The 143,596-nt window shown below is 34.9% G+C and overlaps 6 protein-coding genes and 1 long non-coding RNA gene across 12 annotated transcripts; 3 read left to right on the top strand and 4 right to left on the bottom strand.

Moving 5' to 3' along the window:
• Positions 1-1,516: 1,516 nt before the first annotated feature.
• Positions 1,517-15,287, bottom strand: LOC132279472 (protein sym1-like). The gene is made up of 4 exons (XM_059781458.1): positions 14,827-15,287; positions 13,183-13,411; positions 2,059-2,183; positions 1,517-1,943 (listed from the first exon to the last, which is right to left on the bottom strand). Exons 1-4 carry the CDS (start codon positions 15,187-15,189, stop codon positions 1,860-1,862), a joined length of 801 nt encoding a protein of 266 aa, XP_059637441.1. The 5' UTR covers positions 15,190-15,287; the 3' UTR covers positions 1,517-1,859.
• Positions 15,288-67,863: 52,576 nt separating this feature from the next.
• On the top strand, positions 67,864-108,034 carry LOC132278540 (transcription factor GTE9-like). Of its 5 annotated transcripts, none has more exons than XM_059780355.1 (5): positions 67,864-68,165; positions 68,928-69,205; positions 69,300-69,363; positions 69,650-69,768; positions 69,882-70,446. In XM_059780355.1, the coding sequence occupies exons 2-5, from the start codon at positions 68,957-68,959 to the stop codon at positions 70,053-70,055; spliced, it is 606 nt and encodes a 201-aa protein (XP_059636338.1). In that variant the 5' UTR covers positions 67,864-68,165; positions 68,928-68,956; the 3' UTR covers positions 70,056-70,446. The 5 variants fall into 5 exon arrangements, with proteins under 5 accessions (XP_059636338.1, XP_059636337.1, XP_059636335.1 ...); XM_059780354.1 differs by lacking the exons at positions 68,928-69,205; positions 69,300-69,363; positions 69,650-69,768; positions 69,882-70,446 and adding exons at positions 106,533-106,807; positions 106,902-106,965; positions 107,251-107,369; positions 107,485-108,034 and having other exon boundaries at positions 67,895-68,165; XM_059780352.1 differs by lacking the exons at positions 68,928-69,205; positions 69,300-69,363; positions 69,650-69,768; positions 69,882-70,446 and adding exons at positions 106,530-106,807; positions 106,902-106,965; positions 107,251-107,369; positions 107,485-108,034 and having other exon boundaries at positions 67,896-68,165.
• On the bottom strand, positions 71,236-82,708 carry LOC132279171 (oxoglutarate-dependent flavonoid 7-O-demethylase 1-like). Its single transcript, XM_059781105.1, has 5 exons — positions 82,577-82,708; positions 80,864-81,087; positions 73,285-73,406; positions 72,678-73,002; positions 71,236-71,683 (listed from the first exon to the last, which is right to left on the bottom strand). The coding sequence occupies exons 2-5, from the start codon at positions 80,909-80,911 to the stop codon at positions 71,339-71,341; spliced, it is 840 nt and encodes a 279-aa protein (XP_059637088.1). The 5' UTR covers positions 80,912-81,087; positions 82,577-82,708; the 3' UTR covers positions 71,236-71,338.
• A 535-nt stretch (positions 108,035-108,569) lies between the features above and the next one.
• LOC132279486 (codeine O-demethylase-like) lies at positions 108,570-114,734 on the bottom strand. Its single transcript, XM_059781473.1, has 4 exons — positions 113,972-114,734; positions 111,046-111,167; positions 110,361-110,685; positions 108,570-109,116 (listed from the first exon to the last, which is right to left on the bottom strand). Exons 1-4 carry the CDS (start codon positions 114,311-114,313, stop codon positions 108,772-108,774), a joined length of 1,134 nt encoding a protein of 377 aa, XP_059637456.1. The 5' UTR covers positions 114,314-114,734; the 3' UTR covers positions 108,570-108,771.
• Positions 114,735-120,443: 5,709 nt separating this feature from the next.
• Positions 120,444-130,593, bottom strand: LOC132279164 (uncharacterized). Of its 2 annotated transcripts, none has more exons than XR_009471225.1 (3): positions 130,061-130,593; positions 128,390-128,613; positions 120,444-120,944 (listed from the first exon to the last, which is right to left on the bottom strand). It is a non-coding gene; the product is annotated as an uncharacterized LOC132279164 (long non-coding RNA). The 2 variants fall into 2 exon arrangements; XR_009471226.1 differs by having other exon boundaries at positions 128,390-128,548.
• A 2,543-nt stretch (positions 130,594-133,136) lies between these two features.
• LOC132277633 (uncharacterized) lies at positions 133,137-134,168 on the top strand. The gene is made up of 2 exons (XM_059779472.1): positions 133,137-133,514; positions 133,602-134,168. The coding sequence occupies exons 1-2, from the start codon at positions 133,137-133,139 to the stop codon at positions 134,166-134,168; spliced, it is 945 nt and encodes a 314-aa protein (XP_059635455.1).
• A 444-nt stretch (positions 134,169-134,612) lies between these two features.
• On the top strand, positions 134,613-135,872 carry LOC132277632 (protein ALP1-like). The gene is made up of 2 exons (XM_059779471.1): positions 134,613-135,345; positions 135,427-135,872. Exons 1-2 carry the CDS (start codon positions 134,613-134,615, stop codon positions 135,870-135,872), a joined length of 1,179 nt encoding a protein of 392 aa, XP_059635454.1.
• The last annotated feature ends 7,724 nt before the right edge of the window (positions 135,873-143,596 follow it).

Raw genomic sequence — 143,596 nt, 5'->3', positions numbered from 1 at the left:
GCTATACCCGTTAGGGCCATGCTTGACATTTTTATTCATTTATGCGCAAGATAGACTAATTATCAGATGTGAAATGAAGTTATCCATGATGCATGGTTGTGAGTGTTGTGACCGCCCCCCTTCAGAAATTAAATCATATTTATTTAGCATAGAAAGAAGCAGCAGCAATATTCACAAGTATTACCTTCCCAATATATATATATATATTCACAAGTATTTATGAATGCACTCTTCTCCTTTCTCTTAAACCAGATGACAAAAGTGTCCTTAATGTTCATTATCTTAATTAGAATGTTATTTTTCAGTGTCTGGATGTGACACAAAGTCCATCCTCCAATATGACTCCAATCACCGTTGTGTTTAATTCGGCCGTCACTGACTATGGGTTGTGGTTGGCGGGCTGAATGGCCAGCTTAATATATATCCGATGTGAATATTTGTTGCTACTAACTATGCTTGGTGGGGGTAGTATGTTGCAGATGGAGTTCACGATAATGGAGCTTCTGCGGATGGTAGCACGCCAGCGATCTCTCACTCCACTGCATTACGACGTTGTGCACTGTTACGTCATCCTCGCTTGTCGCCTAGTACTGTGTAGTGTCAATTGTTGGCCCACCTGTCAAAGATCGTAACGATGGTAATCATGGTGCGTGGGAAGAAGCCAATCCAGCAGGTTCTAGTATAGTATGTTCAGCCCATTATTTGTGGATATTACAGATGATGTTCAGTACACGGATGGGCTGGTGGGGCTGTGGGATGGCCTTAATGATTAGTTAGCCCACAATTTACGCCCAAGCTTGCCACCTGCAAATCATCATAATTGGGATGCAGTTACTACGCCACATGAGCTAGGCAATGTTCCAAAGCAGTGGTGTGCCTTTGTATTTGCAGTGTATTTGGGTGTCTCTATTGTGGTGGCTTTGTTTGTTGGCTATTTTGTTGGGTTGATCCCTTCTTTGTGTTTACAACAGCTGATCTATGTAATCCTCATGTGGTGTAATCTTGTCTTGTTTGCCAGGGCAAAAAATAAAAAAATAAATAAATAAATGACTCCAAGCACTAGAATTCTCTTTAGTGCAAAGGATTATTGGAACGCGACACTCATATTATCATACAAACTTATTATATCAAAATACATTATTAAATCGAAAATACAATACGTGCTTATATTATTGTTTTCAATGATGTTGTATCTTCGATATAATTGCAATGGTTATATTGGAGAGGATCCATAGAACCAAAAACCCAAGTTTTTCAGCCCTCATTGCGTGGTCAATCTTACCAATATTTCTCTCTTTGTGAGGACAAACCTTCTCTCATTTCTCAAATATGATTTTACCAAAAAGACTAGCTGTTGACCCAATTATCAAAATGATCCGTTATAAATAAACAGAGTAACGAAAGAGTACTATGTCTACAAAATAATAATAATAATAATAATAATAATAATTGACAAAGCAAGCCCCCAACTGTAACTAGATTATGTTTTTAATATATAGTATCATAATATCCCAGATAACATTTGAACTGAGAATTTAAGCAAAAAAATTCAGCCACAGTATCTTTTTAGATGCAAAGGCAAAACTAAATTGAAATTTTAAAGAATTTAAGACCAAATGAATTAGGAAAAAAGAATTTGACAACTGGTATCAACTAGGAAAAAAAAAATGACAACTCAACCACGATCCTTGGAAATTGAAACTGTATTTACCTGCAACTGCAGAGGTTCAACTCCTTTGGCCTTTCCTCCAATCAAAACTGGCTCCGCTAAATGGTTTATTGCCCTTTTTTTTTTTATCCTTGTTGGGTTTCACCGGGCAAAAATGATGAGGAATATCTAAATTTAAAAAACTCCAAAACTAATCACCACTCGGCTTCTTCAAACTTGCCATGTACGTCAAATATATGGTCCACAAGTATGAAAATGAACTATTCACCAATGGCTGCCAACATAACCGAAATAATATAAGTAAATTATATAAATACGAAGAAGGGAAGAAGTTGAAAGATCAGTTCAAAATTTGACCAAAAAAAAAGAAAGAAAAGAACAATACGTACCTGCAAATGGACGGGGATAACTTTTAATGTAAGAAAATCACACAGTGGCCAGTAAAAAAGACCATTTACTAGTGTTGGGATAAGGTCTCGTTTCAATCTGGCAACAACCTCAATCCCACTTTCACCTGACATTGGCACCAAAATAATTAATTAAAATTTGAATGCGAATTAAAAAAGTAAAACGACTTACACAAGAAGGTAGGAAAGTGACAATATCAGAGAAAATGATTAAAGATCAATTCAATCGGATAAAGAAACTTTGCCTCTGTTTCTGTTACCAATGGCACACCTAAAATCCTGTGGCCTTTCCATTCAACTCAATAATTGGATATTACAATGAAATTATTGCAATAGAAATGTTTATCAAGTCTCAGTCAGCAGTTATGGAGTTTACTGCAATGAAGATGACTGGTTACACAGGAGCATCTATTTCCACCCTTTCTCTATAAGTGATAGTAGAACTTTAATGCTAAATTGACTATTAGAATTACCCAATGCTAAAGTGGTAGCAACAGAGAAGGATAGATACTTTGTTAACACCTTTACAGATCCCCGAGGAAACTTCATTTTCCTCTTTTCTTTCATACCCCTTTTAATTCCCTTCCTCGGAGAAAAAGGTTACCAATGCATGCTTCATCCATCTCATGTAAGACATATAATATGGCATAGGAACAAGGAGACCGAACAAAAAGACGTACACTTGGAACAAAATATTGTTACATTTGTCTTGACATTAGAGCTCAGATTAACAGCTTAGGAAGATATTAAGGCAGCTTCGATGTCACATTACTTTCCCATACAGTTTTTCAAGCTTGATACATGAACACTGTTGGAAAATAATATTCACAAGTATTACCTTCCCAAAATATATCAAATCACAACATATTCTAGAGCATATTCTATGGCATATTCTGTTGGAAATTATGTCTCAAATTCCTACTCTAATTAGGATTCTATTTTAGAGTTATTCTGTTAGGTAATTTCTTGTCTGGCAAGTCTTGACCTCTAAGGAATTGTAATCCTTATCCAATAATGTATTGGGTTTGGAACTCTATAAATAGATATATAGGCTTTGGGTTGAGACCTATGAGATTGAGAGAGATGTAGTCTCATGCGGGAGTTGATGGGTAGAGGTAGTATGCGGGTTGGTAGAATAGGAAAAACACCAATGACACCGATAGCGAGGAGATAGGCTCGTGGAATGGTTCGTGGTAAAATGACATAAATATGGTGTTGGTACTCTATTATTGTAATATCTCTACGAATCATAGTGGAATCTCTTCTTATCCATGGACATAGGCCGATTTTGGCTGAACCATGTATGTCTTGTGTTTGTGTGTAATTGCTTTGTATGGCTTTTGTTCGATCTTTGTGTTTCGTTGCCCTAACATAATTTATAGCATAATCAAATCTTTGCTAATATGGTAATTCATTTCATAAATCGTGGCTATCATATATGCTAACACTTCCCTTAAGTTGGGGCGTGGATATCTGAAACATCCAACTTGGATAATACATTCTCAAACACAGTCTTGCTAATGCCATTTGTAAGAACGTTTGCGAGCTACTGAGAGCTTGTGACAAATGGAGTGCAAATTTGGCTAGCGATGATTCTCTCTTAGATGAAGTGCCGATCAACAAATCAAAAATGTCTCCTCAGACCATAAACAATTAACAATGTCTCCTCAGACCGTAAACAACCAATTATGTCTCCTCAAACCGTAAACAATCAACAATGTCTCCTCAGACCATTTCCCTTCATACACATATTTAAAACATGTAGATGGAAAAATCAACAATGTCTCCTCAGACCATTCCCCTTCATACATATGTTTGGACAATGTAGATGAAATAATCAACAATATCTCCTCAGACCATAAAAAGAACCAACTATGTCTCCTCAGACCATTTCTGAATGGGTGGTGTCAAACTCACAACACCCTCATTGAGGTCGGACCACCCTGCCTACCCGACACCTCCCGGATGGGCGATCTCACTTTAGACCATTCCCGAATAGGTGGTGCCGAACTCGCAATGCCCTCATTGTAGTCGGACCACCCTGGCTCTAATACCAAGAAGAAATACAATATAGAACAAAAAGAAGAGAAATATGTAAAAGGTTTGAATGAGGTTTAATAATATGTAAAGGCTTGAATGAGATAAATCACTCATTCACAGCTCTAGTATTTCTAGATAAAAAGAGCACATGCTCATATTACAAGATAAGAAACTAAATCAAATTTAAATCAAATCACAGCATATTCGATGACATAATCAAATATCTGCTAATATGGTAAGTCATTTCATAAATCGTGGCTATCATATATGCTAACTAATATCAATTCCTATAATCAAGCTAGCAACATCAGAATATTCCTATAATCAAGCTAGCAGATTATATGGATCAAAATAGTCGACTCTGTTGAGTAATGCAAGCTGTAAACAACCTATATTCATGACACTCCCCCTCAAGCTAGAGAATAGATATCGATAACTCTCAGCTTGCTGCAAATGGAGTCGAATGCATTCTTTGGAAGAGTTTTAGTGAAGATGTCAACTGATTGCAAGAGGGCACAAAAGGAGTCATCATCTCATTTGAAGCCACCTTAGAACAAATGAAATGGCAATTCACTTCAATGTGTTTCATCCGTTCATAAAAAATTAGATTGCTAGCAATATGTATGTTGGCCTGGTTATTACAGTAGAGAGGAGTTGGATCTTGCACTGAGATTCCGAACTCTTGTAGAAGGCTTCTTAACCAAGTTAGCTCACAAGTTGTGTGAGCCATTGCACTGTATTCAGCCTCAGCACTAGATCGAGCAAAAACGGATTGCTTCTTACTTCTCCAACTCACAAGATTACCCCTTATAAAAGTACAATAACATGTAGTTGATCTTTTATCTAAGGGAGAACCTACCCAGTCTGCATCAATATACCCTTCAATGTGAAGATGTCCTGAAGATTAGTAGAGAAGACCACAGCCTAGAGCACCTTTGAGGTACTTTAGAATGTGTATAACGCTTGCTTTCTTTAAATTCCCAACTCCGTTTAGTCATAAAGGAACTAAAGGAAAGCTTTTTGATCTTGGATTAATGCGCTCAAGTATGCTTTGAAAGCTCTTCGAGCTTCCCTTATATTATAGAAAGGTTTGTAGAAAGAGGCTCCTTCAAATATCCGTTTTGCTTTTCATTTTGATAGGAGTAGGTGCCTGTTGCTCGCTCGCTATCTACTAAATCAGCCTTCACTGCCCGCCCAGCCCCTATCTTTAATCTTAAGTAAAGTGAAGTCAAATCAATGAAGTGAACAGCCCAACCTCTTTGTTTGAAGCTTCGCGCTAGGAAGCTTCTACTTGTTGAAGCTGTATTCATGTGAGGGACCCATGGCTTGGTCATGAATTGACTCACCACACTAACTGCATATAAAGTATATGGTCGAGTGATAGTTAGGTAAATCAGCTTACCTACTAGTCTTCTATACATCTCAGGACCATCAACTAGGTCACCAACATCATACATCAATTTCTGATTAGCCTCCATAAGTGTAGCAACAGGTTTAGCTCCAAGATGACCTGTATCTCTCAAAATATCAAGAACATATTTCCATTGAGACAAATAAACGCCTCTCTTTGATCTCGCAACCTCAATACCAAGAAAATAACGAAGCTTGGCCAAGTCTTTAGTAAGAAAGTTCGAACCAAGATGACCAATCAGAGTCTGAATGCCCTTACTGTCACTTCCAGTAATCACAATGTAATCCACATAGATGACTAAGATAACAATACCATGCTCTGTTTCCTTAAAGAACAATGAGTGATCAACCTGACTTCTAGTTATTCCATGAGTAACCACAACTTTGCTGAATTTGTCAAACCATGCTCGAGGAGACTGTTTGAGTCCATAAATAGATTTCTGGAGATGACAAACACACTCCTCCTTAGACTCAAATCCAGGTGGTTGAGCCATGTACACTGTCTCACTTAAATCTCCAAGCAAGAAGGCATTTTTAACATCAAGTTGATGAAGGGGCCAATCCAGATTTGTAGCAAGAGAGATAATAATATGAACTAAGAAGCTTGGGCAAGGGAGAAAAAGTTTTAATGTAATCAAGACCATAGGTTTGAGTGTAGCCCTTAGCAACAAGACAAGCCTTTAATTTGTCAATAGTACCATTTGGATTTTGCTTCACTGTGAAAATCCAACGGCAACCAACAATGTGTGCACCTTCTGGCTTAGGAACAAGCGTCCACATATTGTTCAAGAGCAAAGCATACATTTTGTCCTCCATTGCTTTTCGCCAACCAAGATGGGAAAGGCCCCTTATATGACTTCGGAACAGTGACAGAAGATAAAGATATTGTGAAAGCCTTAAATGAAGGAGACAAATGATCATAAGATACAAAATTAGAGATAGGGTGCTTAGTACAAGACCTTTTACCTTTCCAAATGGCAATGGGAATGTCGAGACTAGATGGAGGAGTAGGATCTACATGGACCGAGAAGAGCAATGAAGGATTTGAGGATGGTGCTACTTGTGCTGTAATTGGTTAAGATGGGTGATAATAAGACCGTGGACGTTTACGAACATAAACCTTAGGACATGAGGGGATGAGCCTATTAGGATATGAAGGGATGGAAAGAACACGTAGGGGTCGAATAGACTCTTGGAGTAAAGGCTCTGGCAGTTGATGACCCTCCGTAGAGTAATAGGGAATATTTTCAAAGGTGACATTTGCACATACAAAATGTTTTCTTAATGTAGGACTATAGCATCGATGCCCTTTTTTAGTATGAGAATAACCAAGGAATATACATTTATGTGCACGAGGGTTAAGTTTATCACTTGTGGGACTTAAATGATGCACAAACCACATACACCCAAATACCTTTGGAGGAAGAGAGAAAGGATCTTTATCAGGGAAGAACATTTGAAAAGGTGATTTCCCTTCAAGAACTGATGGCATTCTATTTAAAGTGATACCGGTGTGAGAACAACATCCCCCAAAAGTGTTTAGGCACATTCATTTGAAGCATGAGTGCACGAGCAACAGTAAGGATTGGACCATTCTTTCGTTCAGCAACTCCATTTTGTTGAGGTGTATCAACACATGATGTTTGATGAGTGATACCCCTCGACTCAAGGAAATGCTGAAAGCTATGAACTTTATACTCAAGAGCATTATTAGTACGAATTATGTGTAACTTGGCATGAACTATATTAGTGATTTCAGCATAAAAAGATTTAAATGCATTGAAACGATCTTTAAGAACATATCACCAAGTCAAACGGGAATGATCATCAATAAAAGAAATTAAATAACGTGCACCAGACAAACCAGTAGTTCTAGCTGGACCCCAAACATCAGAGTAAACCACCTCAAAAAGATGTAAACAAGGACCATCAGGTAGAAATTTAAAACTGGCTCGATGGTGTTTACTGAGCTCACAAGTTTCACAATTAAAAGTAGAAAACGAAGGTAAAGAAGGGACAAAAAGGCAAAGATTGGTAGTTGATGGATGTCCAAGTCGACAGTGCCACTGATATAGTGAAGTTGCGGTATAAAAGGCAGAGGAAGCCGATATGGGAGAGGGCTGGAAGTAGTAGAGACCATCCTTTTCATATCCCCCACCAATCATCCTCTTCGTTTTTAGATCCTAAAAAACACAATGAAAAGGATAAAAGGTGACATAACAATTTAAAGCGGAGGTAATTCTATGAACAAATAATAAACCAAAAGGAAATTAAGGTAGGTACAAAACAAAAGAGAAACTTAGATGTGAGGTAGAAACGGTGCCAACCCCTCGAATTAGAGATTTAGAACCATTAGAGGCAAGGGTTACCTGAAGCACCTAAGGCGCGGGTGAGGTAGATGGAACATGAGTGTGCGCAATCAATGAGTCATACTTTGCTTTGAAAAGAGCTACAGTCTCTTCAGCAGCAGGAGTGGAGATCTCCCCCTCAATAGTAGCATGATTAGCCCATGTGGGCTTGCCATGAAGTTTCCAAAATCTGTCAACGGTATGGTTGGTGCGATTACAATGAGTACATTTCTTGAGGCCACTGCAACCATCTTGAAAATTCCGACCTTTATTCAAAACATGTCGCCCACAACCACTACAGGAATTATCAGAGCGCCCAACAGGAGTTGCAAGGGCAAAGCGACCGGCTTTCTCACAAGCAGATAGGTTGGCACATCGAACACGATTATAAACCTCACTGGCAAATGGCAAAATTGTACCAACGAGAATCTGTAACTAACACGAGAAAATTCGGGCTGAAGTCCTGAAAGAAATTTTGACACGCGAAATTCTTCCATGTAGCATTTCTGAGTCTCCAAATCATTCCTCCCACATATCTTTCAAGGAGGAGTAACAATCTTCAACAGAGCGATCTCCTTGTGTAGTGGAAAAAAGATCCTCATATAGCTGATGAATCTGAGATATGTTTTGCTCAGATGAATACATCTCCTTCAGGGCATCCCAAATCTCTTTAGAGATTTCAAGAAAAGAGACATTGTTGAAGAACTCCGGCTCCATACTATTCCATAACCAAGTCATAATTTGGGCATCTTCTTGTTCCCAAGCATCAACCAATTTGGCATTAGTAGGTTTGGTTGACTTAAGATAAGAGAACTTTGCTCGAGCTTTCAAAGCAACTTGGACAGCTCGAGCCCATTGAAGGTAATTGGGACCCTTCAGTTTGATATTCGTCATGGAACCGAAGAAGAGAGAATCTTTGCTATCTGTTTTGTCACCCATGAAGAATGAGCAAGAACGAGATGATATCCGAGCAAGAACAAGATCCAAGCAAGGAGATCTACAAGATGATTCTTTCTAAACAAGGCTATGCTATGCCATCGAGTCAATGAAGTTGTAACCCCCCTTTTTTTTTCCCTTTTTTTCTTTTTTTTATTTTTATTTATTTACATAATAAAACAAATAAGAATATAAAACTATTTACATAAAAAAACGTAAAACTGAATAGAACTATGGCAGTATGGGGAAAAAAATCATATGTGAAAGATACGCGAGAACAACAGAGATGTGGAGTAGAGGTAGGCTGGTGATGTAGAGGAGATGATGGTGGGGACATGGTTAGGAAGAGGAAGACATGATATGGGTTTCAGAAGCAATCTGCTTTGATACCATATTAGCTACCATCTACTTTAAAAGCTTAAGTTGTTAGAGAGGGTGTAACTTTAATATATGAATCCTTCAACACGCTCCCTTCACGTGTGGCCTTCTTTTGGTCCAACGCGTGTTTTTTTCAATTTTTTAATTAGGGTGACGGTGAGGTTCGAACTCGAGACCTTTGGCTCTCTGATGCCATGTTGGAAAAAAATAAGAGCAAGAACGTAGAAGAAAAGAATTCTTGTATATTCCATAGCGTGAGTACATGTGGGTTTATATAGGAACCCAAGGCAGGCAATCAGTACAATCACTTAGCCAATTACCAGAAGTTAAGCTAATCAAATATCAATTCCTATAATCAAGCTAGTAGCATCAAAATATTCCTCTAATCAAGCTAGTAGATTATATGGATCAGAATAGTCAACTCTGTCAATTAATGACAGGCTGTAAACAGCCTATATTCATGACAAACACAAGCACTCAATTAAGGAGACGTATATAGTATTTTGATTGACTGCTCAAAAATCATTCCACCATAGTCAAATACTTAATAATGCTGCATAAACCATTTTTTTTTTTCACTACTGAAGAGGTTGATGTGGCCCTAGTAAGACCACAGAATATCCATTCATACGAAGTGGTTCGGCACCACAGTAACCAAACCTAGAAGGATTCCTTCAAAAATCATTCTGAATATGATGTTAGATTTCCCTTATTTCGCTTATTTCGTAAGTAGAGACGATTCCTGCCTCTGACAATCCTCAATAGGACAACCTCAACAAGCCTTCAAAATCAAGCCACCAACCCAACACCTCCCGAATTCCTGACCACCCTCCCATCATGTCATAATTTGGATCCTCTTTCTAGATCCCTTGGACCGTGCTTCTGGGTATAGTGGGTATACTGCTCGAGTCAAGGTGCACAAAATTTGGGTTGAGACTTGTTTGCTTTGACTAAGCAAGAATTGGTCTGGCTGGGTTTTCCCTTATCAGGTGAAGGACAGAGACACTGCTCGACATTAGTTGTAACACCAGATAGGCCATTGGCTGATACTTCATGGTGGCAAATGCTTGAGCCACGTGGCAATATTTCATTAGAAAATTTTCCAGTTTTGCCAATTTTCCTCGCACGTGTGTTGTTTTATGTCCTTTGCTTTATTTACCGTGCCAAGTTCGCTCACGAGTGTATAACAAATGCTCTCTGGTGACATGCTGCCACATGTATCACTACCTTAAACGCACCGGTGGCAACCTTGCAGCAAAACCATTTTTAATGCACAAAGGAAATATGGAATCACATTATTTTCATACTTGTCACATACCTGTAGCAACCTATTACTCTCATGTGATTCCTCTAGTCTTTCGACTTCAACTCTGTCAATACCTTCTTATTCAAAGCTAAGGCTAACCCAATTGGGAAGTATAACACCCAAAGAACTGAAGATTATTCGCACCTTCCTTTGTGCAACATGATCCACTAGAGAGTAATTGAATTTCTTCTACATGGGTGTGGCAGTGAACAACGGACTATCCCTAGCTATTCCACACTACCTTATTACTAATACAAACACCTGTATCAATTGGGGTGTGAATCAGAGAGATATTTGGTAAGCCAAAGTTACCGGCAAAGGCTTCATGATGTCAGCATCCTTTGGGCTGTCTGCATCTGAGGAGACCTTCCATGCATAATTATCCATACATTTGTAACATCATGGGGCAAGTTCACTGTCACCCTGGAGGATGTTCACATGTTGATGGAGCTGAAAACATATAGGACTCACAGTCTTGAAGACTTGACATTGCTGGAACGGAGTGAGCCATATAATTATGAATCCAGTAGTCTCGCTGCTTCATACCAATGCAACTCGCACTTCATAGAGAACGTGGGTCCCAATCTACCAGTATAAGAAAATGAGGTTTATTTTAGGTCCCTTACTTTCTTAAAGATGCAAGCAGAGTCCCTTGGATAAAGCGGTGACTTTGGAGAACCACCAAACTCATATTGAGGCAACCAATTTGGATAAAGAATTTCCCTTTCAAGCTGGAAAACTTACCTCGCTTGTTGGGTTTCTGTCTACATGCTCAAGGGTAATCTAGGATATAGCATCAGTGGACACTGGACAGGTGATTTTTATGGCCATCAAGATGGCTAAAGGAGCTTGGTCTCCTCGGGCTCGCTCTTCTCTGCTATTTTCTGCAACCTTTCTTTTCAAGCATTTCTTGAACTATGCTAATTCCAGATTAGTTCGACAAAAAGCTCTGATTGTCAAGGAAAGTCGCCCAATGGCTTCATGGTGCTACAAACAAAATTTCTCTAGCATAAAAAAACCTAAGAGTTCTTGTTCCATCCTTACATCAATCTTCACAGGATTGAGGTATTCCCACACTTCCAAAAGCAAAAAACTTCCATTGATCCTCATGTTGGGCTAATGGATGAGCGGGGAGTGATGTGCATGACTACAGGCTCCTAATTTCTGTCAGGGGAATGAGTAATTAACAATTGCTTATATTTAGCATTATTATTATTATTATTATTATTTAGATAAGTACTTATATTCAGTAAGATATATAACATCAAACAATCACAGTACAACCCAGAGGTTCTTAGAGGTACACCCGTTCAAGACTAAAGATATTTTGTACCTTTCCTGTCTCATATTTTGGTCATTTTTAATCAATAACATACCTTGAAGGCAAAGACTTTTGAGGAGGCACTGTTCAGAGAAATTTTGACAACTTTAGCTGGTCTTCCCCATTTGCACCATTGAAGTTCAAGTCCCCAAATGAGATTATGCGCTAAGGCTTACTCCTTAGATTATCCATCTTTATGCTACAGCCCCTGATTCCTAAGAACAGTCACTTTATACAAAAAATGTCAAAAGTTGAGTTCCCTATCTGGTATGCTCTTCCCAGCACCCTAGATTAATAGGGACAACACTACGTAACTTCAAATCTACTGCTCCTGATCCAGGTAGGTCGACAACCATCTCAATCCCACACCCCAGTAGGCTTCATTTATACATTCATAAGCAACAACTTACTTCAAGCTTAGTTCATGAGAAGCCACAAATTGTTCATTAGTCAGAACAATTTTCCTTGATAGAAACATGATAATGGAGTTATGAATTCAAACACTCTGATACAAAATCGATACACTTTCACATTCATACATGTACTCTTCATTATGCACACTATTTCTGTTATAGCAATTTGCCTCTTATTTACTAAGCTATGACCTGTGTTACCAAAACTCGGGTAAGTGTACCAGGTGCAGGTATGTACTGTGTCCAAGTATTGAACCTCCTCGAATCCTGAATCTTAGGATATGGGGATATGTATCCAAAAATATGTAGACAGACATTTGAATACATTATATGTTTTATGATAAAGAAAAGAAAAATATATATATGTATTATGATATAGTAATATTTAATGTTGTTTAGTTTGCTGCACTTTAGGCCTTTAAATCTTCCGATTTTGAATTAGTGGTTGTGGTGTTTTTTCTATAAATCCAGTGGGACGCCCTGTAATATATTGGATATGTTTTTCTAATGAAACCTCAGCTTGCCTATCAAATATTTATATATATAATATTGGTGATTTATATGAATATACTCAATTATTACTCAAATTAAATGAGATATGTTGAAAGAAAATGGCCCCCCTCTAGCTTATGGGAAAAAAAAAAATGGTCCCCCACTCCCCCTCTATCTAATAGATAGAAAACTCATCTCTGCTATTACATATGAATTTTTTTTTGCCCTTTTTCATCACCCATGTGAAGAATTAGGGTGTCTAATTTAGATTTGTGAATACATATCCTGTACCCATACCCTTGTCATGTCCACAAATGTACAAGAAGAAAATAGGAGAGTCCATGTAACAGAGCTTATATCATTAAATATATTTTATAACGGTATTTTATAAATAAATTTAAAAAATGCAGCTCTTTCTAATTAGCTGCAAAAATGTAAAATTAAAAATAAAAAATGGGTTACCTTGTAGAGCCGCATTGAAGGAGAAGAAAATAGCATTGACAGTAGGTCCATAAGTAAGCTGCCCCGCGACAAGTTTCTTCAAGGTAGTGACTACATCACGCTTTGGTAGCACTCTTCCCATGAAATTATACCACATATGCTGTGCTGGCCCTAAAATAAGCATCCCGTATCCAGCCATACGTAATGTCCTTAGAAAGTCAAAGGAACCAAAAGATGACATTGTAATCGTCTGACAGATAATTATATTATGATCAGTCGACAAGGATATATAATTAACAGAAATTACCTGTTCATTAAACCCATTAACTGCATAAAAAAAAAAGTATGCCGAGTTTCTAAAGGAAGCTATAGAAATAAGAATTTGTTACTTAAATCTTTCAAGTGGAATTGACAGATTAATCTTTTTAAATCAGCCATGAGGCATACAAAAATCAATCAAACAGCTCCAGCAACTAGCAGTAGCCCTTACATCCCAAATTTTTGGCCCATGTATTTTTCAAATAGAATGTGTGTGTGTGTGTTAGACAACCATATTTCTCAGAATACAAATTGTATCAAGGACGGATTAAATCCTTCTATTCAAAATTTTCCGATGCAAGGATCAAACTGAACAAGTCAGATTTTTTGCAGCTTCAAGGCGGATTAAATAACTACAGTGACAGCTTTAAGGTTGTGCTGCCATTATGACATGTAGAACAAATAATAAATATCTTTCTTAATTTCCTTAGAACCAGAATTCCTTATCCATAGTAGATACCCAGGATACACAAGTGTAAAGTGAAAGCACAGGCTAAAACAGTAGAAAAAAAAATCCTAGATTATAGAGTCGAGAACCTCCAATATGCTCCTCAACTGAAAGTGATACTTGATATGTATATAAATGTGTTACTAGACACACACAAGTTCAAGTCTAAAATATGCAAGTAATGCACCAAGATGGTTAAAACATTGATTTACAGCCCCCAGGTGCAGGAGCAAAACTATTGTGCATCAAAATTTGGTTCATTTTTAGTGATAAAGAGAGAAATATAATGTTAATCCAGGAAAAATGTCCACAACCCACCCTCTTGAAGCTTGAGTTTGTGGATAGTGGGTGGAAATTGGTTTGTATCATGAACTTGAGGACAGTTTGCCCGTGCACGAATTAGGTGCCATAGGTACACTAGAAGTTAAGTAAGTGATCGCCACTATTATGTTATTCTTTCTCCAATTGTTACATTTTCTTTTTCCTACTGTTCAGAAGTCAACTATTTTACCAATAAATTGTGTTAGTTCAAGTCACTCCCAAAATATAAACTAACACAACAGGTTGAGAAATAACCTAAAACATCAATGGATCACTAATCTGTCCTTTTCCCACTCGGCGCATTCCTTCAATTAAATTCTGGTCCAGCTTTGTGCTACTCATGCTTACAAAACCGTCAATGGCATTTATAATTTTGCATACCCAACAAAAATTAACAACTATTTTCTGCTAAAATTAATATCACCGACCAGAATAGCATCATGATCAAATCTATTCCACATCCATCCTACAATAGTTCAGTTGTTAACCAAATAATCAATGCGTATGTGTGTGTATAACATTTTAAGATATATAAAAGGGACGGAAAAAGAAAAAGATGAAATTAATCTAGGGTTTACCTGGGAGGTCAAGTCAGCAGCGGCGAAAATAAACGCGGCAGTGACGCTTTTAGTGAGCAGAGGACGAGACTCGAGCTTACCCAAATACCATACAAGAAGTCCCATCTTTGAGTACGACGACGATGATGATGCAGAAGATGAATATGAAGGAGATGATATATAGAAGGCTGAGGGAGAGGTTTTGGAAACCCTAATCTTAGAGAGATGGTGAAGACTGGTGCATTGTGCGGAAAATGGAGATTGTAGCCAAACAGGGGAATTGGCGATGGAATTTGAATCTCTGGTGGGATTGGATGATGATAGTTGTTGAAGAAGGAAGGAGCGTTTGGTTACGTTTCTCATGTGAATAAAGATTCCCATCATTATTCTTTTCTGTGGTTTGCCCTATTTCCAGGGATGGATTGATTTGGAAATGAAAACAGCGTCTATTGTGGTTTTGGCATTTGAGAGTGATGGTTTCAGGTTGGTGTCTCTATCTCTATCACTGGTACGATGATGCTGATATATATATATAATTCTGTGTTTGTATGTACTTAGGTGGGTCCAATTTCCAAAGTAAAGATTTTCAATCCAATTGTTTCGAGATATCTTTCTCGAAAACTGTTTTTTACATAAACTTTTTTTAAAAGTAAAATGTTTTATTACTTTTACTTTTCAGCATTGGTAAAGGTCATGAAAAAAAAAAAAAAAAAAAATTACGAGTTTTTTTTGTTAGGTTTATTTTACTCGGCAAATATTTACTTAAAATTTTGGACAATTAAATATCAATAAATTAAAAATAAAATCAATTAAATTAAAAATAAAATCAATTAAATTCGCAACAAGTAATGCTTGTCCTTCTATTTTGAGAGAGAACAAATACTACTCGATTATAACTCTTTGTGGTTTATGAACTTAAATTGTAAAAATAATAATTTATTTTTTGTTGTCTATTGTACATATATACTTATTAAACCATTATTTGATTTTTTTTATTTTTTTTAGACATTGTTTGGATAACTTATTCAATATGAGTAAACAATTAATTTGTGATTAACATTTGATTGCCACTCAAATATTTGCTTAGAAGGAAAAAAAAAAAAAATTGCTTAGAGTTTTTGTTGAACGAAACAAATTTATCCTTTAAATTGGAAATCAATGCTTAAAAATGGTTCAACATTTATTATCCAGCTAATAATTTTTTTCAGGAATTAAGTACTCATATTACCTTAGAGGCACATGATGTGTGATGTGTGATGTGTTTATGGTTAAGGTATTAAAAATAAATAAATAAATATTACTAAAAATTTATAATTTGTTGCATTTTATAGACCAATAGTAACGTAAGTTACATAACTTTTGAAATTAGGAGGAATGTGTCACCATAGTCACTCAGTACTCACTTAATTAGAGTTCATGGGCTTTTGTCTAAATAAATTGACTCATCAAATATGGGTCTCACGTTTAATTAAATTATTTAATTGGCTCAAATTTGGTCAATTTAAATTATTTAATTAACCCAGGTGATTAAATAAAAAAATAATTATTCTTAATAAAATATATTTGAAATAATTATTTTTATGGATAATTATCACAATATAACCGGCCTCGTCCCGTTCTAGTTATGTCCTTATCAAGAAAGGGCGTATGTCATCATCCTATTCATCCAAAAAGTTTATAAATAGAAGCATGGAGGAAGGAAGAAGGGGTGCAGAAATTCAAAGACTCAGAAATTCAGAGGGGCAGAAATTCAGAGACTCAAAAGTCCAGAAATTCATATACTCAGAAATCCAGAGGTCCAGAAATTCAGAGACTCGGAAATTCAGAGATCCAAATATTTAAAGGGTCTAGAATTTCAAAATAAAATACAGAAAACTCTGCCGACATTCATTCCCAACACCCAAGCCTTGAAGATGAAGAACAACAAGCACATCAAAATTGTGTCGTTCTTCCTCATATTCAACAAAAAACGACAAACACATAAAAACCGTGTCATTCTGTTTGGCTCTTTTTTTTTTTAAGGCGTGCCAGAGTCTTTCGACCCGAGATGTTGGATAACCAAACTATCCTTGATACTGACCGAATTCGTAATCGGCCCTTTTGTGAATCAGGCGACTACTGAAAGACAAGGATGACCCCTTCCTTTAGGTTCTTCAACACCTCAATAAAGAAGACTTTCAGCACTAACAAAGGAACGGATGAAGGGAGTAAAGAAAACTACACAAGCATTCATTTATTTCAAAAAACTTAGAAATAAAAGTAGAGGGGATTGAAACCAAGCGTCTAACTTTTATTTCATAAGTAGGATTCTCATACAAGTGAAACAAGCATAAGAATTGGATTCTAATACTACTCCTAAGCAAAAGAAGTATAATACAATGAAAAGACTTATGTAAATTTGCAGAGAATAAAATATATCGATAAAATGAAATTCTGATGTTCTGATCGTGGACCTTTGTACAGATTTCTTCTGGTGCTATTTATAGAGAAATCTTGTAGCGGTTTCTTTCAGCAGTTTCTTTTAAAATTCAAATATTATATTTGAATTAGAAAACTTATTTTGCCTTAAGCTTATCCAAATGTCTTAAGCTTAACCAAATGCCCGTGTCTTTTGAAATAAAACTGACGTGACTTTAGACTCCAATTTTTAAATAAGAGTCCTATTAGTAACATGGTATATATCTTTTATTAATAGGCTCAAGTGTTTGCATCAACTTGAAATAATCCTCTATTATTACAGCCCATCATAAAAAGTCATCCAATAATTAATTTATTTTAATTAATTAAAGTAAGAACTTTTGTTAAATTATTCAATGCCATGTGGCCGAATAATTTTGAGGTGCAAATAATGCCCCCCTTTTAAATACTTTTTCGGTTTTATTTAATCCGAAATTGTATTTAAAATCATTTGAGCTACCTTGAAAAGACTAAATATCTAATTGTTGAAATTTTAGTTGAAACAAGTGTTAAACAACACTAACATACAACTGTCGACCCAAATGTTTCAACACTTTCTCTAAAGGAAACAATTTCTAAAAAGACTTTCAGTCATAATTTCCTACAATTCTCAGCACCTTAAAGACATATTCACAGACGCTTAAAGAAGCTATTGATGTTTGTAGCCAATTAGCTCCTGGAATAAACAACTGAGTTCTTATAATGCTATTTGGCTAATCTCAAGATCAACTAACCCCTACTTGTTCCAACCCCTTCAGGAACATTAGGGACTTGATGTCTTCTTTGGCAGACTGCATACTTTGAAGGATGATGCTTCTTCAAATACTGTCCATTAATGGGGTTAGAATATATATCACCGAACATATCCTTAAGTCTGTAAACTCCACCAGCTTGAACTTGATCAACTATAAATGGTCCTTCTTAAGTAGGTGACCATTTTCCAAGCTCTTTATCTTTATAACCTAAGGGTAAAACTGTTTTCCAAACGAGATCCCCTTCAAAAAACGTTTTGTGTTTAACCATTTTATTATAAGTTTCGACAACTTTCCTTTTTGTGCTTGGAGATGGTTTAAAGCATCCAGCCTTACTTCTTTTAACCTCTCCACCTCCATGCACATGGCCTGATTATACTCTTCTGGTAGCAATTCATTTTGGAGTGCTAATCTCATAGACTTAACAATTATTTCCATTGGCAAAATGGCATCATGCCCATACACTAAAGTAAATGGAGTCATCCCAATGCCTGATTTTTGTGAGTTCCTTAGCACCCAAAGTGCTTGAGACAATAATAAATGACATTCTCTTGGATTTTTATCAATCATTTTTTCAATAACAGCCTTAATAGACTTATTTGATGATTCAGCTTGGCTATTGGGCATAATAAGGCATTGAATTCAATATTTGAAATTCATATTGTTCAGTCATCACTTGAACTTCATAACACATAAAGACAGATCCCCTATCAGCGTTATTGATTCAGGAATACCAAACCTATGGATGATATTTCGTTCAAGAATTTCAACTATACTGTTCCCGGTGACCGAATTTGTAGAGATAGCTTCAACCCATTTTTGTAAAATAATCGGTCGCTACAATTATGTAAGAATGTTGTTTGGATAAGGTAGGATTAATTTTTCAAATCAAATCCTTCGCCCAACCTCTAAATGGCCATGGTCTAATGATGGAATGAAGTTCTTCAGCAGGGACTCTTTAAATTGACCCATTCTTTTGACATGCTTAACAACCCTATGCAATCTTTCCACATTTTAGGCCAGTAATAATCATACTTTCGTATCAACCACTTCATTTTTGGTCCTGTTTGATGTGCATCACATAACCCTTCATGAACCTCTATCATAACTTTCAATGCCTCCAATTCTAGAAGGCATTTCAATAAAGGTTCCTCGATAGTGGCACTTTTTCTATATAAGACATCACTCAGCAAGACATAATTCAATGCCTGTTGTTTTATTTTTTTTATCAGTCTCAAGCATTGGATCTTTGAGGTATTTGATAATAGGCCACCTTCAATCATTTTCATCCATTTGCTAATTATTTTCCTTAGCCTCTATTAGGCAAACTTCAAGAGAAGTTTCTTCTCTATCTTGAATTGACGGTAAAGGTCTCTTTTGAATTTTTACCAACTGCTCAACCTATCTTTCTGGCACTTTAAGGCCAGATGCAATTTGTGCTAAATCATTGGCCTCTTTATTATAGGCCATCAACATATGCTGAATGATTACATCATCAAATCAACCCAATAGTTGTGTAGCAACTAAATACAGGGGTCGAAGGTCCCACTAGGCGTGCAAATTGTTTGGCTCTTTTTTTTTTAGGGGCATGCCAGAGTCTTTCGACCCAAGGGGTTGGATAGACAAACTATCTTTGGTGCTGACCGAATTCGTAATCGGCCCTTTTATGAATCAAGCGATTGCTGGAAGATAAGGATGACCCCTTCCTTCAGCTTCTTCAACGCCTCAATAAAGATGACTTTTAGCACTAACAAAGGAATTGATGGAGGGAGTAAAGAAAACTACACAAGCATTCATCTATTTTAAGAAACTTAGAAAATAAAAGTAGAGGGGATTGAAACAAAGCTTCTAACTTTTATTTCATAAGTAGGATTCTTCTACAAGTGAAACAAGCATAAGAATTGGATTCTAATACTACTTCTAAGCAAAAGAATTATAATACAATGAAAAGACTTAAGTAAATTTGCAGAGAATAAAAGATATCGATAAAATGAAATTATGATGTTTTGATCGTGGACCTTTGTACAGATTTCTTCTGGTGCTATTTATAGAGAAATCTTGTAGTGGTTTCTTTCAGCAGTTTCTTTTAAAATTCAAATATTATATTTGAATTAGAAAACTTCTTTTGCCTTAAGCTTATCCAAATGTCTTAAACATATCCAAATGCCAGTGTTTTTTGAAATAAAACTGACGTGACTTTAGACTCCAATTTTTAAATAAGAGTCTTATTAGTAACACGGTATATATCTTTTATTAGCAGGCTCAAGTGTTTGCATCAACTTGAAATAATCCTCTGTTATTGCAACCCATCATAAAAAGTCATCCAACAATTAATTAATTTTAATTAATTGAAGCAAGAACTTTTGTCAAATTATTCGATGCCATGTGGCCGAATAATTTTAAGGTGCAAATGCATTCTTTTCATGTGATTTAACAAGCTAGTTCAAAGAATCATCAAACAACACTATTCAAGATCAAGCTTCGTCAACCTTCGATCAAAAATCATTGACGGAGAACAACAAGTACATCAAAATCGTGTCGTTCTTCCTCGTGATTCAACAACTTTAAAGAATTACTAGACAATATTGTTTGAAATCAAGCTTCGTCAGCCCTCAATCAGAAATTGTTAATGGTCTTTCTCAACTACAAATACTTGAAGAAGATTATCAACAACCCGATTCAAGATCAAACTCAAACAGCCCTTGAATCCAACCAATAAAGGAGATCGAATCAGAGGATATTTTCTTTCTTTTGTAAAGAATATCTCAGAGGATTATACTCGAATTTTTATAAATTTATAAATTATTATTTGATTCCTATTTCGTTCTTTAATTTGTAGATACGAAATTTGTGTGTACAAGAGTTATGATATATCTAATCGATTGAAAATCAACGTGACTTTTTTTTTTCATTATTATAATTACTATTGTATTCTCTTTTCATTTTAAAGTATACTCCATTTTACTCTCTTTTTACCCTCCCTAAAATTCACAAATTATCATTTCAAAATACCTTCTCATTCTCTTCCTACCCTCACTAAAATTCACAAAGGAATACATATTATCATTGTTTTTCGTAGGTTCTTTTTTTTTTTTTTTTTTCTTCAACCATTCTCTATATCAATATTTATCTAATTCTTTCATGGATAGGAAATAACTAATCGGTACAATATAATTTGAGGCCTTAGGCAAGACTATTAACTTTGTGTGGTAAATTTTTGTGTAATTTTCACTCTTCTCTCGATCATCGAAATAGTAGCATAAAATTTCATATCAAAAAAGAAAAGTAGTCCATATGTGATGTATGTATATGATAAAATTGATATAGTTTTGAATTATATATCTTCTATTAACTAATTTGATACATTTATATACAAGGTTACAATCAAATCTTCTAAAGTCTAGGATGTAATCAAGTAAGGAAATAATGGAAATACAAATTACAATCAAATCTCCAAAAGTCTAGGATGTAATCAAGTAAGGAAAAAAAGAAAATCAAAATAAAGATTATACAACTGTACATATTCTTTATCACTCCTCCTCAAGTTGGAGCATGGATATCCACAGTGCTCAACTTGTGAACTAAATAATGAAACTATTTGGCACCAAGGGCTTTTGTAAAGATATCTGCAGGTTGCTGGTCGGTAGGAACATACATTATTCGAATCATGCTAGCTTGAAGCTTTTCACGAACTAGATGGCGGTCTATTTCAATATGCTTAGTTCACTCATGAAAGACTGGATTTGTGGCTATATGAAGTGCTACTTTATTGTCACAAAATAATATCGTCGGCTGAGGATGATGGACGTCTAAATCTTTTAATAAATATATCAACCACATTATTTTACAACATGTTGTAGCTATGGACCTGTACTCCGCTTCTGCCGATGACCTTGACACGGTTGTTTGCTTCTTCGATTTCCACGAAATGAGAGAATCTCTTAGGAGAACATAATAACCAGTCATAAATCGATGAGTTTCATGACAATATGCCCAATCTGAATCACAAATTGCCCTTAACTGGAATGATCTTGAAGAGGACAATAATATACCTTGACTTGGTGATTGTTTGAGGTACCTCAAGACTCAATGTGCTGCCTCAAGATGTGGCTTTCTTGGTTTGCCCATAAATTAACTTAAAATATGCACAGGGTACATGATGTCTGGACATGTAACTGTTAGATAAATCAATCTTCTTATTAAACGACGATAAGAAGAGGGATCCTCCAAAAGTTGTCCTGCAGTTGAATTGAGCTTAAGATTTTGCTTCATGGGAAATGTTGTTGGTCGTGTTCCCATTAACCCAGTATCATTGAGAACTTCAAGAGCGTATTTTCTCGATGAAAAAAATATACCTTTCCTCGAACGGGAAACTTCTATTCCTAAAAAATACTTAAGATTGCTAAGATCCTTGAGCTTGAAACGAAAATGGAGAAATTATTTTAGTTCATTAATAGACTGCAAATCATTGCCGGTTACGATAACATCATCTACATAAACCAAAACTGCAGTAAAGGAATCACCGTTGAAACAGGTGAATAAAGAATAATCAGCTTTGGACTGAATGTAACCCGCAGCAAGTAGAGCTTCAGAGAATTTGATAAACCATTAGTGAGATGTTTGTTTCAATCTGTAAAGTGACTTGCTGAGTTACAAACTCTTGTCTCCCCCTTTCGTCTAATATAATACCCCTAATTTTAAAATGATGGTCTAGGCATTTTACTTATTGTTTTATTGCATTTTTAGTTGATTATTTGTTTATTTGTCTAAATGTTTTACTTGTTGTGTTATTTAAATGAGTTAATTGTATTCTTTATTTTATTTAATTGAATTAATTATTTTAATTGTTTAAATGGTTTAATTGTATTATGTTTTTATTTTTTATTTTTAAATGAAGTAATTGGCTTATGTGATTAAATTCGTTTTATTAATTATTTTAATTATAAATTAGGGTTTTATATTCTGTTAGGTAGACACGTTGTGGGACGTAACCGACTTGGTTATAGAATGAATTTTAAGTTTATTTTCCTTTTCTTAATGTAATTAGAATTAGGTTAAAGTTCTTTGGTTATATATATATATATAACAGTACGTCAGCTTAGGGTTTTAAAATAAACACAATTTCTATTCACGAATAGAGAGGGTTGAGAGGACAGAGGAACCAGTTAGGGCTACCAAGGAGGAAGGAAAGGTTTTGCTTGTGGATTTGAACCAGAGCAGTAGGAGGTTGATAGTGAACGGACGTCGTCGGAAAATTTAGGAAGACGGCGACGAGGTTTTGATTCAAAATCTCACAGACAAGTTTTATTCTTACTCTCTCCCCTTGACCTGTGTTCTATGCATGCCTAGATCATCTCCAGGATTTTAATTGGACGTTAATAAATCTTGTATGTTTATTAAATAAAAAATTTAAATTGTATATGTTTGAATGTGTATTGTAAGTTCAATCTGTTTTTCGCATAAATTGTTTTCTCATATGTGTTATAAGTTTCTGTTAATGATGCATACTGGAGTTTAGATGCTTTATGAGGAATTTTGGGACATGAATTTAACCCTAGGAACTATATTAGACATCACAGCAGGTTTGGTAAAGTTGTCAGAGGTGAAGAAGACAAACCAGAACGGGTAACGACTCTCTGTGAAAGAGAGAGTTGGCTCCATGGATTGAGGGAGCCGGCTCCCTAGACCACAGAGCCGGCTCCCAAGGTATAGGAGCCCGCTCCCAATGGTTGAGAGTAGGCTCTCATGCTAAACTTGATACTGGACGTGGTTTGAGGGTCTGTTTTGGGTTTTTGAAGTTCCTGGACTATTTTGGGTGATTAGTAAGGACTCTAAACATTAGATTATGCTGTATTAGAACCCACATTGCATAATTAATGTCTTTATACTAATGGATTTAACAGTAGGAAAGTTTAAACAATCTTGCATGCTATTAACGGATAGAATGGATTAAACTGTTTAATTTTTCCTGGACTATTTTGGGTGATTAGTAAGGACTCTAAACATTATATTATGCTATATTAGAACCCACATTGCATAATTAATGTCTTTATGCTATTGGATTTAACAGTAGGGAAGTTTAAACAATATTGCATGCTGTTAATGGATAGAAATGATTAAATTGTTTAATTTTGTTTTAACAATTTAACGAACTGTAGCATGATTATAAACCTTGTTTTGGGTGTACAATAGGGTCACTTATTTATCAGACTTGACCTATGCTTACTCTGGATTCTAATTGCTGAAATAATAAACTCTGTTCTGCAATTACATGAATTATTGTTTTAGTTACTAATTGTTGAGCTATTAAACTGTGTTCTGTCAATTACATGGATTTATGTGTTGGAATTTAATTGCTGAATTATTGTATTAAATTCTGTCAATTACATGGATGTTATGGATTGTATGCATTGGTATGGGACGGTGGCATATTAGGGATGGTTTACCTCAAAACGCTAAGGCCTACCTTATTGGAATAAGGGAACGGATTGTAAAAATTGAATCTTACTTATTTTTAAGTCAAATCAACTGAGTAAGTTGAGTGTCTACTTGGATTAATTGATATTTGTGGTAATTAGAGTTATGATATATTTAATCGATTGAAAATCAACTTGACTTATTTTTTTTCATTATTATAATTACTGTTGTATTTTCTTATCATTTTAAAGTATATACTATTTCACTCTCTTTTTGCTCTCTCTAAAATTTGTTAGAAATTATGAATGAAAATTGTTTGATTAGTTATCAATAGATATCTTTTACTGAACAAATGTGATTACTGGTTGGTTGTAGGAGTCAGATCAACTGAATAAGTTGAGTGACTAATAGGATTAGAATTCTTATGTCAGATCAATGAACAATTGAATGACATACTCTGGTTTTGGACGGACTTTAAATATATAACTATGGTACCACGATATGAGCTTGAGTCTCAGAATCATTGGTTAGGGAGCGTATATGCATTGGGATGCATAGCTGACTATGACGGTTGAGATGTACCCTGTTAGGTCTAGGTACTCATGTCCACCTTTGGTACGTTTTGCATGTTGCCTTCTATTCAGGCTGAGACCCCTTTATAGTCCAGTAAGAGTCCCTTAGTGTGGATATATATTTATGTATGGACTAAATAGATATTGTTGAGATATCTAGTATGTATCTACGTATCAGGTCTCTGTTTAGATTGTAGGTAGAATAGAACTTGTTCGTGGGCCTGACCCATTCTTATTTTTCAGGTATCAGATGGTTCCAGTCTTAGGGCTTGATCGTGCTGAGCAAAGACAGTCACACTTTCTTCCGATTACGTAGGATTTCTCTTTATGTTTTAGTTTGGATTTTATTTTCAGTTATTTAGTTCCAGTTGGGATTTTGTTTAGTGGTCTATTAAATGGATTCTCGAGTTGTACTCTTTGAGGTTTTGGGAAGTTTGGATTATATTAATCTTTAACGTTTAAGGGTTTTATATTAATAATTCTTTCAGCTTTACTATTTATTTCTTAAATCTTTTTGTATTCTGTGTTCATTTACATACTAATTATTTGGTATTCCCTCGGGTTTGGGCTTGGGCCTGATTAACCCATGTCTCATAGTCGAGGGGTATCACATCTAAATCCAAGTGGGAGATGCATATAAATAGTTTCATCAAGATCGCCATGTAAAAAGGCATTGTTGACATCGAGTTGATGTAAATGCCAACCATGGATGGCTGCAAGAGCAAGCAAAAGTCAAATTGTTACCAACTTAGCCAATGGTGCAAAAGTGTCCTTGTAATCGAGGCCCCATTTCTTATTATATCCTTTTGCAACTAAACATGCTTTATAACGCTTAATTGTGCCATGGTACTAAAACTTGTATACCCATTTGTAACCAATGGGTGTTTTCCCTAGTGGAAGAGAGGTGAGGGTCCATGTGTTGTTTGATTCAAGGGCCTAAATTTTGGCTTGCATGGTATCTCTCCATTTGGGTTCATGTACAGCCTGTAAGAAGTGTTAAGGTTCTCTTACACCAGAAATAGAAGCTATAAAAGCTTTATGTGCAGGAGAAAAACGATGATAAGAAACAAAATGTGATAGAGGAGGAGTTGTGCTGACCGATGTAGTAAATGCCAAATGGGATGATTAAGCTGGTTGAGAAGGAATTCCTAGACCAACGTGATAATCCTGCAAATAGTTGGGTTGTTTAGTGGTTCGATGAGGCCTAGAGGGTGCAATATCTGGTGAATCCGTGGGAGATGACTCAATGGAAGTTGAAGGTAAAGGCAAGATTGGTGAGAGCACAATCTCAAGTGTTGGTTGATTTGTAGTATGTATGGGGGAACATGTCGAGTCAATGCTAGAAGTCTTCACGGCTTCATTAAGTGGTTCAATAGGATAAGGTGACACAAGAGAATCATGAGGTATATGAGAATGAGTTTTATGAGAAAGAAGGAATTGGTTTTCATGAAAGACAACAACATGAGAGGTAAAAAAAAATTTGAGTCTCTAAGCCGTACACCTTGAAATCCTTTTGGCCATATGGGTAACCAAGAAAATGCATCGTTTGGCTCGAGCATCAAACTTGGAAGGTTTAAGTAAATGAGTAGAAGCAAAACAAAGGCACCCAAAAACCCTTAGATGATGATAGGATAGTGTAACATTGAATAACCTTTCATAAGGTGATTTCCCAGATACTATGAGGGTAGGAGTGCGATTAATGAGATAAATTGTAGTGAGAATAGCTTCCCCCTAAAAATGTTTAGGTAACCCAGCTTGAAACAATAATGCTCGAGCAAAATTTAAAAGATGACGATGCTTTCATTCCGTTACTCCATGTTGTTGTGAAGTGCCGGGATAACTAGTTTGGTGCATTATCCCCTTTTCAAAATAAAATGTGGGCATGCAAAATTCTAACCCATTGTCGCTACGAATGGTCTTAACCTGAAGAGCAAATTGAGTTTCAACTAACTGGATGAAGGATTTGAGATTATAACCAGTCTCGAATTTATGTTTCATCAAATATACCCAAATGTAGCGAGTGTAATCATCCGCAATGGTAAGGAAATAGTGAGCCTCGAAAATGGAACGTGTTCGGTACCCACCCCAAATATCAGTGTTCAATAATTCAAAGGGTGTAGAAGTGGATATATTACTTAAAGGAAATTGAAATCTGCTTTGTTTAGCTAAAGGACAAATTGCACAAAATGGAACATTAGAATAAGAAATCTCTGAAACATTATTAGAAAGAAAGTTTAAACATTTGTTCGATAGATGCCCTAAGCGTTGATGCTAAATCATGAAAGCTGGTGGAATGGTCTGAGATACAACACACATTGAAGAAGTTAGGTAATATAGTCCATCTCATTCTCTACCCATCCCAATCTTTGTCGTCGAGCGTTGGTCTTGAATGATACAAGAATTAGAAGTAAATATCAGTGAACAATTGGAATCTCGTGTGAGTTTGCTAATAGAAATAAGATTGAACTGAAAAGATGGAAGACATAACACATTTGTGAGTGTTAATATGGGTGAAATGACCACTGATCCAACATAAGTTACTGGTGTAGTATTCCTATTTGGAAGTGTGACAGTGCTAGATCCATTGGATTGAATAGAAGTAAGAAGAGATAGTGATTTAACCATATGATCTGTTGCACCACTATCAAGAATCCATAACGTGGAATCAACAATAGATAAAAGGCTTAAAGAAGTACCTGAGAGAGTTGTAATAGAAGCCTTGCTACCTACTTGGTTAGCAATGTAGGTGGGCTTGGTGATCAGAGCTAGAAGTTGATGACACTGCTCTTGAGTGAATAGAAGAGAGTTTGGTCCAGGCTGTTGCATTTCAGTGGTTAAATAGGATGCTTGATTGGCGTATGCACCAGCAGACTCTTTATAAAGACGATGTCCTAGTGGATACCCATGAATAAGATAGCATTTGGTTATTATGTGACCAACCTTACCACAATGTTCACATGTTGGTCGCTCACGAGTTCCTCCTTTCCTCTTGTCAACGCTCTTGTAATTCTTATTATCTTGTATCTTGCCATTACTTTTAGAAACAAGAGCAGCAAGTTCAGGAATAGAGACAACAAAGGTAATTTCCCTTTGTCATTCCTCTTATAGCAGTAAAGATAAAACTTTATTGACAGAAAGGAGCGGCTTCATTAGCAAGATTTGACCACGAACAGTGGAATAAGATTCATGAAGTCCTGTTAGAAATTTCATAGTTCTTTTGCGCCTTTGGTATTCAAGGACTTCCTTCATGGCACCACAAGAACATGAAGGCATAAGAGAGAATGCATTGAGTTCATCCCAAAGACCATTTAGTCTTCTGAAATAGGCAGCAATGGACATAGTGTCCTGTGTGAGATTATGAATCTTATGTTTGATTTGAAAAATATGGGGAGCATAAGTTTGCAAAAATGTTCATTCAGGTCCTTCCACATCTCGTGGATTGATTCGGAATAAATCACACATGCAACAAGATCCTTAGAAAGGTTGTTGTATAGCCAAGAAGTAACCATATTGTTAAAACGAATCCAGTGCTGCAAGTCAGGATTCGATGACCTGGTTGGCTTGGGGATCAATCGATTGATGAAACCACTTTGTTTTTAGCACTTAATGCCATGATCATTGCTCGACTCCATGTTATATAGTTGTCGCCTGTTAAAGGCAGGGAGACTAACATCATCCCCGGCTGATCTGAAGGATGAAGATAGAGAGGATGAGATAGAGTGTTGTGTTGATCAGATACAGCAGAATGGGAACCAAATTCTGGTGTTTTATCTCCCACTATAAAGCTGCCAAAGTGATTTGGATATTGATGGAATAAATAATTCCAAGTTAAAGAATGAGCAGGAGCGTTAATGCTCTGATACTATAATAAAACTGAAATAGTTTTGAATCATATATACCTCGAATTGACTGACTTAATAAATTTATATACAAGGCTACAATCAAATCTCCTAAAGTCTAAGACGTAATCAAGCAAGAAAAAAGAGAGAGCCAAAATAAAGATTATACAATTGTACATAATCTTTATCAATACACTTATAATAAATTATATGGACTAAATATTAACAGACGTGCATCAACCAAATAATTGGATGAAAAAACATAAATATTGCTTTTGGAAGCATGGTATTGGTAACTTCGTTTTGAAATTGGAAGAAATCTTCCAATCTATCAATTCGGTGCCCTCAAACATAGCAAAAGTGATTTGTGATAATCGAATCCAATTAAAGTGATTTATAAACTTTTAATTTTATTCTTAACATCTTTAATCTTTATCTTAACACATTTTAATCTATTTCTTACAATTTTGTTGTCAACACATTTTTATATTGTTTTTAACACCTTTAATCTTATTCTCAATACATTTAATCTTGTTCTCAACACTTTTTAATTTTTATCTCATCACCTTTTAATCTTCACCTCAAAGAACAAAAAAATTAACATACGTGCATCAACCACATAACTGGATGGAAAAACATAAATATTGTTTTTGGAAGCATAGTAATGGTAGTTTTGATTTAAAATTGGAAGAAATCTTTCAATCTATCGATTTGGTACTCCCAAACATAACAAAAGTGATTTGTAATAATTGAACTTAATTAAGTGATTTATAAACTTTTAATCTTATTCTTAACATCTTTAATCTTTATCTCAACACATTTTAATCTTTTTCTCAACACCTATAATTTTGTTCTCAACACCTTTTAACCTTGTTTTCAACACCTTTAATATTGTTCTCAACACATTTAATCTTGTTCTCAACACCTTTTAATCTTTATTTTAATACCTTATTGTAAACACAAAAATTTCATGGGCTTTTGTATTAATAAATTGACCCAAATATGGGTCTCATATTTAATTAAATTATTTAATTGGCCCAAATTTGGTCAACTTAAATTATTTAATTAGCTCAGTCCAGTTAGTTAAATAAAATATAATTATTTTCAATTAAATATATTTGGGAATAATTATTTTAATGGATAATTATCACAATATAACCGGCTTGACCCAGTTATAAGTGTGTCATTATCAAGAAAGGACATATACCATTGATGAGCGCTGAAAAATGCGTATTTAAACCCCTTAAGCTTAGGTATTCTAGTACCTTTATCTATTTTACTTTACCATTTTAAATTGATTTCGTGTTATTTTCATTTTCAAGCACTTATCCCGAAAATAAGCTAACTCAGCCAAATAAGAGTAGAAATGAAGCAATTCTAGGATGAATCAAAGAAAGGAGCCAAGTGGAAGCAAAAGGTGGATTCAACATCTTCGATCGATCTCAGATCAAAGTTCGATCAATCCAACATGATCGATCTCAGCACTTCAAGATGGATCTGAGCCATGATGACATTTTCAGAGATCTCAAAAGTTCAATCGATCGAACTACCTTGTCCTTATCCAAATGATTGATCTTATCCAGTTGTACCACCCTACCAACCACTTTTATCTTTTTCCTAAAAATATCTTCCAAATATCTCAGATTTGTTTTTATCCAAAAAGGCGCCGCCATTGAGGATCGACCCAACTTCAGTTCGATAGATTTCAGCTATGTTCGATCGATCCAAGTCTAAGGCTCGATCGATCAAACTTCCTACAGTGCGAAAAAGTTTAATTTCCAGCTCACAAAAGTTGTCCTTTATCCAATCATTGGGGAATATTTTGTGCACGACCCCAGCTCATTTTGTGTGTCGCTTGACCTACCTATATATAGAATATGATACACTTTTTGAAGAGGATTCATCTATCACAATAGAGGCTATTCTTAGGAAGGAAGAAAGGATGAGAAGGCTAGAGACACAAGCTTGGGAGCTCTTGAGGGTTGGAGAAACATTACCATGAGTGGCTAGACATCCTCTTGGGGCTAGAGTTAGCCCCAAACATGCTTTCTACATCTTGATTTTGTGTATTATTGAGAGATTAGTGTTGTAATATATGTTTTGGCACTTATATATATATATATATATATATATATATATATATATATCTTGTTTATTCAATGATTTATGTGATTTAATGCTTCCAATTGATCATTTCATTCTATCCATATGTCTATGTATGCTAGAATATATGTTCATGTGTTTGTCTCTATTTCTTGTGTTATTGATGCACGTCTATGTGTATTAATGTCATAGATCTAGAGATTGTCAAAACATAGTACTTAATGGAATGCTCTTGTAATTTTCTTGATGGTTCATGCTCATTGCTTGATGGATTGTGCCTCTCCTTTAGTTTAATTAGTTTAATTTCATGTCATTAGCTTAATTGTAGTATAGTGGTAGTATAGTTGTTAGATGGGAGGACAATCCATGCTTGTTGTTTGATGTTCCATACTTTTAAATGCAAGTAGCATATGTCTCTAACCTTGTGGTGTATTTGGCTTGTGAGCTTAATGAAAGAATTAATGATTTGCTAGATATATTGTGCTTTTCACATGCTACTTAGACAATATATACTTAATTGTTAGATATATTGTGCTTTATACATGTTGCTTAGATAATATATACTTAATTGGTCATCTTTGAATCAACCAAACACACACGCACATCAATATTGCAACACATATTTCCCTCATTGGTCACTTGTTAAGGGTGTAGAAAAGTATTGTTTGGTGGTGACCTCTAAACCCCAAGATCTCTCTCTCTTACTTACTCTTTATTGCATTCAATTATTTAGTTTAATTTGCTCTCTAGTTTAATCAACCAACCAACTATTTGTTTGATTACTCTACCTACTGACCCTAATAGTGATTCCAGAAGCTAGTACGACAACTCAATCCCTTGGGACGATCCCTACTCATTCTTGCTACGTTAGTAGTAATGTTGGTAGTGGTTTTTATAAATTTAAATTTGACATAAAAGGCTTTTTCTTGAACCACACATTCACTACATTATTTTGGCATATACGAGGGGATTTAACCGTCAAATTTTGGCGCCGTTGTCGAGGATTGATTGATAAGCAACGTCGTATTTGTGGAATTCATTAGGAATTAGTACTCTTTTAATCGTGTCGTTACTTTATTTTTATTTTTCTTTTGATTATTTATTGTGTTTGTTCATCTTTGACAAGGTACATTGAGCTAGGAGGCAAACAAATGAACTACCAAGCAAAGCAAAGCTAAGCAAAGAAGGAGAAAGCTGAAAAAAAAAAAAAAAAAAATTTGCGAAGCTAAGCTAAATTTGGAGTTGAAGTGCTAAAGGACCTTTGTGAGACTTTCTTTACTCAATCCCTTAGTTAAATAGTCGGCCCGCGTGGAGGCTTGTTTTTAAATTCTTAGATAAATCGTAAGCCCGCGTGGAGGCATTTTAATTATTCTTTGCATTGTTATCAAAGCATGGGAGTATGGGATCATTGTATGTGGAGGAAGTTTGTTGATTATTGACTTGTTGCGAAGGAAGAATGCTTATCTTGTTGTGATTTGTGTGTCGCTTGTAATCTTGTATAGACCTTGTCATATCATTCGTTCTAGGCATTCACATGGAAAATCTAGAGGGTAATCTTGGCTACTTAGACCCACGTTTCATGCAAAATCCCCCTCTTGATCAACATGGCCCCGGAGTTCAAGCTCCAATTCCTGCAATGGTCCTTCGTGATCATTATAATCTTCATGCATACCATGCACCTACTTGCATTGTGTTGCCTAATTTTGTGGCTAATCAATATGAAATCAAGCCCGAGACCATTCAAATGTGTCCACTCTTTTATGGCTTAGATGAAGAGGAACCGTATAGGCATCTTAATGAATTTCTTGAACTATGTTCCACCGTGAGGTACATGGATGTCCCGGAGGAAGTTCTTACATTACTTCTCTTCCCTTTCACGCTTAAAAATAAAGCAAAACATTGGTTCAATACTTTAGAGGTAAATTCAATAACATCTTGGGCACAAATGCAAAATGAATTTTTTAAAAAAATTTACCTCGTAAGTTTGACCAATGTAATGCGTGCACCAATTAAAGAATTTTCTCAAAGGGAAGGAGAGTTGTTGCATGAGGCTTGGGAGAGATTGAATGACTTGTTAAGAAAATGTCCACATCATGGTATTCCAAAATGGGAAGTTGTCCAATACTTCTATGAAAGCCTATCTAACATGCAAAAGGACATAGTTGATACCTCATGTGGAGGTTCGTATTTTGGAAAACATGAAGATGACATTTGGCACCTTTTTGAAAAACGAGTGAAAACTCTTTGCACAAATATTACACTTTTCGGCTTGATCATGGTTTTAATAAAAAGGAGAAAAGTGTAACAGTGTGTCAAATTGAAAGTTCAAGGGAAATTGTAGCCGAGGTTAAAACTCTTTCTCAAAAACTTGATCAATTCTTATTGAATCAAAAACCGGCTATCAATTCATCTCCTTTTCATCATACAACTCATCTTTGTGAGCCTTGCATGACATGTTCAAGTGTTTTGCATACTGCTTTTGATTGTCCCCATGGACATGTTGTTAATGAACATTTTGAACAAGTTAATGCTACATTTGCTCACCTTTATTCAAATGCATATGTTCCATTGTGGAATGAAAACTCAAGCCCTTATGAAGCTAAAAATTTTCAAAGAAAATACATTCCACCTCATAAAAGAAATGGAGGTTCTCAAGGGTTTGTTTCTTCTTCTTTCCATTATGAAAGAATGAATGACCTCTCACATCCTCAAATGTATGATTCCCAAGTTGGCTTTCATTATCCTCAAGCACTTTCTAGTAATTCTACATTTGAAGATAAGGTTTTGATGGCCTTGGGTAGCTTAGAAAAGGATACCAACTTGTTGCATTCCCACTCTCAATCCATATCAAATCTTGAATCCCAAATTAGGACCATAGCTAATGCATTGAATGCAAGAGAAATTGGGAAATTACCTAGTCAACCCGAGAGGAATCCAAAAGCCCAATTTTGTGTGGAAGCAAAACTTACATCGGGGTGTTCTTCTCAAGCTCAAGTGCAAGCCATCACCACCTTGAGAAGCGGTAAGTAAGTGGACAATAGGGTTGATCTACCAAAGGAAGATAGTGAATCGGTGCAACCTAAAGTTGTCACCCATCCAATTTCCAATTCCACTCCTATTCCTTGAATGAAAATGTTCCTAATCGGAACTCTCAATCTTCTCTATCATCCTCTCAAATTACAAAGTTTTGTGAGCCAAAAGCTCCATTCCCTTATGCTTTAAAAGAAACTTCGCCATATGGGAGGCAAGAAGGGAAAATACATGACATGATGGAAGTTTTTAAGGAAGTCAACATAAATCTTCCTCTTTTGGATGCCATTAAGCAAATTCCACCTTATGCAAAATTTCTAAAAGATCTTTGCACACAAAAGAGGAAGAGCAAGGGACCAAGCCCTAAAAAAGTGTTCCTCACGGAGCAAGTGAGCTTCATTCTTCAACAAAACACTCCACTTAAGTTCAAAGATCCCGGTGCTCCGATTATTTCTTGTGTAATTGGAAACCATGAAATTCGTAGAGCTCTTCTTGACTTAGGTGCAAGTGTTAATTTGATTCCTTACTCCGTATATGTCCAATTAGGGTTGAATGAGTTGAAGCCAACCTCGATGGTGCTTCAAATGGCCGATAGATCCATCAAAACACCTAGGGGCATGGTTGAGGACATCCTCGTTAAAGTGGATAAATTCTACTTTCCGGTTGACTTTGTAGTTCTTGATATTGAACCGGTTGCTAATCCCACCAACCACATCCCAATCATCTTGGGAAGACCATTCCTTGCCACCGCAAATGCAACAATTAATTGTAGATCCGGGATTATGGACCTTTCTTTTGGCAATATGATGGTCAAACTTAAAGTTTTCCATGCAAGTCGACATCCTATAGATGAAGATGAGTGTTGCCTTGTTGATATGTTAGATGAGGTTGTTGAGGAATCAATTCCAACGATGGTAATGAAACAACCAATTGAGGATAGTCTTTCATCTCTTTTATCCGATGACCCTCTTGCTTCTTGTCTTCTTGAAATGTATGGAAATTGTGGGTTTGATGATGAAAGATCAATGAATGAAGTAAGCAATCTCATTGAATCTATTGCAAGCCTAGATTTTCCATCTTGGAAAACTCCAATAGAACCTCTTCCTCCACTTTCTAGCACTCCACCGGTCTCATCATTAGTCTCTCCACCAATTCTTGAGCTTAAAACTCTACCTTCCAATCTTAAATATGCATTCCTAGGACCAAAATAGTCTTCTGGTTATCATTTCTTCGAGTCTTGAAAAAGACCAAGAAAATGCTCTCTTAAGTGTGCTTAAAGAAAATAAGGAAGCCATAGGATGGAGTGTGGCGAATCTTAAGGGGATTGACCCTTCTATTTGTATGCATCGCATACTTATGGAAGAGGATGCAAAACCCTTTAGGGATGCCCAAATGAGACTTAATCTAAACATGAATGAGGTAATTAAGAAGGAAGTTGTCAAACTCTTAGATGCCGGAATCATTTACCCAATCTCCGATAGCAACTAGGTGAGTCCAACTCAAATAGTTCCCAAAAAATCGGGATTACGGTGGTTGGGAATGCAAAGGGTGAGGAAATCTCTAAGCGTACCACCAATTCATGGCGTGTATGCATTGATTACCGCAAATTGAATGTCGCCACTAGAAAGGATCACTTCCCCTTGCCATTCATTGATCAAATTCTAGAGAGATTGGTCGGGCAACAATATTATTGCTTCCTTGATGACTATTCGGGGTACAATCAAGTAGCCCTCAACCTATTAGACCAAGAGAAAACCACCTTTACATGTCCATTCGGCACATTTACATATAAACGGATGCCTTTTGGTTTATGCAATGCACCCGCTACATTCCAAAGGTGTATGATGTCAATTTTCTCGGATATGGTGGAAGAGTATCTAAAGGTTTTCATGGATGATTTTTCTGTTTTTGGGTTTTCATTTAATGCATGTCTCAAAAATTTAGATCTAGTGCTTAAGAGATGTTGTGAAACCAACCTTGTACTTAGTTGGGGAAAGAGCCATTTCATGGTTCAAGAGGGTATTGTTTTGGGTCATGTTATCTCAAGGAGAGGAATAAAGGTAGATAAAACGAAGGTTGAGCTTATTTCTGAATTGCCTCCACTTTCAACGGTGAGAGAGGTTCGCTCCTTTCTAGGTCATGCTGGCTTTTATCGCCATTTTATCAAAGACTTTAGCAAAATTGCTCGACCCTTGTGCAATCTTCTTATTAAGGAAACTCCTTTTGTCTTTGATCAAGCATGCTTAGACGCTTTTCATAAATTGCGTGAATTATTATCATCTGTTCCTATCATGCAACCTCCCAATTGGTCATTGCCATTTGAAATTATGTGTGATGCTTCTGATTATGCCATGGGAGCAGTTTTGGGACAAAGAGTGGGTAAGCGTCCTTGTGCCATCTACTATGCAAGTAAAACTTTCTCGGGAGCTCAATTGAATTACTCTACTACCGAGAAAGAATTACTTGCCGTAGTGTTTGCTATTGATAAATTTCGTTCCTATCTCTTAGGGTCCAAGGTTGTTGTTTATTTTGATCATGCCGCCTTGAGACATCTATTGACAAAAAAGGAAACAAAACCTAGGTTAATTAGATGGATTATGCTTCTTCAGGAATTCGATTTTGAAATCAAGGACAAGAAAGGCACCGAAAATGTGGTTGCCGATCATCTTTCTAGGTTATTGATAGGGCCTTTCCCTAGTCTACCAATTTGTGACTCTTTTTCGGATAAACAACTCTTTCAAGTTTCCAATGGAAAAATGCCTTGGTTTGCCGACATTGTGAATTATTTGGCAATAGGCAAGGTACCAACTTCTTGGTTGAAGAACGAAAAGAATCGTTTCTTTACCAACATCCAGAATTACTATTGGGAAGACCCTGTCTTGTACTGATATTGTCCGGATCAAATTGTGAGGAGATGTATTCCGGAAAGTGAAATTCCAAGTGTCCTAGTGTTTTGTCACACTCTTACATGCGGTGGGCATTTTATTGCAAAGAAGACCGCCTTGAAGGTTCTTCAAAGTGGGCTCTTTTGGCTCACTATTCATAGAGATGCCTACAATTTTTGCAAATCATGTGAGAGATGTCAAAAGATGGGGACAATGTCTAGAAGAGATATGATGCCCTTGACCAATATACTAGTTGTTGAGATCTTTGACATATGGGGCATTGATTTTATGGGTCTATTTCCTATGTCCTATGGTTTTCAATACATTCTTCTTGCCGTTGATTATGTTTCCAAGTGGGTGGAAGCATGTGCTACCAAAACAAATGACCACTCCGTGGTCATTCAATTCATTAAATCCATTATCTTTGCTCGTTTTGTTATGTCAAGGGCTATAATAAGTGATGGAGGAAAACATTTTTGCAATTAATTCTTGAAGCACTTATTTCTTAAATACTTCGTCACTCATAAGGTAGCCACTCCCTACCATTCTCAAACAAGTGGGCAAGTTGAAGTGTCTAACCGGGAAATTAAGCATATTCTTGAGAAAATGGTTAACACCACCCGGAAGGATTGGTCAAGGAAGCTAAATGATGCTTTATGGGCGTATCGGACGGCATATAAAACTCCCATTGGCATGTCTCCTTCTAGGCTTGTATATAGAAAGCCTTGCCATCTTCCGGTTGAGTTAGAACATAAAGCCTTGTGGGCTGTTAAAAAGCTCAATCTTGACCTTGATAAAGCCGGAGAGAATAGGCTACTTCAATTGAGTGAGTTAGAAGAATTGAGACATAATGCTTATGATAATGCCAAACTCTACAAAGAAAGAACCAAAGCCTTCCATGATAAGCATATTGTGAAAAAGTCTTTGGAACCCGGTCAAAAAGCTTGGCTTTTCAACTCTAGACTGAAACTCTTTCCTGGGAAATTAAGAACCAAATGGGAGGGTCCTTATAAAATCATCTCTGTTGCACCTCATGGGATGGTTGAAATCAAAAATTTGAAGAAGGGAAACATTTTTAAGGTTAATGGACAGAGGTTGAAACCTTACATAGAGGGTCAAGTCTTTCAAAGACATTTGGAAGCTGCACATCTAGTTAACCCGGTGTATGAAAACATAGAAAATTGCATTAACAAGGGACCAAAAGCTTCTTTTGAGCTTAATCCAACAAGTTCTTTAAAGAACCATTTGTTAAGTGGAGTTCAAAACATCTATCACCCCAACATGGAGGGGATGCATAACAAGATCTTTGATCCGGGCTAAAAGAGCCCAACGTCTTGCTAGAGACGTTAAAGACTAGCACGACATTTCGTAGGGTGTCAAAACCTTATTCATCCCTCATTTTTATCTTAAATTTCATTTCTTGCGAAGTCTAGATATTGGCTTTGGGTTCATACACATGGCTAGGGACTGTGATTAGGATTCCATGCATTTTCATGTTGAAATTGAGCATTTTGCATAAGTTCGATCGATCTCAAATGAGTTCGATCGATCAAACTTCATTCTGCAGCAAACCTGCATCCAAATCACCTCTCTATCTCATTGATCCAAGAAAATCTTTAGATCTCAATTCTCAGTTAGATCGATCAGAAGACCTTTGATCGATCCAAGCATCAAGTTCGATCGATCTGTAGTTTCAACACTTAGAAAAATTTTGAGCCTGCATCAACCTGCATATTTCAGCTCTCTGTCTCATCGATCGAAAACATTTCAAGATCGATCTAAAGTTCTTCGATCGATCCAACTTCATCATTGGATCGATCTGTAAATCCCATCACTTAGAAAAATTTCTAAACCCAAAAACCTGCATATATTACTTCTCTGTCAGATCGATTGAACATTTTGTTCAGATCGATCTCAATTTTGGAATTTATTGTTTTAACTTTGTTTTGACTTTTAAATTTTAAATTCAAAAAAAATATTTTATTTTATTTTATTCTATTATTTTCAAAAACTCCAAAAATATTTTTATTTCATTTTTATTTTACTTCCAATAAAATAAAATAAAATTAAATTAAAAAGATCACTATGGTGCCCTTATATGTAGTTATGCCTACTTTATGCTTGAGTTAGGGCTTGATCACATATCTCATTTTCTTATTGTGCTATATTGTCTTAGATTGCATGCTTGATTATTCTTATCCCATTTAATATTTGATGTGAGTTTGCTAGTGTGGTTATTTAAGTAGGTTTTTGATTCCAAGTTTGGGGGAGACGTCTTTCGAATTGGATCATTGCCGGGCTTCATGTTTTTGCCACCACGATATACTCTTTCCATCTTTTCCATTGTTCTTATTACACATTGAGGACAATGTGCGGTTTAAGTTTAGGGGTAAGGTGTCTTTGTTGCATTCTACTTAAAGTTGAGTTTTAAATGCATGATTGAAATTTAAGATTGATTAGCGATGATTTTGATCTTTTGAGGACTATATTACCTTAAATTTAAAAATTGCTTGACTTGAGAGTTCAATAATCCTTGTATGTCTTGTGGATGCCATTTAGGAGTAAATTTTTTGAAAGATTGATATCTTGCTTGCACTTATGGTCCACATCATCTTGATTTTGTGATTGTTTTAAGATTCACTCTAAATTCTACACTAGCACAGGCGCACACTAGCATTCATTTGTGGGGTATATGCTTTGTTGATTATTGAATTGGTTATATCCCAATTGGGCTAGTAATGCATTGAAAGCTTTCATTTTGATAAAGGTGGATAACAACCCCTTTTCACTAAGTAGCCGGGATTCTAGCCTCATCAAGCACTGAACTTCTTGCACCGAAAAGTGGAGGGCCCAAACTTTAGGTTAATAATTTAAAAAAAAAAAAAAAAAAAAAAAAGTGAGGACTTCTCCCAAATGGTGAGAAGTGGGAAATGATTAGATGGAGGTTGTCTTGATTTGTAACCTAGTTGATTTGAGCTTGTAAGTCCTTAGGGGTGTTTGAACACCTAGTGCCCTAAAGCCGTCTGGTTTGGGAGTCATTGACCTAACGCTCGACCTCATGAATCGCTAGAAAGCTTAATAGATCAACACATTGCACCATACTTCCATCTTTGATCCTCAATAATTAAAATAAAAAAATAAAAAAAACGAGTGAAAAGAATAAGCGCACCTAGAACAATAAAACTTTAATAAAAGGTCCACTTTTTGTCTTGATGATCGGTACTAGATTGTGTGCTAGTTTGAGGGTAAGGATGTGATTAATTCTTTAGTTGGCTAAGATAGCAACATATTTGATGCCGGTCCACTTAAAAAGGATTCTAGAGTTGTTTTGATTTGCATGATTATTTTCTTGATGTGTGGAGGACCATATTTGTTTGCTAGATGTTGAAATTTTGGGAGATTGTTTGGAAATATTTGAAAAATTGTATACTTGATGCAGTTTTCTCTCAATGCTTGTTTGCAATATTGGTGTCTCTTTTGAAAGAATGAGCTTAATGTTTATGGGTATCATTTCTAGAAACCCTCACGAGACTTCACTCGTCCACTAGGGGTAACCTAGGGGTTTAAAAGGCTTGTTGCATATGCTAAATATAATCGTGTTCCCTACGAAAGTGGCATTATCCATTTATTACTTTTTAGTACATAGCTGTATAGTTGTTCATTTCATTCCTTTACTTTCTAGTTCATTGCTAGGGACTAGCAACATTTAAGTTTGGGGGTGTTATGAGCGCTGAAAACTGCGTATTTAAACCCCGTAAGCTTAGGTATTCTAGTACCTTTATCAATTTTACTTTACCGTTTTAGATTGATTTCGTGTTATTTCCATTTTCAGGCACTTATCCCAAAAATAAGCTAACTCAGCCAAATAAGAGTAAAAATGAAACAATTCTGGGATGAATCAAAGAAATGAGCCAAGTGGAAGCAAAAGGTGGAATTCAACATCATCGATCGATCTCAGATCAAAGTTCAATCGATCCAACATGATCGATCTCAGCACTTCAAGATAGATCTGAGCCATGATGACATTTTCAGAGATCTCAAAAGTTCGATCTATCCAACATCATTCTTCAATCGATCGAACTACCTTGTCCTTATCCAAATGATTGATCTTATCCAGTTGTATCACCCTACCAACCACTTTTGTCATTTTCCCAAAAATATCTTCGAAATATCTCAAATTTGTTTTTATCCAAAAAGGCGCCGCCATTGAGGATCGATCCAACTTCAGTTCGATAGATCTCAGCTATGTTCGATCGATTCAAGTCCAAGGTTCGATCGATCGAACTTCCTCCGGTGCGAAAAAGTTTAATTTCCAGCTCACAAAAGTTATCCTTTATCCAATCATTGGGGAATATTTTGTGCACGACCCCAGCTTATTTTGTGTGTCACTTGACCTACTATATATAGAATATGATACACTTTTTGAAGAGGATCCATCTATCACAATAGAGGCTATTCTTAGGGAGGAAGAAAGGAGGAGAAGGCTAGAGACACAAGCTTGGGAGCTCTTCATCAACCAAGGAGTAGATTTCTTCCATAGAGTTTGCCCTTGAGGGTTGGAGAAGCATTACCATGAGTGGCTAGACATCCTCTTGGGGTTAGAGTTAGCCCCAAACATGCTTTCTACATCTTTATTTTGTGTATTATTGAAGGATTAGTGTTGTAATACATGTTTTGGCACTATTATATATATATCTTGTTTATTCAATGATTTATATGGTTTAATGCTTCTAATTGATCATTTCATTTTATCCATATGTCTATGTATGCGAGAATATATGTTCATGTGTTTGTCTCTATTTCTTGTGTTATTGATGCATGTCTATGTGTATTAATGTCATAGATTTAGAGATTGTCAAAACATAGTACTTAATGGAATGCTCTTGTAATTTTCTTGATGGTTCATGCTCATTGCTTGATGGATTGCGCCTCTCATTTAGTTTAATTAGTTTAATTTCATATCATTAGCTTAATTGTAGTGTAGTGATAGTATAGTTGTTAGATGGGGGGACAATCCATGCTTGTTGTTTGATGTTCCATACTTTTGAATGCAAGTAGCATATGTCTCTAAACTTGTGGTGTATTTGGCTTGTGAGCTTAATGAAAGGATTAATGACTTGCTAGATATATTGTGCTTTTCACATGCTACTTAGACAATATATACTTAATTGTTAGGTATATTGTGCTTTTCACATGTTGCTTAGACAATATATACGTAATTGGTCATCCTTGAATCAACCAAACACACTCACATGAATATTGCAACACACATTTCCCTCATTGGTCACTTGTTAAGGGTGTAGAAAAGTATTGTTTGGTGGTGACCTATAAACCCCAAGATCTCTCTCTCTTACTTACTCTTTATTGCGTTCAATTATTTAGTTTAATTTGCTCTCTAGTTTAATCAACCAACCAACTATTTGTTTGATCACTCGACCTACTGACCCTAATAGTGATTCCACAAGTTAGTACGACAACTCAATCCCTTGGGACGATCCCTACTCACTCTTGCTACGTTAGTAGTAGTGTTGGTAGTGGTTTTTATAAATTTAAATTTGACATAAAAGGCTTTTCTTGAACCACACATTCACTACATTATTTTGGCATATACGAGTGGCTTTAACCGTCAAATTTTGGCGCCGTTGCCGAGGATTGATTGATTGGCAACATCGTATTTGTGGAATTTATTAGGAATTAGTACTCTTTTGATCGTGTCTTTACTTTGTTTTTATTTTTCTTTTGATTACTTATTGTGTTTGTTCATCTTTGACAAGGTGCATTGAGCTAGGAGGCAAGCAAATGAACTACCAAGCAAAGCAAAGCTAAGCAAAGAAGGAGAAAGCTAAAAAAAAAAAAAAAAAAAATTTGCGAAGCTAAGCTAAATTTGGAGTTGAAGTGCTAAAGGACCTTTGTGAGACTTTCTTTACTCAATCCCTTAGTTAAATAGTCGGCCCGCGTGGAGGCTTGTTTTTAAATTCTTAGATAAATCGTAACCCCGCGTGGAGGCATTTTAATTATTCTTTGCATTGTTATCAAAGCATGGGAGTATGGGATCATTGTATGTGGAGGAAGTTTGTTAATTATTGACTTGTTGCGAAGGAGGAGTGCTTATCTTGTTGTGATTTGTGTGTCACTTGTAATCTTGTATAGACCTTGTCATATCATTCGTTCTAGGCATTCACATGGAAAATCTAGAGGGTAATCTTGGCTACTTAGACCCACGTTTCATGCAAAATCCCCCTCTTGATCAACATGGCCCCGGAGTTCAAGCTCCAATTCCTGCAATGGTCCTTCGTGATCATTATAATCTTCATGCATACCATGCACCTACTTGCATTGTGTTGCCTAATTTTGTGGCTAATCAATATGAAATCAAGCCCGAGACCATTCAAATGTGTCCACTCTTTTATGGCTTAGATGAAGAGGAACCATATAGGCATCTTAATGAATTTCTTGAACTATGTTCCACCATGAGGTACATGGATGTCCCGGAGGAAGTTCTTAAATTACTTCTCTTCCCTTTCTCGCTTAAAAATAAAGCAAAGCATTGGTTCAATACTTTAGGGGTAAATTCAATAACGTCTTGGTTACAAATGCAAAATGAGTTTTTTAAAAAAATTTACCCCGTAAGTTTGACCAATGTAATGCGTGCTTGAATTAGAGAATTTTCTCAAAGGGAAGGAGAGTTGTTGCATGAGGCTTAGGAGAGATTGAATGACTTGTTAAGAAAGTGTCCACATCATGGTATTCCAAAATGGGAAGTTGTCCAATACTTCTATGAAAGCCTATCCGACATGCAAAAGGACATAGTTGATACCTCATGTGGAGGTTCGTATTTTGGAAAACATGAAGATGACATTTGGCACCTTTTTTAAAAACGAGTGAAAACTCTTTGCACAAATATTACACTTCTCGGCTTGATCATGGTTTTAATAAAAAGGAGAAAAGTGTAACAGTGTGTCAAATTGAAAGTTCAAGGGAAATTGTAGCCGAGGTTAAGACTCTTTCTCAAAAACTTGATCAATTCTTGTTGAATCAAAAACCGGCTATCAATTCATCTCCTTTTCATCATACAACTCATCTTTGTGAGCCTTGCATGACATGTTCAAGTGTTTTGCATACTACTTTTGATTGTCCCCATGGACATGTTGTTAATGAACACTTTGAACAAGTTAATGTTACATTTGCTCACCCTTATTCAAATGCATATGTTCCATTGTGGAATGAAAACTCAAGCCCTTATCAAGCTAAAAATTTTCAAAGAAAATACATTCCACCTTATAAAAGAAATGGAGGTTCTCAAGGGTTTGTTTCTTTTTCTTTCCATCATCAAAGAATGAATGACCTCTCACATCCTCAAATGTATGATTCCCAAGTTATCTTTCATTTTCTTCAAGCACTTTCTAGTAATTCTACATTTGAAGATAAGGTTATGATGGCCTTGGGTAGCTTAAAGAAGGATACCAACTTGTTGCATTCCCACTCTCAATCCATATCAAAGCTTGAATCCCAAATTGGGACCATAGCTAATGCATTGAATGCAAGAGAAATTAGGAAATTACCTAGTCAACCCGATAGGAATCCAAAAGCCCAATTTTGTGTGGAAGCAAACCCTAAATCAGGGTGTTCTTCCCAAGCTCAAGTGCAAGCCATCACCACCTTGAGAAGCAGTAAGCAAATGGACAATAGGGTTGAACTACCAAAGGAAGATAGTGAATCGGTGCAACCTAAAGTTGTCACCCATCCAATTCCCAATTCCACTCCTACTTCCTTGAATGAAAATGTTCCTAACCAGAACTCTCAATCTTCTCTATCATCCTCTCAAATTACAAAGTCTTGTGAGCCAAAAACTCCATTCCCTTATGCTTTAAAAGAAACTTCGCCTTATGGGAGGCAAGAAGGGAAAATACATGACATGATGGAAGTTTTTATGGAAGTCAACATAAATCTTCCTCTTTTGGATGCCATTAAGCAAATTCCACCTTATACAAAATTTCTAAAAGATCTTTGCACACAAAAGAGGAAAAGCAAGGGACCAAGCCCTAAAAAAGTGTTCCTCACGGAGCAAGTGAGCTCCATTCTTCAACAAAACACTCCACTTAAGTTCAAAGATCCCGGTGCTCCAACTATTTCTTGTGTAATTGGAAACCATGAAATTCGTAGAGCTCTTCTTGACTTATGTGCAAGTGTTAATTTGATTCCTTACTCCGTATATGTCCAATTGGGGTTGAATGAGTTGAAGCCAACCTCGGTGGTGCTTTAAATGGCCGATAGATCCATCAAAACACCTAGGGGCATGGTTGAGGACATCCTCGTCAAAGTGGATAAATTCTACTTTCCGGTTGGCTTTGTAGTTATTGATACCAAACCGGTTGCTAATCCCACCAACCACATCCCAATCATCTTGGGAAGACCATTCCTTGCCATCGCATATACAACAATTAATTGTACATCCGAGATTATGGACCTTTCTTTTGGCAATATGATGGTCAAACTTAATATTTTCCATACAAGTCGACATCCCATAGATGAAGATGAGTGCTCCCTTGTTGATGTGTTAGATGAGGTTGTTGAGGAATCAATTCCAACGATGGTAATGAAACAACCAATTGACGATAGTTTTTCATCTCTTTTATTCGATGACCCTCTTGTTTCTTGTCTTCTTTAAATGTATGGAAATTGTGGGTTTGATGATGAAAGGTCAATGAATGAAGTAAGCAATCTCATGGAATCTGTTGCAAGCCTAGATTTTCTATCTTGGAAAACTCCAATAGAAGCTCTACCGACATTCATCCCCAACACCCAATCTTTAAAGAAGAAGAGCAACAAGCACAACTAAAGCCGTGCCGTTCTTCCACAAATTCTCTGAAAATGAAGAACAACAAGCACATCCAATCCAAAGTCGTGTCGTTCTTCCTTAAATTCAACAAAGAACAACAAACACATTAAAATCATGTCGTTCTTTCTCCATGATTCAACAAGTTTGAAGAATCACCAAACAACACTATTCGAGATCAAGCTTCGTCAACCCTCAATCAGAAATCATTGGCGGTCTTCCTCAACTACAAATACTTGAAGAAGATTGTCAACAACCCTATTCAAGATCAAACTCCAACAGCCCTTGGATCCAACTAACAAAGGAGATCGAATCAGAGGATACTCTATTTCTTTTGTAAAGAATACCTCAGAGGATTGTACTCGAATTTTCATAAATCAATAAATTATTATTTACTACCTATTTTTTTTTTTTTTTTTTTTTTTTTTTTTTTTGCAGACTACGAAATTTGTGCGTACAAATTTCTAGCACGCCCGGTAGGACATCATCTGCCTCTCATTTCTTTCTCCTACATCAATTTCTCATCGTCAGAATTTATGGCTTCCGACAAGATTCAGACGAAGAGCAAGGACACCACCAAGGACATCACAGTCATGACAGACAACAATCAATGGCTTATCTGGGGTAGGGTTGGGCTGGGCTGGGCTCCAGCCCACCCAAATTTTTTATTTTTTATTTTTTATTTTATTATTATGGGTAATTTAACCCAGCCAAAAAAAAAAAAAAAAAATTATTATTAGTATTAGCCCACCCAAACAAGCCCAAGTCAGTTAAGCCATAATACTAAAATAAAGGCCCAAGCCAAATAAGCCCTAATAAAAAAATTTGCTTAAGAAATTATGTTATTAAATTTATGTTTAATTTTAGCCTACCCTACTGACAATTTCTGGTTCCGCCCTTGACAACAATACCACCACAAAAGGTGGCAATAAGGTTCCAACTTCGTCAAGAGGTATCATCATCTCTGTAAGTGATGCGGAACATATTCCAAGCATCCGTTTCTGCCAAAAGGCAACACGATGCTGTAAGAGTCAAGTCCGCCAAAGCAACGACTCAAACTCATACCGTATTTGCCTTGCTGGGGGCAAGAAAAAAGGTATCTGCAAACTTGAACATTCAACTTACCACAGAGAAATTATTGTCAAATCCAAGTTCAAGCCTGGTCCACCCAAGGCCAAAGATTTTTTTTTGACTCCGTCACTGTACCAGTCATGATGGTGAGTACTACCTCATTCGAAGAACAATCAATAAGTATGGCCTGTGCAATTGAAATATTATATCAGACTCTCAAGGAGCAAGATCTAAAAATTGCCTCGCTGACAAAAAAGTTAAAATTATGTGAGGACAGTGTTGAGTGAAGCAAAGGCCAAATTCCTCCTTCTGATTCCATGTTAGATATCACTCCAATTGACAATCAAAATGACATGTCCACCAACCTAGCAATTGAAGCTGCCTCTGTCGCCTCACTTTCTATCCAACAACTTCAAGACATGATAGTGAATTGCATAAGAGAACAATATAGTGGCGTCCTTCAAAGTGCTCACATATACTCAAAGCCTTACACAGAAAGAATTGACAGCTTAAAAATGTCAGTTGGGTATCAACCTCCAAAGCTTCAACAGTTTAACGAAAAAGGCAATCCCAAGCAACATGTCGCACACTTTGTGGAAACTTGCGGCAATGCTGGTACAGACGGAGATCTCCTTGTCAATCAATTCATTCGTTCCCTCAAAGGGTATGCATTTGATTGGTACACAGACCTCAAAGTTAGAGTTATTAATAGTTGGGAGCAGATGGAATGAGAATTTCTCAACTACTTCTACAACACTCATCATATTGTAAATATGCTGGAGCTTGCAAACAAAACACAGATGAAGGGCAAACCCGTGGTTGACTATATTAACTATGAGCGAGCTTTAAGTCTTGACTGCAAGGATCGTTTGTTTGACATTTTTATAGTTGAAATGTGTATGCAAGGTATGCGCGGAGCTTTTTTACATCCTACAAGGGATTAAGCCTCACACATTTGAAAAGCTTGTTACTAGAGCACACGACATGGAGCTTAGCATGAAAAATCATAGTGATGTGGAAGGTGTTCCTGATATTCTCGACAGCCTTCAAGAAGATGAGGGAAGTGAGTCCGAAGAGGAAGACAAAATATTTCTTAACTCAAATGATGAAGTAGCTACATCTTTTATTACAAGCATCGTCTCCAAAGACTTAAATCAAGAAACGCATCAAACTACTACAATGACTTCAACGGAAGGTGCTCAGTTGAATGGGGCATTAAGTCAAGGAAACCGTGGTAGCGAAGACCAAACTTGTCAAGAACATCCGTTTTCATGTATAAGAAGATTCTTGCAAAGTTAAAGATCAAGTGCTCCCTAATACGAGCCTAAAATGTCAATGACACTCCTTAACACAAGCTTAAACTGTCTACCTGAAAAGAAAAAAAAAAAAAAAAATCAAGAACTTCTTGATATGAGTATAAACTGTCTGAACGAAAAAAAATAATAATAAAATAAATAACAACAACACTTCTTGACACGAGTATAAATTGTTTGCCTGAAAAAAAAAAATAAATAAAATAAAATTTGACAAGAGTATAAATTGTTTGTTAAAAAAAAAAAAAAAAATGAACTACGTGATGACTTGATCGTAGTTCAGGGTGCGTAAGCATCTTGGAAGTTTGTTTCAAGTTCAGTCCACTCGGGAAAAAAATGATGCAAAGATGGCAAAGTGTGCTCGTCGCTCTAATCAACTTGCCTTGGTGTCAAGATATTGTTGTCGCTCGTTACAAGATATCAAAAATGATCATCACAATTTATTAACTTAGCTTGCTGTCAAGATATTATTGTCGCTCATCACAAGATATCAAAAGGGCTCTGTAATGATCGGTCATTTCCATCCTTTCCTTTTTCCTCAGAATATTACGGATTTTTTTTTCGTCGAAATTTCTTTTCTGGGTTCAATTTCTTGTCACTTAGTGTCATCTCAGGTACTCGGTAATGGTTTCTGAGACTTTTTCTTTTGGATTGACAACTTTCTTTAAGGACCGCGTCATTTCCACATTTTTCGTTTTTCGACACTGTTGGTCCTTATATTGTAGGTCTCGGTGACCACAAGCTTGGAGAAGCGTGCAATTTAGGCGAGGGCCAAGTTTTACATTTGTAAAAGCCACTACTACCTTTCATATAAATATAGCTAGGGCGAGTAGGGATCGTCCCAAGGGATTGGAGTCAGAGTTGATTGTGGAATCGCTATTAGGGTTAGTAGGTCGAGTGATCAAACAATTGATTGGTTGGTTAATTAGATTAGAGAGCAATTAAATTAGACTAAGTAATTGAATACAATGGAGAGTAAGTAAGAGAAAGAGAAGAGTCTTAGGGTTTAGAGATCACCACCAAGCAATGCATTTCTATATTATTGACAAGTGATTAATGAGGGCAATTAGGGTGTTGCAATATTGGTGTGTGTGTATTTGGTTGATTCAACAAGCAATGATGACTAATTAAGCATACATTGTCTAACCAACATGTAAAAAGCACAATATATCTAGCAATTAAGTATATATTGTCTAAATAACATGTGAAAAGCACAACATATCTAGCAAATCATTGATCCTTTTCATTGAACTCACAACCATGCATAACACAAAATTAGAGACATATGCTACTTGCATTCAAAAGTATGGAGCATCAAACAACTAGCATGGATTATCTTCCCATCTAATATTATACTATCACTAAACTACAATTAAGCCATTGAAATTAAACTAATTTAGCTAAGAAGGAGACACAATCCATCAAGATATGAGCATGAACCAACTAAAGAATCACAAGAACATTCCTTTAAGCATTATGTTTTGACAACCTCTAAATTTATGGCATCAATACACATAGACATGCATCAACAACTCAAAATCTAGAAATAAGCACATGAACATCTATTCTAACATACATAGACATATGGATAGAATGAAATGATCAATTGAAAGCGTTAAACCACATAAATCATTGATTAAACAAGATTTATATATATCAAAGTGTCAAAACATTAATTACAACACTAATCCCTCAATAATACATAAGATTAAGATATAGAAAGCATGCTTGGGGCTAACTCTAGCCCCAAGAGGATGTCTAGCTACTCATGGTGAGGATGCTCCAAACCTCAAGGGCTAATTCCATAGAAGAGGTTTGCTCCTTATTGATGAAGATCTCCAATGGTGTCTCTAGCCTCCTTCTCTAAGCTTCCTTAGTGATGGTATCTAAAAAAATTCAAGTTTTAGTCTCTATCTCCTATGTGTGTCTCTCTCTCTCCTAAAAAGCAATCCTTATCCTTATATATGTAGGTTAAAATCACTCCCCAAATGAGCTAGGGTCGTGCACACAATATTCTCCAATGATTAGATAAAGGACAACTTTCAATGAGCTGGAATTTTAACTTTTTGCACTTGGAGGAAGTTCGATCGATCGAACCTTTGACTTGGATTGATCGAACTGGCTGAGATCGATCAATCTGAGGCTGGATCGATCCAACTGGCTGAGCTTTTTGGGAAAAGACAAGTCCGAGATATTTTAAGAGATATTTTTGGAAAAAGGACAAAGATGGTTAGTGGGTGGACAATTATGGATAAAATTAATCATTTGGATAAGGACAAAGGTGTTCGATCGATCGAAGAATGATGTTGGATCGATCGAACTTTTGGACTTAAGTGTTTTGGGTCAAGGCTTGGATCTATCTTGAAGTGCTGAGATCGATCAATGTTCGATCGATCGAACCTTGGACTTGGATCGATAGAACTTGCTGCTTTGCTTCATTTTGCTTCTTTCTTCCTCCACTTTGCTCATTTCTTTGTTTAATCTCAGAATTGTTTCAATTAAGCTCTTATTTGGCTTAGTTAGCTTATTTTCGGGATAAGTGCCTGAAAATGGAAATAATACGAAATCAATCTAAAATGGCAAAGTAAGATAGATAAAGGTACTAGAATACCTAAGCTTAAGGGGTTTAAATACGCACTTTTCAGTGCTCATCATACCCCCAAACTTAAATATTGCTAGTCCCTAGCAATGAACTAGAAAGTAAAGGAATGAAATGAACAACTATACAACTATAAACTAGAAAACAATAAATGGATAACGCCACTTTCGTAGGGAACACGATTGCATTTAGCATATGCAATAAGCCTTTTAAACCCCTAAGGTTACCCCTAGTGGACAAGTGAAGTCTTGTGAGTGTTTCCAGAAATGGTACCCACAAACATTAAGCTCATTTTTTTCAAAAGAGGTACCAATATTGCAAACAAGCATTGGGAGAAAACTACCTCAAGTATGCAAATTTTTAACCCTTTCCAACCAATTTCCCAAAATCTCAACATCAAGCAAGCAAGTATGGTCCTCCACACATTAAGAAAATGATCATGCAGATCAAAACAACTCTAGAATTCTTTTGAGTGGATCGGCATCAATGTGTTGCTAGCTTAGCCAACTAAAGAATTAATCACATCCTTACCCTCAAACTAGCATACAAATCTAGTACTGATCATCAAGACAAAAAGTGGACCTTTTATTAAAGCGTATTGTTCTAGGCGCGCTTATTCTTTTCACTCACTTTTTTTTTTTAATTAAACAAGGTCAATTATTAACCTGGAGTTTGGGCCCTCCACCTTTCGATGCGAGAAGTTCAGTGCTTGATGAGGCTAGAATCCCGGCTACTTAGTGAAAATGGGTTGTTATCCACCTTTATCAAGAATGAAAGCTTTCAATGCACTACTAGCCCAATTGGGATATAACCAATTCAATAATCAACAAAGCATATACCCCACAAATGAATGCTAGTGTGCGCTTGTGCTAGTGTAGAATCCTAGAATGAATCTTAAAACAATCACAAAATCAGGATGATGTGGACCACAAATGCAAGCAAGATATCAATCCTTCGAAAAATTTACTTCTAAATGGCATTCATAAGGCATACAAGGAGTATTGGACTCCCAAGTCAAGTAATTTTTAAATTTTAAGCAATATAGTCCTCAAAAGATCAAAATCATAGCTAGGTGTGGACCAATCATAGAAATATCCCTCAAATACAAGAGTCATGCTAAAAATTTGAATTTAAAACCATCACAGTAGAGCACCATTACCCCCAAACTTAAATGGCACAATGTCCTCAATGTGCAAGAGAACAAAGGAAAGAGTATACCAGTGTAACTAAGCAAGAATGATCGGGACTGAAGTGTCCGAAGTGGGTGGCATTGCCCCCCCAAACTTTGGATGAACTGTGGTCCTGAAAATTAGCACTTGGATAAACGCATCAGATAACAAAATGGGGTAATCAGTGCATAGTGGACATGCAAGTGTAGATGGAATAAAGAAATATAAAAATGAGAGAAGTAAAAGGGTGGTCCTGAAAATTGGGTAGCACTCTCTTACTGAAGTCACTGTGATATACCTGATGGAGTTAAAAGGACAGATGTATCAATAAAAACATACGATATCCATCATAGATAAAAACAAAAATAAAGTGCAATACATCCAATGTCAAAGCCGACAGACCCGGCTGCAAAAATAATAGTATTACAAGTGTAGCAGACACACAACATATATAGAGAGCATAAAAAGATAAAGAGACTGGAAGTCTCAGGCAAAGAGGGCAGGACGAGTAGAGCCAACTCCGTGGATCTCCCTGGCTAAGTCATCAATGGCAGTCAAGATCTCTGTATGGAAGCGAGCAACGTCAGCTCTAATGGCATCCATCATATTTAAACGAAGGGTAGCAAGGTTAGCTTTAAGGGCAACCAGCATATCCTCTAAACTCTAAAGGTGCTCTTCTAAGCGACATGTCTGATCATGAGCCTCTGGTGTGGCTGAAGTGGAAGAGCTGTCATTCTTAGTCATGATCTGCAAAAGGAAATCTTGTAATGGGAGTGAGTGCTAGAATAAATAATTGAAAGCACAATAGAAACATGTATGTCAAATAAGATAAACAAAATAGAGATGACATGAATCTATGCAAGTGATGGGATGTGAAACATGCTAAGCAATATAAGTATGAATTGCTTCCAATGTGGAATATCATAGGCATTGGGCATAGATATGATAGCATGAAGTGAATACCAAATGAATGAAGTGTGTATGTGAAATTCGATTGATCAGAAAAGAAGTGAGATCGATCTCATAGATTCGATCGATCGAAAACACAAGTTCGATTGATCAAACTGTGTTCTGTGAAAAATAAGGAGTCACGGATCTGTGACTATGGAAGCAAGGGACCCACATGAATATGTTCGAGGGCTCATGTACACAACAAACATCAATTCCAACCACCTGGAATGGTCCACACTCCCAAAAATCAGAAAAACTCATGACAATGGACATGGCATAAAGATGGATATAGACATATGTACACGAAAGACTTAAAGCTTCATCCATGGCCACTAATCTTCATAAAAATTTGAACAAATCAGACACTGAAAGCATATTCTTAACAAAACAAGGTGTGAAGACAGCTCTAGGGTCTTGGATTTTACCTTAAGTCGAAGAGAGGAGGGATGGACTGTGAAAAGGAGGAAGATCCAAGAAGAGAGAGAATGAAATAGTATCATTAATTCTGTTTAAAGACTATTGCTTATTAGTTCGATCGATCGAAAGGTAGTGTTGGATCGATCGAACTTTCTCTCTCTCAAAATAAAGTCAGAATAATGAAATGCAAAACCGAGATCGATCGAAACAATAATTCGATCGATCCAACAAAGTCAAGAGTATGCAGGTTTTTGGTTTAGAAAATGGCTAAGTGCTGGAACTTGAGATCGATGTAACCTTAAAGTTGGATCAATCGAAGATTTTTTAGATCGATCATGAAATGAGTTCGAACGATGAGACCGAGAGCTGATTTTGGATGCAGGTGGATACAGGTCGAAAATTTTTTTAAGTGTTGAGTGCAATCCACAGTTCGATCGATTGAACTCCAATGTGAGATCGATCGAACTTTGCCAAATGCTCAATTATGACATAAAAACTTATGCAATCCTCACCAAAGTTCCTTGCAATGCATGTGAGAACCAAAAACAGGTATCTAGACTTCACAATGAATAGAATGAAAGATAGAAATGGGGGAGGAATAGGGGTTTTGACACCCTACGAATGTCTTTGCTAGTCTTTAACGTCTCTAGCAAGACGTTGGGCTCTTTTAGCCCAGATCAAAGATCTTGTGATGCATCTCCTCCTTGTTGGGGTGATGAGTACTTTGAACTTTTCCCAACAAACAGTTTTTTGAAGAACTCGTTGGATTAAGCTCAAAAGGAGTCTTTGGTTCCTTGTCAATGCAATGTTCTATGTGCTCATACACCGGGTCAACTAAATGTGCAGCTTCAAAATGTCTTTGAAAGACTTAACCCTCGATGTAAGGTTTCAACCTCTGCCCATTAACCTTAAAAATGTTTCCCTTATTCAAATTTTTGATTTCAACCGCCCCATGAGGTGCAACAGAGATGATTTCATAAGGACCTTCCCATTTAGTTCTCAATTTCCCCGGAAAGAGTTTAAGTCTAGAGTTGAAAAGCTAAGTTTTTTGACCGGGTTCCAAAGTCTTTTTCACAATATGCTTGTCATGAAAGGTTTTGGTTCTCTCTTTGTAGAGTTTGGCATTGTCATAGGCATTATGTCTCAATTCTTCTAACTCACTCAATTGAAGAAGCCTATTCTCTCCGACTTTATCAAGGTCAAAATTGAGCTTTTTAACCGCCCAAAAGGCTTTGTGTTCTAACTCAACCGGGAGATGACAAGGCTTTCCATATACAAGCCTATAAGGAGACATGCCAATAGGGGTCTTATATGCCGTCCGATAAGCCCACAAAGCATCATTTAACTTCCTTGACCAATCCTTTTGGGTAGTGTTAGCCGTTTTCTCAAGAATATGCTTAATTTCCCGGTTAGACACTTTAACTTGCCCACTTGTTTGAGGATGGTAGGGAGTGGCTACCTTATAAGTGACGGAGTACTTAAGAAATAAGTGCTTCAAGAATTGATTGCAAAAATGTTTTCCCCCATCACTTATTATAGCCCTTGGCATACCAAAACAAGCAAAGATATTGGATTTAATGAATTGAATAACCACAGAGTGGTCATTTGTTTTGGTAGCACATGCTTCCACCCATTTGGAAACATAATCAACAGCAAGAAGAATGTATTGAAAACCATAGGACGTAGGAAATGGACCCATAAAATCAATGCCCCATATATCAAAGATTTCAACAACAAGTATATTGGTCAATGGCATCATATCCCTTCTAGACATTGTCCCCATTTTTTGACATCTCTTACATGATTTACAAAAATTGTAGGCATCTCTATGAATAGTGGGCCAAAAGAGCCCACTTTGAAGAACCTTCAAGGAGGTCTTCTTTGCACTAAAATGCCCACCACATACAAGAGTATGACAAAACACTAGGACACTCGGAATTTCACTCTCCGGAATGCATCTCCTCACAATTTGATCCTGACAATATCGATATAAGACAGGGTCTTCCCAATAGTAATTCCGAATATTGGCAAAGAAATGATTTTTCTCATTCTTCGACCAAGAAGTTGGTAGCTTGCCCACTGCCAAATAATTCACAATGTCGGCAAACCAAGGCATTTTCCCATTGGAAATTTGAAAGAGTTGTTCATTCGGAAATGAGTCACAAATTGATAGACTAGGGAAAGGCTCTATCGATAACCTAGAAAGATGATCGGCAACCACATTTTCGGTGCCTTTCTTGTCCTTGATCTCAAAGTCAAATTCCTGAAGAAGCAGAATCCATCTAATCAACCTAGGTTTTGTTTCTCTTTTTGTCAAAAGATGCCTCAAAGCAGCATGATCAGAATAAACAACAACTTTTGACCCTAGGAGGTAGGATCGAAATTTATCAAGGGCATATACCACGACAAGTAACTCTTTCTCGGTAGTGGAGTAATTCAATTGAGCTCCCGAGAAAGTTTTACTTGCACAGTATATGGCACAAGGAAGCTTACCCACTCTTTGCCCCAAAACTACCCCTATGGCATAATCAGAAGCATCACACATGATTTCAAATGGTAATGACCAATTAGGAGGTTGCATTATAGGAGCAGATCACAATAAAGCACGCAATTTATGAAAGGCATCTAGGCATGCTCGATCAAAGACAAAAGGGGTTTCCTTGGCGAGAAGATTGCACAACGGTCGAGCAATTTTGTTAAAGTCCTTGATGAAATGGCGATAGAAGCAGGCATAACCTAGAAAGGAGCGAACTTCTCTCACCGTTAAAGGTGGAGGTAATTCAGAAATGAGCTCAACTTTCGCCTTATCTACCTCAATCCCCCTCTCAGAGATGACATGACCTAAAGCAATGCCTTTTTGAACCATGAAATGACTCTTTTCCCAACTAAGAACAAGGTTTGTCTCTCGACATCTTTTAAGCACCAAATCTAGATTTTTAAGGTATGCATCAAATGAGGACCCAAAAACAGAAAAATCATCCATGAAGACCTCTAGATACTCTTCCACCATGTCCGAGAAAATTGACATCATACACCTTTGGAATGTGGCAAGTGCATTGCATAAACCAAAAGGCATCCGTCTATAAGCAAATGTGCCGAATGAACATGTAAATGTGGTTTTCTCTTGGTCTAATGGGTCAAGGGCTACTTGATTGTACCCCGAATAGCCATTAAGGAAGCAATAATATTATAGCCTAGCCAATCTTTCTAGAATTTAATCAATGAATGGCAAAGGAAAGTGATCCTTTCTAGTGGCGGCATTCAATTTATGGTAATCAATGTATACACGCCATGAATTGGCGGTACGCTTAGAGATTTCCTCACCTTTTGCATTCTCAACCACAGTAATCCCCGATTTTTTAGGAACTACTTGAGTTGGACTCACCCACTTGCTATCGGAGATTGGATAAATGATTCTGGCATCTAAGAGTTTGACTACTTTCTTCTTGACTACCTCCTTCATGTTTAGATTAAGTCTCCTTTGGGCGTCCCTAAAGGGTTTTGTCTTATCTTCCATAAATATGCGATGCATACAAATAGAAGGGTCAATTCCCTTAAGATCCGCCACACTCCATCCTATGGCTTCCTTATTTTCTTTAAGCACACTTAAGAGTGCCTCTTCTTGATCTTTTTCAAGACTTGAAGAAATGATAACCGGAAGAGTCTCTTTTGGACCTAAGAATGCATCCTTGAGATTGGAAGGTAGAGTTTTAAGCTCAAGAGTTGGTGGAAAGATTAAAGATGAGACCGGTGGAGTGCTAGAGAGTGGAAGAAGGGGTTCTATTGGAGTTCTCCAAGATGGACAATCTAAGCTTGCAACTGATTCCATGAGATTGCTTACTTCATTCATTGATTTTTCATCATCAAATCCACAATTTTTATACATTTCAAGAAGACAAGAAGCAAGAGTATCATCGGATAAAAGAGATGAAAGACTATCCTCAATTGGTTGCTTCATAATCATTGTTGGAATTGACTCCGCAACAACCTCATCTAACACATCAACAAGACAACACTCTTCTTCATCTGTGGGATGTCGACTTGCATGGAAAACATTGAGTTTGACCATCATATTGCCAAAAGAAAGATCCATAATCCCGGATCTACAATTAATTGTTGCATTTGCGGTGGCAAAGAATGGTCTTCCCAAGATGATTGGGATGTGGGTGGAAGGATTGGCAACCGGCTCGGTATCAAGAACTACAAAATCAACCAGAAAGTAGAATTTATCCACTTTTACAAGGATGTCCTCTACAATGCCCCTAGGTGTTTTGACGGATCTATCGGCCATTTGAAGTACCACCGAGGTTGGCTTCAAATCATTCAACCCTAATTGGACATATACGGAGTAAGGAATCAAGTTGACACTTGTACCTAAGTCAAGAAGAGCTCTACGAATTTCATGTGTTCCAATTACACAAGAAATAGTCGGAGCACCGGGATCTTTGAACTTAAGTGGAGTGTTTTGTTGAAGAATGGAGCTCACTTGCTTCGTGAGGAACATTTTTTTAGGGCTTGGACCCTTGCTCTTCCTCTTTTGTGTGCAAAGATCTTTCAAGAATTTTGCATAAGGTGGGATTTGCTTAATGGCATCCAAAAGAGGAAGATTGATGTTGACTTGCTTAAAAACTTCCATCATGTCATGTGTTTTCCCTTCTTGCCTCCCCAAAAGTGAAGTTTCTTTTAAAGCATAAGGGAATGGAGCTTTTGGCTCACAAGACTTTGTAATTTGAGAGGATGATGGAGAAGATTGAGAATTCCAGTTAGGAACAGTTTCATTCAAGGAAGTAGGAGTGAGATTGGGAATTGGATGGGTGACAACTTTAGGTTGCACCGATTCACTATCTTCCTTCGGTAGTTCAACCCTATTATCCACTTGCTTACCACTTTTCAAAGTGGTGATGGCTTACACTTGAGCTTGGGAAGAACACCCCGATGTAGGGTTTGCTTCCACACAAAATTGAGCCTTTGGATTCCTCTCGGGTTGACTAGGTAATTTCCCAACCTCTCTTGCATTCAATGCATTAGCTATGGTCCCGATTTGGGATTCAAGCTTTGAAATTGATTAAGAATGGGAATGCAACAAGTTGGTATTCATTTCTAAGCTATCCAAAGCTACCAAAACCTTATCTTCAAATGTTGAATTGCTAGAGAATGCATGAGGATAATGAGTGTCAACTTGGGAGTCATACATTTGAGGATGTGAAAAGTGGTTCATTCTTTGGTGATGAGAAGAAGAAACAATTCTTTGGGACCCTTCATTCTTCTTATGAGGTGGAATGTATTTGCTTTGAAAATTTTTGATTGGGTAAGGACTGGGACTCTCATTCCACTTTGGAACATATGCACTTGAATAAGGTCGAGCAAATGTAGCATTGACTTGTTCAAAATGTTCATTAAACACATGTCCATGGGGACAATTGGAAGTAGTATGTAGAACACTTGAACATGTCATGCAAGGCTCACAAGATTGAGAAAAATGATGAAGAGGGAATAAATTGGTAGCCAGTCTTTAACTTAACAAGAATTGATCAAGTTTGTAAGAAAGAGTTTTAACTTCGACTACAATTTCCCTTGAACTTTCAATTTAGCAAACTTTTTCACTTTCCTCCTTAGAATGATGATCGAACTGAGAAATGTAATGTTTGTGCAAAGAATTCTCACTCATTTTCTCAAAGAGGTGCCAAATGTCGTCTTCATGTTTCCCAAAATATGAGCCTCCACATGAGGTATCAACAATGTCCTTTTGCATATCGGATAGGCTTTCATAGAAGTATTGGACCACTTGCCATTTTGGAATGTCATGATGTGGACACTTTCTTAGCAAGTCATTCAATCTCTCCCAAGCCTCATGCAACAACTCTCCTTCCCTTTGAGAAAATTCTCTAATTGAAGCACACATTACATTGGTTAAACTTACGGGGTAAAATTTTTTTAAAAACTCATTTTACATTTGCGCCCAAGATGTGATTGAATTTACCCTTAAAGTATTGAACCAATGCTTTGCTTTGTTTTTAAGTGTGAAAGGGAAGAGGAGTAGTTTAAGAACTTCCTCCGGGACATTCATGTACCTCACGGTGGAACATAGTTCAAGAAATTCATTAAGATGCCTATATGGTTCCTCTTCATCTAAGCTATAAAAGAGTGGACACATTTGAATGGTCTCGGGCTTGATTTCATATTGATTAGCCTCAAAATTAGGTAACACAATGCAAGTAGGTGTATGGTATGCATGAAGATTATAATGATCACGAAGGATCATTGAAGGAATTGGAGCTTGGACTCCGGGGCCATGTTGATTAAGTGGTGGGTTTTACATGAAACGTGGGTCTAAGTAGCCACGATTACCCTCTAGATTTTCCATGTGAATGCCTAGCATGAATGGTATGGCGAGGTTTACACAAGACTACAAATGGCACATAAATCACCACAAAACAAGCAAGCACTCCTCTTTTGCAACAAATCAACCATTAACAAACTTCCTCCACATACATTGTACCTGCACTCCCATGCTTGAACAACATGCAAAAAAAAGTAAATTGCCTCCACACGGGCTCACGATCTATCTAAGAATTTAAAAACTTGCCTCCACGCGGGCCGACGATTTAACTAAGGGATTAAGAAAAGAAAGTCTCACAAAGGTCCTTTAACACTTCAACTCCAACTTTAAAGCTTAGCTTAGCAATTTTTAAGTTTTTAGCATTTTTCCTTTCTTTGCTTAGCTTGTTTACTTGGATGTTCCTTTGCTTGCCTTCTTACTCAATGCTCCTTGTCAAATATAAACAAACACAATAAGTAACCAAAAGAAAAATGAAACAAGTAAAGACACGATCAAAAGAGTACTAATTCCATTGATTCCACAACTATGACGTTGCCTAATCCCCGGCAATGGCGCCAAAAACTTGTTGGTCTTATATTGTAGGTCGCGGTGACCACAAGCTTGGAGAAGCGTGCCATTTAGGCGAAGGCCAAGTTTTACATTTATAAAAGCCACTACTACCTTTCACTATAAATATAGCTAGGGCGAGTAGGGATCGTCCCAAGGGATTGGAGTTGGAGTTGATTGTGGAATCGCTATTAGGGTTAGTAGGTCGAGTGATCAAATAATTGATTGGTTGGTTGATTAGATTAGAGAGCAACTAAATTAGACTAAGTAATTGAATGCAATGGAGAGTAAGTAAGAGAGAGAGAAGAGTCTTAGGGTTTAGAGATCACCACCAAGCAATGCATTTCTATATTATTAACAAGTGATTAATGAGGGCAATTAGGGTGTTGCAATATTGGTGTGTGTGTGTATTTGGTTGATTCAACAAGTAAGGATGACTAATTAAGCATACATTGTCTAACCAACATGTGAAAAGCACAATTTATCTAGCAATTAAGTATATATTATCTGAATAGCATGTGAAAAGCACAACATATCTAGCAAATCATTGATCCTTTTAATTGAACTTACAACCATGCATAACAAAAATTAGAGACATATGCTACTTGCATTCAAAAGTATGGAGCATCAAACAACTAGCATGGATTGTCTTCCCATATAATATTATACTATCACTAAACTACAATTAAGCCATTGAAATTAAACTAATTTAGCTAAGAAGGAGACACAATCCATCAAAATATGAGCATGAACCATCTAGAGAATCAAAAGAACTAAGCACTATGTTTTGTCAACCTCTAAATTTATGGCATCAATACACATAGACATGCATCAACAACACAAAATCTAGAAATAAGCACATGAACATCTATTCTAACATACATAGACATATGGATAGAATGAAATGATCAATTGAAAGCATTAAACCACATAAATCATTGATTAAACAAGATCTATATATATCAAAGTGTCAAAATATTAATTACAACACTAATCCCTCAATAATACACAAGATTAAGATATAGAAAACATGCTTGGGGCTAACTCTAGCCCCAAGAGGATGTCTAGCCACTCATAGTGAGGATGCTCCAACCCTCAAGGGCTAACTCCATGGAAGAGGTTTGCTCCTTGTTGATGAAGATCTCCAATGGTGTCTCTAGCCTCCTTCTCCAAGCTTCCTTAGTGATGGTATCTAAAAAAATTCAAGTCTTAGTCTCTATCTCCTATGTGTGTGTCTCTCTCTCCTAAAAAGCAATCCTTATCCTTATATATGTAGGTTAAAATCACTCCCCAAATGAGCTAGGGTCGTGCACACAATATTCTCCAATGATTGGATAAAGGACAACTTTCAATGAGCTGGAATTTTAACTTTTTGCACTTGGAGGAAGTTCGATCGATCGAACCTTGGACTTGGATCGATCGAACTAGCTGAGATCGATCAATCTGAGGCTGGATCGATCCAACTAGCTGAGCTTTTTGGGAAAAGACAAATCTGAGTTATTTTGGGAGATATTTTTGGAAAAAGGACAAAGGTGGTTAGTGGGTGGACAGCTATGAATAAGATCAATCATTTGGATAAGGACAAAGGTATTCGATCAATCGAAGAATGATGTTGGATCGATCGAACTTTTGGACTTAAGTGCTTTGGGTCAAGGCTTGGATCTATCTTGAAGTGCTAAGATCGATCAATGTTCGATCGATCAAACCTTGGACTTGGATCGATCGAACTTGCTGCTTTGCTTCATTTTATTTCTTTCTTCCTCCACTTTGCTCCTTTCTTTGTTTAATCTCAGAATTGCTTCAATTAAGCTCTTATTTGGCTGAGTTAGCTTATTTTCGGGATAAGTGTCTGAAAATGGAAAGAATACGAAATCAATCTAAAACGGCAAAGTAAGATAGATAAAGGTACTAAAATGCCTAAGCTTAAGGAGTTTAAATACGCCTTTTCAGTGCTCATCAGACACTATCACTTTTCGTCTTTTTCCCGTTTGTCATTTTGTTGGCATAACCTCACTTTTCGTATTCGGATTTGATTCCGATTTTGCATGCATTCACGATATTTAAATTCCACGCTATGTGTATTTTTACTTTCTTAGAAAAGCATGCTAAGTGTTTACTTTTCTTGTAAAGGGAATGGATGCGTAACATTTTTGTAATATTCTTAACTTGTGGGGTTTTAGTATAATTACATAAAGTAATTATTTTTCATCTTAGGGATCATTTTACAATTTAATTTAGAAGATATTTTAGAAAATGACCTTTTTGTAATTTTTGGAAAGTGTAACAAGTGTCACACTCCTATAGAACTACTTGTTGACATTTTGGTGGAACCACTTAGAAGCTTAATCTCTTAACACATGGAAGGTGGAGATTCACCCATTTGTTAGCCTAGGATTGGACCACCTATTGGCTTGGATGAGTGACAAGTGTATGCTCCAAATTAAGTCTTACAATTATTTTTGGGCCACTTTGGGATTATGGTTTAAAAGAAGGATTTTTGTGCAATTGACCAAAATTGTGTGTATTGACCAAGGTGTAAGATCAAATAGTGAGTGGAGGATTTCTATTTCCTCTACTCACACTTCATTTCATTGTTTCATTTTCTTCCTCACCACAAACCCTAGCCACTATTAGAGAAGTTTGATGCTTAGGCCTTGACTTTGATTTTTGAGAACCTTCCATTGATTTCCAAGCTTAACCTTAGGAATACTTTTTGTTCCCTTCATCCTCCTCTACATGACCCTTGAAGGGTTTGCCATTTAGTGTTGCTTTGCCTTGGATTCAAGGGGAACAATCCTCTTGTGAGGTAGGAGGTGTTATAGTTTATTTTCTAAATAATTTTAATTACTTTTGTAGTGAAATACAAGTTGTATGCAATTTTAATATCAATTTGAGAAATAAATGATTTATTGTAACTTGCATATAACTCACTTTAGACTTCATATATGACATGGCCATGATTTGATCTTTGTTGTATATTAATTTAGGGTGATTTAAATGAGTTTTCAAATCTAGAGATTTAATGAATTTAAATTGATTTAAATTCTACTAAATTGTACCTTGCTTGTATTCTATATTTGACTTGATATATGGCATGACCATGACTTAGTCCTTGTTATATATTTATTTGGGATCATTTGAACAACTTTTAAAAAATTAGAAATTTAATTAATTTAAATTAATTAAAATCTACATGATGGAGTCTTGCTCATTTTACTCTTTTGATTTGATATATGTAATGAGTATGCTATGTTGTTTAACATATATTAATTTGAGGTTATTTGGAATCGATTTGAAATCTAGAGACTTTCCATGCTTAGGTTGAAAATCTCTTAAAATGTAGTATGTTTAATTACCTTGTGAGCATGCTACTAACTTGATGTAGAATTAGTACTTATGGCTCCTTAAAATGGTAATTGGACTTAGCATGATATAGAATATCATTGACTTGTAAAGCTTGTTTAAATATATATCTTGTGTAGGTATATAGCTTGTTAGAATATTACAATTGCTTACCTTGAAAGTTAGTTCAGCTTATTTAGTACTTACGGCTTAAGATAGTAGTGTGGCTCAATTGTTGTAAGATATTCTTACTTTATGTATAAATTACATATTGAGGACATGACATATCATATGCTATTTAAACTTGAATTCTAGGACATGGTTTGTGTGGATTCAACCTTACTTGTGCATGGAATGTGGTAACTTGCATTTGAGTTTGTATAAGTTTTGAACTTATTAATTTTGGAAAGCTTGTGAGGACATAATTTATTTGATGGCTAGGGTTTGGCTCTAGTACGGAGACAAGAGTCTTCTAAGTCATAAGTGTGCACTAGGTGGTACCTTATAGGTCATAATTACTCGAAAATACTTGCTTTGTCTAGCGATCGAATGTCCTAGTCTTTTTACTATTTGATTTCGCATTTAATTTGAAGTTGTTAATCATGGATTACTTGTAGCTTGAGAATTGATGTTTACTTTGGGTATTTGAATCCTATTTAGTATTCTTGAACTTGTATACTTGCTCCATGAGTTTAGAATGCATTTAGTATACTTGTGCCATGTATACTTGTCTTATGCGTGATCCTATTAGCTTAGTATACTTGTGTTGTGTACTTGATATACAAGATTCCACTTTAAATGTATACTTGTGTGAATATACTTGGACATTGCATGACTTGTCTTAATATGGTTGAGTATACTTGGAAATGTATGCTTATACGTTGTATATCGTGTTTTAGCATCGTTTTGTATACCTGAGTATGTATACTTGTATGCCGTTATTCGTTTCAATTGCATGAGCAGCTTAGGATGATCCTTGAATCTCACCTTGACATAGACGTTAGGTGGCATGATCCTTTTGAATTGTTTTAAGTTAATGTAAAAATCTGTGAAGAAATCGAGTCTATGCATGCTCATTCCCTATGAGTAAACTTGTTTACTCACCCCGAAGTTACTGGGGGTTTTGTTCAGGTACGAAGACTTGGTTCGTGATGTTCATCATTGCTTGGATGATTGTAGACTTGAAGGTTTTAATTCTTGTAAATGTTGGCTTAAAATGCCACTTATAGCTTTATATGTCAAAACTTGTATCCTTGATTCCATAAATATAATATGTACATGAGTGCACCTTTTACAATGTATTTGACATGTATGAGATGAGGCCGGAGGCCAATGACATATATTTTGCATCCTATGTAATTTTTAGCTTCATGGAATATTGTGAAAACATTGAAAAATGACAAGTTATTGCTTCACTATGTTTGTATCGGGTATGGGAATTCCATTTTTATTCTTTTATAGGGTCTCATTAATTATATTTGAAGTGTGACCAAGGGCCAAACGGTAATTGGAAATCATTTGTCAATTTTGGTTTTCAAATTTACCATTTCATGTGTATTTTTGCCCTTTTGGCCGTTGGGGGGTCGAATTTTGTATCGGCGGTATTTTTAATCCATGAACCATTATAGCACATCTTAATAGGTAAGTTACGTTTACGTGCATGATTGTTTTCAAGAAAAACCTCATCCTTGGTGATTTGAGCTTTCTATGGACTCATTTTGTATTTTTATTGCATAATCCAGTTTAAGGGTATTTTTGGTATTTTACTAGAAAAATAAAAACTTCTCTTGACATGGTCATGTAGAAAACATAATTTTAGGGGGGGTTTCTTCTTTGTGTTTTTTCAAAAAACGTAATCTCGTACACAAAAACCCCATTTCAAATTCAATTTTCTGGTAAGAAAATTTTTTGCTTACTGTCGGCCTCATCTAATCAAATAGATGAGCCATCTAATCGATTATATGGTCTTCCGTGGGATTTCTAGCATTTTGTTTTGGCATCTAATCGATTAGATGGTCGTGAGTTGTATCTTTTGACCATTTTTCTTCATTTGCTTATAACTTTGTTATCCAGACTCCAAATTGAGTGAACTTTTTTTTGAACTTGACTAATTTTTTATCGTCTATCCAATGGTGTGCTCGGTTGCACCCAGATATTCATGGATAATTACCAGTTTACCCTTTTAGCCTTAAGTGCTCATTTTCTTCGTCTTGTCGTTTCTCCTTCGTCCGGACTCTGAATCATGCGATTCTTGAGTCCATCTTGATTAATTTTTCGTTGTCTTTCCAATGGTGTGCATGGTAGCATCCATTCCTAGGTAAAATGACCATTTTACCCTTGGTCCATTTCTTGTAGGTTTTTGAAACCTTCTTACTTCCTTTGAGTCTCAGGACTCCTTGGGAAGTCAGTTTCGTGTCTTAGGGATGACGTTCATCTCTCTAGACTTTCATTTCGTGTGAAAAGATTATTTTGCTTTTGGAGGCATACTTGGTTTATTTTTGATCTTTTTCTTCTGCGTTAGTTCTTTTTGAGTTTCGTGGCCTCTTGGAAGATCACTTTGGTTTCTTAGAGACGTATTGTATCTCTAGAGACTTGTGTTTTACTTTTGCTTCTGTATTCTGGATTCGTTATCGGATCTACATTCGGTTCATCACAGGACGCACTGGCCTAAAAACCAGGGCCGTCACAGGCTCGCCACAATTTTTCAAATTGGCTTGTTGTCAAGATGTTGTCACTCATCATGCGATATCAAAAGTGCTCGTTGCACCCTGTCAACTTGGTCGGCCACCAAAGTGTAACTGTAAAATAAATTAGGCATGTCGCCTAAGTGTAACTGCAAGAAAGAAATTAGTCCCGCCACCAAATTGTAGCTGTAAACAATAATTTTGGTTTGTCGCCAGAGTTATAGCTTCAAAGAACAATTTTACTTCGTCACCAGAGTGTCGTTGCAAAGAAAAAGATTTTTGGTGCATCGCCAAGGTGTTGTTGTAACAAAATTTTGACTCATCACCAAAGTGCCATTGAAAGAAAAAAATTATGCTAGCCACCGAGGTGTAGCTGAAAGAGAAATTTGGCTTTCCATCGAGGTATTGTTGAAAGGAAAAAATTATGCTCACCTCCAAGGTGTCACCGAAAGAATTTCTGCTTACCGCTGAGGTGTTGCTGAAAGAGAAATTTGGCTTTCCATTGAGGTATTGCGTCAAGTAAAATTCATGGCGTCACCAAGGTATTGTTGAAGTAAAAAAAAAAAATCACCGCACAGTGGCATAGGAATGCAAGCTTCGTCTGTCACATCCTTATAACATTTGTAACAACTTCTCGTTATGGTGCTTGTAACCCAAGTGTTATGGATCGGTTTTCCTCTCAAATTGGTCACCATGTTCTTCCTTTTGGATCGCGTGCACCGCATGTGCTTTTTACATGTATGTGTGTGTGTGTGTGTATATATATAGGGGAGGAGCCAAAAATAAAATCCGGTGGTACAATGTAAAAAAAATTCAATAAACATGACAATAAATATAGATTCTTCATATCAAGAGGCAAAGAAGAAAAATTAGTCAAAATATCAAAATAATATATCAACCAATGTGTAATTTAAGAAAGATAAATAGTTTAAAAAAAATTAAAAATGAAAGAAAAATGAGACAACTTTGAATGGAAAAAAATTAGGCTTTGATTCAAAAAGGAAATTTTGACTTTTTTAAAAAAGAAATTAAGTAACAAAGAGAAGAAATACAAAATTTAACGGATAATTTTAAAAAAGACAGATGAATCCAAACAAAATAACTAAGGTATAGTACTTGCCATCATCTTCTGGTAAATCATAATTATCCAAGCCCATTAAAAGAAGTACCGATTTGTGCCTAATAGTAGTGACTACAAAAATGACCTCATAAATTTTTCTTAGATAAATGAAATACATATACGGATGTTAAAAGGACATAGGTTTATTAGGAAATTTAGGATAGATGCATATATACATAATTTAAGCAACTAAATACAATTTTTAATATATCCAAAATGACAATTAGGGTCATAAATTTTGTTAACCTATACGAATCCAAAAGATAATGAAAAGAAAGAAAACAAAAGTAATAAAAATATTTTTTATGTATTTCTTTTAGAAAGAAAAAAAAAACCTACATTTTGATTTATCGACAAACTCTCTCTCATTAAAAATTGAAATGCAATAAGAAAAAAAAAACATTATTGTAGTGAGGGTAACGCGGTCATTTCTGCATTATCCCCTTTATTTATTTATTTAGTATTTTTTATTTTGAAAGTTAAGGATTCTATTGACATAGACAAATGTACACGGGCCTAAGCCCAAATAACAAAACACAAATCCCACGACCGAGGCCCATTTGCACTGAGCTCACCGGATGTAAGTTGTTGTTATTCTAGGGTTGCTAGTCTTCATCAATTAAGCAATACGTATAGCGCCCCCATCATCATCTGATAAAGCCCTCTTGACACACACACAATCTGACGATCAGCATAAACCCTCACACACAATCAGACGATCAGACATAAACCCTCGCACACACAATCAGACGATCAGACATAAACCCTCGCACACACAATCAGACGATTCTCGACCAAGGAGAAAGACCGTGTCTCGCCGCCGATTCTCCTCTTCCGGTCTTCTTCTCCGGCAGATTCTCTGGCCGAAGCTCGGTCTCTCTCTCGGATTCTCCTCTTTTTCCTCTCTTCTCCCTCGGGTAAGTCTTCTCCCTCTTCTCATCCTATATATCTATATATATAAATATATGAGTTCATGTTTGAAAATCAAAAATTGAAGGAGGTTTTGATACATGTTGATTTGGGGATTTTGGATTTTCATGAGGAAATTTGGGATTTCATTGTGATGTAGGTCTTTATATGTTGCTTTGTGTTCAGTTCTTTTGGAAAAATTGTGACTATGCTTGCATGTATTTCGAATTTTCATTGGGGCTGTGAATCTGTGATGGTATATATATATTGTGTTAATTTCAAATCTTGATGAGACTGTTTTGATATATATATATATATGTTGCTGTATGTGTTGATGAAGCTGTGATGATGAAATATTGAGTTCGGAATTTTTGAAACAATTGTGATGGACTGTGGCACGATATATATTTACATGTATGGCTTGATATGTTTGGAAAATTTTTGAAACAATTGTGACTGCTTGCATAAGATATATTATGTGTTCTAAAATTTGAAGGGGCTGTGTTTTGATTCATTTATGCCTTGCACTTCGAAATTTTAATAAGCTGTGATGATGATGTTGTTCAACTGATGTTCAAATTCTGAGTTCAAATTCTGTGGAAGCCTCTGTATATATGGTTCCTATTCTGAAATTTGAGGAGTACATGAGTTTTATCTTGATTATCTTGGTTCAATTGATGTGTATTAAGTTTCATTCTTGTCATTGAATTAAAAAAGAAAAAGTGATCTTTTTAATGTAATTAGTCTTGTTTGGGGTGCTAATTGTGCAGTAGGTGATTCATGCATTATTGGTGACAAAATGGTGTCTGGGATTCGTTCTGGAAATCTGAACTGTGACAAGACAAAAAAGAAAAATGTTAGGAAAAATTCATTTGTGGAAGTATCAACTGGAAAGAAGGCGCACCAATTGCTGGGTTTCCTTCAAAATGATGGTTTCACCTACCTGAAAGCAGAAAAAATCAAATTAAATATTGAAGCATTGGATGATAACACATTGTGCGAGTTGGAAAGAATTATCAGGAGTTGTCTCGATGCAAGGGCTATCAAAGTAAGTATTTTTCATTGATTAGTTTTCAACTGCAAGGTTGAGGTTTTGCTGTTGTGGTTTTGCTCATTAAGCTTGTTGTCTAATTCTTCTTCAGGCTGGTAAAGCTGACCAGGCTAAAAGGGAGGAAAAGGAAAGAGTTGCAAGGCTGCATGATAAAGGTAATCTTTACTATTCCATAAATGAACTCAAGTTTTATTAATTTGTGTTTTAGATAAATAAGTATTTGGCTGAAATTGAGAAAAAAAAGGATAGGATATTGGCTCCCCTATGGTCATTTTTTAGTTTGCATTAAGTTTCTCAGGTGTGGAATGCTGACAGGAGCATAGGTTCCATATTGCATGAAGTGACTTTACAAGGGGAAATGAGACATTTTTCTCTTCCTTCTAATTGAAACAAAATGTCAATTCAAAATCATATTTGAACTCTTAAATTTCTTGTTTACAGATAAGGGCAGAGTTGAACCCCAAATCAGAGCCGATGAATCTTTTTCACAAAAGATAGCAGAAGCACGACAAATGATGCGGAAGAGAGAAAGAGATGCTGCCCGACTTCGTCTGCAGAAGGTTTATGTTTGTCTATTTTTTGTTCAAAATTTTTTTTTTTTCTTTCCTGATGTACACCTTTGAATCTGTTGCTTAAAAAGAAATTAACTTGTCTTCCCCTTTCCTCGTTTCAGTTGGAGAAGACTGTAGAGTTCGAGGACAATCTGCAAATTGTCCAATACTTTGAGAACCTTAGAGTATTTGTATCAAATAAACCGTTGGAGTTATTGGGTTTGTTTCTGAAGGAGGATGACTTCTACATGGACGAGGAGGCGATTGATGTAGAAGAGGGAGAGATCTTGGGATAAGTTTCAAACCAGAATAGCTTCCAACGCCATTCATTTTTTTCAACAATTTGGAATCAGTTCATTCTTTACAACTGTAAAAGAAAATTTTGCAAATAGAAATGTATATGTTTACTGCTGCAGAAAACTCTGAGAAACAGGGCTAAAGCTTGCCTGAAATGGCACAAGGCTAAAGCTTGCCTCTTATGTACAGAGAGATTGCCACTGTAATTGTTTTTTGGTGTTACTTTGGCACGGTGTATTTTGACTTTTGCTAGGAGTTTTGACTCTTGCTTAGTTCCTAGTTGTTGAGTGGCCATGTGCCTTGTTTGTGAATTGTATAAAAATTCACCTGTAACTAGTTTTATTTCAAGTTAATAAATCATGACACTGTTTCTTCTCCTCTGGTTTGAAACTTTCTTGTTTGAGGCTTGATGAAATGCTAGGTTGCAATTGATGCATTGATACACTGCAAATGGATAAAACTTTCTTGAATTTGAATTCTTTGCAATGTCTATTGATATGTCCCTCAACTGCTTTTTTTGGTCTTTTCTTTTGGCCTTTGTAAGTTCTGTGTTGGCCTTTTGTTTTAGCAATAGTAATACAGGGTTATTGTATAAATAATAATCTCTTACCACTCACCAAGACTCGTTCACAGTTTCTTGATTCATTGTGGTGTGCATGTAGTTTGTAGCCCATGTGATTTCATATGTGTACATATGAAAAATTCTACTGCCAATGATACGTGGATGTTGCAGGAATGAGGTATTAATCCCATGGAAGGTAGCTGCCTCGTATCTCTCACACTTCAATTCAAGGCCCTTATTAGTGCCCATGGATAATAATAACTCAAGCTTGTAGGTATTAGTGGCTGGAATGAGGTATTAACCAATGATACGTGGATGTTGCAGGAAATGAGGTATTAACCACTTTGAAGTTGGGATCAAATTAGTACCTCCATAAAGCTCTCTTGTGTTTTGGATCATGTACACTTTCAGTTTCTACTGCAATTTGCTGGTTCCTTTCGCACCTGATTACCAAATTAATGTTCAAGCCTTCGGATATATAAGGTCTTAGCAGTACCATATATACATAAAAACCAGTATCATTCCATTATTATGCAACCCTAAAGTGTAACAAGTTTAGATTGTATCAAGGGTTGGCAAAACAGAATTGAATTATCCCACCATAAAATTCATCAATGTAGGAGGACAGAGACTAGTATAACATTACATACAGGAGGTACCATACTACCATTTACAAGATTTAACTTCAAACCATAATATAAATCGATCACACCATTTTATTTATAACAACATTAAACAAGACACAATTTTATAAAATTTAACTTCAAACCTCAATATATTACACCATTTTATTTGTTGACCAAGTTCATGATCACCATCAATTTCAATTTGCATTCGCCCTAAGAATGACTTTCCATTGAGCTTATGGGAGTAGAAATCTTTGACACACTTCTCCATCTCCACCCTTTTGAACAATGGTGGGTTTTCTGGGGTTATAGTACGAACTGTAGGTCCGACCTTTGCTTGGAAGTTGGGATTGAAAAACATAGCAATAGAGATCCTCCCTTTCAATGGATTTACTGTCACCCTGTGCTCAATGTTGCGATAGACACCATTGCTAAAGATCTGTACATGAACACAATAAACAGAAAGAAATTGAGAAGGCAAGCAACAAAGAGGCTGACCAAAATACAATGTTAAGAAAGACACAAATACAGCTTCATCCATGTGGTGGAGATAAGGATGCTTTGCGAGATGATAAAAATTACTAGAAAAGATAAGATAAATAACATGCGAGGGGAACGTTAGGTAAAACAAGATAAAATTACGAAAAGTAGACTTAGGGTGGTATGGTCTTATTCAACGTAGGTCCCTGTATATAAAAAGAGCAAGACTTGTGTGTTTTGAAGGTAAGCAACAAACAGGCCGACCATATATGAAGATCATTAGTGTTGTTTCCTAAAGATATTTGGAATTTAAGTGTTTGGTGTTAACAAGTTAAATGATGGAACTCACACCATGGCCATATTATGATGTGTCTGTGGGACGATGAATAGTAGAATTTAACAACTCAAACAGTGGGAAAAGGAAAAGGAAAATTCAAATCAAACTAAAGAATTCACCTTTTATTATTATTATAAGTATTAAACGAGTCTTAGCTATTTAGACCAAGGTAGGTGAGTGTAAAAAAAATTTAAAATTTATTACAGAACTTCACAAATTAAGCATCTGTACTTAATATACCAGCAATTAGTAAAGGAGCCCAGAATGTTGAAATGAGTGATGCTGCATAAGCTAATTTTAGGAAAAGGAAATTGTGATCCTGCAAAACTTATGTCAGGCAGTAGTAGCTAGGTAAAAAATACAGTACTAGTCCAGTGTACAAGACTCCTATCATTGCAAGATTTAGGAAGAGTCAGCTGTAAGTTGTCTTACGTACTTGTGGAAGGCCATTTCTGTTTTGAATCTGTGACCTCTAGGTCACAAAAGAGCAACATTATAAAAGGTACCTGTATATTTTAAATTGACATCCAAACCAGAAAAAAGGTATTGAAAATTTATTAGATTTAGTTAGTGATAAAGAGAATGGGGAAGGATCCAACCATGTAGGTATACAAACCTCTAGAAAGTCTCCTACCTTCACCATAAAGGCACTAGGAAGGAAGTTTGTAGGGATCCAAAATCCATCTTTTCTAACTTGGAGGCCTTCCACTCCATTGACTTGGAGAAGGATGGTGTTGCCAGAAGCATCCGAGTGCGGTGTAAAGCCAACAACCAGCTCTGGTTTTGGACATGGTGGATAGTAAGTCATCCTCACTGATTGCATCCCATATTCAAACATCTCTTCTACCTCTTCCTCATCAATCTGTATAGCCTTTGCCATCAACCCAAGAAGTGTTTTGGAAAGTTTTTGCAACTCAGAAAAGTATGATTCCAAGGTATTCCTGCAGTGATATAGATGAAATATACATACATGTAAGTATTTACACACATAAATACATAAAATATACACATATATGTATGCATGCATACTTACATATAGTAATGCATAAATACAAATATATTATGTGTGTGTGAGAGAGTGAGAGAGAGAGAGCACCTAAGTGATGAATGGATCTCTGGCAAGAGGGGTGGCTTTCTTCTATGGTTGGGGGTTAGTTATCATATAAAATCTATCAGCCCAGTCAACCTTTTGATCTTCGGAGAAGAGAATGGTTTGTCCATACCTTTCAACATCACCAGGCCTCATCTTATGTTTCATTTTCTCTTCCATAGGGAGCTTGTAGAGTTCTTCAATCTCATATTTCAGTTTCTCCACTAATGAAGATTCCACTCCCTGGTTCACCAGCTATAAACATATATAATCACTACTGTTAGTTTTTGTGCATTATTTTCTTTTTAATTTGTAAACATATATCTACATATATATAAATACAAACAAACAAATTGGAAAACAAAGCTTAATTATTGTATGGTTTTAATTTGGCCAAATCTATAACTTGTATTTCTTTTAGTTTCTTTCTTTCTTATCTTTTTGCCTGCAACAATGTCTTTGAAATATCCAACTAGCTAATTTGCCATTTAAAGTTATGCTATGTTTTGGACCGAATCCACACCTTGAATTTGGAATTTGAGGAAATTTAGGACAAGTCTGAATTAAATTTCCTTCAATTCTCAATCTAAAACGTCGATTCATTACTCCCAAAGGCAACATTACAGAAAACAATGAACTGTGGACTGAATTCTATGCTTTCCAAGATCAACTTTCAAAGCACATCTAGGATTGGAAAGAATATGACGACTAAAATTTTGTGAAGGGGGGATGAAATTAAACCTGAAAAATGCTCCACTCTTTGCACGTTGAGTGCAACTTCTCTAGTTGATAATCTTTGGCTTCTTCCATAACCAAATGTTCCATATTGATTAAAGGAATTGTGGGCCAGGAAGTTCATCCAAGAGAATTGAAGATTCTTGATCCAGTTGAACATAGTGGTTTGGTATGGCAAGCACGGGTTCTTTCGCAAGCTCCTGAACACTAGGTGAACTCCTAGGGCTAGGGGTCACTGGTTTTCGCAAGCTTCTAAACTAATATTTATTTAGTAGTTTTGACGCCTACTAAATTTTTCATGCAGAGATACCCAGGAAGTTTATGCGTCTGAGTTGAAACAACATGCTATAAAGATACTCGATTTCATACCTAAAGCTCTAAAGATTGAGGCTGGGGATATAAGAGAGTTGTTTGAAGAAGGAATGCAGTCAATGAGGATGAACTACTATCCACCATGTCCACATCCAGAGTTGGTTCTCGGCCTCACCCCACTCTGATTCTGTTGGCCTCACCATCCTCCTTCAAGTTAATGAAATGGAAGGTCTGCAGATAAAAATTGTGGGCATGCCACTTTCACTGCTACTACCCAAAACCTTTATCACTTCTCCCTCATCATCAAGATGCCTTCAACTTGAACCACAATAGTCTTTACTAGAGCATTCATTGTTATTGGGTATGAACAAACCATAGCAGGTCCGGGCTGACTTGATCTTAATTGCACCCATCAAGAGGCAGCGCTACTATTAGGATTCTCTCTCTATTTTGCCAGCATATGGATACTGTAATATCTTTAATTATAGTGCAAACTATCCCACTAAATCAGGATGCAGATCAGTTAGCAGTCATGTCCTCAGCTCATGGTAGCATCAGGCATCAATTATGAGAAAGACAGCCATCAAATTAGGAGAAGTGCTCTCAGAGCTTCCCAAAACGCCACTACATTCAAGCAAATGTGAAAGTCACAGGCAGCTAGAGAGAGAGATCCTGATATGTTTATTAGATATTGTTATTAATTAGAAAAATAAAGAAGTATAAATGTTACTGTGCCTGCGCTAGAGTGCAAGAATTTACAAAGTAGCTAATACTTTACAGAAAATGTTGCCAGTTCATACTTCTAAACTTCCAAAAGTATCTTCAAGTAACACAAAATCCTTGCATTATAATGTTGGAAGAAAACATAAACCTTGCAACAAGTTGTCTCTGAACCTAGCATATTCATGAACACGCCCTTGGTGTACAAGATTACGCATTTGCCCCTAAATCTTCGACCATGAGCAAGAGGTAACCACCGTAACACTAACTTGTGAATTTTCTAACTAAAGTAGAAATTAAATCAAAAGTCAAGCTCGCTAACATAGACATCATTCATAGGTGAAGACTTTAGCCTCAGCAAGAGTAGCTATTACTAAAGACAATGTGACCGGTAGGGGGATTGGTGAGATTGTATTGACCGAACGGAAGAACCGAACAGACACTAATTTGATCAAGGAAATTTGCTAACCTAAGTTCTATTGACTTGACAACTCTAATATGAGTTTACAAAAATAAATGGACAACTTATTCTTTTTAATAATATTAACTTTTTCTTATTTATGAGTCAATAGAAAACCATTCTTAGCATAAAAATATACCATCACATTCTATGCCACTGTACAAGGCTGTCCTTGTGACCCTGTAATACCATATTTGCTGCTAGGGTATGTGGCATGTCATGACCTATTCCCATTCTACATAGCAAAATGATCCACGTTCTTCGAGACATCAACTACAAGTTTTAGTAAGAGAGCTGAGTTTTTTTTTTTTTTAACTGCATTATGAAGCCATTTTTTCAAGAATTACAAGCGTGCAATGCTAAATGTTAGGACATCTGCAAGCAGTGCGCAGATGTAATGGCTTACAGAGTAGTATCATCCTTGCCTTAATCCCATATAAATGGGGTCAGCGACATGAATTCTCTTTTTCCATTCTTTTCTATTATAAGCCATCTCTCCTCTAATATTTAACTTTTTGAAATGATTTCATTCCATGTTAATTTTGGGCACCCGCTCTGCCTCCTACCCTCTATGCAATGGCTTACAGATGAGAGGAATAAAATGACACAAAGAAAAAATGTAGTCTTCCTCTTCTTACTGGTGCATCTATAGGTCTTCTATGCAATGGCTTACATGTGAGAGGAAATAAATGACACAAAGAAAGATCTTTAAGTTGAAGGGTACCACGGATGTTCAAGAAGTAAACACTGACATAAAGAGTGGATTATTTATATAAAACTCTTTCTAGTTGCTCACCAATTGAAATTCAGGCTTCCATATCTCCATCTCCAAAGGCTAACAACCTCAACTTTTAGCACATTTTATTCTAAGCCGCTAATCGAGTCTAGCATTATCAAACTTATAAAAATTTGGAAATTAAATCCCTCACTCCATTCAGCAAGCAGTTGCACAACAGGCCATGCATCCCAAAAATTGGCAAAAGCCAGATGTCTTAATTGGACCATACCATTAAGCCACATTAATCCTGTTGGGATATTTTAATAAAAATCCTTATTTATTGTGGTTTATTATATTTTATTAGTATGTTAATTCCTAAAACTATTTGACCATCAACGGTTACAACCCAAGCATAATATAAAAATTCCCAAAAAATCCTCCTCAAGTAGCCTCATTAAACATCAGTCAATTCATTGTTCAGACCCAGAATGCTAAAAGAATCATAGAGCACACATGAGTAACAAACACAAATTCCCCAAAAAGCACACTGAGAAATTAGCAAAATAATAAACACTTAACATTCAGACACAAAATCAATCACTCGTCTAGGTACATTTTAATCAAAATGAGTATCACAACAGCTAATGAGAAGCCCAATTACAGCTAAATCATAAAAGATAGAGCAATGAGAGATTAAAACCATAACAAAGCAAACCAAGAACGAACACACCCCAAGCAAAACCGTAAAGTTCTTCTCTTACAGATACAAACATACACATAGATGTGAGCGCGCGTGTGTCAGTGTGTATACGGACAGAATGAGCATTCGACGACGGTAGGCTTGAGAGTGAATGGCAGGGAACGTTTGAAGCCCTATAGATATCTTCTCTTTAGAGGGAGAGAGAGTGAAAGCGTAAGAGAGAGATATGTAGTTACAAAGGAGCGAATGTGTGGGAAAACTGCATAAACGTGCAGAGTCCTACAATGTACACAAAATTAAATTCACAAAAGATTAATATACACATATATATATACACACACACACACATATACACTGACCCAAATGTATTAAATGACTATTATATCTATTGTAACTTAGGGTGTGATGATGTTGGAGTGCTAAAAGGGTCAGGCCTTAGTGCCCCCCACCCTACATTCCCAGGTTTGAATCCCCTCCCCTATCCCCCACTAATTACTAATTCTCTAACCATTACCAGGGCCCAGGACAAAATATATATATATTATAACTTTATTTTTAATATTAAATATTTGTTTCTTTATAAAATAAAAAAATAAAAAAAATTCAAGCTTTTTAAGTATTTAAATAAATATTGAGCAAGATCCAAATGTGTTATGACGAGAGGTCCTCGTGTTACTCGTATTTGAGCCAGATGAGAGGTAAGTATATTTGAAATTAAAAGAGAGGTAAGTATAATTATTACTAAATAAATAAATAAAAATATTCAACTGAATGCACTACTTTCAGCACTGGTGTTGGGATCCGGTGCAAAAAAGAATCAACTAAAAAAAATTTAATGTTGTTAATTATTCTAAATTCCTAGCAGTATTTTTTAGTTGTCCTAGCGTTTTAACAACAAATAGATAAATACAGTCTCGAAGAGCGGAAAAAGATACATATTGAATGCACCACTTTCAGCATTGGTGTTGGATTTCGGTGTAGGACCTCAACAGCTCACAATTCACACGTGTTTGATGGCTCATAGTTTACACATGCCTGAAAGTGCATGCATCGTGTGCCGTCTAATACGAACAACTTCAACCATCACAAGTGATGGTTTTGTTGGATAAAATTCATCAAAACTAAAAAAATCCAGCCATCATTTATTATCATACCCTTTTATTTTTCAGATATCTAAGTAGTAATTAGGAAGTTTGACCAAGAATATTTATGTGGGAGTTGCTTTTTTTTAAATTATTATTAATGAAAGATTCCAAAATTATAAACATATGCTTGATAAATTGAGGATTGTTAATTTAAGGAAAATACATGACAAATCTAAAATATAAAAGAAGGAAGAAAATAGGCACATCTAAAGTGTACTCACTTTATGTGAAGTTTAGTATATTCTGGAGTCTGGACGGTAAAAAAACGTAAAAAAGTTTTAATTACATGTGACATATGAATAATAGTAATTATAAATGCAATATATTATTTTAAAGATGTGTCATTGCCTAGTGTACTAAGAAAATGTTTGGACTCTCAAATGTTAGAAGACACGTTCAAATTTTCAGAATATCACTTTTGTCTAAATAATAATATTAAATGTTAAGTCTATATTTGGTTCAGCTCTCTGTCGCACAACGATCATATTGCGGCATATATTCTTAAATAAAATTTCACTCCCATATCTGGTTAAATTTTAAGAATATCACTTTTGTTTGTGTGTGTATAAAATTTTAAAATATATAAAAGGGAGGGAAAAAGAAAGGGGTGAAATTAATCTAGGGTTTACCTGGGAGGTAAAGTCAGCAGCAGCAAAAATAAACGAGGCAGTACTGCTTTTAGTGAGAAGAGGACGAGGCTCGAGCTTGCCCAAATACCATACAAGAAGTCCCATCTTTGAATACGACAACTATGATGATGAAGATGAATATGAAGGAGATAATGATATATAGAATGAGGGAGAGGTTTTGGAAACCCTAATCTTAGAGAGATGGTGAAGGCTGGTGCATTGTGCAGGAAATGGAGATTGTAGCCAAACAGGGGAATTGGCGATGGGATTTGAATCTCTGCTGGGATTGGATGATGATAGTTGTTGAAGAAGGAAGGAGCGTTTGGTTACGTTTCTCATGTGAAAAAAGATTCCCATTATTTTTCTTTTCTGTGGTTTGCCCTATTTCCAGGAATGGATTGACTTGGAAACGGAAACAGCATCTATTGTGGTTTTGGCATTTGAGAGTTGGAGATGGTTTCAGGTTGGTGTCGGTGTCTATCTCTATCACTGGTGGGATTAGCATAATTCAAGAAATGAGGTTTATTTTAGGCCCGTGACTTTCTTAAAGATGCAAGCAGAGTCCCTTGGATAAAGCAGTGACTTTGGAGAACAACCAAACTCATATTGAGGAGGCTGCCAATTTGGATAAAGATTTTCCCTTTCAAGCTGGAAAACTTTCCTCGCTTGTTGGGTTTCTGTCTAAGGAGCTTGGTCTCCTCGGGCTTGCTCTTCTCTGTTATTTTCTGCAACCTTTCTTTTCAAGCATTTCTTGAATTATGCTAAGTTCTACAAAAAGCTCTGATTGTCAAGGAAAGTCACCCAATGGCTTCATGGTGCTACAAACAAAATTCCTCTAGTATCAAAAAACCTAAGAGTTCTTGTTCCATCCTTACATCAACCTTCAAAGGACTGAGGTATTCCCACACTTCGAAAAGCAAAAAACTTCCATTGATCCTCATGTTGGGCTAATAGACGAGTGGGGAGTGATGTGCATGACTACAGGCTCCACCTACCTCAGGGTAATGAGTAATTAACAATTGCTTATATTATAAGTACTTATATTCAGCATGATAAATATCATCAAACAATCACAGTACAACCAAGAGGTTCTTAGAGGTCCACCTGTTCAAGACTAAAGATATTTTGTACCTTTCCTGTCTCACATTTTGGTCATTTTTAATCAATATACGTATATTGAAGGCAAAGTCTTTTGAGGAGGCACTGTTCGGAGAGATGTTGACAACTTTAACAGATCTCCCCATTTGCACCATTGAAGTTCAAGTCCCCAAATGAGATTATGCCCTAAGGCCTCCTCCTTAGATTATCCATCTTGACGCTACTGCCCCTGATTCCTAAGAACAGTCACTTTATACAAAAAAAATGTCAAAAGTTGAGTTCCCTACGTGGTATGCCCTTTCCAGCACCCTAGTTTAACAGGGACAACACTGGGTAACTTCAAATCTACTGCTCCTGATCCAGGTAGGTCGACAAGCATCTCAATCCCACACCCCAGTAGGGCTTCATTTATACATTCATAAGCAACAACTTACTTCAAGCTTAGTTCTTGAGAAGCCACAAAATGTGCATTGATCGAGTGGGACGTGCATAATTTTCTTACTGTTGCTGCTTTTAGACCTCAAAAAGAGGTTCTATGTGTCTAGCCATTGATGGTGGTTGCAGATGGATCTGTTTCTGGTGATCGATAGATGTGACCCAAGATCAAGAGGTCTACACATACCTATTGTTCAGTTTGCTGCACTTTAGGCCTTTAGATCTTCCCATTTTGGATTGGTGGTTGTGGTGTTTTTTTTTTTTTATAAATCCAGTTGGACGCCCTTGTAATCCTATATTGGATATGTTTATCTAATGAAACCTCAGCTTGCCTATCAAATATTTATATATATAATATTGGTGATTTATAAGAACATACTCAATTATTACTCAAATAAAATGAGATATGGTGAAAGAAAATGGTGCCCCTCTAGCTTATGGGGGAAAGAAAAATGGTCCCACTCCCCCTCTTTCTAATAGATAGAAAACTTATCTCTGCTATTAAATTTGATTTTTGTTCTTTTCCTTTTTCAATCACCCATGTGAAGAATTAGGGTGTCTAATTTAGATTTGTGTGTACATATCCTGTACCCATACCCATGTCATGTCTACAAATGTACAAGAAGAAAATAGGAGAGTCCATGTAACAGAGCTTATATCGTTAAATATATTCTATAACGGTATTTTATAAATAATAAAAAAAAATACAGCTCTTTTAAGTAGCAGCAAAAATGTATATAAAAAAAATAAATGTGGTTACCTTGTAGAGCCGCATTGAAGAAGGAAATAGCATTGACAGTAGGTCCATAAGTAAGCTGCCCCACAATAAGTGTCCTCAAGGTAGTGACTACATCACGCTTTGGTCGGACTCTTCCCATGAAATTATACCACATGCTGTGCTGGCCCTAAAATAAGCATCCTGTATCCAGCCATACGCAATGTCCTTAGAAAGTCAAAGGAACCAAAAGATGGCATTGTAATCGTCTGACAAAGAGTTATATTATGATCAGTCAACAAGAATATATAATTAACAGAATTTACCTGTTCATTAAACCCATTAACTGCATAAAAAGAAGTTCAGAGAGTCATATGCCGAGTTTCTAAAGGAAGCCACTTTAGAAAGAATAATTTGTTACTTAAATCTTTCAAGTAGAATTGAGAGATTAATCTTTTTAGATCAGCCATGAGGCATACAAAAATCAATCAAACAGCTCCAGCGACTGGCAGTAGCCCTTACCTATCCCAAATTTTAGGTCCATATATTTTCCAAATAGAATGTGTGTGTGTGGTTTTTTTTTTTTTTTTTTGAACGGCATGTGTGTATGTGTGTTAGACAGCCATATTTCTAAGAATACAAATTTGTATCAAGGACTGACTAATCCTTCTATTCATAATTTTCCTCCATTCGATGTAAGGATCAAACTGAACAAGTCAGATTTTTTGCAGCTTCAAGGCGGATTTAATAACCACAGTGACAGCTTTAAGGTTGTGCCGCCATTATGACATGTAGAACAAATAATAAATATCGTACATAACTTCCTTCGAACCATAATTCCTTATTCATAGTAGATACCCAGGATACGTAAGTTTAAAGTGAAAGCACAGGCTAAAACAGTAGAAACAAAATTCCTAGATTGTAGAGTCAAGAACCTCCAATATGCTCCTCAACCAAAAGTGATACTTGATATGTATATAAATGTGTTATTAGACACATACAAGTTCAAGTCTAAACATATGCAGGTAATGCGCCATGATGGGTAGGACATTGATTTACAGCCCCCAGGTGCAGGAGCAAAACTATTGTGCATCATAGATTGGTTCATTTTTTCAGTGATAAAAAGGGTGGACATTGATTTACCCACCCTCTTGAAACTTGAGTTTGTTGAAAACGGGTGAAGTTGAACTTGACGATAGTTCGCCCCCTCATGGGCATCATAGGTACATTAGAAGCTAAGTAAGCCCCCTCATGGGCATCATAGGTACATTAGAAGCTAAGTAAGTGATCACCAGTATTATGTTATTCTTTCTCCAATTGTTACATTTTCTTTTTCCCACTGTTAGGAAGTCTTTACCAATAAATTGGGTTAGTAAGTCACTCCCAAAATACAAACTAACACAACAGGTTGAGAAATAACTCAAAACATCAATGGATCACTAATCTGTACTTTTCCCACTTGGCACATTCCTTCAATTAAATTCTGGTCCAGCCTTTTGCAACTCATGCTTATAAAACCGTCAATGGCATTAATAATTTTGCATACCCAACAAAAATTAACATCATTTTTTCTGCTAAAATTAATATCACTGACCAGACTAGCATCATGATCAAATCTATTCCACATCCATTCTACAATAGGTCACTTGTTAACCAAATTATCAATGTGACAAGCAGAATGTGTGTGTATATGTATAACATTTTAAAATATATAAAAGGGAGGGAAAAAGAAAAGGGTGAAATTAATCTAGGGTTTACCTGGGAGGTCAAGTCAGCAGCGGCGAAAATAAATGAGGCAGTGACGCTTTTAGTGAGCAGAGGACGAGACTCGAGCTTACCCAAATACCATACAAGAAGTCCCATCTTTGGATACGACGACGATGATGATGCAGAAGATGAAAATGAAGGAGATGATATATAGAAGGATGAGAGAGAGGTTTTGGAAACCCTAATCTTGGAGAGATGGTGAAGACTGGTGCATTGTGCGGAAATGGAGATTGTAGCCAAACAGAGGAATTGGCCATGGAATTTGAATCTCTGGTGGGATTGGATGATGATAGTTGTTGAAGAAGGAAAAGATTCCCATTATTTTTCTTTTCTGTGGTTTGCCCTATTTCCAGGGATGGATTGATTTGGAAACGAAAGCAGCGTCTATTGTGGTTTTGGCATTTGAGAGTTGGGGGATTGTTTCAGTTTGGTGTCTCTCTCTATCACTGTGCGATTATGCTGATATATATATGTATATATATATAATTATATACTCGTGTATATATAAAATTCTGTTAGGTGGGTCCACTTTCCAAAGTAGGATTTTCAATCCAATCGTTTCGAGATATATTTCTCGAAAACTGTTTTTTACAAAAACTTTTTTCTAAGTAAAATATTTTTTTATTTTTACTTTTCAGTATTAGGTAAAAATCATAAATATATATATATATATATATATTAGAACAAAATTACAAGTTATTTTTGTTAGGTTTATTTTACTCAATAAATATTTACTTAAATTTCAGATAATTAAACACCAAAAAATTTAAAATAAAATCAATTAAATTCCTTCTATTTTCAAAGAGAACAAATATTACTTAGATTAGAACTCTTTGGGGTTTATGAACTTAAATTGTAAAAATAATAATTTATTTTTTGTTGTCTATTGTACATATATATTTATTAAACTATTATTTGATTATTATTACTATTTTTTTGTTTAGACGTTGTTTGGATAACTTATTCAATATGAGTAAACAATTAATTTGCGACTAACATTTGATTGTCACTTAAATATTTGCTTAGAGTTTTTGTTGAACTAAATAAATTTATCCTTTAAAAGTCAAACATTGCAAATCAATGCTTAAAATGGTTCAACATTTATTATCTAGCTAATAATTTTTTTTCAGGATTTAATTTACCAAATGTTTGGGATCACAAAGTAAGTACTCCGTATTACCTTATAGGCAAGTGAATGTGTGATGTGTTTATGATTAAGGTATTAAAAATACATAAATAAAGATTATTAAAAAAAATATAATTTGTTGCATTTTATAGATCAATAGTAACATAAGTAACTTAACTTTTGAAATCAAGAAAGAATGTTTGAAATTAGGAAGAATGTGTCACCCTAATCAGTATTCAATGCAACCTAAAATGAACAGATATAACCTATTAGATTGGATGTGTCTAGTGATGAACAGACACCATGTGAACCATTGCAAACTATTGGAATAGATGTGTCTAATGGTGAACAGACACCATGTGAACCATTGCAAACTATTAGAGTGGATGTGTCCAGTGATGAACAGACACCATGTGAACCATTGCAACCAATTGGAGTGGTTGTGTCCGGTGATGAAGAGACACATATAAATGGTTGTATGCAGTGATGAAGAGACACATGTAAATGGTTGTGTCCAGTGAAAAGACACATATAAATGGTTGTGTCCAATGATAAAGAGACACACTTAATTCGAAAGGGCACTTCTATTTCTATAAATACCCCCTTGGGCTGCCATTTGCAATTCATTCAATTCAATTTTGTTTTTCTCTCTCCCTTTCTAAACTTGAACCCAACCTAAGTAGGTTCAAATCATGGATTAAGTGGCCTGAGCCACTTAGACCCTAATCCAATTTCATTGAACCATATTAAGATTGGTCTAAATCATTTGGTTCGGATTGCTTCCAATTTAGCATTTATATAGTATAGATGCATTTTTGAGTCAGAGAGAGTATTACATTGAGGAGGTTAGCCGTATGCACGAGTTTGTAGTGCTGCTACTGGTGGATGTAGACCGTTGTATCGCGAGAGATATACGCCACTGAGTCTGTTAGTACCATAGCGGGTCGAATCTGTCTTAAGGACATAGTATTCAATACTAGCCTCGGTCCAGGTTTTTTATTTATTATTTATTAATTTATTACTTTATTTTGCATATTTAATTAAATATATAGTTGCATATTTAATTAATCATTTCTTAGCATATTGTTAATTATCTCATAGCATATTAGTATTAGGGTTGTTATATCTTAAATATCACATGAAGCATATATTTTACCAACAATCTTAAGACATATTTAGGCCTTGTATAGATCTTATTATATGTTTCTATTTAAGATATAAACAAGTAGAGATTATACTAATAATTGAGATATAATAAAATATTGTTATATACATAATTATATGATAACATGCTAAATATTGATGTGTTCAATATTATGTGAAATTGAAGCATGTTATATAAGTAGATTATTGAATTATTATTTATATAATTCAATATTGGTTGAATTATTTTAATTTTGTAATATTATATTATGTAGTATATTATATTATCTTAAATTTGTGCCAACTAGAAGTGAAAAAAGGTATTTCGTTACTTTTATCAATGACTGCACGAGAAACTGTTTTGTATATTTCCTACGAAGCAAGATGAAATTTTAAAAATGTTTAAACATTACAAAAATGAGGTTGAGAATCAACTTGGTAAAAAGATCAAGGTATTAAGAAGTGATATAGGTAATGAATACGAAATACCATTCATTGACATTTGTTCAGAACATGGTATTATTCACCAAACTATCGTTCCTTATTCACCTCAATGGAACGGTATTACTAAATGCAAAAATTGTACTTTAAAAGAAATGATGAATGCTATGTTAATAAGTTCTGGTTTAACCTAGAATTTGTGGGGGGAGGCTTTGCTTTACAAAAGAAAACGAATGTGACACCATATGAATTATAGAAAGGTCGAAAACTTTCCTATAAATTCTTAAAAGTGTAGGGGTGTCTAACTAAGGTTGCAGTTCCTACTCCTAAGAAAGTTAAAATTGGACCCATAATATGGCGACCTTGTGGGTGGGTGGGTGGGTAGGTGTGTTGTGGGCAGGTGCAAGAGGCACTGACATGCTACCACACTGAGCGAGCTATAGGTGCATAGTCCCACACCACCTACGTAAGGGAAAGGTAAAGTGATTTTATGTGGTAGTGTTATCTCCAATTGGTATGAGACCTTTTAGGATAAAACACAATAACAAAATCATGCGGGCTCAAACCCAAAGCGGACAATATCATACCATGTGGTGGAGTGGATCGTTACATAAAACCTTTGATAGGTTATGCTCACAACAGTAGTGCATATCATTTTCTTGTGCATAAATCATACAATGATCGAAAATAAGGATGAGCTTAGACGTAGCAAGATGGCTAGAACATCTAAATCTTTTAGTCCTAGTTTTCTAGCATGTTTATTGGAGAATGTGCCACAAATCTTTGTGGAAGCAAAGTCTTCTCCTGGATATTATTGTTTATTAAATTAATTATGTGATATAATTAATCAGGTGATATAATATTATTTATGTGAATTTAATATTATTTATATAAGTGCTTACTTTTATTTGAGATTATAATATTGAGCTATGCAGTTAAATTACTTAATGTGCATAGTAATTTAATTTTACAATATAGTTTATTTAATGTGTGATATTATTAATTTTGTATGAGATCATGACTGGTTTATGTATTTAATACAACAGACAAAAATTGACTAGTCTAGCTATGTCAATTCTCCCGATAGTCAAGGGAAAAGATCTATATTAGTGTTTAAAGACACGTATAGCTGTAAATGGGCTGAATAAGAAAAAAAATTCTGACAATTCTAAAGAGTTTAATAGAAAATGTTATGGATACAGTAAACAAGTATACTGAGACAAGCTAAATCAAGCTAGTTAGCTATAATGTACAATTTAGCTAAAAGCTAAAATGTTACTGAGTTGCAAACTAGTTAACTTAGCTGTAAGCTAAAATGATTAATGAGGTGCACAAAATCTAAGAGGAAGATGAAAACCAGCTAGTTGGTTCTAGCTGTCAACTTGGTAGAAAAAAAATAAAAGGATGATGAGTAACCATTTTAGTTATAAGCTATTTAAGTTATACATCATATCTGCTCCTGTAGGAAGGAAGAATATTACTTATAAAGTAGTAGTTTTTTGAAGAATATTCTTCAAAATAAATTTCTCTACTACCAAAGTAGGTAGACTACTTAGATAAGTGTGTACTAAAACTATGAGCTACTAGAATTGATAGCTGAGCAAACTTAACTTCAAGCTAGTAGTAATTGCTGAGAAGTGGGTGTTCATCATAACCTAGTAGTGAGATATGAGAAGAGTTGTACTTAATCTAAGCTAGTAATGATATCAAAGAATTCACTTTTAACTGATAATGATAGTTGAGAAGTGAATGCTCACTATGTGGTGATGTATCCAAAGCTTAAATAATAATCGAGTTATTTGCTTGAATGATTGAGTTATGTGATGTGTGACACATGAAAGGTTATGACATATTAATTAATATGACTAATTTAACATGAACCTAAGCATAAATAACTCAAGTCATAAATATGAGAAATCTAGAAGCAAATATTAATTAGAGCTCAATCTAATTAATTTCTCTAGCATTAATTCACAATAATGTCTGTGAATTATTATCAGAATAAGTTAGAGATAAAGTAACAAAGTGAATACATATGCACTAGAGACTATTATACATGCTTGTTGAGAAGCGAATATGGAACATTAAAAAGGTAGATGAGGTGAAGTATTTAATATATAGTATTTCCAGAGTTGGAAAATCATAATAAATACATAAGAGATAAAATTTCAGGATTATCTCAAAGTTGTGGGGAGATATTATCCATAGATGAAATCTGCTCCGAGTCACTCAACTTAAGAGAAGTACTTATACATGTGGGGGGTTCCGAGTCCTAAGAATTTTAGGATATAACCAAAAATCATTTTTAGCATTATAACAATAGTACATGTTATTTCCTATGACGAAAATATTATGGAACAACTAGAAGAGATTTTTTTTTTTTTTTTTTTTTTTTTTTTTTTTTTTTTTTTTTTCCAGTTAAAGAGCTGGGTTATTTGTTCCAGTTGAAAAGTCAAGTGTGCAAGCTTATGACATAAATGTGATGTATAAGTTATTGTATGCCTTAAAAAATAAATAATATACTAATTGGTATATTTAATATGAAAGATTCAACATCTGATAACATAGTATATTCTCAATAGTTTGAGATTAAGATAATACTAGTTATGATAATAAAAGCCTAGCTAACTTTTGTAGATGAAAATCTCAAATATAAATACTAGTCAAAGTATATCATTAGTTGAGATTGCAGAGCATCTTAATAACTGCGTTCAATTGCATATTTTCAATCCAGGATAGGATCACTGAAAAACAATAAATGGGTAGTTGAGATACATCCTAAGTCCAATATTTCATAGATCGAGGTATCTAATTAAATTGGAGGTGTAATAATGATATAATCTAGATGTGGGATATTAAAGATTTCAAATCCAAGAGTGAATATGTCTTTTATATTAAAGGTGTAGTTGCATGTTCTCAATATAACTCAAAGTTAGAAACTTTGAATAAATCAAATAGGAAAGTCAACAGACTTCACCTAGAGGACATTTCAAAGTAAGTCTACACCTATGCCACTAAAGAAAATGATATTGCTAACAATAAGCAATTTTAGGGCATAAAGTATACAGTTGTTCTTAACTGGAGAAATCTCTGTAGAGTGTATTATTTCTAAACACAACATTGTGGCCATATATAAAATTATGGTTGTACTAGAAAGCAATTGTACATATCATCGAGGGGAATTGGGTTAAAGCCGAAAGCTAACGAGTCACCTTAATGGAAACCCAACCTAGCTAACTGGAGATTCTAAGATCTAGGTTTAAAGGGACAACAGAAATTCTGAGTGACTCACCAGAAGCACTGGGAAGATATAAATCTTCTACCCATTTCTATGATGAAACAGTGCTACCTACACCGAGGATTAGGATAAACTATGTTTTTAATGATTCTTATACCTTGAAAATTCAAGTGGGGTATGGTAGGATACTCTAAATAAGAAGTCACCTATATGAGTGTGAAGTGGGGCCGCTTCTATGAAAACTATAAAGGCTAAGTTTTCTGAAGCACTTATTGAATACCAGGAGTTGTTCAAGGCCAAAATGAACATAACAATGAGAACCAACTCTGTGAGGAAGGGAACTATGTGTTTGCTATTGTCTTGGTTTACATCAACGGTTGAACAGTTCAAGACATCATGTTTACTGGTTAGCTAATAAATCCGATAGTAATACACTAGGGAAGGTTCAAAGGCAAAAGCTACCTATCCTGATGCAGTTACTTTCCAACTATACTCTCTCTAATGTTTGCATGATCATCTTTTGCATTTAAGCAGCCAATTTCCATTCATGTAGGGGATTGTTAGAAATTGTGAATGAAAATTGTTTTATTAGTCATTAATAAATGTTTTTTACCGAACAAATGTGATTAACTTAAAATGAACAAATATAACCTATTGGAATGGATGTGTCTAGTGGTGAATAGACACCATGTGAACCATTGCAAACTATTGGAGTGGATGTGTCTAGTGATGAATAGACACCATGTGAACCATTGCAACCAATGGGAGTGGTTGTGTCCGGTAATGAAGAGACACATATAAATGGTTGTGTCCAGTGATGAAGAGACACATATAAATGGTTGTGTGTAATGAAAAGACACATATAAATGGGTGTGTCCAGTAATGAAAAGACACACCCAATCCGAAAAGACACTTCTATTTCTATAAATACCCCATTGGGCTGCCATTTGCAATTCATTCAATTCAATTTTGTTTTTCTATCTCCCTTTATAGACTTGAACCCAACCCAAGTGAATTCAAACCATAGGTCAAGTGGTCCAAGCCACTTAGACCCTAATCCAATTTCATTGAACTATATTAAGATTGGTCTGAACCATTTGGTTTGGATGGATTACATCCACTTTAGCATTTATATAGTATAGATGCATTTTTGAGTCAGAGAGAGTATTACACTGAGCAAGTTCACCGTATCCATAAGTTTGTAGTGTTGTTAATGGTGGATGTAGACCGTTGTATCATGGGAGATAGACGCCACTGAGTCTGTTAACACCATAGTAGGGCGAATCTGTCTTAAGGACATAGTATTCAATACTAGCCTCGGTCCAGGTTCTTTATTTATTATTTATTAATTTATTACTTTATTTTGCATATTTAATTAAATATATAGTTACATATTTAATTAATCATTTATTAGCATATTGTTAATTATCTCATAACATATTAGTATAAGGGTTGTTATATCTTAAATGTCACATAAAACATATATTTTACCAATAAAATTCACAAATTATCATTTCAAAGTACCATCTCATTCTCTTCCTACCCTTACTAAAATTCACAAAGGAATACGGACGTTTAAATTATTATCGTTGTTTTTTGTGGGTTCTTTTTTTTTTTTTTCTTCAACTATTCTCTGTATCAATATTTATCTAATGCATTCATGAATAAAAAATAACTAATTGGTACAATATAATTTGAGGCTATTACCTAATTGGTAAAATTTTGTGTGACTTTCACTCCCCTCTCTGTCATCGAAATAGTAACATAAAAATTCATATCAAAAAAGAAAAGTAGTCCACATGTGACGCATGTATACTTAGAATAAATTATATGGACTAAACATGAAAGCTCATCATATTAACAAATGTGCATCAACCACGTAATTGGATGAAAAAACATAAATATTACTTTTGGAAGCACGGTATTGGTAGTTTTGATTTGAAATTGGAAGAAATCTTCCAATTCCTCGATTCGGTGCTTCCAAATATAACAAAAGTGATTTGTAATAATCAAACCCAATTAAAGTGATTTATAAACTTTTAATCTTTTTTTCAACACCTTTAATCTTTATCTTAACACATTTTAATTTTTTCTTGACACCTTTTAAACTTTTTCTCAATAACTATAATTTTGTTTACATTTTGATCTTATTTTTAACACATTTAATCTTTTTCTCAACACATTTTAATATTGTTCGTAACACCTTTTAATCTTTATCTCAATACGTTTTAATCTTTACCTCAATAAACAAAAAAATTAACATACGTGTATCAACCACAAAATTGGATGGAAAAACATAAATATTGTTTTTGGAAGCACGGTAATGGTAGTTTCGATTTGAAATTGGAAAAAATCTTTCAATCTATCGATTTGGTGCTCCCAAACACAACAAAAATAATTTGTAATAATTGAACTCAATTAAGTGATTTATAAACTTTAATCTTGTTCTTAACACCTTTAATCTTTATCTTAACATATTTTAATCTTTTTCTTGACACCTTTTAATCTTTTTCTCAACACCTATAATTTTGTTCTCAACACCTTTTAATATTGTTCTCAACACCTTTAATCTTGTTCTCAATACATTTAATCTTGTTCTCAACATTTTTTAATCTTTATCTTCATACCTTATGATATTTTTCTCAACCTCAAATCTAAGTAATCTCAAAAAATTAATAAATGAAAAAATCAATCAATTTGAGGTGTCATGCCCTACTCAAATAAGACTACCATAAAAACTCATTTCAATTGCTAGCACATAACAGATGCTCACTACTTGAGTAGGGTGTTGATTTATTCATTTATTATTAATAAATCAGATCACTCATATTTGAGATTGAGAACAAGATTAAAATGTATCGAGGTAAAGATTAAAAGGTGTTGAAGTAAAGATTAAGAATATTAAAAATAAGATTAAAAGGTGTTGAAAACAAGATTAAATATGTTGAGAAAAAGATTAAAAGATGCCGAGAAAAATATTAAAATGTGTTGAGATAAATATTAAAGGTGTTGACATTGGCAGATCTAGGAGTGGGCTTGGCTGGGCTCAAGTCCACACAAAAATAAATAAAAAATTTTACTTTACCTAATTTTAGCCTAGCAAAAAATAAATAAATAAATAAATTACTACTATTAGCCTACCCATAGATATATTAGCCCATCCCACTAACAATTTCTGGATTCACCCTTGAGTGTTGAGAACAAGATTAAGAGTTTATAAAATCACTTTAATTGGTTTCGATTATTACAAATCACTTTTATTATGTTTGGGAGCACTGAATCGATAGATTAGAAGATTTCTTCTGATTTCAAATCGAAGCTACCAATATTGTGCTTCCAAAAGCAATATTTATGTTTTTCATCCAATTATATTTATATATAATTTATATATATATACATATATATATATATATATGACTTTTACCATGATTATACTGATGTGATTTTTACCAGAATTGATTTTCACACGTATAAAGAAATGATTTAATCTCTTAATTTATATATAATTATTAATTAAAAAAACTCTTTTTAGTCTCTTAGCTAGTTGACAAAAGAAAACTCTTCAATAAAAGTAATATCCTTTTTTTTAAAAAACATGCCTTAAAAGAAACTCAAGTAGTGTTGGAAATGAATTTTATTTATTTATTATTATTATTTTTTTTTCATTAACGCAGGTTGCGACCGTTTCACAGTTAAATTATCTTTTTAAAAAAACATGCCTAAAAGAATGTAATCTATTGTATAGCACTGGTACAGCAAACGAAAGAAAAAAACGCAAAAGCTCCCCAAATCTGATTTGGCTATCACATCAAAATTAAAAAAGAAAGAGTCGCCTCTTACATGGTATAAATGAAAAGAAAAAAAATACATGTGCTTTCTCTTTCCCCTCACAAACAGATAACTAAAAACTCTCCAAAATTAGATATATACAACACTTCTCCTCAAGCGTCAGCTTTTGTAAAATTACTTTCGACCCCTACTTTTTCTCTAAACGACAAATATATTTTGTAGAACTTTAATAGGATGAATAAATTATAAATTAAAAATTCCTTAATATAAATTTTAAAACAATAAATATTTAAATTTAATAGGATGAATAAATTATAGATTAAAACTTCCTTAATATAAATTTTAAAACAATAAATATTTGATTTATACATAGTATAGATAATATTGTATTTGTATAGTTCTATGACTTTTTACTTTGTAAATTTAAATTTATGAAACACGGAAATAAGTAATTTCCGGTTTGTGATTATTTTCTTTTGCTCTCTTCATCTAATTTTGGAGAGTTTTTAGTTACTTGTTTGTGAAGGGAAAGAGAAAGCACCATGTGTGTGTGTGTGTGTTTTTTTTTTTTTTTTTTTTTTTTTTTTTTTTTTAAATTCTGACGTGGCTTAGCCAAATCAAATTGGGGAAGTTTTCCGTTTTCTCTTTGGCGTTGCCTATCATTACTCATTATGGTTTACCAGAATAATTATTATATTGATGATATAGGGATAATGATTTGAAGTCTGAAAGTTTGACATTAATTTATGTGAGTGAAAGCCGACATATAATAACCCTTTTGTCATCAATTATTACTTACCTAAAATTAGTTGGTATGTGACACCGAAAAGGAAAAATAAATCTGCGGCGCTACATCTTCTTTTATTATAAAATTAAATGGCAAGTACTATACCTTATTTATTTTGTTTGGATTAGAATATGTGATTGGTCTATATATATATATATATATATATATATATAGTGTAAAGTTGTCATTAAGTGAGTAGTGACTAGGGTTACACATTCCTTCTAATTTCAAAAGTTATGTAACTTGCGTTAATATTGGTCTATAAAATGCAACAAATGATAAATTTTTAGTAATATTTATTTATTTATTTATTTTTAATACCTTAACCATAAACAAATCGCACATCCACTTGCCTCTAAAGTAATATGGAGTACTTACTTTGTGATCCCAAATATATGACAAATTAATTCCTAAAAAAATTATTAGCTGAATAATAAATGTTAAACCGTTTTTAAGCATTGATTTGTAACTGTTGATTTTTAAAGGGTAAATTTGTTTAGTTCAACAAAAACTCTAAATAAATATTTAAGCGACAATCAAATATTAATATCAAATTAATTGTTTACTCATATTCAATAAGTTATCCAAACAGTCTCAAAATGATTCATTTATTATTTTTATGGGCTTTTCTTGTTTCCTAACAAATAATTCGCACTCACTTCACTAATGCTTGTCGTTCTATTTTAAGAGAGAACAAATAGTACTAGATTACAACTCTTTGTGGTTTATGAACTTACATTGTAAATTTTTTGTTATCTATTGTACATATATATTTATTAAACCATTATTTGTTTTTTTTTTAGACACTGTTGGGATAATATTCAATATGCGTAAACAATTAATTTGTGATTAAATTTGACTGTCACTTAAATATTTGCTTAGAGTTTTTGTTGAACTAAACAAATTTATACCCTTTAAAAATCTAAGGTTACAAATCAATGCTTAAAAACAGTTCAACATTTGTTAGAATTAAAAGAGAGAGTATAACTATGTAATGTATTGATGTGTATAAGATGTATACAAAAGGGGTTTATATAGGAGGGTTATATACGATGAACAAGTAAACCCTATATGTATATGGTAACTAAATATATTCTAACCATGTATAAGATTACATATACATGGTTAGAATATATTCTACAATATAGTAATTATATATTTTATACATGGTTAGAATATAGTAATAATATATTCTGACAACCCCCTCAAAATCAAGTAGATTCAATGAAACCATCTTGAGTTTGGAAATGAGATATTGAAAGCAGCTTAACGGAAGCGATTTGGTGAAAACATCAACGATCTATCATGTGAAGTGATGGACCGCAATTGTAAAGTCTTCTGAAGAAGATGATGACAAACAAAATGACAGTCAATAGATGTAGCTGACGTGGCAGGATGATGTGGCGCGACGTGGATTTAATGTGGAAGAATGACGCGGCAGTGCTGACGTGGCCTGACATGTGGCACGGTGTGGATTTGACGTGACAAAATGATGCAACAGTGCAGACGTGGTGCGGCGTGGCAGAATGACGTGGCAGGATGGCGTGGCCTAACACGTGGCATGGCGTGGATATAACGTGGCAGAATGACGCGGCGGTGTTGACATGGCAGGATGACACATGGCGCGGCTTGGATCTGACGTGGTAGTGTGTAGCGACGCGATGACGGAGCTGATGACCACTGATGGCGCATGGTGGCACAGTGACAAAGCTGATCCAACACGTTGAGGTGCGGGATTACAGCCGGTGTGCGTGAAAGTGCATGGAAGAGTAGGATTACCACTTGAGGCGCATGGTGGCGCGGTGATGGAGTTGATCCGACACGTTGATCATCTTTGAACGAGGCATATAGTTAAACAACGAGGCTTCCCTATACGGGGCATCCCTATGTGGGGCTTCTCTAAACAAGGCATCTCGTTGGGTTTTCCAGAGAAAGACTTAAATAACGAAGCTTCCCTAAACAGGGCATATGAAGATCTTGGAGTGCGGAAGCGTATTGGTTGACCACTGCCGCCGAGGATGGGGTTAATGGTGCCATCCTCGGCGGTGACTATGATAAACTGGTAAATTATTTACCAGAGATCGAAAGGCTCTGATACCATGTTAAATATAAAAGAGATAGAGTATAGAACTCTGTATTTTATTGATGTGTGAGATGTTACATAAAGGTTATATATAGGAAAAGGTTTGTGGATAGGTGAGTGATGAACAAGTAACCTATATATATATACTAATATTGTAGGTGTACTCATATATGGTAATCTGTAATATATATGTAAGAATCCTAGATGATAAGTAAATAGGTAAACTTGTAATCTAACAGTCCCCCTCAAACTCAAGGTGAGTATGAACCCAACTTAAGATTGAAGGCAAGATCATGAAAGTTATGGAAATTTGATGGAGATGGTTTTTCACCCATGATGATGATGGATGCATGATTAACAGCTGACGTGGTACTACTGTTGGCACCATTGCTGACTGTGTTTGACGTGGTAGGTGACATGGCTCTATTGCTGGCACCGCTGCTGGCTGTGTTTTGCATGGCAACTATCGTAGCAGGTGACGCACTACTGTTGGCACCGCTGTTGATGCGTCTTGGAGGCTGATTGGGCAGCCAAATAAGGCTTTTGCTGATTATGAACTTTAGACTAAAGGTTAGGATGCAGAAGCATAAGTTTAAAGGTTGATCACCGAAGGTCGACCGCGAGGGATGGGGCTGATGGTGCCATCCCCAGCGGTGATTATGATAAACTGATAAGATTATTACCAGTAATCGAGAGGCTCTTATACCATGTTAGAAATAAGGGAGAGTATATTTCTCTATATATTGATTGATATATATAAGATGTATACAAGATGGGTTTATATAAGAGGGATTATGTGTGATGAATAAGTAAACCCTATATTTATATGGTAACTAAATATATTCTAACTATGTATAAGATTACATATACATAGTTATAACATATTATGTAATATAGTAATAATATATTCTACAATATATTCTAACAACATTTATTATTCAGCTAATAATTTTTTTCAGGAATTAATTTACCATATATTTGGGATCACAAAGAAAGTACTCTGTATTACCTTAGAGGCAAGTGGATGTGTGATGCGTTTATGGTTAAGGTATTAAAAATAAATAAATATTACTAAAAATTTATCATTTGTTGCATTTTATAGACCAATACTAACATAAGTTACATAACTTTTGAAATTAAAAGGAATGTGTGACCCTAGTCACCATTCACTTAATGACAATTTTAAACTATATATATATATATATATATAGACAAATCACAGAGAGATAAGAGGAGTTTCATAATCTGGGCCATGAGATGCATGGGATAGATTGGAAATCCAATAGCAAAGGGTAGAGACACCAAGCAGAAATAGATGATGGGCATCTAAAAAGAAGATGAATTAGCGTTTCCTTCTCCAAACCACAAACCGAACAGATATCACAGAAGACAGTGCGTTTGCTCTTAAGGTTTTGGAGGGTTGGGAAGCGGTCATGAGCACATTGCCAAATAAAAAATTGGATTTTGTGCTTTGTTTTCAATTTCCATATCTCAAACCAGTTTGGGTAGTGAATATGAGCATTGCTACTACAAGCAGATGGGGGAGATAAGGCGGGAGAGTTCATAGAGAGAAACAATTGATAAAAACTGCTAACAGTACATTTGTATAATACCTCAGTATTTTAAATGAATTATTTATAGGGATTAATTATTTTTATTTTTAAATTAATATGATTTGTTTGATTTAATTGGAATTAATTGCATTTATTTTATTTTTAAATTATTTATTTTATTTAATTGAATGTTATGATTAATTGTCTCATTTTTTATTAAATTATATTTCGTGATTATATTCGTGATTATATTTGATAAATTGGTGTGTTGGTTTGCTTGACTAGAATGTCATGATTGCGTTGTTTTTAAGTTGCTTATTTGATTATGTGTGATTTTTTTGCTTGTGTGATTTTATTATGAATTAATTGTAATTAATAGATTTATTTTGATATTTTTATTTATTTAAATTAATTGGATTTGGGTTTAAAGGAAGTGAGATCAATGGATGTGGTCTTGGGCTTAAAGGAAGCCTTGTTGGGTTAATTAATAAGGGCCCATGGTTATAAAGATATTTAAATAATTATCTTTACATAATTATATATATAATTATATGTATATAAATATAATTAATTAATAATTATTATGGAAGGAAATATATATATATATAAATATGTGAATATAATTTAATTAGTTAAAGATTAGCATGAAAGGAAATATACATATATATATTATAAAATATATGTGTATATATATTAATTAAGATAATTATTATTTATTTTATTTGGTAGCCATACTAGAAAAATGATTAGGTTATTTATGTGTATAAATATACACATAAAGTTTTATTGTTAAAAATTTACACGTTAAAAAAAAAAAAAAAAGAGGCAGAGAGAGAAAAGGAGAAGGCTGATAAAGAGGAGGCCGAATCAGAGAAAAAGGACGTCGGATTTGGAAGAGACGATCAAAGCTTTGGTTTCGTGTCGAAACTTTCAGATGAGTTTTCTCTATTTTTCCTCTTAGAACTCATAAGGATTTCACCTTGAGTATCAAGGCTTTAGATTTAATTTATTAATTTAACTCATGGTTAAAACGGATTAACCAAAATCATTAAGTTAATTTTATTTGATTAAATTGGAGTATTAAAAACTTGTTTTATTATTATTTTATTTTTGGAATTGTTGGATTTTAATTATATATATAGGTTGTATATATTTAAAATCATCTGTTATGCTTGATCTGTGACCTAAGGGGATTATTTAGGGTTTATAGAATTTTCTACGAATTTCTGTATTTTCCTTAAATTTTTCTGGGCTATTAGATTAGTAAAGGTTATGTGGATTGATGCATTTGCGGCGCATAAAATGGTGGTACACATGCTGATCTGGGCCAGTAGATTATTTAACCTTAAGTGGATTAATCCGGTGCATTGTGGCACATGATAAAATGTTACACACGCTAATCTAGACCATTGGATTAATTTAATATAAGTAGAATGATTCGGTGCATTGCGGCGTATGGAAAAAGGTACGCATGTGCATCTGAATCGTAGATATGGTCAAGTAAACTTAGAAATAATCTGGTGTGGGCGAGGTCACAGCAGTTGAAAGAGTTTAGCCAATACCAGCACACACGGAGGCTTGGATCCAGTGCGTACAAGTGCGTGCTAAGCGCGTGGGTGCGCGTAGGAAATCCCTATTCGTCTATTTCGACACTTGAAGTTGAAATGGTTATAACTTAGTCATCTTAAATCGAAATTGGGTCATTCTTGAGCTCAAATTTAAAAAAATTTCGTCCTCTTTCCAATGGTACCAATTTCATTCTCAAATTCCCATTACAAAGAAATATTTATGTTTTAGTGAGACAATATTGAAAAATTATTTAAACCGATGGAGTATTTATGGGAAACTATTAATGAGTGCATAAACATAATTCATTAATAATTGGTGATGGAATGAGGTATGTATATATATATATATATATATATATATATATATATATATATATATATATACTTCCTTCCATACAAAACATAAATTAATTAAACCATATATACATATATATATATTAATATATATGTATATATGATTTTAAATAATCAAAGATTATTATGGAAGGTGTTGTACATATATTTATGTTATATAATATATGTATATAATTTAAGATAATTAATATTATTATTCTTCTTTGGTATATCATGGTTAATAGGTAATATTAGGCTGGTTATTTAAATGAATTATATATGGATATGATATGCATGAAATGTCTAGGTATAAGTTGTTTTATTATTTTATTAATTCTAAGGTTTGATACATGGTTGAATTATAGGCATTGATGACTTGCCAAAGGCATAAATATATTGTCTTATTATTTGTATGAATAAAATATATACATAGGAAGTATGGATGAGTTGCTAATTTAAAAATATAAATATATACTTAAGGAGGCATGGTTGAGTTGCCAATATATAAATAAATATAGGGCAAATTTCTCAAAACCCCCAAAACTATCAATAAGTGATCATAAAACCCCAACCTGTTTCTAAAAACCCCAACACTATTATAAAGTTATCACATTGCCTCAATATCCGAGTTCGACCCGTTAACCGGGCTGTGAAATGACAAATTTAACCTTATCATTTAATGTTAAATTAAAAATAGAAAATTATTATTTTTTAAATTACAAAAATACCCTCTCCTATTCTTTTTCTTTTTTCTTTTTTGTTTCTTCTCATCATCATCTCCGGCAGCAAGAATACTGCCGGCGATGAAGCAAATCGCCGCCGGCAGCTACCAAACCAGGTATCAATGAAGAAATCAAAGCAAAGACAGCTCTAGTATTGTGTATAATAAACCAAACTGCGTGTCATACATTTGCACCAACACAAAATATAGAGAGAGAAAAAGTAAAGAGAGAGAGAGAGATGGAGAAGAAGCCGTGGTTCAGCTTCAAGAGACTAGGGAGGAAGAGTTCATGGACATGGAGGTTCAGGAGTTCTGGGTTTCGGTGGAAGAGGCTGACTTTTCAGATTGGGTTCATCAACGACTCTCTTTTTATTATCGTGTCTGTGTTTGAAGCCATTGTTCTGGTCTCAACACTCTGTTTCTTCTACCTATGTTGCGGTTGTAACTTCTGAGCCTTTAATTGGAAGAATTGGGTTCCCTGATATTTTAGAGAGAGAATAGGTACATTGGAGTGAGAAACAGAGGAGGAAAATTGGGCTTGAGATGGAGAAATCGTCAAATCTTGCGTGTGATTGAATGTTATGAAATTCAAGTCTAATGGGCCTTTTTTTTTTTTTTTTTTTTTTTTACAAAGAGCATAAAGTTTCTCTCTCATTTAAATTAGGTTCCCTGAGAAGAAAGATGAAGACGATGAGGTAGTGGAAGAAGAGAAAGGTGGGTGAGTCGTCGTGTAGCATTTTCACTCGCTCTTTTCCATATCTCTCGATGGTTCCTTAATATCTGTGACTTCAAGATTCGGCGCTTCAATGGCTTCATCGTCAAATCTTCATGACGTTGATGCATACACTTTTCATTGGTGAATCATTCTTTATGATACCCCTCGATTCTAGAGCCACGGGTGATCAAGTCCGAGCACAGATCCGAGGGATACCAAACAATTAATATGTAAACAAGCATAAATAAAAACCGAATTAAGAATAAATTAATAATACGCTGAAAGAAATCTAAAATAAGAATCCCCAAACTTGAAATAATAAATATAATTTAAAACCGTACAACTCGGGAATCCACCTAGTGGACCCCTAATCCCAAATCCTTGAATAAATTTACAGAATTAAAATCTAAAATTAAAATAGAAAGAAAATCCTATGTAACCGGAAGAGTGAGTGTCTGTATCTGCATCAATACGATCAAGCTCTAAGCCAGGTACTGTTGAACACCTGAAAAATAATAGAGTGGGTCAGGCCCACATGCAAGTCCTGATCTACTACAATCCAAATAGGAATCCGATACGCAGATATATCTTAGATAGACTCAACAATATCTAGAGTAGTCCATATATGTATATATTACACACTATAGGACGCTCACTAGTCCAATAGGTATGTCTCAGCCTGAGTAGAGATACCATGCAAATCGCACGTAATGTGGTCATGTGTATCTAGACCTACCAGGGAACAAAACCACTGTCCAGTTATCCATCCTAGGCGATATACGCACCCTAACCATGGTCCTGAGACTCAAGCTCATACCATGGCACCATAACATAAATATATAAAGTCCGTACTCTTAATACAAAATATCATCCATCTGTATAGTAGTCTGATATATGTATAACAAAACCATTTTGAAACCATAATAGGTCATTCAATTTATTTGATTGACATGATACAAGTAGGTGATGGACTTAACCTTTATGGTTAATCCATACCTTAATCCAAATTAGGTAGGATTTAGTGCTTGATCTAATCCATACCTAGTATGTCACCGTCCCATACCGGTACATACAATCCTCCAAATAGCATAGTTTACAAATAACACTACGTATACAACAACCATTCTCTAAAATATGCATCATTATAATCTAATACATATATATCAATATTAAGCATTCATTATAAGGCCTAACAATAACATTCCAATAATGTAAACTACTAAAATAATCTAAGCATTTACATTCTTCAACTTGTCCATAAATCGATGCAGTTCCGTAGCAAGGTGTATATAAATTTGGTCCAACATAAGTATAGTTAAACATGGGTGTAACTAAGTCATGCCTCCACTGAAAGATTTAGAACCCAAGTTTCAGTCCATTAAGTTTAATAAAACATGTTTATGAAACTTACTTCTCCAAACAGTACTATAATTGATACATTTATGTACAGACTTAAACATCAGTCTATTCCAACTAAGCATACACATTATTAAATAGCAACATGCTTATAACAGAGCTGCAAAACATGATTCCAAACCTAAGAACATGCAAAGGCATCAAATCTCCTCCAAACAGTGTTGTAACAAATGAGATATATAACAGATTAAAATTATCAATCAATCCCAACAAAGCATACATGTATTTAAATAACATAATGCTCATAACTCAACTACAGAACATGATTAAAACTTAAGATCATGCAAAGAAATCAAATTGCAAATCAGTCTGCAACATAAGTTAATTGTTCACTTATCCACATACCGACCTTCGATTAAACTTATGTTAACTCTGTCCTAAATTCTGACTATAAACTTGCTTCTCAACTATTTTATAAGTCTTACACCATGTATTAAGTCACCCAAAAGCTTTTAAACAATTTTAAGAACCACAGTGATAGCCAAACAGAACCTAGAAACTCAGTTTTATACAATTCCAAGAGAAAGAGAAGGCTCTGAGTTTCAAAAAGCCTTCTCCAAAAAAGGAGAGCCGGCTCCCCTTCCTTGGGAGCCGGCTCTAGATGGTTGAGAGCCGGCTTTCAACCTTAGAGAGCCGGCTCTTGTGTTTTGGGAGCAGGCTCCCTCCATTTTTGGAGCCTGCTCTCACTTCTAAGAGCCGTGCCTGTTTTTTTTTTGTCTTCTCCGACTCATGTGGTTTTCAGTCTTTCAATTCTGTTATACATCTATGAATTTAATTACAGATCAATGTTTTAAGCAATGATAAACATATAAAAACTGAAACTTGTAAAAACTGAGAAATAGAATATAATCCAGTGATGTTAGAAACTGATTTAACATGTTTAAACAATGTGATTAACACTTAGTTTAATTCCTGGAGTCCAACTAAGCATGCACATAACACAAATTCTTGGGAAAGAGAAGAACAGAACTTGCCTTTGAAACTTTGAATAAAAACTCCACCTGTTGTCTCTATCTTCTCCGGCAATGTGGGTTGTGTTAAACCACCCTTGCTACACCTATTGCAGTCCAATAACACACACCAAACTTCCTTCCTTGACTCAGCTTTGTAAACCACCCAAATTCCCACTACGGTTCTCTCTGTATCTCTCTGGTTTTTACTACAAGATTAGAGCTCTGTTTGTGGTTTACAGAACGTACGTTTATTTTTCCTAAACCCTAAACCACCGTATTGCTTATACTTATAGGTGAAAGCAATAACCTTAATTCACGTGTATTCAGAGACTAAGCCCTAACTCCAATCCTAGTCGGCCCATGAAACCCTCTAAGTTGTAAAATACGACGGCTTACTATACAATCTTCTTAACCCTATTGTTTAACTAACGTATTGTTTTAAAACAATTCATTCACTTAATTTCCATAATTAAATAACTACATCAAATAACTTAAGTCAAATAAAACGAAGATGCAACTAAACCAAAAAGAAGCCAATTAATTCAAATAAAACAATTAACTCAATCAATTTATTCAAGTAATTAATTAAAACAAATTTAAGTAAATCATTTATTTAAAAATAAATACACACTTAATCAATTAAACAAACCAAAACACATAACTCACATATTAAAAATGCAATAAAACTCAAAATTATCAAAATTAAATTCCCATTCTATCCTTTTGGAAACTAGGGGTATTACATTCTTCTCTCAATTTTGAAAAGCTTCTGGTCATCATCCATGGTGCTCACCAGGTCGCGCTCTGGCAACCTAGTTGATCGGTAGAAGAAGGGCACAACCTTGGGCCGCCGATGAGAAATAAGCAATGGTAAGCAGCGATCAGTCTAGGTGGAATGAGAGGAAGCCGACAGCGACCTGGTTTGGTCACTGCTGGCGGCGATTAGCTTCATCGCCAATAATATTCTTGCTGCCGGAGATGATGATGAGAAGAAACAAAAAAGAAAAAAAGAAAAAGAAAAAAGGAGAGGGTATTTTTGTAATTTAAAAAATAATAATTTTCTATTTTTAATTTAACATTAAATGATAAGGTTAAATTTGTCATTTCACAGCCCGGTTAACGGGTCGGACTCGGATATTTAGGTAATGTGATAACTTCATAATAGTGTTGGGGTTTTTAGAAACAGGTTGGGGTTTTATGATCACTTATTGATAGTTTTGGGGGTTTTGAGAAATTTGCCCATTAATAAAATAATATTAATGGAGACATGGATGATTTTTCAAAGCCTAGATATTGGTTGTGTGATTTAAATAATTAAATCAGTATTTGATTTTGAATTTGAATTTAAACAACATGAAAATACCAAACTACTTTCAACCGCTACAAGACTTCTCTATAAATAGCACTAGAAGATATTTGCACAATGGTCCCTGACCACACAATGCATTTTTCATCATGTAATATTTTCCACTTTCCTTGTATTTTTCTTTCCTTTTCCAGTATATTACTTTATCTGTATTTTCATAGGACTGGTATTATAGTTTGATTACAATTCCTTTACTTGTAAACCTTGTACTGGAATTCTATTTATGGAATAAGAGATTGGACGCTTGGCTTTTGTCCCCTCTGTTATTTTATAAATTTCTGGGATTGATGAATGCTTGTGCAGTTCTCTTTCTCCTTTCATCTATTCCATTATCTGTTATTAAAGTCCCCTTCAATTAGGCATTGAAGAACCTAAAAGGAAAGTGGTAATCCTAACTTTCCTACAATAGACTGATTTCTTTTATTCGGTTATAAATAGGATAGGTTTAGCTATTCTGAATTTGAGTTAATGGGCTCTGCCACGCCCCTAAAAAAAATCCAAACAAAATAAATAAGGTATATAGTACTTGCCATCAACTTATGGTAAATCATAATCATCCAGGCTCATTAAAGCAAATATTGATTTGTGCTTAATGGTAGAGACCGATCACATACTCTAATCCAAACAAAATAAATAAGGTATATAGTACCTGCCATCAACTTATGGTAAATCATAATCATCCAAGCTCATTAAAACAAATATTGATTTGTGCTTAATGGTAGTGACTACAAAAATAACCTCATAAATTTTTCTTAAGATAAATGAAATATGCAGATGTTAAAAGGATATAGGTATATTAGGAAATGCCTCTATTTCAAATTTATTGGATAAAAATTAATTACTAAATTTGTCTCACTTCGAAATTAGATAGATCTATATATATATATATATATATATATATATATACAATCTAAAATATATCCAAAATGACAACTAGGGTCATAAATTTTATTAACCAATACGAATCCAAAAGATAATGAAAAGAAAGAAAAGAAAAGTAATAAAAATATTTTTTATGCATGTCTATTAGAAAGAAAAAATATATATATGTTTTGATTTATCCTCAAACTCTCTCTCATTAAAAATTAAAATGCAATAAGAAAAGAAATATAATTGTGGTGAGGGTAACACAGTCATTTTTGCATTATCCCCACTATTGCTAGGCTAAGAGCAACCGGTACAAGGGCTTGTTTGCTAGCTCTGGAGTTGGTGTTGCTAGTATGTGAATTGGTATAAAGCTAGCAATCTGTGGGACCCAAAGGAAAACTAGCAAAGGACATCGCAACAGGTAACAAATCCTTTGCGAGCCAAACAAGCCCCATATGCCCTGCAGCAATAGCTCTTGTCCTCTTTTTTTTTTTGCCCACAAGCAACGGCTCTTTTCCCTTTCTTTCTTTTCTTTTTTTTTTTGGTTTTTTTTCTTTACTATTTCTTTTTATATGTGATTTATTTTTATTGTAAAAAATAAATTTATGATTTTGATTATTTTATTTTATTTTTTAATTTGAAATAAATATTTATGATTTCTATTTCTTAATTTTGCTAGCATGTATTGCCAGCACTTGCCCTAATCGCAATACGTATAGCAGCGCCGCCAACTTGATAAAGCCCTATTTTCTGATAAAGCCGTACTCTCTCTTTGACACAAACAAATTCAGACCTAAACCCTCGAAAATCTTTTCCTCCCCTTTATTCCTTTGCAAATCGCAATACGTATAGCAGCGCCGCCAATTTGATAAAGCCCTATTTTCTGATAAAGCCCTATTCTTTCTTTGACACACACAAATTCAGACCTAAACCCTCGCAATAGGTACAGCAGCGCCGCCAACTTGATAAGAAGGGCTTATGCTCGGTCTTCTCAATACGCCGAGGCATTTTCATGCGTCCGATGAACCAAGTTTTCGACTTCATCACAGCATCTTGAAATTGAAGTCTCACACAGTGCAGCATTTGCGAAGGTATATTTCTATTTGATTTTCTTTTGTCCTTAAGCCGATGTAAATCCAATAGTTCCCTTTGACTTCTTCTTTATCAATCGGCATAGCATGTTATTTTCTGATAAAGCCCTATTCTCTCTTTGACACAAATTCAGACCTAAACCCTCGCAATACGTACAGCAGCGCCGCCAACTTGATAAAGCCTTATTTTCTGATAAAGCCCTATTTATTGATAGAGCCCTATTCTCTCTTTGACACACAAATTCAGACCTAAACCCTCGAAAATCATTTCTTTCCCTTTTCTTTCCGAAAATCTCGTTGCCTCTCTAAACCTTTACTTTCCTTTCTCTTCCATTCCCTTTTTTGGTCGATTGATACAGATTTTCACGTCATTCGGATTCAATTCTGGTAATTATCTTCGAATTTTTGTTTGTCTTCGTATTTTGCTAATTGTATGATTTCAGGGTTATATTTTAATTGATGTTTCATGATTCAAGGATGTGATTATTGATTAATTTCCAAAACCAATCACTACTGTTTCATACAATTTTTTTTTGGAAGTTGCAATTGTTTTCTCCCTATAATTAGGTTGCAATTAGGGGTTATCTTTATTTGTTCCTTTTTAATAACTCGTGTTCTATTCATTGAATTAAAAAAGAAAAATTATTATTATTATTATAACTTGGGGTTCTTATATTCATTCTTTTCATTGAATTAAAAAAGAAAAGTGATCTTTTTAATGTATTTAGTCTTGTTTGTGGTGCTAATTGTGCAGTAGGTGATTCATGCATTGTTGGTGACAAAATGGTGTCTGGGATTCGTTCGGGAAATCTGAACTGTGACAAGACAAAGAAGAAAAATGTTAGGAAAGATTCATTTGTGGAAGTATCAACTGGAAAGAAGGCGCACCAATTGCAGGGTTTCCTTCAAAATGATGCTTTCACCTACCTGAAACCAGAAAAGATCAAATTAAATATTGAAGCATTGGATGATAACACTTTGTGCGAGCTGGAAAGAATTATCAGGAGTTGTCTCGATGCAAGGGCTATCAAAGTAAGTATTTTTCATTGATTAGTTTTCAACTGCAAGGTTGAGGTTTTGCTGTTGTGGTTTTGCTCATTAAGCTTCTTGTCTAATTCTTCTTCAGGCTGGTAAAGCTGACCAGGCTAAAAGGGAGGAAAAGGAAAGAGTTGCAAGGCTGCATGGGAAAGGTAATCTTTACTATTCCATAAATGAACTCAAGTTTTATTAATTTGTGTTTTGGATAAATAAGTTTTTGGCTGAAATTGAGAAAAAAAGGATAGGATATTGGCTCCCCTATGGTTATTTTTTAGTTTGCATTAAGTATCTCAGGTGTGGAATGCTGACAGGAGCATAGGTTCCATATTGCATGAAGTGACTTTACAAGGGGAAATGAGACATTTTTGTCTTCCTTCTAATTGAAACAAAATGTCAATTCAAAATCATATTTGAACTCTTAAATTTCTTGTTTACAGATAAGGGCAGAGTTGAACCCCAAATCAGAGCCGATGAATCTTTTTCACAAAAGATAGCAGAAGCACGACAAATGATGCAGAAGAGAGAAAGAGACGCTGCCCGACTTCGTCTGCAGAAGGTTTATGTTTGTCTATTTTTTGTTCAAATTTTTTTTTTTTTTTCTTTCCTGATGTACACCTTTGAATCTGTTGCTTAAAAAGAAATTAACTTGTCTTCCCCTTTCCTCGTTTCAGTTGGAGAAGACTGTAGAGTTCGAGGACAATCTGCAAATTGTCCAATACTTTGAGAACCTTAGAGTATTTGTATCAAATAAACCGTTGGAGTTATTGGGTTTGTTTCTGAAGGAGGATGACTTCTACATGGATGAGGAGGCGATTGATGTAGAAGAGGGAGAGATCTTGGGATAAGTTTCAAACCAGAATAGCTTCCAACGCCATTCATTTTTTTCAGCAATTTGGAATCAGTTCATTCTTTACAACTGTAAAAGAAAATTTTGCGAATAGAAATGTATATGTTTACTGCTGCAGAAAACTCTGAGAAACAGGGCTAAAGCTTGCCTGAAATGGCACAAGGCTAAAGCTTGCCTCTTATGTACAGAGAGATTGCCACTGTAATTTTTTTTGGTGTTACTTTGGCAAGGTGTATTTTGACTTTTGCTAGGAGTTGACTCTTGCTTAGTTCCTAGTTGTTGAGTGGCCATGTGCCTTGTTTGTGAATTGTATAAAAGTTCACCTGTAACTAGTTTTATTTCAAGTTAATAAAATCATGACACTGTTTCTTTTCCTCTGGTTTGAAACTTTCTTGTTTGAGGCTTGATGATATGCTAGGTTGCAATTGATGCATTGAAATTCTACTGCCAATGATACGTGGATGTTGCGGGAATGAGGTATTAATCCCATGGAAGGTAGCTGCCTTGTATCTCTAACACTTCAATTAAAGACCCTTATTAGTGCCCATGGATAATAATAACTCAAGCTGGTAGGTATTAGTGGCTATGTCGAATGCAATAATTATGGCATGCTAGTTTTATGTTGTTGTCATCGTTGCACTGATTTGGTGCTCCAAAATAACCACTTTGAAGTTCGGATCAAATTAGTACCTCCATAAAGCTCTCTTGTGCTTTGGATCATGTTCACTTTCAAATTCTACCGCAATTTGTTGATTCCTTTTGCACCTGATTACCAAATTAATGTTCAAGTCTTCGGATATATAACGTCTTAGCAGTACCATATATACATAAAAACCAATATCATTCCATTATTATGCAACCCTAAATTGTAACAAGTTTAGATACAAAACAGGATTGAATTATCCCACCATAAAATTCATCAATGTAATAGAGACTAGTATAACTTTACATACAAGAGGTACCATAATACCATTTACAAGATTTAACTCCAAACCAACAAGTACATAAAACAATTTTATTTATAACAACATTATCCCACCAGCAATGTGGTACGACTTATATACAACACATATACTCCAAACCATAATAGACATCGATCACACCATTTTATTTATAACAACATTAAACAAGACACAATTTTATAAAATTTAACTTCAAACCTCAATATATTACACCATTTTATTTGTTGAGCAAGTTCATGATCACCATCAATTTCAATTTGCATTCGCTCTAAGAATGACTTTCCATTGAGCTTATGGGAGTAGAAATCTTTGACACACTTCTCCATCTCCACCCTTTTGAACAATGGTGGGTTTTCTGGGGTTATAGTACGAGCTGTAGGTCCAACCTTTGCTTGGAATTTGGGATTGAAAAACATAGCAATAGAGATCCTCTCTTCCAATGGATTTACTGTCACCCTGTGCTCAATGTTGCGATAGACACCATTGCTAAAGATCTGTACATGAACACAATAAACAGAAAGAAATTGAGGAGGCAAGCAACAAAGAGGCTGACCAAAATACAATGTTAAGAAAGATACAAATACAGCTTCATCCATGTGGTGGAGACAAGGATGCTTTGCGAGATGATAAAAATTACTAGAAAAGATAAGATAAATAACATGTGACTATGCGATGGGAACGTTAGGTATAACAAGATAAAACTACGAAAAGTAGACTTAGGGTGGTATGGTCTTATTCAACGTAGGTCCCTATATAAAAAGAGCAAGACTTGTGTGTTTTGAAGGCAAGCAACAAAGAGGCTGACCAAAATACAATGTTAAGAAAGACACAAATACAGCTTCATCCATGTGGTGGAGACAAGGATGCTTTGCGAGATGATAAAAATTACTAGAAAAGATAAGATAAATAACATGTGACTATGCGATGGGAACGTTAGGTATAACAAGATAAAACTACGAAAAGTAGACTTAGGGTGGTATGGTCTTATTCAACGTAGGTCCCTATATAAAAAGAGCAAGACTTGTGTGTTTTGAAGGTAAGCGACAAAGAGGCCGACCAAATATGAAAATAATTAGTGTTGTTTCCTAAAGATATTTGGAATTGAAGTGTTTGGTGTTAACAAGTTAAATCATGGAACTCACACCATGGCCATATTATGATGAATATGTCTGTGGGACGATGAATAGTAGACTCCAACAGTGGGAAAAGGAAAAGGAAAATTCAAATCAAACTAAAGAAGGTAGGTGAGTGTAAAAAAAGAATTAAACGAGTCTTAGCAATTAAGACCAAGGAAGGTGAGTGTAAAAAAAATTTAAAATTTATTACAGAACTTCACAAATTAAGCATCTGTACTTACTATACCAGCAATTAGTAAAGGAGCCCAGAATGTTGAAATGAGTGATGCTGCATAAGTTAATTTTAGGAAAAGGAAATTGTGATCCTGCAAAACTTATGTCAGGCAGTAGTAGCTAGGTAAAAAATATAGTACTAGTCTAGTGTACGAGACTCCTATCATTGCAAGATTTAGGAAGAGTAAGCTGTAAGTTGTCTTACGTACTTGTGGAAGGCCATTTCTGTTTTGAATCTGTGACCTCTAGGTCACAAAAGAGCAACATTATAAAAGGTGCTTGTATATTTTAAATTGACATCCAAACCAGAAAATAGGTATTGAAAATTTATTAGATTTAGTTAGTGATAAAGAGAATGGGGAAGGATCTAACCATGTAGGTATGCAAACCTCTAGAAAGTCTCCTACATTCACCATAAAGGCACAAGGAAGGAAGTTTGTAGGGATCCAAAATCCATCTTTTCTAACTTGGAGGCCTTCCACTCCATTGACTTGGAGAAGGATGGTGATGCCAGAAGCGTCCGAGTGCGGTGTAAAGCCAACAACCAGCTCTGGTTTTGGACATGGTGGATAGTAAGTCATCCTCACTGATTGCATCCCATCTTCAAACATCTCTTTTACCTCTTCCTCATCAATCTGTAGAGCCTTTGCCATCAACCCAAGAATTGTTTTGGAAAGTTTTTGCAACTCAGAAAAGTATGATTCCAAGGTATTCCTGCAGTGATATGGATGAAATATACATACATGTAAGTATTTTACACACATAAAATATACACATATATGTATGCATGCATACTTACATATAGCAATGCATAAATACAAATATATTATGCATGTGTGTGTGAGAGAGAGTGAGAGCACCTAAGTGATGAAGGGATATCTGGCAAGAGGGGTGGCTTTCTTCTATGGTTGGGGGTTAGTTATCATTTTTTTTTTTGATAAGTAAAAAATCATCATTATTATTTTAAACTTTACTTCAAACTTTACTTCAAATGGTTGGGGTTTAGTTATCATATAAAATCTATCAGCCCAGTCAACCTTCTGATCTTCGGAGAAGAGAATGGTTTGTCCATACCTTTCAACATCACCAGGCCTCATCTTATGTTTCATTTTCTCTTCCATAGGGAGCTTGTAGAATTCTTCAATCTCATATTTCAGTTTCTCCACTAATGAAGAATCCACTCCCTGGTTCACCAGCTATAAACATATATAATCACTACTGTTAATTTTTTTGCAGTATTTTCTTTTATTTGTAAACATATATCTACATATATATATATATATATATATATATATATATACACACACACAAACAAACAAATGGGAAAACAAGGCTTAATTATTGTATGGTTTTAATTTGGCCAAATCTATAACTTGTATTTCTTTTAGTTTCCTTCTTTCTTATCTTTTTGCCTGCAACTATGTCTTTGAAATATCCAACTAGCTAATTTGCCATTTAAAGTTATGCCATGTTTTGGACCCAATCCACGCCTTGAATTTGGAATTGGAGGAAATTTAGGACAAAGTCTGAATTAAATTTTCTTCAATTCTCAATCTAAAATGTCGATTCATTACTCCCAAACGTAACATTACAGAAAACAATGAACAAGAAATGCATATTTTCACAAAGTGAAGAAGGAATTGGGAAATTTAAGAAGAAATACACAGCCAAGAATAAAAGCTCAATGGACTGAATTCTATACTTTCCAAGATCAACTTTCAAAGCACATCTAGGATTGGAAAGAATATAATGACTAAAATTTTGTGAAGGGGGATGAAATTAAACCTGAAAAATGCTCCACTCTTTGCATGTTGAGTGCAACTTCTCTAGTTGATAATCTTTGGCTTCTTCCATAACCAAATGTTCCATATTGATTAAAGAAATTGTGGGCAAGGAAGTTCCATCCAAGAGAATTGAAGATTCTTAATCCAGTTGAACATAGTGGTTTGGTATGGCAAGCACGGGCTCTTTCGCAAGCTCCTGAACACTAAGTGAACTCCTAGGGCTAGGGGTCACTGGTTTTCACAAGCTTCTAAACTAATATTTATTTAGTAGTTTTGACACCTACTAAATTTTTCATGCAGAGATACCCTGGAAATTTATGCGTCTGAGTTGAAACAACATGCTATAAAGATACTCGATTTCATAGCTAAAGCTCTAAAGATTGCGGCTGGGGATATAAGAGAGTTGTTTGAGGAAGGGATGCAGTCAATGAGGATGAACTACTATCCACCATGTCCACATCCAGAGTTGGTTCTCGGCCTCACCCCTCACTCTGATTCTGTTGGCCTCACCATCCTCCTTCAAGTTAATGAAATGGAAGGTCTGCAGATAAAAATTGTGGGCATGCCACTTTCACTACTACTACCCAAAACCTTTATCACTTCTCCCTCATCATCAAGATGCCTTCAACTTGAACCACAATAGTCTTTAGTAGAGCATTCATTGTTATTGGGTATGAACAAACCATAGCAGGTCCGGGACTTGATCTTAATTGCACCCATCAAGAGGCAGCGCCACCATTATGATTCTCTCTCTATTTTGCCAGCATATGGATACTGTAATATCCTTAATTATAGTGCAAATTATCCCACTAAATCAGGATGCAGATCAGTTAGCAGTCGTGTCCTCAGCTCATGGTAACACCAGGCATCAATTATGAGAAAGACAACCATCAAATTAAGAGAAGTGCTGTCAGAGCTTCCCAAAATGCCACTACAGTCAAGCATGTATGAAAGTCACAGGCAGCTAGAGAGAGAGAGACCTTATATGTTTATTAGATATTGTTATTAATTAGAAAAATAAAGAAGTATAAATGTTACTGTGTCTGCGCTAGAGTGCAAAAATTTACAAAGTAGCTAATCCTTTACAGAAAATGTTGCCAGTTCATACTTCCAAAAGTATCTTTAAGTAACACAAAATCCTTGCATTATAATGTAGGAAGAAAACATAAACCTTGCAACAACTTGTCTCTGAACCTAGCATATTCACGAACGCGCCCTTGGTGACCAAGCTTACGCACTTACCCCTAAATCTTCGACCATGAGCAAGAGGTAACCACCACAACACTTACTTGTGAATTTTCTAACTAAAGTAAAAATTAAATCAAAAGTCAAGCTCGTTAACATATACAACATTCATAGGTGAAGACTTTAGCCTCAGCAAGAGTAGCTATTACAAAAGACAATGTGACGGGTAGGGGGGTTGGTGAGATTGTATTGACCGAACGGAAGAACTGAATAGACACTAATTTTGATCAAGGAAATTTGCTAACCTAAGTTCTATTGACTTGACAACTCTAATATGAGTTTACAAAAATAAATGGACAACTTGTTCATTTTAATGATATTAACTTTTTCTTATTTATGAGTCAATAGAAAACCATTCTTAGCATAAAAATATACCATCACATTCTATGCCACTGTACAAGGCTTCCCCTCTGACCCTGTCATACCGTATTTGCTGCTAGGGTATGTGACATGTCATGACCTATTCCCATTCTACATACAAAATGATCCATGTTCTTGGACACATCAACTACAAGTTTCCTCTAGTAAGAGATCTGAGTTTTTTTTTTTTTAACTGCATTATGAAGCCATTTTCTCAAGAATTACAAGGGTGCAATGCTAAATGTTAGGACATCTGCAAGTAGTGTGCAGATGTAATGGCTTACAGGTTAACATCATCCTTGCCTTAATCCCATATATATGGGGTCGGCGACATAAATTCTCTTTTTCCATTCTTTTCTATTATAAGCCATCTCTCCTCTAATATTTAACTTTTTGAAATGATTTCTTTCCACGTTAATTTTGGGCGCCAGCTCTCCCTCCTACCCCTATGCAATGGCTTACAGATGAGAGGAAGAAAATAACACAAAGAAAAAATGTAATCTTCCTCTTCTTACCGGTGCATCTATAGGTCTTCTATGCAATGGCTTACATGTGGGAGGAAATAAATGACACAAAGAAAAAGAAAAGGGTGAAATTAATCTAGGGTTTACCTGGGAGGTCAAATCAGCAGCGGCGAACATAAATGAGGCAGTGGCGCTTTTAGTGAGCAGAGGACGAGACTCGAGCTTACCCAAATACCATACAAGAAGTCCCATCTTTGAATACGACGACGATGATGATGCAGAAGATGAATATGAAGGAGATGATATATAGAAGGATGAGGGAGAGGTTTTGGAAACCCTAATCTTAGAGAGATGGTGAAGACTGGTGCATTGTGCGGAATATGCAGATTGTAGCCAAACAGGGGAATTGACGATGGAATTTGAATATCTGGTGGGATTGGATGATGATAATTGTTGAAGAAGGAAGGAGCGTTTGGTTACGTTTCTCATGTGAAAAAAAGATTCCCATTATTTTTTCTTTTCTGTGGTTTGCCCTATTTCCAGTGATGGATTGATTTGGAAACGGAAACAACGTCTATTGTGGTTTTGGCATTTGTGAGTTGGAGATATTTTCAGGTTGGTGTCGCTGTCTCTCTCAGTCACCGGTGTTGATGCTGATATATAAAATTCCGTGTTTGTAATGTACCTTGGTGCAATCTAATTGTCAGTTCAGGACGGTGACAGCTGGCCAGGTCTAAGTCAAAATGTTTTTTTGTTTTTTCTTTCTTTCTTTTGACAGTAAAATTTTTTTTTCGAAAGTTGACAGTAAAATTAGTTTATACTACTAGTGAAGTGTTAGTCCATCTTCCAAACTTAGTTTTTGGATTGAATTGTGAATCATGGTTGGTATCACAGTCAACAAATTTCTTTATTCGTTATTATCCGACAGATGGAGAAGAATGTTACAAAGAAAATCTTGTCTCATTTTAAATTCGAATGAAAAGTTAAATAAGTATATATAAATTAATTGTTAACCTCCACCTAATATAACTTTTTAGATTGAATACATTGAATTCGGATGGAAAGTTAAATGAGTATGTATGGGTTAAGGGCATGTTTGTTGTGGTGGAATGCATTGGAATGGAATGAGAATGAAGGTGAGAATGGAATAAGAATGGGATGGAATATGAATAATGATTTTCATTCTATCATTTGGTTACAAATATGGAATATGTAAAAATAGAATCTCATTCTTATTCCTATGTTTGGTAAGAAAGTTGGAATAGCATGAATTTAAATTGTTTTTTAAATTACATTTTATTATTAGTAAAAAAAAATTAACTAAAAAAATTAATCTGCAAAAATAAAAGGGAAAGAGATAATAGAGAGAGAGAAAAATAGACGAGATAGAGAGAAACAACAAAAATAAAAGGGAAAGAGATAATAGAGAGAGAGAGAGAAAATAGACTAGATAAAAGAAACAGAAGGATAAAAGAAACAGAGGGCTCTTCGACGACATTAAAAATAAAAGGGAAAAATATAATTTTCCGATCATCTTTTCCGGCGAGAAACAGAAATAGAGGGCTAGATAATGACTGAGAAAGTTGCATAACAAAGCACAAAAGCTCATAGAAGTTCAATTATACTATTTTTGTCTCATCCTTGTGTGTGTAAATCGAAGAGAGGGAACAAACGGCATATAAATACATATTATATTTTATATGGTGTGTGTATGCGTAAATTATCTCTTTAATTTACTTTATTATTTTATTAATTCTTGGTGGGAATAGAATGGTCATTTCACCTCTCGATAAGAGGAATGGGCATTCCCTAAGAATGACCATTCCACTTTTGATGTGATATACTAAACAAAACAATGGAAACAAATGCATTACATTTCACTTTATTTGATTCCATTTATTTACACCAAACATATCCTAAGTGTTAGCCTCCACCGAATATCAGGCTCGTTACACATCCTGACCTCATTAGTTAGCTAGATGAGAACTGAAATGGTTATGTGATTTTCTCTCTAATAGGTTGTAACACCTCATTAATGCCAAGTACTAGGCTCGTTACACCTACTGCCCTCATTAATTAGCTGGATGAGAAGTGAAATGGTTAAGTGATTTTCTCCCTTAATAGGTTATAACACCTCATTAGTTTTCTGATGGGAGAGATTACATATTGAACCTGAATGGGAAGTGAAATGTCTATAGATAAGTTGTCTTAAAAGACAATTTTAATGTCACCTTGGATGATAACAGGTGAGGGTAGTAGTGATGGTTTGTATTTATAATAATAATTATTATTATTTTGCCATTAAAAAAAAATGTTAACCATTTGATAACAATGTTGACTAATCATATTAAATAACTAAAACAGAGAAAAGAAGAGAGTAATAATTTTTTATCATACTAAAAAAATGGCAGAGAGAACATAAAAAGAAAAAATATTCTATTAGGCCAAACCTAGGTCAGCGTATTTAACCATAAATTTAATTCCTTTTGCTCCTTGTTAATTTTATGCCTAATTATTGAAATTAATCATTTAAACTCTATTAGATCTTCTTTTCTTAATTTGCATTCAATTATTGCTAGTTACGAGGTACTTGATAACTTTAGTTAGTACTCAGATTATCAATATAATAACTCAATTAAGTGTATTCGATAACTCAATTTTAATATTACTTTTAAAAAAATCTACTTAAATAAAAAATAAAAAAATTAAGGGCATATATGTCTATTATAGTGAACCTAGAATTCAAATAAGTATTATTAATAATAAATCAGTGCATAAATTTAGTCAAATTTCAGTTCATATTATTTGTGCAAATAGTTTAAAAATTAGTATTTTCTCTTAAATCAACTTAGTATTGATTCTGTTATGAAGCATGTAATAAATAATAAGTAAGTTGTAACCACTTGGGCTCTGTTTGCGTAAAATATCTTTCTCAAAAAATATATTTTACATAAACCTCTTCAAGTAAAATATTTTATTATTTTTATTTTTTGGTATTTGGCAAAGGTCCTGAAAAAAAAAAAAAAAAAAAAAAAAAAAAAAAAAAAAAAAAAGGGGCACAAGTTGTTTTTGTTAGGTTTATATTACTATGTAAGTATTTTACTTAAATTTTGGACAATCAAATACCAAAAAACTAAAAATAAATTAAATTAAATTTTAACATCCAAACAAGGGGAGCATTAATCTAGATTATCTACTTCTCGAAGTGAAAAGTAGATGGTTCAAATCCCCACTAGGGCATGCAGATGTGTAAATTTCTTGTCAAGATAAAAAATAATAAATTAAATAAAGGGCTTCGAAGGCAGCCAAGAGGTCGCCGAAAAAGCTAGGAAGGAGAGGTTAAGGTTTCATTCCGAAACCTTAAGGCAAGTTTTGCTCCCACTCTCTCCCTTAGATTCATGCTCTATGCATGCCTAGGTTAATTCCAGAAGTAATTAGATATTAAATCAATCTATTATGCATGCTTGAACTGAATTAAAACTAATTTTATGTGTTGTTATGTGTTCTTGCTTAATCATGAATTTTATTGCATGATAACTTGTTTTGATATGGGATTAAGATGCATAATAACTTTAATTAATTATCTGGGGATGTCTGGAACTTAGAACAGAGGGTTATGACCTTTAACATTGACAATCGGAACAGCCAAAAGTCGCTGGAGACGAAGAAGACGGAGAGTAGCAGGAATGGAGGTGGCTCCATTCCTAGAGGTTGGTTTTTGACGTGTTTTTGGGTTCTGTTTTGGTATTTTGAAGTTCTAAGGTTGACTTGGAGGTTCACGGGGGGTTTTAAATGATTATTATTGACATGGTAAAATCACATAATGCATAATAAACACTAGTATGTTAAGAACTTGAACAATATGAAATTTTAAAATAAATTGGCGTGTTATTATTGGATATGGATGATTTAATTGCTTACTGTTATTCTAACAATTTAAAGTGGATATTGGGTGATGTTAATTATATTTTGGCAGTGTAATACAATCATGTTTTGTTTATGATTTTATTATGCTAAGGATTAAATCAGTACGAAATTATAATTGAATTTGCATGTTAATAATAAAGGATTTAATTGCTTAAAACAATTATAGCAATTTAAATGGAAGTTATATGATTTTAATCATGTATTGGCTGCATAATATGATCATGTATATAACTGATTTCTATTATGCTTATTTCTGAATTTATTTGATGTAATATTATAACTATTACATCAATTATTGGATTGTGTAGATGAAATGCACCAGTATGGGATGATGGCATTTTAGGGACGGATTAACGGAAAAGTTAAACCCTACCTATTCTTGTATAAGGGAATGAATTAACTAAAATGTTAAATCCTATTTATATTCATGTCAGGTCAACAAAACAGTTGGATGATATACCAGATATTTATTTTATATTTTGGATAGGACGAATTTTATATATGTATAGTTATATTCGATGATATGTGTACACACAAATTTTGTAAGTTTGCAATAGAAACAAAATATGGAGCAAATAATATAATTTATTAATTTGAGAAATTGAGGTACAATCCTCTGTAATATTCTTTACAAAAGAAAGAACTGGTCCTCTGATTAAATCTCCTTTTTTTGTTGGTTGGTTGGATCCAAGGGCTGCACAGGCTTGATCTTGAATCACCGTGGAATTTGATGAAGAACGGCACGTCTTTGGCTGTGCTTGTTGTTGATCACCGTGGAATTTGATGAAGAACGGCACGATTTGATGTGCTTGGTGTTCTTCACTTGTGGGTTTGGATGTTGGGGATGAGAGTTTCTGTATTTCTCTTTGAAATTCTAGATTTCTGAATTTTGATTTTGTGTACACCTTTCTTCTTCCTCCAAGCCTCTATTTATAGGCTTATTGGATTAATAGGATGATGACACGTGTCATCTCCTGATAAAGATAAAATTATAACTGGGCCGAGCTGGTTATACTGTGATAATTATTCTTAAAAATAATTATTTCAAATATATTTTATTAAGAATAATTATCTGTTTATTTAACCATCTGGGCTGGGTTAATTAAATAATTTAAGTGGACCAAGCCTGGGCCAATTAAATAACTTAATTAAACTTTAAGCCCATATTTAATGGGTCCATTTGTCAAAGCTAAAGTCCACTAAAATTTTAGTGTCTACAAATTGCCCCCATTTCAAATCCCAAGTTTGACAAGACTTATCTGTTTTTTCAAGTTGGACTTGAAGTATCCAACTTGGTATTTGAATTGTAAAAAACTTTTTCTATCCAACTTTGGATGATTTAAAAATTTTGGCTTTTTTCACTTTTCTATTCAATATTGGACCGTAATTTTTCACTTTCCAATTTGAACAAGAAGTTCAAAGATTCTATTATAGAAAGGATTATTTTTTCCTCTATAAATATGACCACAGCCATGGGTTCATCAGTATCACTTTAAAGCTTCAAAAGTCACTATTAGACCCCGAAGATACTTGAGGCATTGAGTCACGTCGACCAGCTTAGCGCACCAAATTGTCAGCCTTGCTCAAGCACTTTTTTCAACCGTGAAGGTATGCTAAAACAAAATCTTTCTTTCTTTCTTTCTTTATATCTGCATATGTCTGTAATATATATATACACACACATATACCCATTAAAGATACTTTCCCTCACGTCTTTTTTTAGCCACTTTATTCACATGGTAGCTTTCTTTAATACTACTTTTCGTCTCTTTCCTTTTCCTTGGTGACTTTCTTCATAGGAACACAGAATGCATCTTGTAGTTTTTTTTTTTTTTTTCAATCACATGGCCTCTTCCAGTATTCCTATTTACACATACATCATGTAGGTTTTTTTTTTCTTCTTTTTTTTAATCAATCACATGGCCTCTTCCGGTATTCCTCTTTACGCATACATCATGTATAACTATACACGCAAAACAGCAAAACAAAGGATTAAAACAAAACTTTTTTTTTTTTTTTTTTTCCACTCTTTTTTCACACTCTTTTTATCATTTTTTTTCCTTTCTTGTTTTTCCCTTCCTTTTTTTTTTTTCTCGTTTTTTTTTTCCGGTTTTTTTTTTTCCACTTTTTTTTCCTTTCACGCTGGAATTTCTTTCTTTCTTTTTTTTTTTTTTCAATCAACAACACAACTAAATGATGCATATTTTTACATGTTTGATAACTGTCATGAATCCCAAAAGGAAAAAAAGAATTGCATGTTCCCTACCCATTGTCACTTGAACAGGTTACAACTTTTGTCTCACTTCAATACCATGCCCTGTTCTTCTAAATTTACACATCATCTCTCAACTTCCTGCATCCTCATCGAACATCATGATCTCGATATGCGCGTTGAAAATTCTTCTGCAATGCTCATTTAAGAGTCTTCTATCCTGGCTCCAACTTTATAATCCTACACCACTTCTAAATTTGTATTTCGGGTGGTCTCAGCAAATTTAGCCTTCGATTTTGCTGATCGTGACGATCTTGACGTGGAAGAGGAAGACTTGGGGGAGGAATTACTTGACTTGGTCTTTTTCCGCTTCTGTTTCTTTGGAATATTGGGAAGATCTGTAGGTAGCATGTCTTTGGACGTCTCAAAAACTGGTTGTCGTTCCATTTGGTCGAAATCCTGAGATGACCATGTGGAGAGAGCATGACCGGGACCTCTTGTTTCGTTAACGTTACCAATAGATGTTGTCGCGAAATCAGGGTCTGTCCTGAATTCATTCATCCAACTGGGTGCACTACCAGAGTGGCCATCCCAGCCAATATGTGCTACCACAAATTTGAGTACGTCGTGGGCTGGTTCTGGTCGTTATTCGTACTGCCGCATTGTCTTGTTCGGTACCCTGATATGATACGTGGTTATCTTGGAGATCTTTTGGTGATCGTTGTTGGATCGGTATGATGGTTCATCTAGAGGGATGTTTACGGTTGTTGTCTTCTATGGTTGGGGGTTAGTTATCATATAAAATCTATCAGCCCAGTCAACCTTTTGATCTTCGGAGAAGAGAATGGTTTGTCCATACCTTTCAACATCACCAGGCCTCGTCTTATGTTTCATTTTCTCTTCCATAGGGAGCTTGTAGAGTTCTTCAATCTCATATTTCAGTTTCTCCACTAATGAAGAATCCACTCCCTGGTTCACCAGCTATAAACATATATAATCACTACTGTTAGTTTTTGTGCATTATTTTCTTTTTATTTGTAAACATATATCTACAAATATATAAATACAAACAAACAAATTGGAAAACAAAGCTTAATTATTGTATGGTTTTAATTTGGCCAAATCTATAACTTGTATTTCTTTTAGTTTCTTTCTTTCTCATCTTTTTGCCTGCAACAATGTCTTTGAAATATCCAACTAGCTAATTTGCCATTTAAAGTTATGCTATGTTTTGGACCGAATCCACGCCTTGAATTTGGAATTTGAGGAAATTTAGGACAAGTCTGAATTAAATTTCCTTCAATTCTCAATCTAAAACGTCAATTCATTACTCCCAAAGGCAACATTACAGAAAACAATGAACTGTGGACTGAATTCTATGCTTTCCAAGATCAACTTTCAAAGCACATCTAGGATTGGAAAGAATATGACGACTAAAATTTTGTGAAGGGGGGATGAAATTAAACCTGAAAAATGCTCCTCTCTTTGCACGTTGAGTGCAACTTCTCTAGTTGATAATCTTTGGCTTCTTCCATAACCAAATGTTCCATATTGATTAAAGGAATTGTGGGCCAGGAAGTTCATCCAAGAGAATTGAAGATTCTTGATCCAGTTGAACATAGTGGTTTGGTATGGCAAGCACGGGTTCTTTCACAAGCTCCTGAACACTAGGTGAACTCCTAGGGCTAGGGTCACTGGTTTTCGCAAGCTTCTAAACTAATATTTATTTAGTAGTTTTGACGCCTACTAAATTTTTCATGCAGAGATACCCAGGAAGTTTATGCGTCTGAGTTGAAACAACATGCTATAAAGATACTCGATTTCATACCTAAAGCTCTAAAGATTGAGGCTGGGGATATAAGAGAGTTGTTTGAAGAAGGAATGCAGTCAATGAGGATGAACTACTATCCACCATGTCCACATCCAGAGTTGGTTCTCGGCCTCACCCCACTCTGATTCTGTTGGCCTCACCATCCTCCTTCAAGTTAATGAAATGGAAGGTCTGCAGATAAAAATTGTGGGCATGCCACTTTCACTACTACTACCCAAAACCTTTATCACTTCTCCCTCATCATCAAGATGCCTTCAACTTGAACCACAATAGTCTTTACTAGAGCATTCATTGTTATGGGGTATGAACAAACCATAGCAGGTCCGGGCTGACTTGATCTTAATTGCACCCATCAAGAGGCAGCGCTACTATTAGGATTCTCTCTCTATTTTGCCAGCATATGGATACTGTAATATCTTTAATTATAGTGCAAACTATCCCACTAAATCAGGATGCAGATCAGTTAGCAGTCATGTCCTCAGCTCATGGTAGCATCAGGCATCAATTATGAGAAAGACAGCCATCAAATTAGGAGAAGTGCTCTCAGAGCTTCCCAAAACGCCACTACATTGAAGCAAATGTGAAAGTCACAGGCAGCTAGAGATAGAGATCCTGATATGTTTATTAGATATTGTTATTAATTAGAAAAATAAAGAAGTATAAATGATACTGTGCCTGCGCTAGAGTGCAAGAATTTACAAAGTAGCTAATACTTTACAGAAAATGTTGCCAGTTCATACTTCTAAACTTCCAAAAGTATCTTCAAGTAACACAAAATCCTTGCATTATAATGTTGGAAGAAGACATAAACCTTGCAACAAGTTGTCTCTGAACCTAGCATATTCATGAACACGCCCTTGGTGTACAAGATTACGCATTTGCCCCTAAATCTTCGACCATGAGCAAGAGGTAACCACCGTAACACTAACTTGTGAATTTTCTAACTAAAGTAGAAATTAAATCAAAAGTCAAGCTCGCTAACATAGACATCATTCATAGGTGAAGACTTTAGCCTCAGCAAGAGTAGCTATTACTAAAGACAATGTGACCGGTAGGGGGATTGGTGAGATTGTATTGACCGAACGGAAGAACCGAACAGACACTAATTTGATCAAGGAAATTTGCTAACCTAAGTTCTATTGACTTGACAACTCTAATATGAGTTTACAAAAATAAATGGACAACTTATTCTTTTTAATAATATTAACTTTTTCTTATTTATGAGTCAATAGAAAACCATTCTTAGCATAAAAATATACCATCACATTCTATGCCACTGTACAAGGCTGTCCTTGTGACCCTGTAATACCATATTTGCTGCTAGGGTATGTGGCATGTCATGACCTATTCCCATTCTACATAGCAAAATGATCCACGTTCTTCGAGACATCAACTACAAGTTTTAGTAAGAGAGCTGAGTTTTTTTTTTTTTTTTAACTGCATTATGAAGCCATTTTTTCAAGAATTACAAGCGTGCAATGCTAAATGTTAGGACATCTGCAAGCAGTGCGCAGATGTAATGGCTTACAGATTAGTATCATCCTTGCCTTAATCCCATATAAATGGGGTCAGCGACATGAATTCTCTTTTTCCATTCTTTTCTATTATAAGCCATCTCTCCTCTAATATTTAACTTTTTGAAATGATTTCATTCCATGTTAATTTTTGGCACCCGCTCTGCCTCCTACCCTCTATGCAATGGCTTACAGATGAGAGGAATAAAATGACACAAAGAAAAAATGTAGTCTTCCTCTTCTTACTGGTGCATCTATAGGTCTTCTATGCAATGGCTTACATGTGAGAGGAAATAAATGACACAAAGAAAGATCTTTAAGTTGAAGGGTACCACGGATTTTCAAGAAGTAAACACTGACATAAAGAGTGGATTATTTATATAAAACTCTTTCTAGTTGCTCACCAATTGAAATTCAGGCTTCCATATCTCCATCTCCAAAGGCTAACAACCTCAACTTTTAGCACATTTTATTCTGAGCCGCTAATCGAGTCTAGCATTATCAAACTTATAAAAATTTGGAAATTAAATCCCTCACTCCATTCAGCGAGCAGTTGCACAACCGGCCATGCATTCCAAAAATTGGCAAAAGCCAGATGTCTTAATTGGACCATACCATTAAGCCACATTAATCCTGTTGGGATATTTTAATAAAAATCCTTATTTATTGTGGTTTATTATATTTTATTAGTATGTTAATTCCTAAAACTATTTGACCATCAACGGTTACAACCCAAGCATAATATAAAAATTCCCAAAAAATCCTCCTCAAGTAGCCTCATTAAACATCAGTCAATTCATTGTTCAGACCCAAAATGCTAAAAGAATCATAGAGCACACATGAGTAACAAACACAAATTCCCCAAAAAGCACACTGAGAAATTAGCAAAATAATAAACACTTAACATTCAGACACAAAATCAATCACTCGTCTAGGTACATTTTAATCAAAATGAGTATCACAACAGCTAATGAGAAGCCCAATTACAGCTAAATCATAAAAGATAGAGCAATGAGAGATTAAAACCATAACAAAGCAAACCAAGAACGAACACACCCCAAGCAAAACCGTAAAGTTCTTCTCTTACAGATACAAACATACACATAGATGTGAGCGCGCGTGTGTCAGTGTGTATACGGACATAATGAGCATTCGACGACGGTAGGCTTGAGAGTGAATGGCAGGGAACGTTTGAAGCCCTATAGATATCTTCTCTTTAGAGGGAGAGAGAGTGAAAGCGTAAGAGAGAGATATGTAGTTACAAAGGAGCGAATGTGTGGGAAAACTGCATAAATGTGCAGAGTCCTACAATGTACACAAAATTAAATTCACAAAAGATTAATATACATATATATATACACACACACACACACATATACACTGACCCAAATGTATTAAATGACTATTATATCTATTGTAACTTAGGGTGTGATGATGTTGGAGTGCTAAAAGGGTCAGGCCTTAGTGCCCCCCACCCTACATTCCCAGGTTTGAATGCCCTCCCCTATCCCCCACTAATTACTAATTCTCTAACCATTACCAGGGCCCAGGACAAAATATATATATATTATAACTTTATTTTTAATATTAAATATTTGTTTCTTTATAAAAAAATAAAATTAAAAAAATTCAAGCTTTTTAAGTATTTAAATAAATATTGAGCAAGATCCAAATGTGTTATGACGAGAGGTCCTCGTGTTACTCGTATTTGAGCCAGATGAGAGGTAAGTATATTTGAAATTAAAAGAGAGGTAAGTATAATTATTACTAAATAAATAAATAAAAATATTCAACTGAATGCACTTTCAACACTGGTGTTGGGATCCGGTGCAAAAAAGAATCAACTAAAAAAAATTTAATGTTGTTAATTATTCTAAATTCCTAGCAGTATTTTTTAGTTGTCCGAGCGTTTTAACAACAAATAGATAAATACAGTCTCGAAGAGCGGAAAAAGATACATATTGAATGCACCACTTTCAGCATTGGTGTTGGATTTCGGTGTAGGACCTCAACAGCTCACAATTCACACATGTTTGATGGCTCATAGTTTACACATGCCTGAAAGTGCATGTATCGTGTGCCGTCTAATACGAACAACTTCAACCATCACAAGTGATGGTTTTGTTGGATAAAATTCATCAAAACTAAAAAAATCCAGCCATCATTTATTATCATACCCTTTTATTTTTCAGATATCTAAGTAGTAATTAGGAAGTTTAACCAAGAATATTTATGTGGGAGTTGCTTTTCTTAAATTATTATTAATGAAAGATTCCAAAATTATAAACATATGCTTGATAAATTGAGGATTGTTAATTTAAGGAAAATACATGACAAATCTAAAATATAAAAGAAGGAAGAAAATAGGCAAATCTAAAGTGTACTCACTTTATGTGAAGTTTAGTATATTCTGGAGTCTGGACGGTAAAAAACGTAAAAAAGTTTTAATTACATGTGACATATGAATAATAGTAATTATAAATGCAATATATTATTTTAAAGATGTGTCATTGCCTAGTGTACTAAGAAAATGTTTGGACTCTCAAATGTTAGAAGACACGTTCAAATTTTCAGAATATCACTTTTGTCTAAATAATAATATTAAATGTTAAGTCTATATTTGGTTCGGCTCTCTGTCGCACAACGATCATATTGCGGCATATATTCTTAAATAAAATTTCACTCCCATATCTGGTTAAATTTTAAGAATATCACTTTTGTATGTGTGTATAAAATTTTAAAATATATAAAAGGGAGGGAAAAAGAAAGGGGTGAAATTAATCTAGGGTTTACCTGGGAGGTAAAGTCAGCAGCGGCAAAAATAAACGAGGCAGTAATGCTTTTAGTGAGAAGAGGACGAGGCTCGAGCTTGCCCAAATACCATACAAGAAGTCCCATCTTTGAATACGACAACTATGATGATGAAGATGAATATGAAGGAGATAATGATATATAGAATGAGGGAGAGGTTTTGGAAACCCTAATCTTAGAGAGATGGTGAAGGCTGGTGCATTGTGCGGGAAATGGAGATTGTAGCCAAACAGGGGAATTGGCGATGGGATTTGAATCTCAGCTGGGATTGGATGATGATAGTTGTTGAAGAAGGAAGGAGCGTTTGGTACGTTTCTCATGTGAAAAAAGATTCCCATTATTTTTCTTTTCTGTGGTTTGCCCTATTTCCAGGAATGGATTGACTTGGAAACGGAAACAGCATCTATTGTGGTTTTGGCATTTGAGAGTTGGAGATGGTTTCAGGTTGGTGTCGGTGTCTATCTCTATCACTGGTGGGATTAGCATAATTCAAGAAATGAGGTTTATTTTAGGCCCGTGACTTTCTTAAAGATGCAAGCAGAGTCCCTTGGATAAAGCAGTGACTTTGGAGAACAACCAAACTCATATTGAGGAGGCTGCCAATTTGGATAAAGATTTTCCCTTTCAAGCTGGAAAACTTTCCTCGCTTGTTGGGTTTCTGTCTAAGGAGCTTGGTCTCCTCGGGCTTGCTCTTCTCTGTTATTTTCTGCAACCTTTCTTTTCAAGCATTTCTTGAATTATGCTAAGTTCTACAAAAAGCTCTTATTGTCAAGGAAAGTCGCCCAATGGCTTCATGGTGCTACAAACAAAATTTCTCTAGTATCAAAAAACCTAAGAGTTCTTGTTCCATCCTTACATCAACCTTCAAAGGACTGAGGTATTCCCACACTTCGAAAAGCAAAAAACTTCCATTGATCCTCATGTTGGGCTAATAGACGAGTGGGGAGTGATGTGCATGACTACAGGCTCCACCTACCTCAGGGTAATGAGTAATTAACAATTGCTTATATTATAAGTACTTATATTCAGCATGATAAATATCATCAAACAATCACAGTACAACCAAGAGTTCTTAGAGGTCCACCTGTTCAAGACTAAAGATATTTTGTACCTTTCCTGTCTCACATTTTGGTCATTTTTAATCAATATACGTATATTGAAGGCAAAGTCTTTTGAGGAGGCACTGTTCGGAGAGATGTTGACAACTTTAACAGATCTCCCCATTTGCACCATTGAAGTTCAAGTCCCCAAATGAGATTATGCCCTAAGGCCTCCTCCTTAGATTATCCATCTTGACGCTACTGCCCCTGATTCCTAAGAACAGTCACTTTATACAAAAAAATGTCAAAAGTTGAGTTCCCTATGTGGTATGCCCTTTCCAGCACCCTAGTTTAACAGGGACAACACTGGGTAACTTCAAATCTACTGCTCCTGATCCAGGTAGGTCGACAAGCATCTCAATCCCACACCCCAGTAGGGCTTTATTTATACATTCATAAGCAACAACTTACTTCAAGCTTAGTTCTTGAGAAGCCACAAAATGTGCATTGATCGAGTGGGACGTGCATAATTTTCTTACTGTTGCTGCTTTTAGACCTCAAAAAGAGGTTCTATGTGTCTAGCCATTGATGGTGGTTGCAGATGGATCTGTTTCTGGTGATCGATAGATGTGACCCAAGATCAAGAGGTCTACACATACCTATTGTTCAGTTTGCTGCACTTTAGGCCTTTAGATCTTCCCATTTTGGATTGGTGGTTGTGGTGTTTTTTTTTTTTATAAATCCAGTTGGACGCCCTTGTAATCCTATATTGGATATGTTTATCTAATGAAACCTCAGCTTGCCTATCAAATATTTATATATATAATATTGGTGATTTATAAGAACATACTCAATTATTACTCAAATAAAATGAGATATGGTGAAAGAAAATGGTGCCCCTCTAGCTTATGGGGGAAAGAAAAATGGTCCCACTCCCCCTCTTTCTAATAGATAGAAAACTTATCTCTGCCATTAAATTTGATTTTTGTTTTTTTCCTTTTTCAATCACCCATGTGAAGAATTAGGGTGTCTAATTTAGATTTGTGTGTACATATCCTGTACCCATACCCATGTCATGTCTACAAATGTACGAGAAGAAAATAGGAGAGTCCATGTAACAGAGCTTATATCGTTAAATATATTCTACAACGGTATTTTATAAATAATAAAAAAAATACAGCTCTTTTAAGTAGCAGCAAAAACGTATATAAAAAAAATATATGTGGTTACCTTGTAGAGCCGCATTGAAGAAGGAAATAGCATTGACAGTAGGTCCATAAGTAAGCTGCCCCACAATAAGTGTCCTCAAGGTAGTGACTACATCACGCTTTGGTCGGACTCTTCCCATGAAATTATACCACATGCTGTGCTGGCCCTAAAATAAGCATCCTGTATCCAGCCATACGCAATGTCCTTAGAAAGTCAAAGGAACCAAAAGATGGCATTGTAATCGTCTGACAAAGAGTTATATTATGATCAGTCAACAAGGATATATAATTAACAGAATTTACCTGTTCATTAAACCCATTAACTGCATAAAAAGAAGTTCAGAGAGTCATATGCCGAGTTTCTAAAGGAAGCCACTTTAGAAAGAATAATTTGTTACTTAAATCTTTCAAGTAGAATTGAGACATTAATCTTTTTAGATCAGCCATGAGGCATACAAAAATCAATCAAACAGCTCCAGCAACTGGCAGTAGCCCTTACCTATCCCAAATTTTAGGTCCATATATTTTTCAAATAGAATGTGTGTATGTGTTTCTTTTTTTTTTTTTTGAACGGCATGTGTGTATGTGTGTTAGACAGCCATATTTCTAAGAATACAAATTTGTATCAAGGACTGACTAATCCTTCTATTCATAATTTTCCTCCATTCGATGTAAGGATCAAACTGAACAAGTCAGATTTTTTGCAGCTTCAAGGCGGATTTAATAACCACAGTGACAGCTTTAAGGTTGTGCTGCCATTATGACATGTAGAACAAATAATAAATATCGTACATAACTTCCTTCGAACCATAATTCCTTATTCATAGTAGATACCCAGCATACGTAAGTTTAAAGTGAAAGCACAGGCTAAAACAGTAGAAACAAAATTCCTAGATTGTAGAGTCAAGAACCTCCAATATGCTCCTCAACCGAAAGTGATACTTGATATGTATATAAATGTGTTATTAGACACATACAAGTTCAAGTCTAAACATATGCAGGTAATGCGCCATGATGGGTAGGACATTGATTTACAGCCCCCAGGTGCAGGAGCAAAACTATTGTGCATCATAGATTGGTTCATTTTTTCAGTGATAAAAAGGGTGGACATTGATTTACCCACCCTCTTGAAACTTGAGTTTGTTGATAACGGGTGAAGTTGAACTTGACGATAGTTCGCCCCCTCATGGGCATCATAGGTACATTAGAAGCTAAGTAAGTGATCACCAGTATTATGTTATTCTTTCTCCAATTGTTACATTTTCTTTTTCCCACTGTTAGGAAGTCTTTACCAATAAATTGGGTTAGTAAGTCACTCCCAAAATACAAACTAACACAACAGGTTGAGAAATAACTCAAAACATCAATGGATCACTAATCTGTACTTTTCCCACTTGGCACATTCCTTCAATTAAATTCTGGTCCAGCCTTTTGCAACTCATGCTTATAAAACCGTCAATGGCATTAATAATTTTGCATACCCAACAAAAATTAACATCATTTTTTCTGCTAAAATTAATATCACTGACCAGACTAGCATCATGATCAAATCTATTCCACATCCATTCTACAATAGGTCACTTGTTAACCAAATTATCAATGTGACAAGCAGAATGTGTGTGTATATGTATAACATTTTAAAATATATAAAAGGGAGGGAAAAAGAAAAGGGTGAAATTAATCTAGGGTTTACCTGGGAGGTCAAGTCAGCAGCGGCGAAAATAAATGAGGCAGTGACGCTTTTAGTGAGCAGAGGACGAGACTCGAGCTTACCCAAATACCATACAAGAAGTCCCATCTTTGGATACGACGACGATGGTGATGCAGAAGATGAAAATGAAGGAGATGATATATAGAAGGATGAGAGAGAGGTTTTGGAAACCCTAATCTTAGAGAGATGGTGAAGACTGGTGCATTGTGCGGAAATGGAGATTGTAGCCAAACAGAGGAATTGGCCATGGAATTTGAATCTCTGGTGGGATTGGATGATGATAGTTGTTGAAGAAGGAAGGAGCGTTTGGTTACGTTTCTCATGTGAATAAAGATTCCCATTATTTCCTTCCGAAACACAAAAAAAAAAAAAAAAAAAAAAAGATTCCCATTATTTTTCTTTTCTGTGGTTTGCCATATTTCCAGGGATGGATTGATTTGGAAACGAAAGCAGCGTCTATTGTGGTTTTGGCATTTGAGAGTTGGGGGATTGTTTCAGTTTGGTGTCTCTCTCTATCACTGTGCGATTATGCTGATATATATATATATATAATTATATACTCGTGTATATATAAAATTCTGTCATTGTAATGTACTTAGGTGGGTCCACTTTCCAAAGTAGGATTTTCAATCCAATCGTTTCGAGATATATTTCTCGAAAACTGTTTTTTACAAAAACTTTTTTCTGAGGCCCTGTTTGGTATCTGTTTTATTTCATGTGTTTTTGTTGCAGGTCCGCTACAGTAGCCCAAAAGTGGCCCAAAGCATGTTTGGCTCGTTATGTTTTGTTTGGAACAGTTGTAAAACATTTTAATAAAAAAGGCCCAAAACTTGAAACACCATTTTGGTGTTTTAAGTTGTTTCAGCACTGTTTGGCCCACTTCATGCACTGTAGCGGAGGAAGTAATTCGGCCAAACTTATAACACTCTACAACAAGTATAAAGGCCACGCTTAAATATTTTAGGTCATTTTGCACCCCAATTTTCTCTCTCCTCCATTGATGTTCTCTGTGGCGATTCGACTATACAGTGCTTGCGTCTTGAAAACTTCAATCAATTCAAGCCTTTTTGCTTAAAACCACCACCGATCTAAAGCCCTTTACACTTTTCGTCAAAGAAGAAGCCAGGTTTGACCTATTTAGTTTAACTTTGTTCGATTAAGTTCAACATATTGGCTGTTTTTCTGTATTTTTGTTAGTTTTTTTTGTTGGAAATCCATAGATGGTGTGTAATATTCTTTGATTTTGGAGGGTTTTTTTTTTAAAAATTGATTTTTTCTGAAAACCGTAGTTTTTCTTTCAGTTTTACGAACATAAAACTCTTCTATATTGTTAGATTTGAGCTTATATTTGAAGGGAAACCAATATTTGTAGAAACCCTAAATTTTTCTTTCGATTTTTGGATTAATTACCACAACAGTGTTGTGTTAGAGCCTAATAAATATTTATAGAAATCCCAAATTTTTGACAAATGGTGATATATTCGTGTTAGTTTTCTCTGATTGGTTGTTAATATGTGCTCGTCATTTCATAAGCGTACAAGACCTCTGAATTTGTCTGGGTCATGGGCACTGTCAAGGAACTGTAATTATTGATATGGATTATTATTGTGTAAAAAAATCTAACTTTTGATGAATAATGCTTCTTAATTTTGCGGGGTAAAATTACGTATGTTGGATTGACAACAATACAATACAGGAGGGTTGAAGGAATTGATTAGTCTCCATTTGAGTTAATTTATATGGTTATGACCTTTCATTTAAGTTCTGTTAGCATCAGAGGCTCTTCAACTGTATTTAATTTTGGATTTATTAGTGTGAATTTGATTAATTTGGCTGCTTGATCAATATGACTTTTCATATATGATAATATATTTATATTAGCTCCCCCTTGTCAATTGTTGGTTTAAGCTTGATGAGTATGAAGATGTATGCACCTTTTTTTTGTGCAATTGGAACTTTTATAGTGATATATGTATCCTTGATCATTGATGTGCATATAAGAGTTGCACACCTTCTGTCAATTATTTTGGTGGTTTACTTGAGAGTGTTTATGCCCCTCATACCCAAACTTTTAGAGGGATGTTAATTCTTTTGGTGGACGCACCATATACTTTTATGGCATGGACCATTATGAGTTGTGATTCTTCTTGCATGTTGATGATGTTGTGTTTCTTCTTCTTCTTTTGTATCCCATTTTTAACGTGTTCAAAGGTCAGAACGGGAAAGGAAGATATGGTGCGAAGATGTGTGTGTTAATTAGATTAATGGTACTTGTCAAAAGTGTACTTCATTCTAGAATATTATGCATTATTTGTGTGTGAGTGTGTAGTGCATATATGAGTTATACTTGATGTTAATATGCATATATGAGTTATACACTTTCTGTGGCAGAATCCAATTGTTTTGGTGGTTCACATGAGAGTGTTTTATGCCCCTCTGCCCCTCTCACCCAAATTGTTAAAAGGATGTAATTCTTTTGGTGTTTTTCTTCTTGTTTCATCCCATTTTTAACCTTTTCAAAGGTCAGAGGTGCGATGATGTGGTGTGTTAATTAGATTAATCGTACTTGTCAAAATGTTCTTCATTTGTATAACAGTGTGCTTAAATATAGGGATGATTTTAAATCAATTTAGATGAGTGCAATATATGTGTAATGCACTTGGTGCACACTACCTTTAAAGTTGTTAATGTCCCCATGTTTATCAGAAAACTTTTGAGGATCTGCTATTTAACTTTCATTCCAATATGTTGTAGCAGCCTTTTCCCTCTTCCTTTCCCTTTTGATCTAGACAGCAATACTATGAAATACTATGTAGTTAAATAGAAGACTGTGTTGATCAACCAATGAATGTGAGGTTTCAATTTTCAGTTGAGTATTGAGGAGTTGTGAAGCTATAACTAGATTATATTTGGAAACTTCCACATAGGTTTATTAATTTGTAAATGTTTTGAGTTTTTCTAGTTGTGATAGAGTAACTTTAATACCATCAATAGTTTTTCCTAATTTAAAATTATTATTTTTTTGTTATTAATTATAGTGTTGTTATTAATATGTTAGATGGATATGAATGTTGAGAATGTGGAACAATGCGGTGATTCTCTCACAATTGAAGAAGTGGTTGAAGTTACGAACGATGGAAAATTGTTATGGGATGAGTCACTCATTGAAAAATTCGTGAATATTATGGTGGAAGAAGTTAAAGCTAATAATCGTAGTGGCACAACATTTAGTAAAAATGGTTGGAGTAATTTAGTCAAACAAATGAATGTTCAAACGGGGAGAAAATTTGGTTTAACCCAACTTCGGAATAAGTTTAATGGTTTGAGGAAAATTTATACTGAGTTTAAGAAATTATTATCGGAGACTGGCGTGGGATATAACAATGAGACGGGCATGGTTATAGTTGAGGAAGAGAGATGGGACAGGTTGTGCAAGGTTAGTAATTTAATTATTAGTCCTAAATAAATAATAAAATCTTGTATATTATTGGTTATGTGGTTAATATTATAACAAAATTTGTAGGTTGTTACGAATGCAAATAAGTATAAAAAGTATGGATGTAAGCATTTTGACAAGATGTCGACTATATTTGGGGACACATATGCAAAAGGGATACATGCCCACCCATCCACTACAGCACCACCCACAATCATTTTGCCCACTCCCAATGATGACGATGATGAGGAAGAGGGTTGTGAGGTCAGTCCCCCACCTTTACGTAAACGTAAGAAAGCCAAAAGAGATGCTTTATCTCCTGGTATAGCTGCACTCTTGTCAAACATGAATGAGAATTCTGAGAGGAGAGCTGAGAGAATGGAAGCTGCAATAGAGAAAGCAGCTAAAGCATCTTCTACTTCTACTCGTGTATCTTCATGTGAGAAAGGAGATGATGAAGCTCTCTCTCCCTCAAAAAATGATAGAGATTATGAAATGTTTGATGCCTCCATGCTCCTTTTACAAAAAATACCTGGAATTGAGATGGCCCAATTCGCTAAGGTATCGAAGTTATTACATGATTCTGAGAAGTGGCAGAAATTTTTTCTTTCGGCACCTGAGGATGTAAGAATTGGTTGGGCATTGAATGTTTGAGTTTTTCTTTATGGATGATTGTGTTTTGTGTCATCGTTTAACTTATTACTATCTCACATTTGGATGACTGTAATAACTTAAATACTTTTATTATCTCACATTTGGATGACTGTAATAACTTAAATATTTTTATTATCTCACATCTGGATGACTGTAATAACTTAAATACTTTTATTATCTCACATTTGGATTACTGTAATAACTTAAATATTTTTATTATCTCACATCTGGATTGTTGTAATAACTTAAATACTTTTTATTATCTCACATTTGGATGGCTATAATAACTTAAATAATTTTATTTCTTGGATGCCTGTTAGTACTCAAATACTTTAATACCATTATTTAAATGTTTGTTTTATTATTTAAATGTTTTGTTTATTATTTAATTGATTTGCTTATTAACTTAAATGTTTTGCTTGTATTAAATCTTTAAATAGGGTAATGGATATGTGGAACAATATAAGAAGAATAATTCAATTATATGACGATGAGGAGGACAATGAGAGTGTCTTAATATTTGCTGCTCTTTTAGAAGAGCAGAACTTCTATCAAAAGAGGCGTTGTAGGGATTCCATTTTACAAGGGGAAACATATGTTATGGAGATTCTAAACGGCCATAGAGAAAGATGTTATGAAAATTTTAGGATGTATCCTGAAGTTTTCAGAACATTGTGTAGTACCCTGAAAGGTATAGGGCTGAAGGATTCTAAATTTTTAACTGTTTATGAACAAGTGGCAATCTTTTTGCTCACTTTATCTCATAATCAAAGGAATCGTGTTGTAGCAGAGAGATTTCAACACTCCACTGAAACCATTTCTAGACACTTCCATGCTGTGTTGCATGCAGTATGTCAGTTGGGCACCCATATCATTGCCCCTCCTAATTTTTCTGTGATTCCGAATAAGATTAGAGAGTCTTCTAGGTTTTACCCTTACTTCAGGCATTGTGTGGGAGCTATAGATGGAACCCACATTCCTGCAACTCTGCCAGCAAGTACACAACTTCCATTTCGTGGTAGAAAGGGTTATACTACACAAAATGTAATGGCTGTATGTGACTTTGACATGAGGTTCACATATGTGCTAGCTGGGTGGGAAGGCTCAGCTAATGATTCGAGAATCCTAAATGAGTGTACTGAAAATGAGGCAATGAACTTTCCAGCTCCACCAGCAGGTAATATTATTTTACAAATTCACTTAATATATGGTTAGTTTATCATACTGTACATATCTTTATGTATTCTAAACATGGCAGGTAAGTATTATTTGGTGGACTCAGGGTATGCCAATAAGCCTGGTTATTTGGCCCCATTTCGAGGTCATACTTACCACTTTCAGGAATACCGTAGGACTAGACAACCTCGTGGTCGGGAGGAAGTGTTCAATCATAGGCATTCATCTTTGAGAAATATAATTGAGCGATGCTTTGGGTTATTGAAGATGAGATTCGCTATTTTGAGGGCAATGCCTCCTTATAAGTTTTCAACACAAGTATTGATTGTAATGGCTTGTTGCACATTACATAATTTCATCAAAAATCAGCATCAGCCTGATGACATATTTGATGGTAATGATCCTCCTCAAAGTGATGGTGAAGATGATGAGATTGTTGAGCATGTGCCTTCGGCTCAGCTTCGAGAAATGGATCAGTTGCGTAATACTATTGCTGATCAAATTTGGAATTCTCTTCAGCACTCTTGATCCTTCTGAAAGTGGTGGTATATTTTTTCTTTTATATGTAATATATTTGTTGCTATTGTGAGCTTGCAATATATATATGTAATATAAATCTTTTTTACAGATATATAATTCAACTTAAATGCTATTATTGCAGATATGAAGTGTGTTGATGCTCTCTTGAAGGCCACATGTGCTGTTATGAAGATGATGTGTCGTTGCCATTGCATCCACTTTATGAACTTCTTATCAATTTTTAGTGACAACTATGTATTATTAATGCTTTGTTCCAAACATTTTATGTACAACTTAAACTTGTTTAATTTGTTGGTTGAATATTTAAGGACTTGTAAATGTTATACATTCTATTTCAATTATGCTTTCAATTGAGTTTGTTTTTATTTTAATGTTGTGTTGGACTATACAGGTATTAGGATAATAAAATTGAATTAGGTTATTGCAAAGAACTTGTAAATAGGTTATTGCAAATTTTTTTTACAAATATTGACTCTCATGTAGTATTGTAAAATGTGACTAGAGATTATTTATTTTAAATGTTGAGTTGGACTATACAGGTATAATCATAATAAAATTGAAGCAGGTTATTGTAAAGAACTTGTAAATAGGTTATTGCAAATTTTTTTACAAACGTTGATTCTCATGTAGTATAGTAAAATGTGACTAGAGATTATTTATTTTTAATATTGAGTTGGACTATACATGTATAATGATAATAAAATTGAAGTAGGTTATTACAAATAACTTGTAAATAGGTTATTACAAAAATTAATATATATATAATTTGGTGGGGGTTTACATTTTTTTACAAAAGAGAAGGCAAGAATCTGTATTTTGGAGTTAAATTTCTACCAATGCAGACTTATAAGAGTCGAAAATTATTATCAGCGCTGTGTAGTATTTTTTTTTTCTTCTTTCGCTAATGCGAAAAATGAGCAAAATGAATGAAACACAAACCTATGGACAATCATCACCAAAGGAACAAACTATACCAGGAAATTTCAAATAACTTAAAGTGTAGTTTCAGATCAAGATAACATGCTCTGTGTGTGTGTGTGTGTGTATTTGTGTGTTCAAATTTTAATATATTTATTAAAAATATATAGACTATTTATATAGAAATAAATTTATAAATAAATTTAAAATTTATAAAAATAAATTAAAAACAATGATAACCAAACATGTTTTTTGTTTCTGTTTTATTTTGTTTACAACAGTTAGAGCTACCAAACATGTTTTGTTTTTAAAATTCTTGAAACGCATGACTTACCAAACATGTTTTGCATGTTTTTGTTTCCGACATTTTTACAGTAAAAGATCGTTCCCAAACATACTTCCGATTTTTGCCAAAACACTCTAATAGTAAAAACGCTATTTCTGTTTTAGTCAAAAACAAAACGCCTAAAGTAAAACGCATGCCAAACGGGCCCTAAGTAAAATATTTTTTTATTTTTACTTTTCAGTATTAGGTAAAAATCATATATATATATATATATATATATATATATATATATATATATATTAGAACAAAATTACAAGTTATTTTTGTTAGGTTTATTTTACTCAATAAAATATTTACTTAAATTTCAGATAATTAAACACCAAAAAATTTAAAATAAAATCAATTAAATTCCTTCTATTTTCAGAGAGAACAAATATTACTTAGATTAGAACTCTTTGGGGTTTATGAACTTAAATTGTAAAAATAATAATTTATTTTTTGTTGTCTATTGTACATATATATTTATTAAACTATTATTTGATTATTATTACTATTTTTTTGTTTAGACATTGTTTGGATAACTTATTCAATATGAGTAAACAATTAATTTGTGACTAACATTTGATTGTCACTTAAATATTTGCTTAGAGTTTTTGTTGAACTAAATAAATTTATCCTTTAAAAGTCAAACATTGCAAATCAATGCTTAAAAATGGTTCAACATTTATTATCCAGCTAATAATTTTTTTTCAGGATTTAATTTACCAAATGTTTGGGATCACAAAGTAAGTACTCCATATTACTTTAGAGGCAAGTGAATGTGTGATGTGTTTATAATTAAGGTATTAAAAATAAATAAATAAATATTATTAAAAAAAAATTATAATTTGTTGCATTTTATAGATCAATAGTAACATAAGTAACTTAACTTTTGAAATCAAGAAAGAATGTTTGAAATTAGGAAGAATGTGTCACCCTAATCAGTATTCACTTAATTAGAGTTATGATATATTTAATCGATTGAAAATCAACGTGACTTATTTTTTTTCATTATTATAATTACTGTTGTATTTTCTTATCATTTTAAAGTATACACCATTTCACTCTCTTTTTACTCTCTCTAAAATTTGTTAGAAATTATGAATGAAAATTGTTTTATTAGTCATCAATAGATATCTTTTACTGAACAAATGTGATTACTGGTTGGTTGTAGGATGAAAATATGCAACCTAAAATGAACAGATATAACCTATTAGATTGGATGTGTCTAGTGGTGAACAGACACCATGTGAACCATTGCAAACTATTGGAATAGATGTGTCTAATGGTGAACAGACACCATGTGAACCATTGCAAACTATTAGAGTGGATGTGTCCAGTGATGAACAGACACCATGTGAACCATTGCAACCAATTGGAGTGGTTGTGTCCGGTGATGAACAGACACATATAAATGGTTGTATGCAGTGATGAAGAGACACATGTAATTGGTTGTGTCCAGTGAAAAGACACATATAAATGGTTGTGTCCAATGATAAAGAGACACACCTAATTCGAAAAGGCACTTCTATTTCTATAAATACCCCCTTGGGCTGCCATTTGCAATTCATTCAATTCAATTTTGTTTTTCTCTCTCCCTCTCTAGACTTGAACCCAACCTAAGTGGGTTCAAATCATGGGTTAAGTGGCCTGAGCCACTTAGACCCTAATCCAATTTCATTGAACCATATTAAGATTGGTCTAAATCATTTGGTTCGGATTGCTTCCAATTTAGCATTTATATAGTATAGATGCATTTTTAAGTCAGAGAGAGTATTACATTGAGGAGGTTAGCCGTATGCACGAGTTTGTAGTGCTGCTACTGGTGGATGTAGACCGTTGTATCGCGAGAGATATACGCCACTGAGTCCGTTAGTACCATAGCAGGTCGAATCTGTCTTAAGGACATAGTATTCAATACTAGCCTCGGTCCAGGTTTTTTATTTATTATTTATTAATTTATTACTTTATTTTGCATATTTAATTAAATATATAGTTGCATATTTAATTAATCATTTCTTAGCATATTGTTAATTATCTCATAGCATATTAGTATTAGGGTTGTTATATCTTAAATATCACATGAAGCATATATTTTACCAACAATCTTAAGACAGATTTAGGCCTTGTATAGATCTTATTATATGTTTCTATTTAAGATATAAACAAGTAGAGATTATACTAATAATTGAGATATAATAAAATATTGTTATATACATAATTATATGATAACATGCTAAATATTGATGTGTTCAATATTATGTGAAATTGAAGCATGTTATATAAGTAGATTATTGAATTATTATTTATATAATTCAATATTGGTTGAATTATTTTAATTTTGTAATATTATATTATGTAGTATATTATATTATCTTAAATTTGTGCCAACTAGAGGTGAAAAAAGGTATTTCGTTACTTTTATCAATGACTGCACGAGATACTGTTTTGTATATTTCCTATGAAGCAAGATGAAATTTTAAAAATGTTTAAACATTACAAAAATGAGGTTGAGAATCAACTTGGTAAAAAGATCAAGGTATTAAGAAGTGATATAGGTAATGAATACGAAATACCATTCATTGACATTTGTTCAGAACATGGCATTATTCACCAAACTATCGTTCCTTATTCACCTCAATGGAACGGTATTGCTGAATGCAAAAATCGTACTTTAAAAGAAATGATGAATGCTATGTTAATAAGTTCTGGTTTAACCCAGAATTTGTGGGGGGAGGCTTTGCTTTACAAAAGAAAACGAATGTGACACCATATGAATTATAGAAAGGTCGAAAACTTTCCTATAAATTCTTAAAAGTGTAGGGGTGTCTAACTAAGGTTGCAGTTCCTACTCCTAAGAAAGTTAAAGTTGGACCCATAATATGGCGACCTTGTGGGTGGATGGGTGGGTGTGTTGTGGACAGGTGCAAGAGGCACTGACATGCTACCACACTGAGCGACCTATAGGTGCATAGTCCTACACCACCTACGTAAGGGAAAGGTAAAGTGATTTTATGTGGTAGTGTTATCTCCAATTGGTATGAGGTCTACACAATAACAAAATCATGCGGGCTCAAGCCCAAAGCGGACAATATCATACCATGTGGTGGAGTGGATCGTTACATAAAACCTTTGATAGGTTATGCTCATAACAGTAGTGCATATCATTTTCTTGTGCATAAATCATACAATGATCGAAAATAAGGATGAGCTTAGACGTAGCAAGATGGCTAAAACGTCTAAATCTTTTGGTCCTAGTTTTCTAGCATGTTTATTGGAGAATGTGCCACAAATCTTTGTGGAAGCAAAGTCTTCTCCTGGATATTATTGTTTCTTAAATTAATTATGTGATATAATTAATCAGGTGATATAATATTATTTATGTGAGTTTAATATTATTTATATAAGTGCTTACTTTTATTTGAGATTATAGTATTGAGCTATGCAGTTAAATTACTTAATGTGCATAGTAATTTAATTTTACAATATAGTTTATTTAATGTGTGATATTATTAATTTTGTATGAGATCATGGCTGGTTTATGTATTTAATACAACAGACAAAAATTGACTAGTCTAGCTATGTCAATTCTCCCGATAGTCAAGGGAAAAGATCTATATTAGTGTTTAAAGACACGTATAGCTGTGAATGGGCTGAATAAGAAAAAAAATTCTGACAATTCTAAAGAGTTTAATAGAAAATGTTATGGATCCAGTAAATAAGTACACTGAGACAAGCTAAATCAAGCTAGTTAGCTATAATGTACAATTTAGCTAAAAGCTAAAATGTTACTGAGTTGCAAGCTAGTTAGCTTAGCTATAAGCTAAAATGATTAATGAGGTGCACAAAATCTAAGAGGAAGATGAAAACCAGTTAGTTGGTTCTAGCTGTCAACTTGGTAGAAAAAAAACAAAAGGATGATGAGTAACCATTTTAGTTATAAGCTATTTAAGTTATACATCATATCTGCTCCTGTAGGAAGGAAGAATACTACTTATAAAGTAGTAGTTTTTTGAAGAATATTCTTCAAAATAAATTTCTCTACTACCAAAGTAGGTAGACTACTTAGATAAGTGTGTACTAAAACTATGAGCTACTAGAATTGATAGCTGAGCAAACTTAACTTCAAGCTAGTAGTAATTGCTGAGAAGTGGGTGTTCATCATAACCTAGTAGTGAGATATGAGAAGAGTGTACTTAATCTAAGCTAGTAATGATATCAAAGAATTCACTTTTAACTGATAATGATAGTTGAGAAGTGAATGCTCACTATATGGTGATGTATCCAAAGCTTAAATAATAATTGAGTTATTTGCTTGAATGATTGAGTTATGTGATGTGTGACACATGAAAGGTTATGACATGTTAATTAATATGACTAATTTAACATGAACCTAAGCATAAATAACTCAAGTCATAAATATGAGAAATCTAGAAGCAAATATTAATTAGAGCTCAATCTAATTAATTTCTCTAGCATTAATTCACAATAATGTCTGTGAATTATTATAAGAATAAGTTAGAGATAAAGTGACAAAGTGAATACATATGCACTAGAGACTATTATACATGCTTGTTGAGAAGCGAATATGGAACATTAAAAAAGTAGATGAGGTGAAGTATTTAATATATAGTATTTCCAGAGTTGGAAAATCATAATAAATACATCAGAGATAAAATTTCAGGATTATCTCAAAGTTGTGGGGAGATATTATCCATAGATGAAATCTGCTCCGAGTCACTCAACTTAAGAGAAGTACTTATACATGTGGGGGGTTCCGAGTCCTAAGAATTTTAGGATATAACCAAAAATCATTTTTAGCATTATAACAATAGTACATGTTATTTCCTATGACGAAAATATTATGGAACAACTAGAAGAGTTTTTTTTTTTTTTTTTCCAGTTAAAAAGCTGGGTTATTTGTTCCAGTTGAAAAGTCAAGTGTGCAAGCTTATGACATAAATGTGATGCATAAGTCATTGTATGCCTTAAAAAATAAATAATATACTAATTGGTATATTTGATATGAAAGATTCAACATCTGATAACATAGTATATTCTCAATAGTTTGAGATTAAGATAATACTAGTTATGATAATAAAAGCCTAGCTAACTTTTGTAGATGAAAATCTCAAATATAAATACTAGTCAAAGTATATCATTAGTTAAGATTGCAGAGCATCTTAATAACTGCGTTCAATTGCACATTTTCAATCCAGGATAGGATCACTGAAAAACAATAAATTGGGTAGTTGAGGTACATCCTGAGTCAAATATTTCATAGATCGAGGTATCTAATTAAATTGGAGGTATAATAATGATATAATCTAGATGTGGGATATTAAAGATTTCAAATCCAAGAGTGAATATGTCTTTTATATTAAAGGTGTAGTTGCATGTTCTCAATATAACTCAAAGTTAGAAACTTTGAATAAATCAAATAGGAAAGTCAACAGACTTCACCTAGAGGACATTTTAAAGTAAGTCTACACCTATGCCACTAAAGAAAAGGATATTGCTAACAATAAACAATTTTAGGGCACAAAGTATACAGTTGTTCTCAACTGGAGAAATCTCTGTAGAGTGTATTATTTCTAAACACAACATTGTGGCCATATATAAAATTATGGTTGTACTAGAGAGCAATTGTACATATCATCGAGGGGAATTGGGTTAAATCCGAAAGCTAACGAGTCACCTTAATGGAAACCCAACCTAGCTAACTGGAGATTCTAAGATCTAGGTTTAAAGGGACAACAGAAATTCTGAGTGACTCACCAGAAGCACTGGGAAGATATAAATCTTTTACCCATTTCTATGATGAGACAGTGCTACCTACACCGAGGATTAGGATAAACTACGTTTTTAATGATTCTTATACCTTGAAAATTCAAGTGGGTTATGGTAGGATACTCTAAATAAGAAGTCACCTATATGAGTGTGAAGTGGGGCCGCTTCTATGAAAACTATAAAGGCTAAGTTTTTCGGAGCACTTATTGAATACCAGGAGTTGTTCAAGGCCAAAATGAACATAACAATGAGAACCAACTCTGTGAGGAAGGGAACTATGTGTTTGCTATTGTCTTGGTTTACATCAACGGCTGAACAGTTCAAGACATCATGTTTATTGGTTAGCCAATAAATCCGATAGTAATACACTAGGGAAGGTTCAAAGGCAAAAGCTACCTATCCTGATGCAGTTACTTTCCAACTATACTCTCTCTAGTGTTTGCATGATTATCTTTTGCATTTAAGCAGCCAATTTCCATTCATGTAGGGGATTGTTAGAAATTGTGAATGAAAATTGTTTTATTAGTCATCAATAAATGTCTTTTACTGAACAAATGTGATTAACTTAAAATGAACAAATATAACCTATTGGAATGGATGTGTCTAGTGGTGAATAGACACCATGTGAACCATTGCAAACTATTGGAGTGGATGTGTCTAGTGGTGAATAGACACCATG

Source organism: Cornus florida, unplaced genomic scaffold (assembly GCF_030987335.1).
Source record: "Cornus florida cultivar Cherokee Brave unplaced genomic scaffold, ASM3098733v1 CherokeeBrave_3.0.0_Hap2_Chr10, whole genome shotgun sequence".
NCBI classification, from domain to species: Eukaryota; Viridiplantae; Streptophyta; class Magnoliopsida; order Cornales; family Cornaceae; genus Cornus; species Cornus florida.
The sequence above is the reverse complement of the archived record's forward strand: the minus strand, read 5'-3'. Positions and strand labels throughout refer to the sequence as shown.

What these genes read in the sequence shown, in the direction of transcription:
- LOC132278540 (XM_059780354.1), top strand. Translation starts at nt 106,559, where the DNA reads ATGGTGTCTGGGATTCGTTCGGGAAATCTGAACTGTGACAAGACAAAG. An exon ending in TCGATGCAAGGGCTATCAAA is followed by an intron (nt 106,808 to 106,901) that starts GTAAGTATTTTT and finishes ATTCTTCTTCAG; the next exon opens with GCTGGTAAAGCTGACCAGGC. An exon ending in CCCGACTTCGTCTGCAGAAG is followed by an intron (nt 107,370 to 107,484) that starts GTTTATGTTTGT and finishes TCCTCGTTTCAG; the next exon opens with TTGGAGAAGACTGTAGAGTT.
- LOC132279472 (XM_059781458.1), bottom strand. Translation starts at nt 15,189, where the DNA reads ATGATGGGAATCTTTATTCACATGAGAAACGTAACCAAACGCTCCTTC. An exon ending in CTTCAATGCGGCTCTACAAG is followed by an intron (nt 2,184 to 13,182) that starts GTAACCCATTTT and finishes TGCCAATGTCAG; the next exon opens with GTGAAAGTGGGATTGAGGTT. An exon ending in TTATCCCCGTCCATTTGCAG is followed by an intron (nt 1,944 to 2,058) that starts GTACGTATTGTT and finishes TTATGTTGGCAG; the next exon opens with CCATTGGTGAATAGTTCATT.
- LOC132279486 (XM_059781473.1), bottom strand. Translation starts at nt 114,313, where the DNA reads ATGAGAAACGTAACCAAACGCTCCTTCCTTCTTCAACAATTATCATCA. An exon ending in AGGCCTGGTGATGTTGAAAG is followed by an intron (nt 110,686 to 111,045) that starts GTATGGACAAAC and finishes ATATCACTGCAG; the next exon opens with GAATACCTTGGAATCATACT. An exon ending in ATGTAGGAGACTTTCTAGAG is followed by an intron (nt 109,117 to 110,360) that starts GTTTGCATACCT and finishes GTTCATGTACAG; the next exon opens with ATCTTTAGCAATGGTGTCTA.
- LOC132277633 (XM_059779472.1), top strand. Translation starts at nt 133,137, where the DNA reads ATGGATATGAATGTTGAGAATGTGGAACAATGCGGTGATTCTCTCACA. An exon ending in GATGGGACAGGTTGTGCAAG is followed by an intron (nt 133,515 to 133,601) that starts GTTAGTAATTTA and finishes CAAAATTTGTAG; the next exon opens with GTTGTTACGAATGCAAATAA.
- LOC132279171 (XM_059781105.1), bottom strand. Translation starts at nt 80,911, where the DNA reads ATGGACCTACTGTCAATGCTATTTCCTTCTTCAATGCGGCTCTACAAG. An exon ending in CTTCAATGCGGCTCTACAAG is followed by an intron (nt 73,407 to 80,863) that starts GTAACCACATTT and finishes ATATGTTTATAG; the next exon opens with CTGGTGAACCAGGGAGTGGA. An exon ending in AGGCCTGGTGATGTTGAAAG is followed by an intron (nt 73,003 to 73,284) that starts GTATGGACAAAC and finishes ATATCACTGCAG; the next exon opens with GAATACCTTGGAATCATACT.
- LOC132277632 (XM_059779471.1), top strand. Translation starts at nt 134,613, where the DNA reads ATGGATATGTGGAACAATATAAGAAGAATAATTCAATTATATGACGAT. An exon ending in CTTTCCAGCTCCACCAGCAG is followed by an intron (nt 135,346 to 135,426) that starts GTAATATTATTT and finishes TAAACATGGCAG; the next exon opens with GTAAGTATTATTTGGTGGAC.